At 38.2% G+C, this 144179-nt stretch overlaps 1 protein-coding gene across 2 annotated transcripts; it reads left to right on the top strand.

Moving 5' to 3' along the window:
• The first annotated feature begins 29715 nt into the window (after window positions 1-29715).
• Window positions 29716-137847, top strand: LOC104596915 (protein ROOT HAIR DEFECTIVE 3 homolog 1-like). 2 transcript variants are annotated; one of them, XM_088888733.1, is made up of 21 exons: window positions 29716-30213; window positions 36080-36220; window positions 48600-48666; window positions 48760-48862; window positions 74275-74345; window positions 74454-74517; window positions 74634-74705; window positions 74790-74837; window positions 76595-76657; window positions 76754-76810; window positions 76929-77084; window positions 77177-77242; window positions 77346-77437; window positions 107343-107421; window positions 113005-113170; window positions 129345-129469; window positions 129921-130186; window positions 130266-130362; window positions 130453-130614; window positions 131935-132291; window positions 137494-137847. In XM_088888733.1, exons 1-21 carry the CDS (start codon window positions 30210-30212, stop codon window positions 137581-137583), a joined length of 2346 nt encoding a protein of 781 aa, XP_088744859.1. In that variant the 5' UTR covers window positions 29716-30209; the 3' UTR covers window positions 137584-137847. The 2 variants fall into 2 exon arrangements, with proteins under 2 accessions (XP_088744859.1, XP_088744860.1); XM_088888734.1 differs by lacking the exon at window positions 76595-76657 and having other exon boundaries at window positions 29717-30213.
• The last annotated feature ends 6332 nt before the right edge of the window (window positions 137848-144179 follow it).

Below are 144179 nucleotides of genomic sequence, written 5' to 3'. Positions count from 1 at the left end.
AACCTAGTGAACATTCTAAAGTATCTATCAGCATTTGATGGTTGAGGACCGTTACCTCTGACTATGATAGGTGTGTTCTGACCAAACCCATGATCCTATATAAGTTCAGCCCCTCGCCCACTAACTATAGGCTTATGTTGGCTCTCTCTCTCTCACGGTTTGGCACTAGCTTGATCGTTACAGCTCCTTTGCCAAGTCCATCCATAGACTCTTTGACGTATGCTCACTTTGTAGACCTGACCTACCAACCTACTTATTAGCATCTAAGTTGTTAATCCAACAAGGCTCAGCATAGTTCAAGCATCATCAATTGGTGTTGTTTGTGGGAAATGCATGAAAATACATCCTTACAAATTTCCCCATCACCATTTTCAACATGGCATTAAATCATCTTCTGAGGGTAGCAACAAAGTGTCGACCCCTCCATGATCCCAACCGAAGTAGATGCCCACCAATTCTAGGAGCTCATATGCTACATCCAATGAATGGACTTCAATGTTCAAGCCTAGGAGCAGTACATGGCCACACTAAGGCTCCCCAGCCTGAGGTACCTATGCTAGAGTAGCACATGGCTACATTACGTCATGCATTGGTGAAGGACCACCTCGGTCTCTCTGTGCAACTAGCCTTGGTGAAACAACTAGCATCCCCAAACTCACTCATCCCTTGCCTTTGCCCGCTGAAATCTTCGTCGAACCACATTCAAAGGACTTCAAGACGCCTAACCTTGAGATGTATGATAGGATAGCCAACCCACTAGGTCACATGGAGAGCTTTCAGCCCCTCATGTTACTCCATAGGACCTCAAAGGTGACCATGCACCTGGCCTTCCTAACCACTTTTTACCAGACAACACAGATGTGGTATTCGGGACTGGCACTAGTCTCCATCATGAACTAGAAGCAGTTTTTCGAACTCTTCACTACACACTTCATCACTAGCCTACAACAAACTAAGACTATAACCAACTTGATGACCATTTACTAGCACTCTAGGGAGACTCTAAGAGTATGTTTGGAGGTTTAACCTAGAGTCTTTGCAAGTTCGAGGACTCGATCCAATTGTTTTGGTAACTACAACCATCCACAATGCTTGATAATGCTACCTTAGATTCTCCTTGGCTAAAAACCCTCTAAACAACATGAAGGACTTCCTCAAAATTGCACTCAAAATCACATGAATGCAAAGGGGTTAATTGAAGAGCCAGCTACTTAGGTAAAAGAAAGAGGAAAGACTGTGATGAGGACCATGGGAAAGCTAGTATTGAGTGAAGCCAGTGTGATAAAAGGTAGTCTAGATTCTCTAAGTCACCAGCCAAGTGTTCCTAAACTCCCCCCAAAAAAATACCATAGCTTTACACCACTAAATTCCAAAATAGGGAAGATCCTCATGCAGATCAAGAAGATGGACTACCTCAAGTGGCCACAAGACAACAAAAACCAAGATAGATATTGCCAGTTCCACTAAGCTAAGGGCCATGGCATGGAATACTACCAAAATCTCAAGAATGAGATCAAAGAGTTGATCAGTTGTGGGTACCTAAAACAATTTATTAAGAAGGACAACCGAGCACTCAACCAGTCGAGGAATCAATACACTGACCCCCAGGACAAATAGATCGCCGGGGTGATCGAAACGATCACTGGAGGATCCATAATGGCCAAATGTAGCACCTCAGCCAGTTAGAAGTGAAACCCACCTTTCATCATTTCTTCTGAAAATAAATTGTTTCAACCATTTTATGTTACATATCATGGAATTGTTGGTGGATCACTTCTATAATGGAAAGATATGTTAAATATTCAAGTGAAGTTTAATGATAAGCATTTCTTTTTGGTAAAAATTAGGAGGAGATACACAAGACAGGGGATATCTTGGCCCGAAACATCACACAAACAAATATGAGCTAGATCACTAGGCAAAGCAAGGGGATTGAAAGGGAGAGGTTCCCATCTATGAGATAGAGCTTCACACGCCAGTCAATCCGCAGCTTGATTTGCTTCCCTAAAAGAATGTCTGTACTCCACTCCATGCTCCATAGACTCAAAAAGCCTTGAACAATCTTCAATCTCCCCAAGTTTCGAAATTGGTTATTGAGACAAGAAATTACTAGAAGCGAATCACCTTCAATGCAAATTGGATAATTTCTGAAATTGAGCACCATTGTATGGGCTTCCCATACATGAATGATTTATCATTGTGGAGATCTTTATGAATGATTTATCATCACCATGGAGTATGGACTCTTGTTTGTTGTTTTATATGGTGCTCTCAATAGGTTGCATTATGATGACGTGTGGCAAAGTTTGACATCTCTTTGCCATTAATTCTCTTCTCCTAAGGCCACTACCATTGCTTCAAGTGCATCTTTTCTGATCGTGATAAAGATGGAGGATGCACCCTAGCTCTCTATGTAAAATATCAAAGAAAAGGTAAAACGATTGCATTACTTAATTGTGGGAATTACATCATATTATAGAAAAGGTAAGAGAAACCCACTTTCACTCAAATTCTGTACTAAACTATTTCAAACCATCTTAAATACTATCATAGCAACCTTATCATAATCATCTTAAATCTTGTCTCATTGTCTTCCCTAATATGTCCCTTCATACACATGGGATCAACAATCGATGGGCCATGGAGACCTAATTTGTCAAATCAAAAAACGCCTTATAGATAGAGCCTCTATGGCCAAAATAACAATGCCCTAATGGGCTTCCATGAATTAGATTGTAAAAGGGCAACGGGACCATCAAGCCAGCACTCATTGAAGCGAAGCTTGTATAATAGGTATTGGTCACTCACCAGAGATCATATTTGTGCCCCATAAACGCCCCACATGCACATCTCAGTGTGCATTGGGGACATCTCTCAAAGTTGTTAGTGGAAGATGATACCTATACACAATTGGGATATGCTATGGGGCATTTGTAGGGTGCAAATGTGAATTCTTGCCGAGCTGGGTGTAACTGCCACAGAACCTCTGCCACAGCCGTTACTGGCCAGGGTTGTGCAGGTAATCATGGCAGAGTACTACCCGCTAGGGTGAGTGACATGTCTCGCAAGGACAGGCATGCCTCCATCTGTTGAGAGAGACATGGGCGTGGACTGCTGAAAAGATAGGGACTGCGCCAGTCCAGGGACGTGGCACAGTCTGACGGATGCGGTCTTGTCAGATAGAAGCTTCCTGAGAGTATCATGCTACTTGTCCGTGAGCTACTTCATAGCGAGCTCTTAGGGATGTTTCGGGGCAGTCTCCCTCGAGACTGTCTTTGAGGGCAGCTCTTCTACTGAAGCGAGCTGATTCCCCTAGCTCGCGAGCTAGGATGATCCTGGAGTATTCCCTTCCAGTAGCTCGGGGGAGCTCGAGCTCCCGCGATAGCGAGCTCTTCCGTCAACGAGCTATGGCATAGCGAGCTCTTCCGTCAACGAGCTCATGCTGAGTCATGTCCACACGTTGTCACCCCAAGGGGTCTGGTCAAATCATCCTCCATCAATTGCCCCCCACTCCTTCGGCTAAAGGTCCTGCTCTTAGCGCGAGGAGTTCATGAAATATGACGGATGGATTTGACCCAAATTCAAACTTAACTGACAGATTGCCTTAAATGCACACACACGGTCAGGAGGAGGTTTCTAGGCTTGTCAAATGCCAAAAAAATGTGCCAAAATGGTGCAGCCGTCATCACCTTAATCAAGGTAAACATGCAGCCAATCGCGCTTTGGTTTTGGAAGACGTGCGGTCAGCTTGACTGTGAATTGTCGAATCCGTTTCGTCCTGAGCCATTGATTTGAGGGTACGGTGACTATAAGTAGGAGGGCCCCCAGACCTTATTGCTTTCACGCTAACTTGCTCTGCTCTTGGATTCTTAGGTTGTGTTTTCATCTTAGCTGCCCGATCTCCCCCCCGTTTACACCGTCTTCTCCAGTTTATCTTTCCCTAGTGAGTCTTATCGCTTTCGTTAGCATGTCTAGATATCCATATGGTAACTTTTCCCGTGGTGGTGGTGACCAAGGGGATGTTCCCTCGAGCTCAGGGGGAGCTTGGGGGTAGGTCCTGGAGGCTAGAGAGGCCTCCGGCGAGACGACTTCCACTTCTCGAGGTAGGGAGCCTAATAGTTTCGGGTCTTCCACCATGTCCATAGAGAGGGTCAGGACCTTAGTCTTCCACTATGACCTCCCTCCAAATCTTACTTATAGCCTCCCCTCCGGTAACTTCCCCTAGGAGGATGGTCACGATGAAATTGTGATCTTTCAGGAGTAGCTTGTTGCTGGCCTCCACCTTCCTCTTCACCCTTTGATTGTGGAAATTTTGAGGCATTTTAACATCACCATTGACCAGCTTCACCCCAACTCGATTCGTAATATAGTTGGGACTATTTCTTTGTGTTATGAGTACTGTCTTCCCCTCAACCTCGACATTTTTTCTTCTATTCTTTGCATAAAAAATGCTTCTCCGGAAAGGCGCTCCTACTACTTCTCCCCTACCGAACAGGATCCCGACCTGGAAGCGGGATTACTTCTTGGTGCGCAACCCCGAGGGGTGGCCCTTCCCCACCCACTGGAGGGGCGCCATCCAGGATCCGGGGGTTGAACTAGATCCTGAAATTCAAAAGTTGCTGCATTCCTGGGCAGCACTTGGCCTCCTCTGCTCGGACTACTTGGCCGAGGACAAGCTTGCGCAGGCCAGCCTGGGCCCTGGTAGGTTGCCTTTTCGGTCGCGTAGTGCCTTGGAAAACTTATCTTATTTTATTATTATTATATATATATATAATTATTTTGGATTAATGCCTTTTGGTTTCCTGTAGCCAACATGATCGGTGTGGATGCTCATCGGCTTCTGTCTAGCAACCAGAAGCGCCGGGTAAAGAGGTCGCACTCCGAGTTCGAGTCTCCAGAGCTAGTCTTCATCCCGCCGGTGTCAGAGGTCCCACCAGTCCCATTCGAGGGGGTAGCCATGGGTGGTGATGCAGAGGGTCCCGAGGTCCCAGCGCAAGAGCAGTTCCCCCCGTCCGGACACCCTGGCCGCTTTGCTTTCCCTCCGTTCCCCACCGGGAACTGGGAGAGCGTCACTGACATCGTCATGGCTTCTCAGCGAAGCCGGAGGGCAATCACCCGGGCTGAGGTCGCCTGCTGGGGAGGAATGGAGCCCAGCGAGCTCGCGAAGCTGGCCTCGGCTCACTGCATGGTGGTACGTGACTTCCCTTACCTCCTTTTCTTTTCTCTACCTTTTTCCCTTTTGACCTCGATTCTTTGTTTGGCAGGTGAACTCCGCTATTCATGTCATGGCCCTCCAGACCAACATCCACTCCGGCAATGCTCTCAATCAGAGGTCAATGGTGCAAAGGCTCCAAGGCGAGCTCGAACGGGCTCAAGACGAGCTTCTCCAGACTCGTCAAGGGAGCTCGGCCCAAGAACAGCTCGTCCGAGACTTGGAAGCGCAAATTGCCCGGCTGATGGAAGAGAACACTCGCTACCGGGAGGAATCGTCGAGGGTGACAGGCGACAGGGAGCTGCTCCACCAGCAGGTCCGAGATCTAGAGACCACGCTTCAAGAGCGGACTCGGACCTTCGATGCTTGGGTGGAAGCCGAGCGAGCAAGGGTGGTGAGCAACTTCAAGGACTCCCAAGAGTTCCAGGACCTCCAGGTGGACTATGGTATGAGCTCCTACCGTTCGGGGTTCAAACTTTGCCATTGGTTAGTTCGAAAGAAGTTCTCCGGGCTTAACCTTGATGACGTAGCCATGCCTGACCCCTGAAACGGCGGACGTGGCGGAGGAGGAGGAGCCTGACTCCCCGGAGGATGAGGAGGACGAGGCGGCGGGAGAACCCTGAGGCTGGTTCTGATATTTTTGTCTTTTGGATGGTTGTTCCCGGGTGTTGAGGACCCGGTTAAAAATTCTTCTTGATGGACTCTCTTTGGGCTATTTTAAGCCTTGTTCTTCTTTTTCTCTTCTATGGTGAACCTTTCTTGGGCAACTGAGCCAGTTTTTTTTTTTTTTTTACTTCCTGTTGGACTCTTCTCGAGTTGTTTTAGCTCAGTTTTTATGTATGAATCTGTAATAAAATTTCTTCTCTTTTTCTTGCTAAGTACGGTGCACTTTTCATTTTTTGTCAAGGTGACCCCCTTACTCGAGCTGCTAAGGCTGCATACTCAAAGTAGGGTTTTTTAGAAATTGTTACCCCGAGCTATCCCTTAGTGTTCGAAGTACTCGCGAAATGATTACTATGTATGCTCGAACTGTATACTTGAGAACGCCTCTGATGTTTCATACCAATGAGGCAGCTAAATTCTTCATAGTGTTGAAGTCTTAATTGCCTTAGTGTTTTAGCCCTTAGGCTTTGGGAGTGACCCATGGTCCACTCAGTAGTTTTCCCATGCCATAGAGGCGACTGGATCTTATGACGCCGAGGTTGTGCTAGCTCGGCATTTTGGCCCTTAAGCTTTGGGAGTGACTCGTGGTCTACTCTTGGAGTTTGGCAGTTTATAGGTAATATTGCCTTAGGTTGACAATATTCCATGCCCGAGGTACTTGTTTCCCTTCTAGGGTTTCGAGTTCATACGTCCCTTCCCCAAGTACTTGTTTTACTCGGTAGGGTCCCTCCCAATTTGATCCGAGCTTACCAGCACCGGGCTCAGGTATCATAACTTTGCGAAGGACCAAGTCTCCTATGCGGAGATTCCGCTTCTTGACCTTGGCGTTATAGTACCGAGCTACCCTCTGCCGGTAGGCCACAGTCCTAATATATGCGAGGTCCCGTACCTCGTTAAGCAGGTCGAGGTTGGTGCGTAACTCATCTTCGTTTGCTTTGTCATCATCCGTTTCACATCATAGTGTAAGGACTTCGATCTCTGCCGGGATGACTGCCTCGGTTCCATAAGTGAGGTTGAAGGGAGTCTCTCCTGTCACAGTATTCGCTGTGGTCCGGTAAGCTCGTAGCACACTGGGCAGCTCGTCTACCGATAATCCCTTAGCTCAGTCCAGGCGTGCTTTCAGTCCACGGAGGATGGCTCTTTTTGTGACTTCTACTTGGCCATTTGCTTGAGGGTGTGCAACCGAGGTGAAGTTTTGCCGTATCCCCATGTCTTTGCACAAATTTTGGAATTTGATGTCTTCGAATTGCTTGCCCTTATCGGAGATCAGCACTCAAGTTTATCTGGAGCGGCATACTATGCTCTTCCAAAAGAAATTCTGCACATTTCGAGCTGTAATTGTCGCAAGAGGTTCAGCTTCTACCCACTTGGTAAAGTAGTCGGCTGCCACCACTAAGAACCTTCTTTGCCCTGTCACCGACGGGAATGGTCCAAGTATGTCGATCCCCCACTATGAAAAGAGCCACGGGCTGGTGAAATATTTCAGATCAGCAGCGGGCTGGTGGTGGATTTTGGCGTGCTTCTGGCACTTTCCACATCTTCTGACAAGGTCAATTGCATTTGCCTTCATTGTTGGCCAATAGTACCCCTGCCGTAGTGCTTTCTGGGCGAGGGCTCTGCCCCCCAAGTGTCCGCCGCACAGGCCCTCATGAGTGTCACGGAGCACGAGTTGGACTTCGGAGGGTCGCAAGCAGCGCAGATAGGGGAGCATGTAAGACTTAAGGTACAACCTCTCGTCTATCATGACGTACTTGGCTGCTTGATGCTCTACCCTTCTGGCGGCATTATGATCTGCAGGGAGGGTTCCATGTAGCAGGAAGCTCGCGAGCAGATCGATCCAGCTCGGCTCTACTTGAACAATGGGAGCGACCTCCTCTGCCCCCCGAGAATGCTAGGCCGAGGTAGGCTCTCTATATGCACGGTTCTCATTGTGTTATCATTGTTGCTAGCTAACCAGGATAGGGCATCGGCCTCAGCGTTCTCTGACCTTGGGATCTGGTGGATGAGGTATGACCGGAAGTTGAGTAGAGCCTCCCTTGCCTTGGTCAAGTAAGCAATCATGGTTGGCTTGCGAGCTGAGAATCGTAGCATATGACAACGTGTTTGGCTTTCACTTCGTTTGCTAGGGCCAGCCCGACTAGCAGTGCCTCGTATTCCGCTTCATTATTGGATGCCGCGAACTCGAAGCGCAGTGCGTACTCTAGTTGCACGTTGCTTGGTCCATATAGAACGATCCCAGCTCCACTGCCCTGCTGGTTTGATGAGCCATCCACATGAAGGATCCAGGGCTCCTCCTCCCAGTTCGCGCCTAGTCTAACTGGGAGAGGTGCTGCACTAGTTACTACTTCATGGCGCTCGAGCTCAACCGGCCTAGGAACCTCGGGCTCACCCGAGCTGGGGGCCTTGCGTTTAGCTGTCCTGGGGGCTTCGGCGCTAAAGGTGCATTCCGCAACGAAATCTACCAAAGCTTGAGCCTTAATAGTAGTTCGTGGTCTATACTATAGGTTGTACATACTGAGCTCAACGGCCCATTTCGTCAGTCGACCAGAGACCTTGGACTTCTGTAGGAATTACCTTAGAGGTTTGTCGGTGAGGACGATAACAGTATGGGCTTGAAAGTACGATAACAGTATGGCACGTGAGCACAGCTTCCTTTTAATTCTTTAACAAAGAACTTATGTCAAGATCGAATCTTGACTTCTCCCACTGAGTTGGAGATCGAACTAGATGTCTGGCGGCTGTAGGGAGGAGGCGGCAAGAAAGATCTTTGCAGGGATTGCAGAAATCTTTCTTCTGTGATTTCAGCTCTGAAGAGGATGTGAGTATATCTCTTTTTTAAAGGCTGCCGCCCCCTCCTTATTTGTAACCCCAGAGGATCAACTCCTAATCCAATTAGGAGTTGCTGATCCAAATCTTATTTGGATCAAAACATCTCTTTAGGTGATAAGGATAAACCCTTATCTTATCTGTAGATTGGATCAACCTTCTCCTAATCTTATTAGGAGATTTCTAGATCCAAATCGCATTTAGATCTGGACTCTCTGAGTGGATAGGGTTAAGGTCTTATCCTATATGCTGATCCATCTCAGAATTCGCCCATATTTAACTTATTAAATAAGTCCAGTTCGAAATGGGCTTTAGGCCCATTAAGCTTATGTGCTCACTTAGCCTTCCTAACTGCTGCCCAGTTGGGCTTCTTTGTATGGCGTGGGACCCAAGCATTGATCTACACATCAGCCACATGGGTTCAGCCCAGCCTTTGTCACAAGGCCTGGCTGAATACACTGCTATGGATAGTGCACCCCCTGAAACCCATCAAATGGGCTTTTGGGCTCAACACTTACCCTAAGTGGTCCCTGGGCCAAGCCACCTTGTAACACCCAGGGACTGTGGGCAGATGCAAGATTAGCCCATCATGTATTATCCTCAATGGTCTTACACTTAACCTCTCAGCCCATAATGATCAAACACTGCCCAACAAGAGAGGAACTCTCCCTTGACTGCAAGGAACAGTGTTGCACTCTCTGCTTATATGGATCCTAGGAATTAAAACCTTTTGCAAATATTTTAGAAACCATAATATATATATACTTTTATATCTCATATAAAATATATTTTGCAAACCAAATCTCAACGTTTGAAATCGGATGCCGGCAGTCTTGGTTTCCATCAGTGAGAGTGCATCCCTGATCATTACCTTTGTCCGACAAAGGGGCTGATCATGTCACTATGATCACCCACTCAAATGAATTCTCAAACTGTCCCAACATACCTAGGTTTTGACCCCCGCTAAGGATCTCACTGATTGGTACATCAAAGACAACCCAATCCGACACCTAGTGCAGTATCATAATCGAGTCTAGGGGTCGGGTGTAACTTTTAGTTTTGCCCATTAATCTCCAAGGTCCAGGGCAATACTGGAAATCTGGTCCAGTTCAAAGATTCAATTAATCCTACACTGTATGTGCCTAGGGTCTCACCCTGGCAGCTGAGACAAGCCACCCCAACCGACTTGGTGGCACAACAGTGTCAGCCTTATCAGGATAGGTCTCCCCAGACTGACCCACTGGCTGTGAACATTCTAAACTAACACGAGTCTCATTAGGTGTCCAGTTTAAGGGTATTTCATAGAAACATACCAAGGGAACATGAATCAAATATGCACTTTTTTTCATTTACAATAAACTCATAAAGTACATCATTCTGATTGAAGCTAAGGGAATACAAAACTGTCCAACACTTGGGCAGGTTGTGGGTGGCGGTTCGGCAAGCTTGGCGGCGTTGCCTCTGCTTCTTGGTGGGCTCTGCATTAGTGTTGCTTGCCTCTGTGTTGTTAGGAATAGTTTTTGTAGGAAGCGGCTCGGACTGCCGGTGATGGTTGTGGACAGAGGGGTCCTACTTAGAATCTGCAGCCAGGATCTCGAACCGGTTCTCCAGAAGTGGGGGCTCGAATTCCGAATGTCAGGGTGATGCTGACCTGACTGCTTGCGGCGAGGCCGGAGTAGCTGGTCTTTATTTCCTACTGCGAGAGGAGGCTTAACTCCTAAGGGGGTTTTGAGTCTGGGAAGCCTTTCCTCGGTGAGAAGGGCGCTCACCTCGACGACGAGGCCTAACTTGCTGCAAGGCCGGGTGCCGAGGAGGGAGCTGAGGTTGTTGAGTCTGAGGTAGCTAAGGGAACTGCTGCTGGTAGTGATATTGAGAGACTTGGTGCAACACCTGCTGCTGGTAGAGCTGGAGTTGTTGAAACTGTTGCATATGGGCTTGCATGGCCCGCTTGGACTGCACTAGGTTGTCAAGCTGGCTCTGGCTTGTCGTCGGGGGGATGATAGAAGGCTTAGTGAAGGTTGTCCTGGCCAAGAAAGGAAGAGGAACATTCACGGGTGTCGGCATTTGCGGCATGTTCAGGGTGGGGACTCCATCAGCGGAGAGGGGAATAGTGAACTGCCCAATGCAGACCACGGGAACCTGAAGTTGTTCCCCGACGATGTCCATTTCCGCGCTACGCTGGGCATTGCTTGAAGAAGCCATGAATGTCAAGATTTTTTTAGAGAGAGCTGCAGAAACTAGGGGGAGGCTTTTTGAACTGTTTCCCACAGGCGGCGCCAAATGATGCAGCACGAATCGGACACTCCTAGCTGGTGAAAAGCTGGCTTCTAGCTGGCGACGGACGATACCTGAGAAGGAGATGGTGAAGGATTCCCAGGGGGTTACCCGGTGGGAATACTCCGACGGTCAAGTTAGAATACTTGGAAGAACATCGAACAATGCAAAGGAAGCTAAGAGCGTAAGTCACGCTAGATCAAAAGTATAAGGTTAATTCAAGATACCTCTTCCCCTTCGGCTGGGGGCTCTTAAATATGGGTGTTCTTGCCGAGCTAGGCGTAGCCACCACTAAACCTCTGCCATATCCGTTACTAGCCAGGGCTGCGTAGGTAATCATGGCAAAGTACTACCCGCTCGAGTGAGTGACACGTCTCGCAAGGACAGGCACGCCTCCATCTGTCGAAAGAGACGTGGGTAATCATTATTATTTTTTTTATTTTTATTCAATTTTTTAATCTGCCTTGCCTTCAGACTTTTCTAGTCCCTTCAACAAGTGATCAGTTGAAAGGATTGGAAAATGTAGGACTTGGGTGAAAAGAATAAGAAATGAAATACTTATAATTTAACAGTGAACACCACTAAATAATGGTGAAACAAGATTCTAACTGACCCCATATAGATGGTTATATAAATGGTTTGGGAGGAAATTTAGAGCATGATGATGAGAGTTCCAATATCATAACTGTACCATGTGAGCTCCATTTATATAGGGCTCACCTAATAGTCGTTAGGCTCATATGGTATATCATAGTCCATGGGCCCAGTATCGTCCGGTTGCCAATGAAGCATGCAAACTCGTAAGGTCGGTTGTTGAAGAGATGGGTTCCACCGGTCCAAATTTGACAAAACATAAATGGATCCCTCCCAAATTAATGGACATGCATGTTGGACGGGATCCGGAAAAGAACAAGTGAGTTGACTGTAGGGTTATCTGAAATCCTGATCTATATCGTGATGGGATTCAGTCACTATAAGGCCCGTTTGAACAACCATCATAATTTTGTATTGGGATTACCTTCCCATAAAATAAAGCATAAAAGCATAGGAATGTTCCCGATGTAAGGTTGAAAAGGTTGTTCGAACAGTATTCAACAAATGGTGTTATTTGAAAAGTCAAATGTACTTACGTATCTTCATAAAAATGGGGATGGTGGGAACAAACTGGGATAGTGCGCTCCCAAAAACCAGTTAAACAAAGAGAGAAAAGAGAAGAAAAAGAAAAGAAAAATTAAAAGATAAACTCTGACATAATAATCTGGACTTCATACGCCATCCAATCTGCAGTCTGGTGAAACGATTGAACCAAAGATACTATAGTGTTATAACCCCGCTGAAACAACTGAACCAAAGCCTTAGATTTATTGTGATGGCTCCATCCTGATTTAGATGAAATGAGTTTTTGGTGGGGTCGCTGCAGTATATCTAATAGCCCCATGCTAAGACATTGTCGTAGCAAAAAGTGAATTCGAATAAAAAGCGAGTCTCTCCCAAATCGATGTATGTGGGACGGAATCCACAATAAAACATGTGAACTTGAATTAGAGCTCTACGAAGAAGTCTTCATATAAGTGGGGCAAATTGTAAACAAATGGTGTCATTTGGTAAGTCAATTTCACAAGATAAGTCAATTCCATATATCAAGCATACATTTTTAACATTTGTTTAATGTTTATCTTGAAAAGACAACATGGCAATTTATCTTAGCTACTTTTGGATTTGATCATGCGCAATCTGGATGCTCTTACTTGTAAGGCAGTTCAGATGTGAATTGCCAAGTGGATCGTCCAAACTACAAAAGAAAGGGATCAGAGAACACAGGATTTGTAACCCGCTGAGGTCGCTCCAATGCTTAAGTTAGTATGCTATCTATGTATGTGAGCTAAAAGCTTGATTGTATGAGACCTAGTGAGCAAATAATCGCGCGTACCTTCTGCTATGGGTGAGTGCCCTTATATAGTTGAGTTGTCGTGGGCCTCACAAAGCCTTTCTGAGATCTTCGGGCTGGATAAGTGGGAGTTTGTTCCTCTCCGATAGGGAACAATGTGCTATCTGATAGTGCTTATCGTGTCCATCCAATTCGGGCGGGATGCAGATAAAGCCTATAGTTCCACGTCATGATCCCAGAGAGCTCGGAGACAGCTGGCAATCTTCTAGGACTTGCTACGTGTCGCTTAAACAGTCTCAACCATCCAAGGTCCCCAGAGTTCGATGTTTTTCGAGGTGGCTGGGACTCCTGAAGTAACTTTACTTGCCGAGGTGAGCATAGTGTTGAGTCATCGTCCAATTGGTGGTCTCCATCCGCATGTCCTCTATTTATCAAGTCAGGCCAAATCACCCCTCGCGCATGGGTCATGACCCGATTAGAGGAATTCATGTCAGGTTGTGTGGATTTGGCTTTAGTCTATCTGGCAGTTTGATCTCAACGTCCCCTCCAATTCTACCAGGAAACCAGATCACGTGCCATGGACACGCATACGTCACGTGGATTATTAACCCTATGGACGTCAAAACACACGCTCAACTGATTTATGGCTCGATAGGAGTGCAGCCGGTTTTTATGGGAGTCGTCAGATTACATCGATCTTGCCTATCCAAAACCGACTACAGTGGCTATAAATAGGGGCCATGGGGTGCCCATTTTCTTCGCTATGATTTGTGCATTCGTGCTTTGAGCTTGTGTGTCTGCTTCCAGGTCAGTGTCATCTGTTCTTGTTCTTCGAGGTCATCTACTCCTCTCTTTGGCTTAGGTAAGCCTCCTTCGTTCCTACTTGATTCCCTTTAATTACGATGTCAAGTGTTAGCATTGGTAGCCTGTTGGATGTCGGTAACGAGTTGAGTGGGACCGAGGTGGACTCCTCGAGCCAAGCAGTAAGGTCTGGTCTTGCCGAAGTGGGCACCTCGTCACAAGCTTTTGAGCCCAGCCCGCTCGAGGTGGATTCCCAAGCAGAGAAGCGGGGAGACTCCGGGAAAGAATACTCGAGCTCCCATAGTTCTCGAAGGCCGGGGTTGGACTGCTTCGATCCTTCCATGATGACTGAGAAGAGGTTGCAAACACTGGTCGAATACTACAAGTTCTTTGAGGACCATGGCTGGTGTATCCCTTTGGAGGGATACCCTTGGGACCATGATCCTAATGAGGTTGTGGTGTTCGAGGAGCAACTAATAGTCTGGGCTGCGCTTCCCGCTCCCCCCATTCATCAAGGAAATTCTTCAATTTTTTAACATAGCCATAGGTCAGCTTCACCCAACTCAATTTGCTCTATAGTATGTACCATTTTCTTATTCCATCACTACGGTAAACCTTTGACGATGAACACCTTCAGCTCGATTTATTCTATTAAGAAGAATTCTACTAGTCTTCCTTCTTCCGAACACCGTAGCTACAACCTAACCCCTCGACCTAGGTACAAGATCCTGTATGGTCTCCCCATCAAAGTCTCGGCCTGGAAGAGACGTTATTTTTTTGTCACTGTGGCTGGGAGGTGGCCATTTTCGATGCACTGGAGGACAGCCATTAGTGACTCCAGCATCAAGTTAGATAAGGACATGAGAGAACAGGTCCATGCCTAGGCAAAGCTTATGTTGAAAATGGACGACTTCCTAGCCAAGGAGAGATTGGTTAATGCGGGGCTGAGTTCGGGTAAGTCTCCACTTCGGTTTCACGTACTTGGACTTTTTTCTTTCTCATCGATTTCATTGCTAAGTTTGTGTCTATGTTGCAAGTACCATGGCGGATATCCCTGTCTCCAAGCTTTTTATCGACATGAAGAAGAGGAAAAAGAGAAAGGCATCTCGTACTAATACCCAAGCTGTCAAGCCCGTCGCCAGTCCCACCGCACCTACAACCCCGAGGAGGAAAGAGGATGCACCCGTCATCAACCTGGTTGAGGATGACCAGGGAACCAGGTCGCCAGCTTGCAAGCTTGAGGTGGCCCAGGAGTTCGAGCCTCAACCCGTCCAACCCGAGGTCGTTGCCCGAGTTGCCACTCTCAAGAGCAAGGAAGTTGTCTTTTTTACCGAGGTGTCAAATTATGCCGGGATGCTCGCTCCAAGCTCACTGCCACTACGTGGGGTCATTTGTGGTGGTATGTTTCTAACTTCACTTCTCTGTCCTTTGTGCTTTTCCTGCCTTACTGGTCAATACAACTCTTTTGCAAATGAACTTGCTAATTCACTCACTGGTGGAGTAGTCCGATTGTCAGATGGAGCTATTACAAATCTCAGTGTCAAAAGCGAAAGTCTTAGAGGCCAAGGTTTTGGCTACCGAGTCAAAAGCGGCGGAGTGCCAGTCCAAGACGATGAGGGCTGTCGAGCTGGCAGCGAAGCGGAAGATAGATTCAAAGCGGAAGGAGGAGCGTATCCATGAGTTGAAAAAGGAGATTGAGGAGGAGGCTCTCCTTGCTAGCGCAAGGCTATCTTTTCCCAGGAGCTAAAGGAAGCTGGTGATCGTGCTGTTTGAGCTTACAAGACTTCTCTAGAGTTCAAGAATTTTGTGAACGAAATAGCTACTTCAGCCTTCTGCAAAGGTTTCAAGGTCTGCCGCTAGCTGGCAAGGAGTATGTTTCCCCAACTTGATCTTCAACCACTCACAATGATCGGGATCTCAACAGAGATTGTGATTCAAGCGGCGGGTGAAGATCCAAACTCCTTGGAGGATGATGATGATGAAGTTGATCTAGAAGCTGGAGATAGGTCAGGGAACTCCAACACAGTGGCCGATGAGGTTGTTGCCACAAACACATCAATGGAGCTGGACCCGAGCAAAGATTTCGAGATTGTTGAAGGAGGGGGTGAGGTGCCCCATCAAGACTGAACTGTGCCTCTTTTCTGGGACCTCCCTGTATACGAGCCTTTGAGTTCGGCAGTAGTGCTTTTCCTCTCTGTTTTTTTTGCTGAATGTTACAAACTCCCTTTTGAATGAATGAAATCTTTTGGCCATCCATCTCGCAAGCACAAATTTCATTTGCCCCATATTTTCTAAGTGTAGATTACTTCGAAGTGCCGAACTGACAAGATAGGCATGAGTAGGAATAAGCCAATCTCGACGTACGCCAAAGTGAGTAGGCACTGTAGGGTATATACCCGACCTTCCTAAAACATTTGGAGCCCTAAAATGATATAAGCCAATTCAGCAGTAGGGTATAAGCCAATTTGGCAATACATCTCAATTATATGGACCATCTAGAAGGCTCGGAATGATTTAATTTTTAACAAAAACATTTGGAGCCCTAAAATGATTATCAACAAAGCAAACTCACTTTTCCTAAGCCAAGGTCTACCTAATTTGCGTAATTCAGATGCAAACCCTCAAATTACATCTTCCCGATCTTCGCAGAACCATTGGGTCCATTTCAAAGTCGGGCTTTATAAGCATTACTTGAGTCCCATCCAAGGCCCAACCCATTGAAGGTGTTACATTTTAGTTTGCATTCTAAGCCTAGAATTGTAATTTCATTATCATGTTTCCCCTTGCAGCCTAGTACATTAGAAACTACAGACAATTTTCTCATATAGATCAAGATATCTTCTCTCTCAGAATACAAGTTAATAATGCAGGGACCGAAGTTGCCAAACAGGACCAACGACCATGCAACGAATTTGACATATTGATGACTCCATTTAAAATAAGTCAGTAGGTAGGATATTCAAGTAATCAATATCACAACTATATATCATGTGAGCTCATTATAAAACAGACATCATCATCATCGCTATCATCTAAACTTTTTTTCAATTATATGAATTGATTACATAGATTGATTACATGAATTTAATTTCCTTCTAATCAGTGTCACGTCCATCATTATATTATTGTTAAAATTATATGAAAATGTACAAATAGACTAAAAAGGATTTGAGTGAAAACAATAAGATATAAAATGCATGGCTTAGACATCAATGGCATGTTGATGTCATGTTAAAATTATATGAAAATGTACAAATAGACTAAAAAGGATTTGAGTGAAAACAATATAATCATGAAAGAAGATTCATGTAACTAACCCTATATAAATAAATAGTTTGGGACAAGATCGATGATGATGGTTCCAATATCAAAACTGTACCCTGTGAGCTCCATTTATAAAGGGCCCACGTATTAGAGCTCATATATCATCATCCATGGGCCCAGTATCATCTGGTTACCAATGAAGCATGGAAACTCGTAATGTCAATTGTTGAAGAAATGGGATCCTGTTCCACCGCTCTAAATTTGACAAAACAGAAAGTGGGTCCGTCCCACATCAATGGCATGTTGGACGGGATCGGGAAAAGAACAGGTGTTGAAATGTATGGCTCAGGCAAGAAATCTTGATGCATATAGGCCGAATTGTCAGTAAATAGTGTCATTTGAGGGTAGCAACAAGGCTCAGTATTCTAGCAGCGCTGCAATCTACAGGGAGGGTCTAGTGCAGCAGGAAGCTCATGAGTGGATCAATCCAGCTTATCTCTGCTTGTAAGACAGGAGCGGCCTCCTCTTCCCCCCCGAGAATGCTAGGCCGAGGCAGGTTTTCTATGCGCACGGTTCTCATAGTATTATCACTGGTGCTGGCTAACCGAGACAGGGCGTCAGCCTCAACGTTCTCTAATCTCGAGATTTTCTTGATGAAATGCGACTGGAAGTTGAGCAGAGCCTCTCTTACTATGGCTAAGTAGGCAATCATAATTGGCTCGCGAGCTTCATATTCACCTGTAACTTGGTTGACCATGAGCAGAGAATCACTGCAGATGACGACGTGCTTGATTTCACTTCGTTTGCTAGGGCCAGCTCAGCTATTAATGCCTCATACTCTGCTTCATTGTTGGATGTCGCGAACTCGAAGCGTAGCGCGTACTCCAGTTTTGCACCGCTTGGCTCATATAGAACGATTCCATCTCCACTACCCTACTGATTTGATGAGCCATCCATGTGAAGGATACAGGGTTCCTTATCCCAGTTCGGGTTCGATCTCACTAGGAGAAAAGCTGCGCTGGTTGCTACCTCCCGGTGCTCGAGCTCAACCGGCCTGGGAACCTTGGGCTTGATCGACCTGGGGACCACGGAGCAGAAAGTACATTCTATGACGAAGTCAGCTAAGGCTTGGGCTTTGATAGCAGTTCGTGGCTTGTACTGGAGGTCGTACTCGCTGAATTCGATGCCCCACTTCATCAACCTACCAGAGACCTCGGGCTTGAACAAGACTTGCCTCAGAGGCTTGTTGGTGAGAACGATGATAGTGTGAGCTTGGAAATACGGACGAAACTTCCGATCTGCAATGACTAGCGCGTATGCAAATTTTTCAATCTCTAGGTACCTTGTCTCAGCTCCCTGCAGCACTTTGCTAACATAGTAGATAGGTCGTTGGACTCGATCTACCTCTCTTATTAGTACCGAGCTGACAACGTTGTCACTTTCCGAGAGGTACATCTCCAAAACATCACCCTCCTCGGGTCGGGTTAAGACCGGGATACTGGCGAGGTACTTTTTGAGCTCGTCGAATGTGAGCCGACACTCTTTGGTCCATTCAAAGCCTTTGCTTTTAATTGCCTTAAAGAAAGGCAGGCAACGATCTGTTGATTTGGACATGAAGCGGCTTAAAGCGGCTATACGACCATTCAACGTCTGAACCTGCTTCAATTTTCGGGGTGGTCTCATATCTAGGATAGCCTTAATTTTATCCGGGTTGGCCTCAATGCCACGCCGGTTAACGATGTACCATAGGAATTTACCCGAGGTGACATCGACGACACACTTGTTCGGATTTAACTTCATATTAAACTTACGCAAAATTTCAAAAGAAAAATGCAAGTCTTGTATTAAATCATTTGAAAACTAAGTCTTGACGACCATGTCGTCTACATAACATTCTATTTTCTTGTCAATCAACGGCTCAAGCAACTTATTTACAAGTCTTTGGAATGTAGCTCCGGCATTTTTCAGCCCAAAGGGCATGACCTTATAACATTACAGGCCTAGTTCAGTTATAAAAGTTGTTTTTTCTTCGTTGGCAAGGTCAATTCTAATATGGTTATAGCCCGAGTAGGCGTCCAAGAAACTTTTTAACTCGTGCCCTGAGGTCACGTCCACCAGGCAGTCAATCTTGGGGAGTGGGAAGCAATCCTTTGGACAGGCTTGGTTTAAATCGGTATAATCAACACACATGCACCATTTACTGTTGGCCTTCTTTACCAGGACTGGGTTGGCTACCCAGATCGGGTAATGGACCCCCCTAATAAAGTTGGTTGCGAGGAGCTTCCCGACCTCCTCGTCAACTTCTCTCCAGCGCTCCGAGGCTAAGTTACGTTTCTTCTGTATAACGGGCCAAACTACAAGATCAATATTTAGCTTGTGAATTATGATGCTTGGGTCTATGCCGGACATCTTTGCCGCAGACCAGGCAAAAACATCTAAATTTTGAAATAAAATACTTACTAGTTGAGATCGCAAAGGTTCCTAGACCGAAGCGCCAATCTAGAGTGTTTGAGTTGGGTCCTCTGCCGAAGTTGGGACGGAGATAGTCTCTTCCATAGGTGCAGCTCGTTCCTCGCATTGCCTCGTAGGTCACTCCAACTTGAGGTCGTCGGCCACCTTGGCTTTCCCTTTGAGGGCGGCGACGTAGTACTTGCGAGACTCAAGCTGATTGCCTCGCGCTACCCCAACTCTGAAGTCTGGAGGAAACTTCATCGCCAAATAATAAGTGGAGACCACCGTACGTAGGGCATGGGTGATCGGCCGACCTACTATGGTGTTGTTCGGGGAGGGAGTTGTGACCACTAAGAAGTCGTGGTTAAGCCTCACTATGCTAAGCCAGATGCTGACTTCCATAGGTACTGTAATCCTCCCCAGGGGCATGACTTCCTCTCCGCTAAAGCCTACCAAGGGAGTATTTGCGGGCTTGAGATCGCTCTCTTGGAGCTGAAGCTTGCCGAATGCTGCCTTGAAAAGGATGTCTGCCGAGCTGACAGAATCGACGAGGACACGCTTGACTTCGAAGTCATTAATCCTGATCTTTACAACGAGCATGTCATCGTGGGTTAGTGGACCCCGCACGTGTCATCCTCTATGAAGAAGATTGGGTCTTCTGTCCTTGGCCACTTTGGGGGGTTCTGCTCCTCCCTTCTGACTTCGCGAGCTGATGTCCGAGCTGCAGCCGAGGTGCAACCCGCGACGATCGAACCTCTGACGATCACATGGATAGTTCCCCAAACTGATCTCTCTTCCGGGGGCTGCCTCCGCAGCTGCTCTACTTGCCTGCTGCTGGATTCGGGAGCATCTCTACTTTGCTCCCCCTGCCGACCTGCTTTATTATTATTATTCTGCACAAAATTTCTTAAGTATCCGCGACGGATGAGCTCCTCTATCTCGTCGCAGAGGTTTTTACAATTCTCGGTACTATGACCATGGTCTTTATGGAAACTGCAATACAAATTCTTATTTCTTACACTAGGGTCCGCTTTCAGCCAAGGTGACCACTTCACATATTGGGCATCTTTGATCACCATAAGGATCTCGGCCCGCTTCGCATTCAGGGGCGTGTAGTCCGTCCTTTTAGCTAGCGGAGCTCGGAAAGGCTGACTTGGCCTTGCCCCCGAGCTAGGTATTTGTTCTTCTTACTGTCCCCTTGAATCGAGGACTCACCTTCCCTTTTCCTTTTCTCGAGCGCACTTTCATTTTTCTAGTTGATCTCCTCCTCCGTCCCTATAAACTGACCCGCGAGCTTAAGGAACTCGGTCACATTCTTGGGCCGATTAACAACCACGTGCCACTTAAATTCTTTGTGCGTGATGCCTCTCTTGGTCGCGGTGAGTCGAACTGCGGGGTCCAGGTCGGGTATCTATAGACAAGCGTCATTGAACCTCTTGATGTAACTCCGGATGGACTCCCCTTCTCTCTGGAGTATGCCAAGAAGGCTCTCTGGGGTTTTCGGGCAACGCTTACTGGTGAAAAAATGAGAGGTGAAGACCTGCGCGAACTGCGCCCAGCTTTTTATTGACCCGGGCGCAAAGTTCCTGTACCATGTGCGGGCTACCCCTTTGAAAGTGGTGGAGAAGGCCACGCACATGTAGGACTCACTAGCCCTAGCCAAGTGCATCTGTGACTAAAAGGCTTCGACATGGTCATTTGGATCGAACGATCCATCGTACTTATCCAAGGGAGGGAGCTTGAAGTCCTTTGACATAGGGATGTCACGAAGTTCTAGAGATAGGGGGGATGGAACTGAGAGGAGAGGAGTGGCTTTTACTTCGTCCGAGCTTACCTCTTCCTCACCCTTGAGCTCAGGCAGGTTGTGAGTGGCAGTTCGGCGTGCTCGTCGACGTCTCCGCTGTTGCTTCATTGGCTCGGCGTTAGTGTTGCTTGCTTTTGTGTTACCGAGCTCGAGGGGCCCAGGGAGGGGCTCGGATTGCTGCTGATGGCTATGAGCCGGGCCTCGTCTAAAGTCCGTGGCCAGGACCTCGAACTGGTTTTCGGCAAGCAGGAGCTCGAACTACAAAGGTCGAGGCGACGTGGGTCTAATTGGTTGAGAAGCCCCCGACCTGACTGTAGGCTACGAGGTGAGGGGGAGTAGCTTGTCTTTCCCTCCTGCCATGGGATGAAACCTGGCTTCCAAGAGGGTTCTGGGTTCGAGAGGTCTCTCCTCGGCGGGGGAGACGCTCGTTGCGACGGCGGGGCTGGACTTGTTGCGTAGCAGGGTGTAGAGGTGGAACTTGCTGTTGAGACAGAGGCAACGATGAAAACTGCTACTTGTACTGCTATTTGTAGACGTGGTGGAGCATTTGTTGCTGGTACAACTAGAACTGATGGACCTTTTGCATTTGAGCTTGCATAGCTCACACGTAAACTGCTGGTACAACTAGAATTGGATTTCATCAAAGTCATTATAGAAGGAGATTTCAAACTCATCGTAAACTGCATAAATGGAAAAACCTCTTCCATTGTAAACCATTTTTAACATAATTGAGGATATTTGGATCTTGATCCAGAAAAGGATAATCGTGTCTTCACCTTCTTCCACATCTATGAGAAGGGAATATAATAAACTAATTATTTTGCCAACTTAGTTCATAAATTAGGTAATTGATTTCGGAGGGGTTCCCCTTTTGGGGACACTGATAGAATTACTGAACAACCGCTAAGTGTAGTTTAGTTTTAATTGAAGCCTCAGTTTGGAAATACTACAAATACAAATATGTACAGTGCAAAAACATGTATTTCTAAACCTTGTTTTGCATTGTACATGTACTCTTCCCAAACTTTGCCTTGGGTTCAATTCACTTGGCTAGGAACAACATCCTTTTACGTCTTGCCTGGCAAATGCTCACCATTTCAGCCCTGTGTTTTCATCCATAAAGGCTGAAAGAAGCTTCCTGAATAAGACTACAAAAATTCATTACTTGGTGTTGTCGAGCCCAGGAGGTCTACAGAATTGCCAGCCCTAACCATGATGGGTAGGTCCAATCTGATATGGGCCTGCCCAATTGCTTAATAATGTAAATTTGAGAATAAAATGAGACTGCTTTGAGCGGAAGAATAGTTTTATCTTTTGGATGGTAAGACACTAAATTTTCAACATGAGTCTAATGTTCCCTAAATCAATCTTGAAAAAAGATATGAATATATTCCATCAATTCCAGAATGCAATACAACATCAAAGGGGTTTTAATATTGTTGAAGGCGTTCTCAGTTTTTAACAAACATTTCAGTGAATGCTTCCTGTTTATTCCTCATGAACCTTTTACAAAATCCAGTTGGATAACAGGAGGTAGTAAATTATCACATACTATCTAATTCGATCTGCAAACACTTGAAGGCTTAGTTTGGAAAGAGTATAAATGCAAATATGTACAGTATAAATACATACAAAATACAAGGTTTTGAACACTACATATTTGTATTTGTACTCTTTTGCACTCCTACCAAACTGAGCCGAACATACAAATTAACTGAAGAATCTGGTTGTGGTAGCTCAAAATAAAGTTTCTAGCCTTCTGGCCTTCTAGGCGCCTAAAATGGGCTTGGTAAGGGGCATCAGTCCCTTAAGGTTGGGCTGGGCTTTTTCATTGTAGACCATATAAGGGTTATGAAGAAAATGTTTCTGCCGAGCATACTTTAAGGCTGTGTTTGGTTTGAAGGAAAAAGTAGGGAAAGGAAAGTTAGAAAAACCATACAAGATTTGTAAAGGTTTTCTTACATTTTCCTTCCTTTCCCTACTTTTTCCTTTAAACCAAACATAGCCTAAGATCATGGCGTCATGAAAAGCAGCCTAAAGTCCTGATTCAAAGTTAGATATGAGATCACCCTCCCAAACAATAATGGTTGTGCAAGACCGGGTCCATGTCAAACAACGGACAGGTGATGTGCTAGACAACATTGGCCCAGAGTCCTAACACTGCAAACAAAATAAGTCGATATGTTAGGCAATATCACAGTTGCAATTCTGGACGATTGACTCGTTATTTAATCCCACACACTGAACTTGGACAAGGCGACAAACTCATCTTTACAACTTTCATGTATTTTTGTTCCATCTAAGGTGTACTGACTTGTAATTAATCAAAAGAGGGCAACTTGTCTAACTTCAATGCATAGTGGGCTGGGCCCTAAATTCAACCCACATGTTTATCATAGATCCCATCCAACACGTCTATTGTTTTGGGAGGGTTCCACTTTTGTATTGATAAAAACATACAACATTTCCGACAATTGAAGGTATGTTGAATGGGTTTTGATATGACCCCATTCATTGAATTCTAGAAAATTTTCATTCTTGTGAAATCGACTACCCAAGAAAGATGGAAATCCAAGGTTCCATTTCAAAGACGGGCTTTATAAGCATTAGTTGAGTCCCATCCATGGCCCAATCCATTAAATGCGTTAAGTTTTGAAAGCTTAAGTTTTAGTTTTCATTCTGAGTCCGGAATTCTACCAAAAAAAAAACCAAAGTTGTGGGGACCGGTCAGATAAAACCAAAGTTGCCAAACAGGACTAACGACCATGCAACGAATTGGACATATTGACGCCATTTAAAATAAGTCAGTATGTAGGATGTTTATTCCATTTAAAGTTGTATCATAATGTCATATGAAACTGATTGGTGTGTCCAAAATTGGTGAAGCTCACATGGTATGGTTTAAATTATTTATTATTTTCACTTAACCTTTTTAGTCAGCCCTTGACTTTTCTAACACTCCAGTAAGTGATTAGTTATAATTTGAGAATTACTGGAAAATGTAGTAACAGACTGAAAAAGAATGGGATCAACATAATAAGAAATTGAATGCTCAATAGTTTAACAGGGGATATAACACTAAAAAATGGTGAAACAGGATTTATGTAATTAATCCCATATAGATGGTTATATAAATGAAGATGACAGTTCCCATGTAGATGTGAGCTCATAATAGAACTATCATCATTATCATCATCGAAATCTTTTTTCAATTACATGGATTGTTGATATAAATTCGATTTCATCGTTTCCTTCTAATCAGTGTCATATTCATTGTTAAATTATGTGTTAAAATTATTTTTTATTATCTTCATTCAACTCCTTTTAGTCTGCCCTCAACTTTTCTAATCCCTTCTTCAACAAGTGATGAGTTATAAGTTGAAAGAATTGGAAGTTGTAGGAATAAATAAAAAAGGACTCAAGTAAAAATAATAAGAAATGAAATGCCCATAATTTTAACGGTGGATAAGACTAAATAATGGTAAAACAAGATTCATCAAACTAATCCCATATAAATAATTTGGGACGAGACTTATGATGATGATGGTTCCAACTTCAGTACGTCATGGTCCATGGCCCAGTATCGTCCGATTCCCAATAAAGCATGCAAACTCGTAAGGTCAGTTGTTGAAGAAATTGGTTCTACCGGTTCAAATTTGACAAAACAGAAAGTGAGTCCCTCTCAAATCAATGGACATGTTGGACGGGATCCCTCTCAAATCACAGGTATGCCCAATGTATAGCTCAGATAAGAAATCTTGATCTATAGATCGGGCGAAATGTCAACAAATGAGACCATTTGAAAAGTCAAATGTACTTATGCCTCGATATGGAAAGAATACAAATATAAATGTGTACGGTGCAAATACATATAAAATAATATAAAATATGAAGTTTTGCATTCTGTACTTCTTCCTTCCAAATGTATTTCATTAAAAATGGGGTGTATGAATCTGTTTTGAATTAATTTGAGAAAAATTTGAAGGTAAAATTTCATAGTGATTTGTGGTGGATGCGTAGAGTGTCCATCACAAATCACCATTAGGGGTGCGAGGGTTGTGCCCCCGTGGCGATATGGACCCGATTTATATTCATCTTATAGATCCGAACTGAATACGAAGAATCATGTATTTCGGGGGTTTTTTCTCTTATAAACAGAAGTTTGAGTCTTGTGATAGTGTGAGTGAAGCATTGGGTGCATTTGAGGTATAGGGTTTTCTGTGAGAACACAACATTTCTTTTCAATTGCCTACTTCGTAGTGGATTTTTTTTCCTCATTTGCCCGTAGGTGTAGGTTATAAGCCAAACCATATAAATTTGTGTGTTTTCTGTGCTTACTCTCTTTATCTCTTTTTTATTTTCATTTGAGTGCTATTATGAATCTGTTTTCTTGGGTTTTCCTACAACACTATAACCCGACTGGAACAACTAAATGAAAGCCTTTGATTTATTGTCATGGCTCCCTCTTGAATTAGATGAAATAACTTTTGGGTGGAGCTGCGGCAGTATATCTAAGGCATGGCTTTATGTCTTAAGACATTATCGTAGCAAAAAAATGAATACAAATAAAAATTGAGTCCCTCACAAATCAATATAAATGGGACGGGATCCACACAATAAAACAAGTGAGTTTGAATTAGTCCTCAGAGAAGAAATCTTGATATAAATGGGGTAGAATGTAGGAGAAATAGTTGGACCAATTATTGACAACAATAATGTTTTGCAACGAGCAATAGAAATTGTTCCCAAAATTTTTGTTTTAACAACATTATTAAAAACCACTACTCATATAGACTTTTAGCAACAACTAATTATTTGTTGCCTAATGGGTATCATCCCCAACAGTCATGTTAATTGTTGTTAATTATAAATTTTTAATAATTGAAGAATTGTATCTAATGGGAAACAAGTGTTGTCCCAAAGTTTGATATATAAGAATCAAGCGATTGTTGCCCCAAGTAAGATGGAAGGTTGATCTTGAGAAGTTCAAGGGTAGAGGAAGATGAGGATGCCCAAGCAAGAGGAGGGGTTCCTACTCGCAGTTCGCCAACACCACCACTGCCACCTCTGGAATTGGATCCCAATTACTTTTATTTTATTTTAGTTTTAATTTCTGTTTTATATTTTTGCACTTCCCTCTTATATTTTCTTGTCCGGATTTGAGTGTATTAATTTTTCCCTCGCTTCCCTGTGGATACGACCCGTTCTCACCATTAACTACATTTATAGTTGTTTGACAATTGGAAAAATTTTATAAATGATTAAACTGATATTCCGAAGTGTTTAACGACACGCTTCCGGACACACCAAATTTTTGGCGTCGTTGTCAGGGAAGCACAGAGAAAAACTTTTATTTGCTTTACCTAGATCTGTTTCATTACTTTTTCTTTTTCGTTTTAATACTCGATCCGTTATATCAGTTTAATTCTTGTTTCTCTTTGATTCTGCAGGATGGAATAGCAAAAGGTGGGGTAACAGAGCATTGTGAGACTGTAGAACATAAGAGAAGATAAGAGAAGTTGGATTGCGTTTCAGGTGTAGTCGTCCGATTTTATTTTTAAGTTTTTTGTTTTTATTTTTGAACTCTTTTTTTGGTAGAATAGTGATTTTCGAATTTTTAATTAATTTTTTTAGATTCGATTTATTTTATTTTAGTATTATTTTTCTTCTGTTTGTGTCTAGATCTATTTTTCGTTCTTGATTTTAATTTCTTGTTTGAATTTCTATTTTATTAGGTTAGTGTTTTTCTTTTATTTCTGATAAAAAACAGAAAAAAAAATTGATTATTTTATTTCATTTTATTTATTGCCACATAATTTTCTTTTGTTTATTTTCTGTTTGGTTTGATTTTTAGAATAATAATTTTTCTTGTTAGAATTTATTTTGGTAGTTGTTAATTTCCTTCTTAGTATAATTATTTCTTTTATTTTCTGTTTGTTATAATTAGTTGTTGCATTATTTAATTCCCTTTTTTTTGTTATTTAATTGAATAAGTAATCCTTAAATAGGAAATTGCTTAAATTTTTGAATTTGAGTTTAAATTTTGAATTTGAATTTGAATTTGAATTTTGAATTTCGAAATTTAAATTTAAATTTTCGAATTTTAGAAAAAGTTAAACATAAAATAAATTGAAAAAATAAAAAAAAAATTGAAAAATTAATTTATATATATATTGCATTTGCATTTCATCATTTAGGGCTACATATGCTAGAGCATGCATCATATAGGTTTATTTAATTGTTGACATCATCTTGTTAGTTGTGAATGTGTTAGGTTTTATTTCTTTCTATTATTTTAATTGCTTCGTTTGCGTAGTTTATTTTATTATTTTATGTTATATTACTGAATTGCATTTTAGAGATAATTGTTTATGCATTGTAGTTAGTTGCATTTACTTTATTTATTTTTTCTTCCTGTTAATCTACTTAAGGGCAATTCTATTTAAATAAGATAAGGTGTGGATTTCATCACCCTTCCTTGGCTCAAAAATCACCACCTTTCTTGTGCAGTTTACCCTAAACCCTAATTTAAAAATTGGATAGCAAGATCCTTTACGGAAGCCTCACACTTAGTTCAAAGGTGTGTTGAATTTTAAGAAAGCTTGTAATTATTTTCTATAACCGGCAGTTAGTGTTTAAGGAAAGAGGTTAAATGGCTACGCCAAAGCGGGTTTTGTGGTTACTTAATTAGGTCATTGCGAGAGAAAGGGGAGCCTGCTACATCCTCAACTATAACCTGGCTAACCAAAGGAAGTGGTGTCATTCCAAGTTAACCTAAGAGGATTCACATTGGTTGAACCACTAGTTTACAAAATCCTAGGTCAGCCCCTAGGTCGTCTAATTGATTTGCTTGCACTTTTTAAAAATTTAAAAATTCAAAAATTTAAATTTGAATTTAAATTTCAAGAATTTTAATTTCAAAATCTGAATTTGAATTTAAATTTCAAATTTAAAATAATAATAAATAATAAAATTTTAAAAATTCAAATTTCATTTAAATTTTAAAATCTAAATTTGAATTTAAATTTCAAAACTTTAAATTTTGAATTTCAAAAAAAAAAAACAAAAAAAAATAGATTTGAATTTAAATTTTAGGAATTTAAATATCAAAATCTAAATTTAAAGCTTCAAATAAAAAGATAAAAAAAGAAAAAATTAAAAAATTAAAAATTCAAGTTTGAGTTTAAATTACAGAATTTAAATTTCAAAATTTAAATTTAAAATTAAAATTCCAAATATAAATTTCAAATTTCAAAAGAAAAGGAGGTTAAAACAAAATGAATTCATTGGCCGATGTTTGTGGAATGAGAAACTACTTCCAACCCGAATCATAAATATATTGGAACCATGTATCTCGACAACTAGATAGGATTAATGGGATGACCCACAGAATTGACCAAGTCCTTGCATAGTGGCCCATACCCAACCTTGTCAACCTATCCATCATGTTCCATTTGTGCAAGACCGGTCCTAGGGGTGTCAATTGGACTGGATTTGGTCCAATCCGGTCTAGTCCAATGTGAGTCCATTACAAATGGACCTGGTCCAATCTAGTCCAGTGAATATTTTGGACCATTTTTGACAGGTCCACAGACTGTTCAATCTGTTCAAATTCCTGTTAATTTAGAGTGGTTTCAACTCAAGTTTCAATTCAAACTTGGTCCATTGGCACCTATGTTCTTATCTTCTATCAATGGACCAGATATTGGCTCAATCCAATATAAATTCATTATGGACGGACCAGGTCCAATCCAATATGTCATATTGGTCCGTCCAATCCGTCCAAATTCAATGTCTTATTGGCCCGTACAATCCATCCAAATGGATTTTGATTTGGACAGAGTCCAACCCAAAACTGGTCCATTGACACCCCTACCCGGTCAATCATGTTAGCCAGTGCCCTACGGCGGGCCCATGTCAATCAGTTAGTCCAAACGAAGTACATGCAGCCAACAGGTTTTTCCAACCCAATGCTAACCCACTCTTTAATCCATAAGGGTTTGTCCATTTCCTCTTAACTCTTATCTCTTAAGAGAAATCTTTTAACTCTTATCTCTTAAGAAAAATCTTTTAACTTTAAGAGAAAAATGGTTGTCTTTCCTCTTATCTCTTATCTCTTAAAGTGCAATCATACAAGTTTTTGTTTTCCAATGATACTCCCCAAAAAAGACAAACAATCATATATGGGGTCAAAATGAATATTTAATAATTTTTAGAATTCAAAATTCAAAGTTTAAAACAACATTCTCTACATTCAAATTTCAAAGAAAAGAAAAACTTACCAATATCAATATACCTCTTAATGTAATTATTGTTCTTTCACATTCAAACTTAGGAATAAACAAGAAGTCCCTAAATGTAAATTCAGTGAAATTTCTTATTTCGTCCCCCGCGGTGCCCAATAGACCACAACAGCCACATAATAAGAATAACTGTCCTATCATTTATTTTATAAAAAATGTTCCCAAATACAACGTAATTTGGACAGAGTTCAGATTGACACACACCCCCACGGAGTATACCCCCAGTCCCCACATGAACTTCTCATGTGCAATGGTGGGGCGCTGATACGAATCGAGTTGGAACAGTATCGGAAGAAATTGTTGGCAGCAAATCTGAACTCCAGCTGGTGGCTTGCTGGATGTTCATCTCCGTACAATAGCTTTGCTATAAATAAAGCTCATGCGTCGGGTGGCTCCTGCGCTTTCTCTTTAGTCCAGATTGACACACCCCCACGGAATATACCCCCAGTCCCCGCATGAACTTCTCATGTGCAATGGTGGGGCGCTGATACGAATCGAGTTGGAACAGTATCGGAAGAAATTGTTGGCAGCAAATCTAAACTCCAACTGGTGGCTTGCTGGATGTTCATCTCCGTACAATAGCTTTGCTATAAATAAAGCTCGTGTGTCGGGTGGCTCCTGCGCTTTCTCCTTACTCTCAAGTCGAGCGTTCCTTCGGAAAATTTTGGCGTCCATTGTCTTTACAGTGTACTTCTTTCAGTTGTCTTCATAGCAACCGACTCCATGGGTTTGTCCCCTCTTATTCTTCATTTGTTCTTCCTTCTGTCATATCTTTTACCTTTTCCTGTCATAAAATCTATTCTGATTTTCTAATGGATGATGTGAACCTGATCTCTTAATTATTTTTGGTGTGTTTAAATTTCTTTATTTGGGTGTTTTAAATTTTGTTTATTCTTTCAATGAAACTATTTGTTGTATGGGAATAGATAGGCTAGGTGTGTTTAATGCATGAATTGGAGAGATGACTGAATTCACCTCATCATGCTGACTTTTGAAAGTCATTTCAAAAACCTAATACCGAATGATATGTTTTCTTTTCTGTGGCTACTAAACTTCTCAACCATTACTAGATTTCTTTCTACTGCTAAACTATTGCTCTGATGATTGAACGTTTAAACCTCCATGAACAGATGCTACATCTTTTGTTAATTATATGAAATATGGATTGTTTATTCAATTTCATTTTTTTATTAAACTCAATACATGGGCTCAGTTTGGAAATGGTACAAACACAAATACCTACAGTATTGATACAAAATAATAAAAAATATAATGTTTTGCACTCTATATATTTGTTTTTGTACTCCTTTCAAATTGAGTCTTGGAATACAAATACAAATATGTATTTGCATTGTACATATTTGCATTTGTACTCTTTTCAAACTGGGCCTTAGAATCGATGGTGAAGACAGAAAAGGGTGCAATAGGGTTGCAACTTAGGTTTGAACTTGCCTTCCATTTTGGTAGAGTTGCACTGCTTATAAAAATAAAGTTTAGCAAATTTTGAATAAATGTCATTAAATTATTAAAATGCATTTTTATGAGATTTAGGTCTTGTTTGTATTTAGGTAAATGACTTGGATATATAAGTGTTTTTTGAGAAACACTTATTTGTATAATAACACTATATTTACCAATGTTTTTTTTATTTCCCAAGTAAAGGTGTGCAATGACAAATCTAGGAACTAAAAAAGAATTGGCATTACTGAAGGGACAATATTGTCAATCATATTAGCGATTATCAGATTATGCATAAGTAACTTGCCCAAATCTAGGAAGAGTATTACTTTCTCAAGTAAAAGAGTCACTCGAGAATCGCTCTTTTCCATAGAATTTGTTAGAAAATGGGGTCACAAAACTTGGAGAAGAAGGTTTGAGGCATGCTTAAACTGTCTTTAGAATATTTCTTGCCCCCCACTAAATATTATTTGCCCCAACTCAAGAAAATTCATTCCCAAGATAAAAATAGAGCCTTGGGCGAGAATCTGTAATCAATAAAGTTGAAGAGTCTTTGAAAAAACCTTCTATGAGACAGTAGCATATCGAACTGAGAGAGACAAGTGATTCTTCAAAAACTTGTGTTCATTTGCTTGATTAATGCCCCTATAATTTCTGAAGAGACATGGAGAAAAGAAAGGTGTTGGTTCAGAAAAGGCTCTTTAAACAGTCACAATTTCAAACTTTGTAACTATTAAAATTATGCAGTTCATGATTATTAACTTTTGAATAGTGCCTCTTGATCACACCCAATCAAATCATAATTGCTGGATTTTTTTTTAAACAACAATGGTAATGATTAAGCCTCACACCAAAAGTTAATAATGCCTTACGCGAACCACACATAGGGGTGTAAACAGTATTTGAAAATCCAATTTCGAATTCAATATTTGACATAATCGAATCAAATTCCAATAATTTGAATGTCTAATTGGTCGAATTTGGATATGACCTGATTCGATTTGATAAATATCCAAATTCGACTGATTATTTAATTCTTATATATAATATATAAAATATTTTATATAACTTATATATAATAATTAAGTTACATAAATAATTTATATATTTATATACTTTATATCGATAAAATATTTATTTTATATATTTATTAATTATCTAAAATAATTAATTAATCAAATTCTAAGTACTTAATTATCAATAAGACAATAAGTACGTAAAACAAGTAGCCCTAAGGTTGCTCACTTATTAAGTACTTATTTTTGAAACAAGCACTTATTTCTATCTTATTTTCCAAACAGGAATAAGTGCTTATTTTCCACTTATTGTGTGGTATCAAATTATTTTATGTATTTATTTAAATTTGATTAAATACTTATTTAAGTGAAATCAAACAATACCTAAATATAATATATAAAATTTATATATGAAAATCAATAAATTATAAATAGTATAAGATAATAACATTCAGATTTTAATTGGCTCAAACGAAGCTAAATCCAAATCCAAATCCAATTACTAATTAAATACAAATTACAAAATCTGAATCTAATTTAACTACATAAATATACATCATCGAAATATAAAATAATAGGACCGATTGTTAGATCAAATTGCAAATTTTCGGATATCATTAACAGACCTACTATCAATGGAGTTCTATATTAACGGACGACCAAGATTGGCTTTGCTGTATTTGATTTCACATTGTTACATCTAGATGCATGCTACCTATCTATACTACTTATAAAAGTGTGAATGAGGAGGTATTGGCTTCTGTAATTTTTCTTTACTGAAATACCTCATCTTGAATTTAATTCATCTCCATTGAAATGGCAGATAATGTAATTAAAAGAATACTATTAAGTATATTTAATTACCTCTCATTAAGCCTCACATTTAAGTCATTAAATAAATCACATTCTCTCTCATTGAATCCAACATTTATACTTTTATTTATTATCATTAAATTCCACTAATAAATCCATACACAATAATTATTAATAGAATGAAATCTTATATTTTTAAAATAAACATAGAAATGAAATCATCTTTTTCATCTAGGTGGTGGGTAAGTAGTTCAACCATTTGGGTCAAATGGATAATTCCATGATATCATAAATAAATAAAACAAATTTAGAAATATAAAAAATACTTTTGTTAATCATCATTAAATTCCACTAATAAATCCATACACAATGATTATTAGTAGAATGGAATTTTATATTTTTAAAATAAACCTAGAAATGAAATCATATTTTCCATCTAGGTCGTCGGTAAGTACTTCAACCATTTGTGTCAAATGGATAGTTTCATGATGTCATAAATGAATAATACAAATTTAGAAATATAAAAAATATAGAAAAAAGAAATTCTGAAAAAAATAAGACACGTTTCTATTATTATATATTTGTAATATTAAAAAATAATTATAATAAAATAGACATAATTTTATTAATGATGGGCATCAAATATACAACTTAAAACCAATGGGAAATTAAACCATCTTCCTATCTAGGGGTGGGTTAATGATTTAACCTTTCGGGTCAAATAGGTTAATCAATGATATATAATTAAAAGTAAATTTTTAAAAATAGAATAGTACAAAAAATATGAAACAATTTTGGGCACATCTATAATATTATATACTAATAATACAAACCAAAATAAGTATGATAAATAATAATTATTTTATCAATGATATAAATGAAATGTATAATTTAAAACCACTTTGAAAATGAAACAATTTCCATATATAGATGGTAAGTAGGTCAATGATCTAAAAATTCTGGGTCAAATGGGTCAATCTATGATGCCATAGCTAATAAATATTAAATATATATATATATATATATATAAAGCATTTTGATACAATTATATTGTTATATATTCACCATATTAAACAAAAAAGTATGAAAATAAGAATTACTTTTATCAATGATGAAAATGGAATACATGATTTAAAATCAATAGAAAAAGCAAAATGGTTTTTCAATCCAAGTGGTGGGTTAGTGGTTAAACTATCAATTTCAAATGGATGTTATTATTAAATAATAAAATACATAAAATTCTATAAAATATAAAATTTGTCGATAATTTTGGGTACATTCTATAATATTTTATATTAATAATATAAAAAGGGGTGATTAATTAGAATTATTTTCACTAATTAGAGAAGTGGGATAAAAATTATGATAAAATGTAAAGAGCATTAATATCTAACACATGACCCGACTAACCATGTCAAATGGTTTAATAATTTAATTAGCTAGGTTATTGTAGGCAAGTGGTTTGGTAGGGATGCAAACATGTCAGATTAGTATATTCAAATTTGATCTTATCTAAAGATTAGAATGGATCTCATAAATATTGATTTTAATCCAAATCCGATCAAGATGTCAGATATTTGAATATGATACAATCTGATTTAATTTTTTAAAAAAGTAATAAAATATTAAAAGAAAACAGAAAATATAATAGTTAAAATAAAAAAATATATAAGTATTTTTTCAACTATTTCCATCACATAAAAAGCTTACAAAAATGTAATATAAATAACATATTTTTAAATAAATAATAAATAACATATATATTATATATAAATAATATAAATACTATATATATAAATAATTGATTTGACCACAACATTAAAAACCAATATTCAAAGAATATATTAGAATTACATTTCCTCTTATAAATAATTTTTATTGTCTCATAAATTAAATAATAAAAAATAAAAATATATAATTTTTTATAAATTTTATAAAAAATTTGAACATACATATTCTTCATATTAAACAAAAATATGTTTGAAAAAATGAGAATTATTATTAGTAAAGATAGAAATGGATAAAATACAAAGAAAAAAATGAATTAATGTCTTAATCATAGTCCATTTGGTTACTAATTATTATTATCATCATCATTTGATAATGCCATGTTCGAAATTAAATGCGAAAATAAGATTTATTTTTATTGATGATGAAAATGTAATACATAACTTAAAATCAATCAAAAAGAAAAAATGGTTTTTCCATCCAAGTGGTGGGTTAGTGGTTCAACTATCCATGTCAAATGGATCAACACATGATGTATTATTAAAAAATAAAATATATAAAGTTTTAGAAAATATAGAAATTTGTAGATAATTTTCGGTACATTCTATAATATTATATATTCATCAAATAAAAATGTATTAATGAGATTTATTTTCATTAATAATAGAAATGAAATAAAAATTAAGACAAAAAAAAATAAAGAGCATTAATGTATAACACATGACCCCACTAACCATATCAAATGGTCCAATGATTTAATTAGATAGGCCATTGTAAGCAAGTGGTTTGGTAGGGATGAAAACAGATCGGATTGGATTTGAATCAGGGTATATTCGAATTCGATTCGATCCGAAGGTCTGACCGGATCTCATAAACATTGATTCAAATCTGAATCCAACCAAGATGTTGGATATCCAAATCTAATACGATCCGGTTTAACTAAAAAAATAATAAATTATTAAAAGTAAAAGAAACTATAATAATCAAAAAAAGGAAAATATAATTATTGAGCATGCATTAATATTATATATTCTTCATATCAAAATAAAAATATGTTTGAAAAATAAGAATTATTGTTACTAAAAATAGAAATGACTAAAATATAAAAAAAATGAATTAATGTCTTAATCGTAGTCCATTTTCCTGGTTAAATAGGTTAATGGTTCAACCAGTAAAGTCATTTGATTGTTGACTATTATCATCATTATTATTTAATATTTTCAAGTGCAACGCACATATACTTCTACAAATCGCTAGAAGTATACCTTATGAAGGCAACTTAAATTATCAGTAAACGTAATGCAGTTAAAACGGTGAAACACCAGAGCAACTTCGGTTTGTTAGTTCTTTGACTGATCACTCTGGGCAGTTAATTTTCTTATTTATGTTTCTTACACAGGAATGGTTCATCTTCGATAGGTAAGGAATGCCATGTTTATTCATGATTAGTTATTGGTTATTGGCGGGATTCACAAATTGCAATGATTCATTCTTTTTTCTTTACTCATCTATCATAGACTATAAATGTTTTACACTTTAATCTTTTACGGTACAAAGTAAAATGTTTTCTTTTATCAGCAAGAAGGAAGGACAAATGTTACGCTACCCAACTAATTGAAGGAAATGGTAGATTTAATGACAAGTTCTCGGAAAATATCAAGTTGGGTGATTCCGGATCTTCCTACGTCGTCATCTCAATCATGGGTCCTCAGAGTAGCGGTATGGATTTTCTCTCTCTCTATATATACTTTTATGATTCACTCAAGGAATATTATTTTATTACAATCAAGCGTGTGTTACATAAAGCTGAACTTGTGTTGATAAAAAATTGCTTTTATTTTAAAACATAGGGAACTACTGAGGCTACTGAGACTCATTTACGACTTGTGTTGATATAAACAAGAAGTCAACAAACATCTGCAACTACTGAGACTCATTTACGACTTGCCAATTAACTATGGGCCCATCATCTACTGAAATAAAACATAGGGAGAAAGACGGTTAGCCCAGGGTCAGAATTTTCAGACTCAAAGTACAGTTGGATAAGTGCCAGCTTTGAATTGATATAATTTATGGGCAGATATTAGTGTATAGAATGGGATATTTATACATCTGCAGTAGAATTCAGAAATCTATATTGGGTTTGTCTTTACTTTTCCTTAAAATATAGGGAAAAGTACGGAACGATGCAGAATTCTGAATTCCAGCCCTCTCCCCCCTATAAACCACATCTTGCCTATGAATTTGGCATCAATTCACTGTCAGGATGCATTCCCCCTGTACTTTGGGCCTAGTAAAATTCTGATCTGGGCTGATTGGTACTTCTCCCTAAAATATATCATGCGGTTAAATGTTTTTTGGAATTTATTTTAATTATTGGTTTGTTCATGCTTCATTGGCGTTGCAGAGTCCCTCAACTTTAATCGGTCAAACCTATCACCTTTGTTTCATATTTGAATGACTTGATATATGGTTTGTGGTAGGCAAGTTATTTGGAAACAAGAAATTTTAAAATATGTAAGATTAAAATAAAATGTATAATAATAATAATAATAATAATATGAGTGCAAATCAGAGTTTATTTAGGATTGGAGATCAAGATATAGTTTAACGTAATCTTTTTGGTATCTTGATTCGATAATTCATAACAAGGGAGAGATTGAAATAGATGCCATCCATTGAATTATAACAGGATATGTAAAAGGGAATGATGTATCTAGAGCTTTATGTGATAGGTGAATACCACTTAAATTAAAAGAAAAATTATATAAAATAGTTGTAAGATCAATTGTGTTGTATGGAATAGAGTGTTTGGGAGGTTAAAAAACAATATATCAAAAAATAAGTGTGGTAAAAATGAATATGCTGAATTGGATGAGTGAAAAAGTTAAAAAATTAGAATGAGAAATCAAGTAATTTGAAGGAATCTAATTTAACTAAAAAATGTAGATATAAGGGTGTTCATTACTGGTAGGGCTGTCAATTGGACTGGTTTGGTCCAATCCGGTCCAGTCCAATGTGGGTCCATTATAGATGGATCAGGTCCAATCCAGTCCAACGAATATTTTTGGCCATTTGGACCGGTCCAATTCAATACCTGAACCATCCAATTTGCTCAAATTCATTTTGATTTAGATTGGTTTTAATCCAACCCGGTCCATTGACACCTATATTCTTATCTTATATCAATAGACCGTATATTGGCTTAATCCAATCCAATATAAATTTATTATGAATAGACCAGATCCAATCCAATCTAATAAATATTTTGGACCGAATTGATCCAACCCATTATATCTTGGTCCATCCAATCCGTCCAAATTAATTTTGAACTGAACGGAGTCCAATCCAAAACCGGTCCATTGACACCCTTTCGGTAGATAAGGGTGTTCGGTAAGCTTCCTTTACCAATGCTTCCTTATCTATGACAGGAAACCTTAAATATTTGGTAACATTAATTTAAAAGTCTAATTTAGCTGGACTTAAACGTAAAGTAGATTAAGGCTTATCCATAATTTAGCTGGACTTTTGAAAAGTCTAATTTAGAAAGTACCATTCAAAATGCTTCCTTATCTATTGCAGGAAACTTAAAAGTTCCGTCAGATTAATTAAAGAAAAATATCCTTTTGACCTTGAAATATTAATATTGTCCTTTTAAATCCTTGATGTACAAGAAGTGCAATTAAGCCCCATAAGCTGGATTTCAAGCGTGAATTCATGCTGGATTGCTGGTTCACATTGAGCCTCAAATAATTTGAATTTGAATAATTGAAGTTCAAATCTCCATTAGAGCATTCACTTTCACGACATATAAGAAAACACAGGGTTAGTTAAACTTTTAGAAGCAACCTACTATATATATTACCATTTTTTTTTGTAGAAATACGAGAAGCTACACAATACGGAGGTAGCGCGGCCCCAAACTATATATCTCACCATACAACAGGAATCACTTTTTCACATCTATCTATCTACATCTATACTCTATTATAAAGTGTGATTACCTCCCACGTCAGCAGCCCTCTCTTTCTCTCATTCCCCCTTCTCTCTTTTCTTCTTATAAACCTCTCCTTTCTCCCTTAAATTTTCCTAGTCCTTCCATGTGACCACGTGGCAGCACTCTCTTCTTCTTTAGAGTTCCATTCCAATTCTCCAAATCTCTTTCTAATGTTTCTAATCACTTCGCTAATCCTCTTCTAAAATTTCTCTTAAATTATCTCTCCCACCTAAAATTCTTCCTAAAACACCTCTTCATAATCTATATTGCCCTATGGCAGCCCTCTCTTCTTCACTAGAGTTCCATTCCAACTCTCTCTCTCTCTCTCTCTCTCTCTCTCTCTCTCTCTCATGTTGCCAATTGGCTCAACCCTCAATTAAAATTTCTCCTAAACAATCTCTCCCATATAAAATTCCTCCTAAAACACCTTTTAATCTATACTAGCAGGGGCTCATGCGATGCACGGAAAAATCTGAAAGATTTAATCATTTTATTTTTTATATAATATTGATTTATAAAAATATTTATTGTTAATTAAATGTGAATAAATATTTTTAATAAATTTAATTTTATTAATAATTTGTAGTAATTTTAATAATTTTTATTATTTTTGTTATTTTTAAATGAAATTTTGATTAAGTTTAAATAAATAAAAAAAATTATAAAAACTAACATTTTTATTAATTCCACTAATAATTAACAATTATATAGGAATAACAATGGAGTGGGTTCAGGGCAGGGTACCTCATCCCTTTCCCTACCCCATAATCAAGACACTCTACCCCATCCCCACCCCGTCCCCAGTGTCACGTGGATTTAGGGCAACATTACCACTTCTCAATGTTGGGCGAGTTCAAGGCAAAGGCACCACACTCATTATCAAGGATGGAGAATCATCGAATTTTCCTACCTTGTCCCTAGTATTGGGCGAGTTCAAGTAGATGTGTAAATTGGGTCGTGTTGGATCGGCATGACACGACCCGCATGTGGCTCGTACAAAGTGTGATCCGTGCCGTGCTGGACCACAATGCGTCCTGGGCCCTGCCTCTCTCCACTAGGATAATTTAGGGGGTCGGTTCGGCACATCCCACGGCCTGAGCCTGCACGGGCCCATGCCGTGCCGTGGGTCGAGCTAGTCCATGGACCAGTCCTTGGGCTAGGCCATGCCATACACCAAGCCAAGCTCAAGGCAAGGCACCCACTCCCTATCCAAGGTTTTTAAAATTTGACCGAATAGGGAACTGTTCTAGGGTCAAACGGTCTGATTCTTCGGTCCGAATGGATGATTAGGTTTGACAAAAAAATAAAAAATTGGAAAAACATAAAACGACAAAAACTATTGTTTGGGTTGGTGGTCGACTACCCAAGTTAGCACTTCGCTAACCAAATAAATGGCTTTTGGACAAAAAACAGTTTTGAGGAGAAACATTGTCTGGTTTTCAAATTTTTCGGTCTAACCATCTATTTTGATCCAGTTTTGAAAATATTGTCCTCGTCTACCCAATAATCAAGTTGATGATAGAATTGATCAAAATGATATATTGAGTATCAATCTCATGGTAGATTTCTAAAAGTACACTAAATTGTCTTTAATATTCAAAAATAATATTTTATGAAAATTTTAGAAAATTTATTGTCCTTGTGTAATTTTGAAAATTTATTCAAATTTTTATTAAATAATTTATTTTTTCTTTTCAAATGGTTTACTTACACAATTATACTAATTTATCTTATAATTTCTAATATAAACTATCCAATAATTTCCTTTTTCTAACTTAATCATTTGTGTAATTATTTTTTCAAATTATAGTTTTGCATTTCGCATAGTCTTTTATCTTTAATAATTTTGAACAATTTGCAATGAAAATTACATAATTTTTCAATGGCTTTCCAAAATCTATCAAATGTAAAATTTTTTTCTGAAATTTCCAAAATATTCTAATAATTTTCAATAATTATTTAATACATTTTAAAGAAACTTTCAAATACTTTATATCCTTTGATTTCAAAAATGTTATTTTATGAAAATGTAGTTTTATGTAAATTTTTGAAAAATTTATTACATTTGTGTAACTATGGGGATTTATTAAAAAATTTTTAAATTGTTATTAAATAAATATTTTTATTTGGTAGTTACTAAAAAAATTACACTAATTATTCTTATATTTTCAATATAAATTAATTAATAATTTTATTTTGTAACTTTATAATATTTTGTTCCCTCATTTGTATTTGGTTATTAATTATAATAATAACAATAACTAAAATTTTATACTTTCTGATAATTGTTAAATATAATTCTCAATTTTATAGAAATTAGTTAAAGAGTTTTCAATTTTTATAAATGTTGTTAATGAGTTAATTAATAACAATATTTATTAACTTTTGGTAATTTACTAACCACATTTATTAACTTTTGGTAATAACACTATTTAATACTCATTGATTATGGGTGGATTAAATATCAACCATTTTTACTATTTATTAATTAGTATGAATATTTTAAATAAAGGAGAGTGGATATAGATTGGGGGGATGCATTTTAGGAATTGATTAGGGAGTGGGGCAACGCCATACTTTCCTATTGGTTAAAATGAGATACCATAGGATAGAGATTATAGGAATACTTTTAGGTAGTTGGGTGACATGGCTTAATGGGAGTGGTGGGAAGGGGAGAGGAGAGAAAGTAGAATGTAGGGTGGGGATAATGGAGCAAGGAGAGGCATGGTGACGGAACCCGTGCGATGCATGGGCTTTGTAAAGAGAAAATTAAACAATAGAAATACATAAGAGTATATAATTGTTTTATATTTTAACTTTTAACAAACAATCCAATCAAACTCAACCTGAGTTGGTTGGTTATAGTATTTTAGATCGACTTTGGTTTAGTATATATAGATATTAATATTTTATATTTTAAATTTAATTTTTTAATACAGGAAAGTAGTTCCCATATTTCTTAGTCTAAAATATTTTATAGCGTAGATTTAATTATTGTAATTTATTTTTTAATAATATCATTGTAATTTATGAAATTGAAGTTAATTTTTAAGTTTAATTCTTTTGAACAAAAAAACTAAACCGAAAATAGACCCAAATCGATACAACCCGAGTTGGTGGGTTTTCACTAATGACCAATCGGTCTTGAGTGACAAACTGCGGATCTGGCCAGATCGATTTGGTTCGCGAAACAACTTGCAGCTAAATTGAACTAATCATTGAAAACTCCAAATTTTAACTAAATTTATAGTTTAATCTCTAATAAATTGCAATAGTTTAATCTCCAATAATTATTAAAAATTTATAGAAAATATACACAATTATTGAAAATAAGTTTATAATAAAAATACAATAATTACAAAAATATAATAAATAATACTGAAAATATACTAAATTAGTCAATAAATAGTGTAATATCAAATAATAGTTTAATCTCTAATAAGTATTAATCTAAAAATTACAAAAATATACAATTACTAAAAATAAATTTATAACAAAAAAACAATAAATACAATAAACTAAATTTCAAAAGTTAAATAATAGTTGTCTAATCTCTAATAATTATTGATAATTTTATATTAAATAAAAAATAAAAAATAGATTTATAAATTATTATTGAATGCATATTTATAAAAAACAATAAATAATTACTGAAAATAAAATAAATATTAATTATAGCATATATAAATATATAATGAATATACATTGTTATTATAAAATTATTAATAATAAATATAATTTTGTTGATAGTTATTTTCTATAATTATTAATTGATATAAGTGAAATTAGTTATTTGCAATATTATTTAGTTATTGAAATAATATTGTTATTTAAATTCTTAAAATATTAATTATTTATTGAGTTTAATAGTCCACAAAATTATGATTGTACTATTATTTCATAATTCGTTATTAATTTTGGAAAATATTAAATTTTTCTTAATATGAATATTATGAATTCTATTATAATTATTATTCTACTTTTAAGATTTTTTTTTAAATTTATTACATCATTTCGTTATTTTAACAATTTAATATTTTGTCATGTTAAATATTTTGTTATTTAAATATTCAAAAAATATGTGAAATATTTAGAAATTTTCATTATTTTAATGTTATTACATAATATTAAATATTTTGTTATATTATTTAGCTAGTTTTAATTTTTTATTTAAAATTTTTAGTTATTGAAATATTTAATATTGTTTTATTTCTTATGTTAAATTGTTATTATTTGAATAACATTTAAATTGAATAATTCATAAAATTATAATTTATATTGTTACTACATAATTTCATGATGAATTTTGTAAAAATATTGAATTATTAATAATATGAATATTATTAAATCTATTAATTTTTTGTGTTTTGAATAAATATTTTAAATTTATACATAATTTCATTATAACATTTAAATAGTTCTTAATTCTTTTAATTGAAACTTTCTTTAGATAGATATAGATAAAAAGTGGGGAAGAGGATAAATAGGAATTAGAGATATTTTAGGAGAAAATTTCTGTACTAAATTAGAGATAATTTAAGAGATAAATAGTTGTTAGAGATAATTTAGGAGATAAATAGGAATTAGGAAGGGGGTTTGAAGGAAGGAGAGGTATGGTGACATGGACAGACCAATTTTAATATATATATATATATATATATATATATATATATATATATATATATATATATATATATACATATATGTGTGTGTGTGTGTGTGTGTATATTTATATATATAGATTATGGACCATCTAAAAACCAAAAATGTGGTTAAGTTAATTAATTAAATTAATTTGGGTAGTTAAATATTTTATATATTTTCAATAATTATTGATATTATTAAATACTACTTAGTAAAATCAACACCTAACTATAATTTTTTGCAATTTTGTTTAAATGAAAATTTTAATTACTAATAATTACTTGCTAAAAATTACTTATTTTGGTAATTTAATTTTAGATTTTTTTGAAAATTAATTATTGAAATCAATAATTAATAAGAAATTAATAATTAATTAAAATATTAATAAATATAAATTTAATAATTAAAAATTATTAGTACCTTTTAACAATAAGTAGATATTGATACTTTCAGTAATTTTGGTCAATTTATTAATATTTAATTATATTATCAAATAATAATTGAAAGGTTTTAGTAAAATTTTTTGGAAATTAGTTTCAATCAATATAAATTTATTTTCTATATTTTCAGAAACTTTGATATTTATTATATTTTAAGCAATAATTAGTGATTTTGTTAACTTAGTGAAAGTTAAAAGATAAAAGTTCTAAGTTTTTAAAGAAATATTTGAAAAATTTTAATAATTTCCATAAGTATGGGATACTACATTTATAATTTTCATAATTAATGGAACTATATTTATGGGTTTGGGGGGTGTTATAGGTTTAGGGGATGACATCCAGGTAAGAATGGCAAAGGGCAGGTTTAAGGTCAGGATCATACTACCCATCTTGACCTTGAGTTTTAAATTAATCCCTATCAAAAATTTTAGCATGCATCCCTAGTCCTCGATAGAGAGGGCTTCTCCATTTTGGAATTGAGTCCCTGAATTTTCTAATTGAAACTTTGTTTTTAGAAATGTATTTATTTAAAATAAAGAAAAAGTTCAAATTCAAATAATATATATAATAATGTTATATATTTAATATAATATATATATATATACACATATATTTAATATATATAAATGGGGTTGGGGTGGGGTGTGGTCTTCACTCCCCGTCCCCAGTCAGGTATTCCTATTAATCTGATCTACACCCAGTCCCCGCTAAGGCAATCTCCATCCCCATCCTTGCCTCATCGGGGAAGCTGGGTACTTGGCGGGGATAGACAAAATTACCATCTCTACCCCCAGTTTGTGTAGCTCCATAAAACAAAAAGTTTTAAATCCAATTCCATATATTGTATGGAGGCCCGCTATATATAGCAAGACAGTCCATATCATCATGCCTCTCCTTCCTCCAAACCCCCTTCCTAATAACAAATCTAATATGTATGAATAGCCCAGAGATAGAGATCTTGCTAGAAGATGGCAATAAGAGCTAATAGGGAATAGAGAAACTTCCGTTAGGAGATGGGCGGTATCTCATTTTTAAGAATGAGAGCTATGAAGGTGAAAACATGGTAAACCGAGTTCCAATTGTGGTTCTCTTAGCCACCCTCGAGTGTTCCCTATGTCCTTCAAGGATCGCCAGCACAATATGGTGCTAGAACTTCGACAAATCTGACCCACTACCTGTAACCCATAGCGATCTGTTAAAATTTGGAGAGCATCTTTGTAAAACCACGTTGTGCCCTTTGAATCGACTTCGAGCCTATATAGCTCGTCTCCACATCTGATTAGTCCAAGATTCAATTTCCTTGAGACTTGGATGGATGTTATTCCGAGTGTTACTCGAGGAAGCCCAACATAGTTTTTTTTTTTTTTGTACAGGTCGAGTTTGAGATTTTATGCTTTAGGTTGAGCCTATCCTATAGAATTTAGGCCTAATTTAAACTCAATTTGTGCTTTAGTTGAGGTTTCAAAGCTAATTTAGACAGTGGGTTGGGACTCGCATTATGTATAACATATATACTTATGTATATTACATATATATATACTATCACATACACTCTAAAACACATACATATTTATGTATGTGTATGTATAACATATATATTTATGTATATTACTAGAAGGATGATTTTATACAATCAAAAGAAAGATAAACTCACACCAATGCACAAAAATATACATATACATACATGTTATGCATTTTATTTTATTATTTTTTTACTTATATATCTACATGTATACATGTATAAATTATTTATCTATACACTTATTAATGACATATGTGCGTATGTTCACTCTATTCTATCCAGAAATTGGGGCTACAAAAATTAGTAAAAGAAGAATTATATTCAGAAAGTCTTTTAAACCCAACCAACTTGCTTGAACCCAGTCCGAGATGAGTTGGGTTGAATTTGGGTTGGTAAACTTGGGCTTAACCTCTGGTTTCGCTAGGCCTAGCCCAAGATTTGAGACATAGGGTTGGTTCTGAGTTAATCCTCATCCAAATCCAACCTACCCAAGTTGCATTTTTTTTTTCTCTCCTTGTTTTTGGTAGATACCCAAGTCGCACTCCTAATGCTATCTAGTTTGCCAACTTCACAATAACAAATAGTTGCTTCACATCCGAAAATCTTAATCGATCAATGGTCACCATGATTGCACCTTTTATGACTTTCACCCTTGCCACCACCACTCCACCATTGAGAACTGCAACTGTAAAAGTGTAGAACTAGATGCCATACCCATCCTCCAACCTATCATTCAAGGCCTCAACTTATTAAAAGTTCAACCCAATTAAGTGGTACATATTTACCCTATAAATTATATTCGGCCTGTTACATTGGCTCTAGTGTAGCAGCCTCAGATAGAAGCCTCGTGTAAAGGGTGTTCTTTCCAATTTTGTTACATGGTTTACTTGTTGATTGCAAAACAAGATATTGCTATTGTTAATTTCAAGTAGACAAATTTGTGGGAATTTTTGACACTCAATTCATCCCCGATCCTAATAGAATTTGTTTATCAAAGCTTTGAAGGGTTCGAAAAACTAGTTTGAGTTTTGTGCTTAAGAATTTTTTAGCCCCAAAATTAGGGTTAAGGTTTGGTTAATCAAGGAAGAGGAGGAAGGATAAGAACGGTTTTCTTTCTATTAGAGAGATAGGGTGTGAGAGTGTCGAGAGACATGAGAGAGTGAGACGGTCGAGAGTTAGGTGATATATGTTTCGACAAAAAAGCCCAAAGCCAAAATCTCAAAGTCTACTATTTTGACTTTGGCATTTCAACCCTTAATGGACTTTTGCTTCCAAAAGTAAGCACTACCAAGCAAACGAAGTAGATCTTTTGGCTTTTAAACTTTTGGGAACCGAAAGTCCCAAAGCAAAAATTTATCCAAACATTATCTAAAATTGTTACCTTGAGTGTAGCTACACAAGTGCATTGACCAATTTGATAGAATTGGGAGATGTTAAAATCAAATGATTTAGGTTATGTGTATTTAGTGGTGTTTCTTTTATGGCAAATGGATATTTGTGGCAATTGCAATTTGCAAATAGGTGACGGTAGAAATGAAGAATTTCCAAAATAGTTGAGAAATAAACCAATGTGAAGACTGTTGTGATTGCTGTGACCTCCAAACAATCGATGGCTGACAAACAAAAATCACCACGCATTTTTTATAGGAAATCAATATTTAGCAAATTGGCCTCGACCGGCCAATTAGATTGATTAAACAATGACTCAGTTCCCTGATCGATTTGGTCAAACCCCTCAATCTACTAAAAAACCGCATAAAATCACCCATCCGGCCATTGCACTTTCTGATTACACCAATCCATAAAAGGATAAAAAGTTTACATTGCTCAATGAATTGACAAATACCCCTTTGTTTCGTTCAAATAAATTAAAAAAAAAAAAACTCCAAAAGTATGAAAAAGCCTCTAAAAATTCCTTGTTTTTCACTTTTTCTTCTTTTCCTATCATTCAAAAACTTGAAAGCCCCATCACCATTGCCACTAGATCGCATCTACCACCCACCACCACGAGGCCATCGCATCGCCACTGTTATCTTTCTCTCTCTCTCCTCTTTTTCTTCTTCTTCTCCTCCTCCTCTTCCTCCTCTGGTCTTCTATGTCTCACCTCACTACCCATCTTCATCACCACCTACGAGCTTCAACTCATCTCTCATTCTCTCCCTCCTCCTCCTCTCCTTATTCTTCTTACTTTTCTATCCTATTATTGTGTCTCCATCGCCAAATCCACCGTTTAACCAATCAAGCTTGGAATGTCCATGACAAGTGAAGTGACTACCAGTTTGAACTAAGAAAATACTTGAGAAAAATAGAGAGAACTACTCGTATGAGGGGAATTGATTTCAGTGTGTATTTGATCATTGAAGTTAATGATATTTATAGACTCCATTAGAGAGTTTGGATTACATATGGAAACATACAAGATAGCAACAGATATCAACGGAATATTAGATAGATTACAGAAGAGATCATGTTTATCCTGATCTAGTCATATCCTTATCTATCTCAGAATCCATATTAGATCTGGATCGGTTAGGCTTATCTCCAATACTACTTTGGGGTTCTATGTTTATCCTGCAACACCATTTTTTTTCACCCATTATTCTCTGTTTTGTGTTTCTTTTTTAATCTTAATGGAATGGGTAACGTGGGTCCCTCAGGAATTGGAGGAATACTTAGAGACAAGGATGCGACTATTTGTATTTTTTTCCTTGGTCCAATTAAGCAGGGTGGTTCAACCAGAGCAGAATTTCTAGCAGCTCTAGGTGGGATGGAAAAAGCCAAGGAAATAGGAATCAATAAGTCGATCATTGAAGGTGATTTGAAAATTGTAGTGGGATGGCTGAAAAAAGGAATGACTTGGCAACTGAGAAATGAGTACGTTCCGACGCTTTAATTTAGACCTAATAATATCATAATTTTAGTTTTCATGACCATAGAGAACTCTTTTAACAAAGCAATGCATGGATTCTTTTAACAAAGCAATGGGTCTAGGATAAGAGTTTTAATTAAAATAGGATTTTTTGAGATATCTAAAATTAATTTTTAGTAGGGAACTCAATGCTACTTTTTCTTGGATTAGAATGTCTGCAAATGGGATAGCTGACACATTAAGCCAAGCAGGGTGGTCAATAGGCAGCAATTGTTTTGGGCATTATTATAGTCTTTTTTTGTGGCCTTGATTGATGTCTTGTGATATATTGTAATCCTGTTTTTTGATTTCTCTCTAATTACTAATAAAGTTAATTTTCCTTGCTGATAAAAAAAAAAGAAAATTAGTAGGATTCTTAATTTAAACTATGTTAGAGGCATAAAGAGCTTACGATGAATTGAACTGGCACCTAAGCCAAAAACATGTTTCTATGCTACTATGGTACAGGCTATTATAAATTATTACCTCTCTGTGTCAATAGCTTGCTTTATGAATATTCATACATTTTCCTTTTTCTAAAATGCATGATTTTTATTTTTTTTTTTTCAAACCATGATTTTGTTTAGGTAAGAGCACACTTTTGAACCACTTATTTGGGACCAGTTTTAATGAAATGAGGGCTGAAAAGGGAAGGTGAGATCTTATATTGTATTTTATTTTCAACTCGAATAAACTTTCAGCATAAAAATGAATGTTATTTAAATAAAATTTACATCTATTTTCTAGGTCTCAAACTACTAAAGGCATTTGGTTGGCAAAATGTACAAATACTGAACCTTATGCGCTTGTTGCGGACTTGGAGGGCAATGATGGAAGAGAAAGAGGAGAGGTTCTCCCTTAACTTTTAAATTACACATTGACATATCCATCTCTTTTTGTGAACTTATTCATTTGAAACTCAAATACTTTTTCTTGTTAGTAAATTATCTTTCACTTTTCTACCTTACCTAAGGTCTGTTATATTATTTTAGTTTTAATTATCATAGAATTTCTTTTAGGCTCAATTTGAGAAGAGTGCAAATACAATTAGGTTCAGTAGAAAACCATGTATATGGTATTCTAAACCTTGCATTTGTATTCTATATATTTATTTGCACTCTTCCAAACTAAGCAACAACTAAAATCTAATACAGAATTTTTTTATTTAGTTAACAACTATGATTAAATAAAATTGATTTTATGCATTAATTCATTATAATTTTTCTTCTATTAATATTTTTTTTTTGTAAAGTGACAGTTTATGTCCATGAGGATTGCAACCTTACTATACTCTTTTCCGGTCACTAAAATATATATCATTTTAAAATAAGTACATATTATGATATGTTACAATACTTTCCTTAATGCAGCAAGTACTATTTGTAAGTTTCCATATGACATATCCAACATACATGAACTTCACATATTTTTTGAAAAAGAAAAGAAACACAATAAATAGGGTAGTTGAAAAAGAAACATTTTGAAGTGAGCAATAATTTTGATAGAAATGATTATTATGCTGATAATGTAGTTTACAAAATGGTAGAACATATGTCATTCAACATGTATTCATTATATTCTAAATATATTAGTAGTTATATATGATAATATTTGATATATTACTACTGGTGGATATTCTTTTAATCCAAATAAGTGGGTTGGCTAGTGTGCTAGTTAAATCATCAAAACTAAATAAAGTCTCCCCCATATGGGAGTTCCCTTTCTTTATGTAGGAAGGACAGGTGTCCTTAACCTAGGGGGAGGGGGTAGTTTGCATAACTATCACACTCCCTATTTAAACTCCTTAAGGGGAAACTAGAAACTCTTCTTCGGAGAAAATAGTATCTTAGAGCATACCACTCGAAGAGTTTCTTAAGAAAAGCCATGATAAAGTGAGAAGAAAAAAGTTCTTAAGGGAAGATAGGGAAGGGAAAAAGAAATCTCACTAGTACATGTAGGTAAAGGAAAGTCCTCTCTATAAATACTTCCTATATATGTCTTCTGTCATCTATCCTTCTTCCTCTCTCTTTTGTTTCTACTATTAATAAAGGAAATGGGGGGAAAGAAACATAGTGAAAATGAGGCTGAAAGTAAATAATGCTGAGGAGCCAAAACCTAAACTTACGATGTGAAAGGAGAAGGGGGTAAGAGAAGGAGGAAGACGAATGAAGTTGAAAAAGTTATTAATGATGTGGAAGGGGATAAGGAATTTAGTCCAGTTTGATGCAAGCAGTGCTTCCTTTAAGTAATTTCCCTTAATAAAAAATACCCAGAATGCATGCAATAGTTGTTCCTCTTGTGCTTTTGTGCTTGGGTCACTGTCGAATCCCAAGTTCCAACTACGGACACCCTGACTTTGTTTTTGCATTGGATTTGAATTAATTTTGTATTAATCCCAACTGGACTTTCCTTAAGGATAGGAATGGCCATTTCCAGCCTATCCCCTTCCAATTCCAAAGGAAATTGGTTAGATGAATCATCAAATTGGAGCAAAAATGACGCAGCATGGAAGCAATGAAACCGGGCTGGCTATGCAAGTACCGGGCGAACCAAGCTTCTAGCGAAGCAAGAAAGAAAGAAAACTCTAGAGGAGAGAGAAAAGGTGGCGAAGATTGATGAATAATTCTGAAGTGTGTATTAACTGGAAAATAGCAGCATTTATAATACATCTGGAAATTGTAAAAGAACTAGGAAAGAACTAGGATGAATCCAAACATCTAATCTGATAGGATCGAACTCTTCTTGGTTTGATCTCCACCGTCCGATCTCCCTTGATGCACGAATCTTGGGAACCTTGGATTATCTTGACTTCTTGGAAATCTTTATGGGTCTTGAATTCTTGAATTCTTGATGGATCTTGAATTCTTGAATTCTTGATGAGTCTTGAACTCTTGAATTCTTGATGAGTCTTGAATTCTTGAATGATCTTTTCTTGAATGATCCTATCCTTATCCTTATCCTATGGGCTGCCGCCCTTATGGTGAGATGGGCCTTGGGATGGGCCTCCATCATTCTCCCCCACTTGGAAAGAACTCGGCCCCGAGTCATCACTAGGATAGGCAAGTGTCATCTCTGGCAGGTAGCAATGAAGTTCTGCAACATTAAAAGTCTTAGAGATACCCATATGATCTAGTAGGTCCACGACATAGGCATTGTCATTGATTTTCTTCATGATCTTGTATGGATTGTACTTCCGAGGCTGCAACTTGTTGTATTTTCCCACGGGAATCCTTTCCTTCCTCAAGAATACCATAACTTCATCACCGACGTCAAATACTTGGGGCCGACGATGCTTATCTGCTGCCAACTTGTACTTGGCGTTGGTTTGCTCTAGTTTCTGCTTCACAGCTTTTTGACAGATTGGATCTGGTCCGCCATCGGTTCTGCGGAGGCACTGACACCAGGTACTCTGGGTAGTTTTACTAGGTCCAGTGCATGATTTGGAACCTTTATGTAAACAATGGAGAATGGGGATCTACCTATAGAATTTTGCACTGCATTATTATAGGCGAACTCGGCTTGTGCAATGGCGAAGTCCCATTGTTTTGGTCTCTCTCGACATATGCTACGAATTAGGTTACCAAGGGTCCAGTTCATCACCTCGGTTTGTCTGTCTGTCTGCGGATGGGCTGTGCTGCTGAAATTTAGTGACGAATCGAATAACCTCCATAGGGTCATCCAAAATGGACTAAGGAACCTTGTGTCTCAATCTAATGTGATAGTCTTGGGCACCCCATGTAGGCAGACAATCTCCCTGAAAAATAGTTCGGCTGTCACTGATGCATCTGCTATTTTCTTGCATGGGAGGAAGTGTGCCAAAGAACCTGTCAACTACCACGAAGACGGAGTCCATATTTCTTTGTGTTTTTGGCAGGCCTAGCACAAAATCCTTGGACAAGTCTTCCCAGATCGTAGTAGGAACCGGTAGAGGCATGTAGAGACCAGTATTCTGGGTCTGTTCCTTAGCTGTCTGACAAATATAGCATCTACTCACAATAGTGGATACATCCCTTCTTAACTTCGGCCAGTAGTAATGCCCTTTAACCGCTTCAATTGTCTTATCCCTTCCCAGGTGTCCTGCTAATCCACCCCCATGCAAATCCCTGATGATCTTCTCACGGAGGGAAGTGCAAGGAATGCACAACTGTTCCCCTTTCATAAGGAACCCATAATGAATGTAGAAATCATTTGCTGGCTGTCGATTCATACATTTCTCCCACACCTGTTGGAAGTCTCCATCCTGGGCGTATAGGTCTTTTAGGCACTCAAAACCCACAATCTCGATACTGAGGGTCTTGATGAGGGCTACTCTTCTGCTAAGGGCATCGGCCACTTTGTTTTGTTGTCCAGCCTTGTGCACAATTTTGTATGGGAATTTGTTAAGGAAAGCAGGCCATCTAGCATGCAAATCACTCCTTAGTTGTTTTTGCCCACTGAGATATTTTAGGGCCTGGTGGTCAGTGTAAAGAACAAATTCCTTTGCAATTAAATAGTGTTCCCATGTTTTCAAGGCTCTTACCACAGCATAGAACTCTTTGTCATAGGTGGACCACTTTCTCTTGGCTTCACATAATTTTTCATTGAAGAAAGCAATTGGTCTCTTTTCTTGGGACAATACAGCCCCTATGCCAACTCCACTGGCATCACATTCAACTTCAAACAGTTTATCAAAATTTGGTGAAGCAAGGACAAGAGCAGTACATAACTTTTCTTTTATGAGAGCAAAACTTTGCTCTTGTTCTTCTCCCCATTGAAATTTTCCTTTTTTCAAACATTCAGTGATGGGAGCTACAATACTGCTAAAATGTTTAATAAATCGCCTGTAGAAAGTTGCCAACCCATGGATGCGTCTCACATCTGTGACATTTGATGGGGTCGGCCACTCCCTAATGGCTTTCACTTTGTCTTCATCTACTTTAATTCCTTCCTTGCTCACAATGAATCCCAGGAATAATAAATTATCACTCATAAAAGTACATTTCTTCAAATTAGCATATAATTTATTTTCCCTCAATGCTTTTAGGACCTCCCTAATATGTCCCATATGCTCAGTGATAGATTTGCTGTAAATTAAAATATCATCAAAATATACCACAACAAATTTACCAGTAAAGGGACGCAGTACTTGGTTCATCAGCCTCATGAATGTGCTGGGTGCGTTGGTTAGTCCAAAGGGCATGACTAACCATTTGAACAGACCACCTCTAGTCTTGAAGGCTGTCTTCCATTCATCTCCGGGGCGGATTCTGATCTGATGGTATCCACTCTTGAGATCGATTTTTGAGAAAACCACAGCCCCATTAAGTTGATCTAGCATGTCGTCCAGCCTGGGGATAGGGAATTTATATCCAATAGTAATTTTGTTGATAGCCCTGCTGTGAACACACATTCTCCAACTGCCATCCTTCTTGGGTGTTAGCAAAGCTGGTACTGTATAAGGACTCATACTGACTTGAATGTGTCCCTTTTTCAACAATTCTTCTACCTTCTCCCGTAAAATTTCATTCTCCTTGGGACTCATCCTGTAATGTGAGAGGTTGGGTAGACTAGCACCTGGAACAAAGTCAATATGATGTTGTATATTTCTCATGGGAGGGAGTTCATTTGGTAATTCATTTGAAACTACATCATTGAATTCATCCAGTAGTCCCTGCACTTCCAATGGGATTTTATTTTCTTCTAGGGTCTCATTCATATTTTCTCCCTTTATTACTAACAAATGTACCTCATGGGTATCCTTACATTCTTTTATAAATTCAGCATGATGATGGGTAATAGTAAGAAAATTTTTCTCATTTGCTTTTGGGGCCTTAGGAATATTCTTTTCAGCCATGGGTAACAAGGTGTAGCGTATACCTCCCTTTTCAAGTTGGTAGGTATTCTTCCTACCCATGTGCCTTGCATCTGTATCAAATTGCCAAATCCTACCCAACAAAATATGGCAAGCATCCATGTCTACAATATCACAATATACTTCATCATTGTACTTACAAATAGAAAATGGTACCTTGCAGCGTTCCTCCACCCGTACGCCGCCTCCTTAATCCACCCAATTGTGTATGGGTTTGGATGTTTTTTAGGAAGTAATTGTAACCTTTGTATGACATCCCTGCAAATAATATTTTCTTGACTGCCACTATCAATAATTAAATCAAATAATTTACCCTTGACAGTACATCTAGTACGGAACAATCTATGCCTTTGAGACGTATCTTGATTTTTCTGGGACAGCATTAATTTTCTCACAACACAGGTATACTCTTCATGTTCGTATGGACCCTCTTCATCTTCCCCATCAGGTCCACAGTATACTTCCTCCTCCACATCTTCTTCCTCCTCCCTTTCTACCATATTAATTGCCTTCCTCCTGGGACAGTCACTGGATCTATGTCCAACCTCATTACATTTAAAGTATTTAATAGGAGTATGCTTTGCATAGGGATTACTAGGTTTAGGAGGGTTGGAAGGGTTACCTCGAGTATGTCCTCCTGTAGTAACCTTACCGGCATTAGCTGTACTTGCCGGGTGAGAAGGTTGTACTGCCGGGACTGATTTGTTCCTGTTGGCGGTTGCCGGTCTATTGTCGCTCCCGCTGTACCGGCAATAATTATCACTGTGTGCCTTGTCTTGGAACATCAATTATGCTTTCAAGGCTAGGTTCCTTGCTTTCTGCACACTAAGAACCATTCGTACACCAATCTTATCTCTGATGGATGGTCTCAAACTGCTCAGATAACGGGCCGCCTACTGGTTATCACTCTCAAATAATTGATTTCTTTCAGCTAATCTCAAAAATTCAGATGTATATTCATTAACACTACGGGAACCCTGCGCACACCGTTGGTAAGATTCAAACATGTACTGTTCATAATCTGGGGGTAAAAATCTACCTCTTATAAGTTGTTTCATGCACCTCCAGGTTCGAACAGGACCCCTTCCTTCTCTGATCTGGGTCTCTCTCAGGCGTTCCCACCAAACAGATGCGCCTCCCTTTAACTGAAAAGCTACCAGTTTTACCCTTTGTTTCTCTGGTATCTCCATGTACTCAAAGAATCGATCGACTTCTGTGATCCAATCTAGAAGTCCCTCTATGCCAAGATCTCCACTAAAAGTAGGAATATCTACCTTGAGTTTAAATTCATCATTATTCCTACGGGGATTGAAATTACCTTGATTGTGCCAATTTCTGTCGTTTCTGTCGTTGCCGGGAAGAACTGGAGCACCACCAAATTCTAAATCATCATCACTGTCGTCGTCAAGAACTGGACGTCGGAACACAGTATTGACGGGTGGTCTGTCATGGTCGTCTCCTTCGATCTGATGTGGATTTTCCCGGTTCTGTGGAACAACCTCCCGTAACAAGGTTCGCAGTTGTTCAGCCATCTCTGCCAACTATTGTTTGATGTTACGTGTGGCTGTGCGCAGCTCTTCGATTGCTCTCCAAACAGCTGGGAACCCCTGATCTTCGTCACGGGGTGGGTTGCGACTGCTACCGTCTTGGTTGGCCATCTGACTGAGCGAACTCCCTGCTCTGATACCACCTAACGTAGTGTGGAAGCAATGAAACCGGGTTGGCTATGCAAGCACCGGGCACACCAAGCTTATAGCGAAGCAAGAAAGAAAGAAAACTCTAGAGGAGAGAGAAAAGGTGGCAAAGATTGATGAATAATTATGAAGTGTGTATTAACTGGAAAATAGCAGTATTTATAATACATCTGGAAATTGTAAAAGAACTAGGATGGATCCAAACATCTAATCTGATAGGATCGAACTCTTCTTGGTTTGATCTCCACTGTCCGATCTCCCTTGATGCATGAATCTTGGGAACCTTGGATTATCTTGACTTCTTGGAAATCTTTATGGGTCTTGAATTCTTGAATTCTTGAATTCTTGATGGATCTTGAATTCTTGAATTCTTGATGAGTCTTGAACTCTTGAATTCTTGAATGATCTTTTCTTGAATGATCCTATCCTTATCCTTATCCTATGGGCTGCCGCCCTCATGGTGAGATGGGCCTTGGGATGGGCCTCCATCATACTTGGAGGTACATACTCTTCATTGTCTTATTCTTGGCGTAGATCTTCCCAATCAGAGTGTCTGCATCTGAATCATCACATACTTCCCTGGAAAAATTAGGGTTTGGTTTATTTGGGATGATAGAATTGTCACTTGAAATGGGCTTCCACATAAGATTAGCAGCAATACTATGAAAATCCTGGTGGGAGTTCCTTTTTCGAGCCTAAACCTAGTTCTTAGGCTCAATTTAGAAAGAGTGCAAATACAAATATATACAATACAAAAACATACAAAATAATACAAAATATAAGATTTTACACTCTACATATTTGAATTTACACTCCTTCCCGAGGTTGGACAATGATAGACCACATTTCCCATCTCCTAACAAACAATGACCAACCTTTACCTGATCATTGAAAGAGTCACATGACCTATTGGGTGGCAGTTCAGCTGGGCCGATTGTGAAATTGGTCTAGACCGGCAGTCTACCCCTTACCACAGTATCGCCTTTTCAAATGGCTTGAGGGATACGTTTTCTTGACCTTCTACCACTTCAGCAAAGAATTTAATTGGGGTCCTTTGATCAAATTTGGATGGCTCAAATTGTTCAGCTTGTTTAGAAGCCTGTTCCCTACTTTTGAAAAAGGAAACAGTTGAGTTTCCTTTGACCATTTGTCTAAATGTTTAAAACTATGCTAATGGAATAGTGTATTCAAGCATAACAAACACATAAGAGTAGAAAGCCAGGTTTATGTGAAGTTGGAAGAGAAATGGAGAGAGCACACCAGGTTTATGTGGGCCGATTGTGAAGTTCAAAGAGAAATGGAGAGAGCGCACCAGGTTTATGTGGTTCAGCATTATGGCCTATGTCCACAGACGTTCAAGAACAAGAAATCCACTATAGAAGCTTCTAATAGAATTATAATGACTATTCTTCTACGTCCTTTCTTACTTTCACATTCATGTCCTTTTTCCCTCTTGTCTTCTCTTTCTCTCTCTTTTTCTCAAAAGTAAAAAGACAACAAAAATGAAAACCTAATAGATACCACCCTTGGATCTTTGTTATATCCAATGGCTGAGATTACAAGACATAACACAACTTACATTTACAAGATCTCCCAAAAATACCCTTGATGAAACTCCATAAACCCAACACTCTCCACTTTGGCTTGTAATCGAAGTAAAGTAAAGAGTCATTCATGTCAAGTAATCTACTTATGCATTCATAGATCACTAGTGAATTCACACCTCAAAATCCATGAGGTGCCACTCTTGCTCCATAGGAGCATCTCCTCTTATCTCATATCCGAGAAAAATAGCCCAATGCCTAAACTTGTTTGTAGTAATAGGCTTGGTAAGAATATAATCTATATCTTCATGTGTACTCACCTTATCCGAGTGTACTTTGTCATTTGAAATTATCTCTCGAATCCAATGAAATTTCATATCTATGTGCTTTGTTCTTCCATTGTGCACTTGCTAGGTGAATTGCGCTTTGACTATCACATAACAAAGTTGATTTGTCTTGTTGCAAATTCAATTCATTAGTAGAACCTATTAACCAAATAGCCTCTTTAGCACCCTCCACTGCTTCCATATACTCAGCCTCAGTGGTGGATAAGGCAACAATAGGCTATAGCATTGCCTTCCAACTAATGGGACCTTCCATTAGAAGAAATATGTATCCAACCATTGAATGATGGCTATCTTAGTCTCTAGCATAATCAGCATCAACAAAACCGACCAAATGATTTCTATAAGACCCTCTGTCAAGCAATAGACCCACATCAGTAGTACCTCTTAGATATCGAAAAATCCATTTTACTACATGCCAGTGTTGTTTCCCTAAATTCTCCATATACCTACTTACCTACTCATAACACTAATTGTGTGAGCAATATTAAGCCTAGTGCATACCATTGCATACATAAGGCCAACAACACTACTATATGGTATGCGTGACATATACTCTCTATCTTTATCAGTTCTTGGTGACAATTCTATTGACAACTTGAAATGTCGTGCAAGTGGTGTCTAAACTCATTTAGCAATTGACATACCAAGCCTTTCCAAGATCTTCAAGATATACTTCTTTTGAGAAACCCATAGCTTGCCTATGTTCCTGTCTCTGATAATTTCCATCCCAAGAATCTTCTTGGCCCTTCCAAGATCCTTCATATCAAATTTAGCATCAAGCTTGGTCTTCAATTCCAAGACATTCTCCATGCTTTTACCAGTTAGAATCATATCATCAACATATAACAACAGAATAATAGGTGAACATCTCTAGAATTTTGTAGTAAACACAACAGTCATAAGAACTTCGCTTGTAACATGAATTAATCATAAAAGCATCCAACTGCTTATACCACTGCCTAGGTGATTGCTTTAAACCATAAAACGGTCTTTTTATTTTGCACACTAGACCCTCATTTTCCAAGCAATTTAAAGCCTTCTAGTTGCTCTATATAGATGTCTTCCTCCAACTAACTCACCATGAAGGAAGGTTGTCTTAGCATCAAGTTGTTCAAGCTCTAAGTCAAGTTTAGCTACCATGGATAACACAGTGTGAATAGATGAGTGTTTCACTACTGGAGAGAAAATCTCATTATAGTCCACACCCTCCTTCTGACTGTACCCCTTTGCTACTAATCTACCTTTGTACTTCACCTCTTCATTATTAGTTGTTCATTTCTTGCGGAATACCCACTTGCAACCTATCACCTTTCTGTTTTTAGGTGGTTCAACCAAGTCCCAAGTGTGATTTCTGTTAAGTGACTCCATTTCTTCTTGCATTGCAATTAGCCACTTATCTCAATCATCTTGGTTGAGTGCATCCTTATAATCATAAGGGTCACCATCACCACATATGAGAGCAAATGCCACCATGTCTTCAAATCTGTATCTCACAGGTTGTTTGATAGACCTTCTTTATTTATCCCTGACCAATTGGTAGTCAGTCTTTTCTTGCTCCACCTGCTTATCTTGACTTTCTTCTAGGCCCAATGACCCCTCTAGTGATGAATGTGGTAAACTATTGCTCTCATCATTAGAGGAAACATCATTAGATGTAGGCTTATGTACCTATTCTACAACTAGATTTTCATCTTCCTTGCTGATTTTTTTCACCATGGACCACTCATCAAAAACCACATCTCTACTATATATCACACGTTGGACTGTTGGATCCCATAACTTGTACCCCTTAATTCCCTTCTCATACCCAATGATGATACAATGTTTAGATTTAGCATCCAACATGGATCTTTCCCCTTCGTGTACATGAACATATGCAAGACATCCAAAAACTCTCAACATGCTATAGTCAACTGTTTTTCCAATCCAAACCTCTTCAGGAATTTTGCATCCAATTGTTGAATTTGGTGATTTGTTCACTAGATAGTAGACTGTATTTATGGCTTCTACCCAAAATGCTTTAGGCAATCCAGCATGCAACCTCATACACCTATTCATTCTCTCTGCCACTCCATTTTGTTGGGGTGTTTTTGGAGTTGAAAAATGCCTTCTGATTCCATGGCTTTTGCAGAATTTTACCCATCCTTGTATTCCATCCCATTATCAATCCTTGAGCATTTTACCTTTTTTCCTATTTGTAATTCCACTTCAGCCTTCCATTCATTAAATTTAACAAGAAATACACCCAAACCCTCCTGGAGTAGTCGTCAATGAAAGTTACAAAATAATGAGCTCCACCCTTAGATTGGACAGGGCTGGACCCCACACATTAGAGTGAACATACTCCAAGACTTCTTTGGATGTATGCTGTCCCATCTTGAAAGGCACTCTATATTGCATTCCATACACACAATACTTATAGAATTTTAATTTACAAGTCTTTACTCCACTTAATACCTTCATCTTGTGGAGTTCTAGCAAGCCCTTCTCACTCATATGGCCTAGTCTCATATGCTACAAACCTGTATCATCTACATCTGCATAAACTAGAGTAGTAATTGTAGCTCCACCTGTCATTGTACTCCCTTCCAGAATATAGAGATTGCCTTCTCTTCTTCCTTTCATTATAGTCATGGATCCTCTCTTAACTTTAAGAGCACCATCTATCCCTATAAATAAACAACCATTTGCTTCAAGTGTACCTAAGGAGATAAGATTTTTCTTCAATGTCGGGACATGTCTAACACCACTAATTGTCCTTACACATTCATCAAACATTTTTATTTTAATGGTACTAGTCTCCATTGTTTTGCAAGCTGCATCATTTCCCATGAGAACAACACCACCAACACGTGGTTCATAGTTGTTAAATTAGTCCTTATGTGGACACATCTGATAGGAGCATGAAGAGATAAGTAACAAAGTTTCTACAAATTCCCTTTCCTTATCAGAAACCACAAGTACCTCTCCATCTTGTTCTGCTACAACATTTGCTCGCTCCTCCATGCGTTGTCCATAAAATTGTTTTTGTAAAAATAATACGTTTGTCATTGACTTTGACATGTATAAGGATTCCAGCTTCTTCCAAATTTCTGTTGCTGTCTTCAAGCCCAATACAAGATAGATAACTTCATCTACCAAATAGTTTCGAATTGCTCCAACTGCTTTCCTATCAACTATTTTCTAGGTTGCATCTGCCAAGTCTTCTTGCTTATTCTCTTTTACATCCAAAGCTACTAAAATATCATGTCCTACAAGGAAATCCTCCAATCTTATTTGCCACAAGATGAAATTTCCCTTTCCATCAAATCTTTCTACTTCATATCGAATAGTAGAAGAGCTTCCCTTCGAGCTCATGGTGTGTTCTCTCAATATGTATGCTCAGATTTAGTAAAACAGCCCAAAACACATCCTTTTAAAACAACCCGAAATTTAACAAACACCTGGAGTGTTAAAAGAATATCGTAACATCTGGAACGTAAATTTATGGGTTTAGAGTTACCAGAAGTGCTTGAAACCTGCAGAAAACTACTCCACCTTCTTAACAATGAACCCAAAACCACTAATTGCATAACTCACAAATTAACAGATCCACCAACTCCCCTTCGTGATTCAACAATACATACACCAAGACATTCCATAGCAATAAAGGAAACCAATAGCTCTGATACTAGTTCTAAATGTTTAAAATTATGCTAATGGAACAATGTATTTAAACATAACAAACATACAAGAGCAGAAAACTGACATGCAGAACTCATAAAGAAAAATGGAAGAGAGATGGAGAGAGCACACCAGGTTTACGTGGTTCAGCACTATGGCCTACGTCCACGGACGTTCAAGAACAAGAAATCCACTATAGAAGCTTCTAATAGAGTTACAATAGCTCTCCTTCTACAACCCTTCTTACTTTCATGTTCATGCCCTTTTTCCCTCTTGTCTTCTCTTTTTCTCTCTCTTTTCCTCAAAAGACAAAAGATAATAGAAAGGAAAACCTAATAGATACCAGCCCTTGGATCTTAGTTATCTCCAATGGCTAAGATTACAATACATAACACAATTTACATTTATAAGATTTTTGAAAGATAACCTTGATGAAACCCCATAAACCCAACATTTCAAAATTAACTCAAACTCTTTCTCCAATTCTCCACGTGTCTCATCAAGTGCCATGTCATCCTCTTCTTCTACCTTCAATGCCTCCATTGATAATTGAGCTTTCTAAGACAAGTGGGGGTGGCAAATGGGTGGGTTGGGTAAGGATTGAACACCAACTCACCCATATTGACCCACCAACCCACCATGACCCATCATCAATGCTTCTTAAAGGGTCATAACCCACCTTAACCCACCCATATTGACCCACTTGACCTACTCATATTGACCCACCCATACTAACCCACCTATAAATATAGAAATAGGTCAGGTCAACCCATATACCCAAAAAAACAACTTTTGAGAGAACAAACTCTCTTGAGTCTACCAGGTGCTATAAACGGGTTAGGTTGACCAATATACCCAAAAATAACATTTTTGAGAGAATCATTTCTCAAGGCCGCCACATGACAGAAATGAGTCGATCAACCTGTATGCTCGAAAATAACATTTTTGAGAAAGTAATCTCTACCAAGGCTACCACGTGGCAAAAACGGGTCGACTCGACCTGTAGACCCAAAAATACAAAAGTTATGTAGAAAAATACTAAAAACTTTGTAGAAAATGCAAAAATTTTGCAAAAAGTACTAGAAAATTTGCTGAAAATGCAAAAATGTCATAAATATTGCAGAAAATTTAGAAAAAATAACGAAAATACCAGAAAATTGCAAAAAAATATAGAAAAAAAAACTGAAATTGCAAAACATTTTAGAAAATACTAGAAATTTGCAGAAATGCATGAAACCACTAGAAAAATGTAGAAATTTGTAGAAAATTTGTAGGAAATTCAGACAAATATAGAAAAATAATAGAAAATTGCAAAAGAATGTGGAAAATACCAAAAATTGCAGAAATTGCAAAAAGTTCATAGCTTCTATAGAAAAATTGCAAAAAATGTAGAAAATACCGAAAATGCATGAAAACACCAGAAGAATGCATAAATTATGTAGAGAAATACCAAAAAATTATAGAAATGCAGAAAAAAACTAGAGAGTTGTAGAAAATACAGATTACAAGAAATACAAAAAATACCAAAAAATTGCAAAGTATAACATAAAATATCAAAAATTGCAAAAAAAATATGCAGAAAAATACCAGAGAACTTTGGAAAATGCAAAAAAGTACTAGAAATTTGCAAAAAATGCAAAAAAAATACCAAAAAGTATAAAAATTCATAAAATAGCAAAAAATTGCAGAAATGCAAAAGATTGCGTAACTTTTATGGAAAAAATGGTGTGGACAGTTTGTGGGAAGGTTTTAGTGTAATGCACCTATGTTACACTGGTCCAATTACTCTCATTTTATTTAATCTTTTAATAATTTAAAATTTTTAATATGTTATCAATAAAATAATAATTTTTAATGTTAATTATAGCACAAGTCTAATGGTTCTCCTTCTCAACTCTTTTTAATTATTTAAATAATACTTTTTATTATTTTTAGAATAAAATAATATTTAAAATACTAATTTTTATTTTTAAATATATAAAATTAATATTTTTTATTATTTAAAAAATGCAATTGTTGTCTACATATTGAGGTCTTTTTTTCAATTTATTTACCATATAAAATGCAAAAGTTAGACATTTATGATCGACTGTGTAGACCTCCCATAAAATGTATATGAGATACATGGAATCAAAAAGTGTAACCACACCACACCTATAGAATGCCACCATGGTGTGAACTGGTTTGATCCACACAATCTATCAATAGTTCAAAACAATTGTGGATTGTGGTTTGGTGTGGGTTGGTCCCTGCCACAAGGTGTGATGTGTATCAATCCACACTAGAGAATACCCCCCAAAATGCCTTTAGTCTTGCTATAAAACATCCATAAAAAATGCCCCAATCATTAATTTCAACCTTCAAAGTTGCCCCATTCCAAAGTTTCCATACCCAAACAAAATGCATAACATTCATAACTATAGGGGTATAAGTACGGAATTCGGATCTCTCCTATCCACAAGAATCCTACCCACCTTTACCCACATGACACTATAGTTGTACATTAGGAATATCTTCCCCAATGTACAGCTGTAGTGTCATGTGGGAAGATGCGGGTAGGATTCTTGTGGGTAGGAGATATGGAGTCCTAAGTACAAGGGTATAATTGTTGATTCTACAATTGATACATAATTACAAGGGTATAATTGAAGTTCAAGTTCATTTTTTTTTTTAAATTATTGGGTAGCTGATGAAATATGAAAAGTTGCATTGATTCAATTTTTTATTTTTTTTTTAAATATGAGTTTTGAAAACGGAAATGTGGCTTCTAAAGCCAAAAATTATGTCATCTGAAATGGTAATGGTTTATAGTGTTAAATTATAGAAATATTTAAGGGGCATTCTTTTTTTGGATTTTGAGAGGAGGGAAAGTTGGTCAATGGGATTTTGGTTCCCCTTAACCAAGAATCCCATGTTTTTTTTTTAGATTTATGTGGGGACCAGGGAAATTATTTTCTTGGGTACCACATACCTGGTTAAGTGATACCCATCTCTTAGGTGGCTAAATAACTTTCCCACGTAAGGGGAAAGTTGCCAACACTTGAGTGGGACAAAAATGCCCGCTTTAATAATGGATTTTTATGGCTAAAATGGTCATTTCCTAATTTACATGAGAAATAAAAAGAACATGGGTAAATGCACTTACCTGGGTAAGTGTTTCCTAGGAAAAACTTGAAAGTGATGGTAGAATCCATCGTATGGACGCCAAAACAGTTGCAGAATGGGTGGGCGAATTTCAAAAATTTTCTACCTACCTTTCAACTGGGAATCACATTCCCTAATTTTAGAATCAAGATTCAAGGATCATACTTGAACCAGAACTGAACCAGATCTCAACCAAAAAGTGAAGGGAGTAATTATACCTGATCCTGAGAAATAATATCTCCCAAAGTTGGTGTTCACGCCCAAAGAAGGCACCAAGATCTGCTCCTGCTGAAGATGACACAGCAAGCAACTATGGAACAGAATCAGCAGAGTGCACCCCACACACTGAATCCTTCACAAGAATCGTTTGGATGACAATGAGCATCAAACAGAATCAACCTTTCAACAAAGACTGGTATCAAGAACTTTTCTTGATCTTTTTCTGACAGAGAAAACGAACTGCAATAGATAGTGGCGGCTGCAACAGGAGGGAGCTAGAGAAGAAGATGGTGAACTGCTTTTTTCTTCTCTAGAGTTTCTGAGATCCTATCACACAAAACCCCAGGGTGTGTTCTGTGTAAATCCCCTAGGATTTGAATTCTTCTAAATCGAATAGGGTTTCCTGCAGTTGCTCAATGATTAAGAAAAGATCTCCTGATCATATAAGTAATTGCCCTTATCCAAATCTGTATTTGGATTAGAACTCTTCTTAATCTTATCTGCAGATTAGATAAGCTTTTGGGCTCATCCTAATCTCAGATCCGACCCTTAATAGTGACTGATCAAATCAGCCCAGTTCAGGGCTTTAGGCTCAATAAGGTTATGTGCTCAAATGTCTTCCAAACTGCTGCCCAGTTGGGCTTCTTTGTATGGTGTCGGATCCAAGCATTGATCTACACACTAGCCACATGGGTTCGGCCCTGGCCGAATTCACTGGAGAGCCAAGTGAACCCCTTGAGTCCATCATATGGACCCTATGGGCCCAACACTTACACTAAGTGGTCCCTGGGCCAAGCCATCTTATAATAACCCAGGGACTGTGGGCAGGTGCAAGATTAGCCCATCAGGTGTTATCCCAAATGGCCTTACACTTAACCTCTCAGCCCATAATGATCAAGCACTGCCCGACAAGAGAGGACCTCTCCCTCGGCTGCAAGGAACAGTGCAGCACTCTCTGCTTATATGGATCCTGGGAATTAAAACCATTTGCAAATATTTTGAAACCATACTTAAATATATATCATATATATATATATATATATATATATATATATATATATATATATTGCAAAATAAAATTCCAACGATTGAAATCAACTGCTGGCAGTTTGGTTTCCATCAGAGATAGTGCATCCCCGATCATTACCTTTGTCCGACAAAGGGGTTGATCCCGTCACTCTGATCACCCACTCAGATGAATTCTCAGACTGTCCCAACATACCCAGGTTTTGACTCCCGCTAAGGATCTCACTGATTGGCATATCAAAGACAGCCCAATCCGACACCTAGTGCAGTACCATAATCGGGTCAAGGGGTTAGGTGTAACTTTCCAGTTTTGCCCATCAATCTCCAAGGTCCAGGGCAATATTGGAAATCTGGTCTGGTTCAAGGGTTCAAGTAATCCTACACTGCATGTGCCTTGGGTCTCACCCTGGTGGCTGAGACAAGCCACCCCAACAGTTGGCAGCACACCAATGTCAACCTTGGCAGGATAAATCTCCCCAGACTTATCCAACGGCTATGAACATTTAAAACCAATACAAGTCTCATTAAGTGTCCAGTTTTAGGGTCTTACACACAGAAGTATACCACACAACATGAATCAAACATGTACTTCATTCATTTACATTAAATATCAAATGTACATCAAAACTAATTGAAGCTAAGGGCATACAAAAACTGGCCAATAGCTCCCACTTGCACTTAGGTCCAATCTGGTACAAGCCGGAGTCCCATACTTTCCACGTGTTTCTCAAACACCTTCTGTGTGAGTGACTTAGTTAATAGGACTACCACATTATCCGCTGATGCTACCTTCTGAATTAGGATGTCCCCTCTACCAACGATCTCCCGCAGTACATGGTACTTCCTCTCGGTGTGCTTTGACTTCGAGTGGGCCTGAGGTTCCTTAGCCTGGGTGATCGCTCCGTTGTTGTCACACAACAATGGGATGGGTGATGTACTGGACGGAACCACTCCTAATTCGTTAAGGAACTTCTTCATCCACACAACTTCCTTGGCAGCTTTACTTGCGGCAATGTACTCGGCTTCGGTTGTGGAGTCTGCCGTAGACCCCTGCTTGTTGCTTTTCTAGCAAACTACACACGATCCTATCGTGAAAATATACCCAGATGTAGACTTTCTATCATCTGGATCCGACTAGAAATCGGCATCAGTATACCCCAGAATTTGCACTGAACTACCATCGAATACCAGACAAAACTCTTTTGTCCTTCGAAGGTATTTAAGTATGTTCTTCACAGCTGTCCAATGCTCCTGCCCTGGGTTGGCTTGGAACCTGCTTACGACACTCACACTGCCTGAGCAATGTTAGGGCGAGTGCACAACATGGCATACATGATGCTCCCTACAGCTGAGGCATAGGGAACATCTTTCATGCCCTCAATTTCCTCAGAAGTCTTGGGAGACATCTTCTTGGAGAGAGTGACTCCATGCCTGAAAGGAACGTTTCCTTTCTTGGAGTTCTCCATGCTGTACCTTTTAACAATTTTGTCAATGTAAGCAGCCTGGGATAATCCTATTATCCACTTTGATCTATCTCTATAGAGTCGAAGTCAACATTCCTACATTATTCCCAATGAGTAGGATATCGTCAACATATAACACCAAAAAGGTGACCTTATCCCCACTGGACTAACTGTAAACACAAGGCTCATTCGGATTCTGCTCAAAGTCAAACGATTTGACGGCAGAATCTAAACGGTTGTTCCAACTCCTAGAAGCCTGCTTAAGTCCATATATGGATTTATTAAGTTTACATACCATGTGTTCCTGACCAGCAGCAATGAAGCCTTGCGCCTGCTGCATGTAGATATCTTCACTAAGATCTCCATTCAGGAACGCGGTTTTGACATCCATTTGCCAAATCTCGTAATCATGGTATGCTGCTACAGCTAGTAGGATCCTAATGGATTTAACCACGGCCACAGGCGAAAAGGTTTCCTCATAGTCGATACCTTCTTTCTGAGTATACCCTTTTGCCACCAAACGAGCTTTGTAGGTCTCAATTCTGCCATCAGGGCCCTTCTTCCTCTTATAGATCCATTTGCAACCAATTTCTTTTACCCCGGAGGGCGGATCTACTAGAGTTCAGACTCCATTGGCCTCCATCGAGTCCCTCTCAGCTCTCATGGCCTCCACCCACTTCTGGGAATCTATGTCCAACATAATTTCCATGTAAGTTACGGGATCCTCTTAATTTCCAAGGTTTCCACCAGGTAACTATCCTGGTCATAACCATAACGGACTAGTGGCCTGGATACCCGGGTGGATCTTCTAGGTTGGTCACTACTTGGAACCTACGAGACATCTCCCACTGATCCTGAGCTCTCCTCATCAAGAACTATTTTCTGACGATGAGTGTCCAAGATATAATCCGTCTCTAAGAACATGGCATTTCGATTGTAAAACACTTTCTGGTCACTTGGGTCATAGAAAAGATAACCCACTGAATCCATTGGGTAGCCTACAAACAGGCAATGACTGGTCTTGGATTCCAACTTGCCTGCACTCGTTCTTTTAACATGCATAGGACAACCCCAAATGTTCAAGTGTTTGACACTTGGTTTCTTTCCGGTCCATAGTTCGTATGGAGTTTTCGGAACCGATTTGGTTCGAACCCGATTCAGCACATAAATTGCGGTCTCTAACGCATATCCCCAAAATGATGTGGGCAATTCTGAGCGTGTGAGAAGTGATCGGACCATGTCTAGCAATGTCCTATTCCTCTTCTCTGAAACACCATTGAGCTGGGGTGTTGCAGGAGGAGCCAACTATGAGATAATCCCATTGGCCTTCAAGTAGTCCCTGAATTCGTCAGAGAGATACTCGCCACCTCAATCTGATCGAAGGGCCTTAATTTCTCTTCCTAACTGTTTATCGACCTCTTGTCTGAACTCTTTGAACTTTTCAAAGGATTCAGATTTATGTCTCATTAGGTACATGTAACCATATCGTGAGAAATCATCGGTAAAGGTGATGAAATACATGTGTTTGTTGCGGGTCCTAACACTCAGGGGACCACATACATCACTATGTATAAGGTCAAGTGTGCCTGTACATCTTTCAAGCTTACCATTAAATGACTGTTTTGTCATCTTGCCTCTAAGGCAAGGCTCACAAGTGGGAAGGTTTTCTAAGGTTAAAAAACCCAAAGGACCATCATTTACCAATCTTGTGATTCGGTCAATACCGATGTGGCCAAGTCGGTGATGCCACAGGCACGTGGGACTAACCATTCACGAGTCCTTTTCTTGGGGATTTTGACTGACGTAGTTTCAGTTAGATTAGTTTCTAGAGAAGGATGTAGAACATGGAGACTGTTCTCCAGTTCCCCGCATGCAATGAAGTTGTTGTTCCTTTTAATAGTAATCATATTACTAAAAGAAACAGTATATCCATCCACACACAGTTTAGAAACAGAAATCAAATTTCTTCTTAGATTTTGTACATAAAGACAGTCTTTCAGTACAAGAATCCCTTCTCTAAAATTCAATTCTACGGTTCCTATCGCTGTAGCTGCAACACTTGCAGAAGTCCCCAAGTAAAGTGTCACCTCTCCTTCACTCAGCCTTCTACTTACTTTGAACCCCTGCAGTGAATTACACGCAAGAGTTGAAGCCCCGGAGTCAACACACCAGAACACAGAAGTTACTAATAAATTAGTTTCCATGACACAAGTTTCGGAAGTACCTTTCTTAGATTCCAGGTATGTAGGACAATTCCTCTTCCAGTGGCCGACCTGCTTGCAGAAGTGACAGGCATCGGATGCCTTGTCTTTCTTTTGTTTCTTAGATTTGGTGGTTTTCTTCTGAGGCTTTCTCTTTTCCTTCCTCTTCTTGCCAGATTTTCTAGCTTCAACAAGCATGGCTATCGGCTCATCCTTCCTTATTAGTTCCTCAGCTCTTTGCAACATATTGCTGAGCTCTTGGACGCTGGCATTCAACTTGTTCATATTATAATTCATAATGAACGGGTTAAAGGACGGAGGTAGAGAGTTGAGAATAGCATCGATCTGTGTGACCAGATCTAGCCCGGAACCAAGGGCCTCCAGCTCGTTTATGTAGCCCATCATCCAAAGACAATGGTCATGCACTTGCTGCTCCTTAGTCATCTGCGCGGTCATGAACTGTTTCAGGACCTATTGTCGAGTAGAATGATTTTGCTCTTCGTATATAGTCTTCAGACTATCCAATATGTCTTTGGCGAGTTCGATCTGATCGAATTGCCTCTGTATTGGATTGTCCAAAGAGGCTATGATATAGCAGCGGGCCAGGGATTTTTTATCCTCCCATTCTTGGTATTCTCTCCTTCGGGCCTCAGAAGCCCTGTCCCCCGAACGATCCGGAGTAGGATTTTTAGCCACCTTATCCAGTTTTTCTGAAGCCAGGACCAGCATAAGGTTTTTGTACCAGTCGGCATAATTGGGTCCCTTAAGCTTGTTGTCATCAAGCAACTTAGCAAATTGTCCATTTGCCATTTTCTGGTAAAACAACAAAACGTTAGTCCACAACCTTTAGTTTGATTCATGTTATCTACATAGATATGACTTTTAATCTATGTTCCATTTCCATTTGTTCATTTCTGAGATTTCCCTCCTATCTCAGTGACGGAGACGACGAGATGTCTCTGGAAATGTGGGAAATCACATAGGGTGCATGGAGCCAACTGTTTCAGCTGCATAACCCCACCACCTTTTTGCGACGGATCACATCCACTCATCGTATGAGTTTCCCTTTGGCCTCTGTCAGACAAGGTTCAGAGCCGTTTTCAGGTAAACCTTTCTGTCCAGTGAGTGCTCACCCATCATATTCAGGTTATGCCAAGGTACCGTGAGAGAGTTCCCATTTTCTGGTGAAGCCCCTCCCACATTGGTCTATGATGCCCCTATCATCTTATGAAACTGTCTGACAGACCCAACAGCAAATGGATAACCCAATTTTATGGTGCGTTTCCTCATTACTGAAGGACCCATCATCGTGCTAATGATGGAAGGACTTTAGAGGGTCCATCATTTGGATCTCCCTATCACATGCACTCATATTACTGGAGGGAACAAAAGTGGCTCCCACTGACTTTCATAAAGTCAGATTTTTGGTGGGCCTAAATCGGCTAGGGTTTCCGCACGCTTCCCTTTTTAGGGTTGTGGGGCCCACCAAGAAAAGAGGGGTCATCCAATGACCTTACGGGACACCATGGCAATGATGTGCATTCAGCCATGGTGTGTGCAAGAGCCACTAACGAATCATCATGGGCCAAGTGCTTATGGCCCATGGTCGCAGCACATCAAACATCCACACATCACATGACATGGAAGAATTGATCCAATCAATCACTAGCTGTAAAGCCCATCAATCAGCCCAACATGACACAATATTAACAATTAATATCATCTAGGTATATGGGCTGAATGGTAGTTAGCAGTTCGGCCCATATAGCTTTTCTCACACAAGTGGGCTTTTGCAGTTTTAACTCTTTAAAACTGGGCTTTACAAGTTGGGCCGAATTAATCCCTGCAATTGAACATCATATTTGGGACTGATAGTGTGAGAAAACTAGACTGAAAACAGTCCCCTTTCGATCCCTAGATTCGGTCCAAACAGATTTGGTCCAATCTGGTCCGAGATGGTCCGAAACTGATTTTCAATTCAAGAATTAATTTAGGAAAGATATGAAATTAATGTTTTTGATTTTTTAGACAATCATAAATCAGACATGGACTGTTCGCACCACCTGCAAAACAGAGGTTAGTCACTAGGGTTGCAGTTTCATAAACTGCAAAACATAGAATTCGATCCCTCCATCTGCAAATCTCCAGTGCCGCCGTCTTCTTTAATGAAGAAAATAAAATAAAATAAAAATCCTATTTCTATTAATTAATTACATCCTTGATTGAATCCTATACATTCAGTCTAGAAAAAAAATAATAATTATTTTATAGACCGAATTGAATAGAAATTACAAAAGAGAATGCGCAGACAATCTGCGCCAAATCTGCAATTCGATCTTCAGGTACGAACAATCCATTAAATCAAGAAATAAATCAAGAACCATTCTAAATAAATTTCAGATTTAAACAAAATTAATTTCAGATCAATTGCCCTCAACAGGAAACAGTTTCTTGAAATAAAAAAGCAAACTACGCAATACCTGGATAGAACAGCTTCTACCGAATAGCGCAGGTTCAGATCTGAATTCTTGGTTCAAGATTTGAACCTGTGGCTTTGATACCACTGAAAATGATGGTAGAATCCATCGTATGGACACCAAAACAGTTGCAGAATGGGTGGGCGAATTTCAAAAATTTTCTACCTACCTTTCAACTGGGAATCGCATTCCCTAATTTTAGAATCAAGATTCAAGTATCCTACTTGAACCAGAACCAAATCAGATCTGAACCAAAAAGTGAAAGGAGTAATTATACTTGATCCAGAGAAATAATATGTCCCAAGGGTGGTGTTCACACACAAAGAAGGCACCAAGATCTTCTCCTACTGAAGATGACACAACAACTGTGGAATAGAACCAGCAGAGTGCGTCCCTCACACTGAATCCTTCACAAGAATCCTTTGGATGACAATGAGCACCAAACAGAATCCGCCTTTCAGCAAAGACCGGTATTAAGAACTTTTCTTGATCTTTTTCTGACAGAGAAAACAAACTGCAATAGATAGTGGCGGCTGCAACAGGAAGGAGCTAGAGAAGAAGATGGCGAACTGCTTTTTTCTTCTCTAGAGTTTCTAAGATCCTATCTCACAAAACTGTAGGGTGTGTTCTGTGTAAATCCCCTAGGGTTAGAATTCTTGTAAATCGAATAGGGTTTCCTGCAGTTGCTTAATGATTAAGAAAGGATCTCCTGATCATATCAGGAGTTGCCCTTATCCAAATCTGTATTTGGATTAGAACTCTTCTTAATCTTATCTGCAGATTAGATAAGCTTTTGGGCTCATCCTAATCTTAGATCCGTCCCTTAATAGTGACTGATCAAATCAGCCCAGTTCGAAATTGGCTTTAGGCCCAATAAGGTTATGTGCTCAAATGTCTTCCAAACTGCTACCCAGTTGAGCTTCTTTGTAGGGTGTGGGACCCAAGCATTGATTTACACACCACCCACATGGGTTCGGCCCAACCTCTGTTACAAGGCCTGGCCGAACTCACTGGAGAGCCCAGTGAACCCCTTGAGCCCATCATATGGACCCTATGGTCCCAACACTTACACGAAGTGGTCCCTGGGCCAAGCCCTCTTATAAAAACCCAGGGACTGTGGATAGGTGCAAGATTAGCCCATCAGGTGTTATCCCAAATGGCCTTACACTTAACCTCTCAGCCCATAATGATCAAGCACTGCCCGACAAGAGAGGACCTCTCCCTCGGCTGTAAGGAACAATGCTGCACTCTCTGCTTATGTGGATCCTGGGAATTAAAATCATTTGCAAATATTTTGAAACCATACTTAAATATATATCATATATATAAATTTTGCAAAACAAAATTCCAGCGATTGAAATCAATTGCCGGTAGTTTGGTTTCCATTAGAGAGAGTGCATCCCCGATCATAACTTTGTCCGACAAAGGGGTTGATCCCATCACTATGATCACCCACTCAGATGAATTCTCAGACTGTCCCAACATACCCAGGTTTTGACTCCCGCTAAGGATCTCACTGATTGGCATATCAAAGACAGCCCAATCCGACACCTAGTGCAGTACCATAATCGGGTCAAGGGGTTAGGTGTAACTTTCCAGTTTTGCCCATCAATCTCCAAGGTCCAGGGCAATATTGGAAATCTGGTCTGGTTCAAGGGTTCAAGTAATCCTACACTGCATGTGCCTTGGGTCTCACCCTAGTGGCTGAGACAAGCCACCCCAACAGTTGGCAGCACACCAATGTCAACCTTGGCAGGATAAATCTCCCCAGACTTATCCAACGGCTATGAACATTTAAAACCAATACAAGTCTCATTAAGTGTCCAGTTTTAGGGTCTTACACACAGAAGTATACCACACAACATGAATCAAACATGTACTTCATTCATTTACATTAAATATCAAATGTACATCAAAACTAATTGAAGCTAAGTAACTGCATTTACTTGTGTAAGTAACTTATCGAAAAGCAAACAAGGCCTTAGGAGAAACAAAAAAGAAAAGCAAAGAGAGGAGAGAAAAATAGAGAATCTAGGAACAAAGGTATCTAAGAAGAAGGAAATGTGTGTTGTCTCTTCTTTGGCTAAGTTGTTTAGAACTCTATAAAGGCCCATATTGGCCATAATCTTTTCAACATTCATCTCTTGTATTTGTTTATTCTAAAATATTATTAATGGATATGTTAAATTCGTATGATGTCTTTTCGTAGACCTTCAGATCTAATATTTGTATTTTGCACCTAAGTTTTATTCAATACTTTAGATATAATATTGTTTTATTGTACTCAAAATTTTGTTCTTAGGCCATGCCTTTAACATGCCAATAGTGACAAGTTTCATGTCTTGTCAAAATAGCTCAGCTTAAGGGGGCATCTAAAAATAACTTCAATGACTTAGTAAAATCAAGACAAACCATGCACATGTAACACTCATATATGGTCTATATGCTGTTATTTGTTCCATATCTTTACAAACAATTATCTATATCTTATCCTATCTTTCTACTATACATATCTATACCTTATATTGTACACCATGTATAAATGAAAACAAAAGTAGTCTTGAAAGATTAATTAGAAGATAAGGTTTCTCATCATTATTGTTCATGATATTTAAACAATCTTATTATTATAGAGTGATACTACATTTGAGAAGCAGACTGCCCTTTTCGCTCTTGCAATTTCAGATGTCGTGATCGTTAACTTGTAAGTTATTTGTTTTGAATTGACGAATCATCTGTAACTATCTTGTTGATAAAACAAGTAATTTTGTAAAATTTCCAATGATACTAAAATCATGTCATTATATTTTAGGTGGTGTCATGATGTTGGGCGTATACATGGTGCAAATATGCCTCTTCTAACAATTGTATTCGAGGTTTTCTTTTTATTTTTCTTTTCTTTGGTCTCTATATAAACCCCTTGTTCAAGTGACTACACTAAATATTTTGATATTGAATTTTATATATTCTTTATGATGGTGTATGAAAATAGGTCATGATACAGTTGTTTAGTGGAGAACTACATAAAAGAACTATATTTTTTATTTTGCGTGATAAGACCAAGGTATGTTCCACAATTCCTAATATTTTCTTTGAGATTCATATAGTCATGGATCTAAACCTTTTTCTTTTTTTTTTTTTTGCACAGACACCATTGGATAAACTAAAAGAACAAGTGAATGATCATGTGAAAGAGGTAGTTTCTATTTGTATTTATTAGTCTTTATTGTGAGTGAGACCTGCCACCCATTGTCTTTGGCATTTCTGTAAATATGTTTTATCAATACAAATTACTCTAGCTGATCCAAGTTTTAACATATTGTTTAAAGTTTAATTTGGTAATGTGTTGCCTTTGATATGGAAATTTTGTTTTCTATAAATGGACAATTGTGTAGTACTAATCTTCTTTCCTTTTCCAAGTTCCAATCTAATATCCACTAGGGCATTTTAGATGAAAAAAGTGGTAAGAGGGACAAACTCAAACCTCTAAATATAGAAAGGTAAAAGACTTAAACCTCCCTTTATATCTCCCCTGTTAGAGTCATATCTAACTGAACTATTCAAGTCTTTTTTTCCATTTCTGATTCTTCAAATTTTCAAAACAAATTTGTCTTACCAAAAATCGTGGTGGGGATTTGTCTTAATTTTCCTTGTAACCAAATGATGTAGCATCTCCTAAATACTATTAACGCACAATTTATGTTTCTAGATAAGAGAAATCAATTAAACTCGAGAATAAAAAAATGTGTATATTTGCCTGTAAATCAAATTACAGTGGTTATGGTGAAATCCATGCCTACATTATTTGTCTCGGCTCTTTTAGTTGCAGGCAAGATTTGTAATGTCCTTAACTTGCTTCATTATCAAATTTCCATGATTTATTATGATCCTTTCCTTTTTTCTACTACGGATGCCTATCCACGATTTCATTATCTGGAGAAATATGAAAACAAACATACACCAGGAAAACAAAGAAATGGAGATACATAGAGAAGACAATCCAATAAAATCCTGTTACAATGAAAGAAGTGTTTACATTGGTTTTGAAGAAAAAAGAAAATTGGAAATGTCAAAAAGAAAAATTCCCTTGATAAATTTTTTTCTTACTCTAATTAACATAGAAAGTTGTTTAAGATTTAAACTTTTTGCAACTCCTCTGTTTTGAACAAAGTTCAATGAACCAATGCCCCCCCCTTTTGTTCTTGTTCTTCATCTTCCTTTGATCCTTTTTATCTCTTTCTCTTATTTCTCTCTTTCCCTCTCTCCCTTGGTCTCTATTACCACTGTTGAACATGGAACTTGATTGACCAAGGTCTTGGTTCCCACATTTTCCTTCTTGTCTTTCTTCTTTACCATTGCTAAAGCAGGATACATGTACTTTATCTAAAACCTGACTTTAACCAGAATTGACATTCAGAAATCATTCCTAGGTTATAACCTGAAATTTCTCAATATTCAATTCTCTTTCCTGCACTAGTAAATCAAATTTGGTTGAATTGCCGAGCAAAAAGAAAAAAAAAATATATTACACTACATGATTTCACATGAAAAAAGGGAAAATTGGATTTCTAAAAAATTCACCGAAACATAAGGTCACATGTAAATAGATAGCTAGAGGAGGGGAGGTCTTTGTCTCATGAATTGCCCAAAAGGGGAGGCCTAACTCTATTTTTGAAAAGACATGGGAGCTTTTTTTATTTAGGTGAAAGATCAAGGGAAGTTTAAGTCTTTTACCCAATATAAAATCTACAGGTCAATTTCATAACTTGTCAAGATAAGACTATTATAGAGACAAATATGACCCCAAAATAGGTAGCTTCTCCAAAATTATTGAATAGTAATAGTCAACTAATCCAATCAGTTTTAACATACTAAACACTCTAGAGACTACACCAACATGAGATTTGCTAACAATTATTACATTGATTAATTACATAATTACTTTATTTGTAGATTTGGGATTCTACTCAAAAACCAAAATCCCTTGAAGGAATACCATTGAATAAATATTTTAATGTACGATATCTCAAACTTACTCAATTTCTTATTCACTACATAGAGATATGCTTATGGGTTTTAATATGAAACTTTATATTTTTTTTATGGGAGTAGGTTGAAGTTGATGCCCTATCTAGTTATGAACGCGAAGAACAGGAATTTAAAAATGAGGTATATTAGATATTGCATTAGAAAAGTTACAAGTATAATTTATTCGTATGTAACCCCTTGGAGATAGACTATGTTTACACGCATTCCATTAACGTTCCATTCATTGGCAATATTGAAGGTTTCTAGTTTAAAGAATAAAATCCTCCAACCTATAGCCTTTGATGGCCATTATCGGTATCAACATGGGATTGATGCTGCTACATTTTCAATAAGCATGAAGCAAATGTGGAAAACTATTAAGGAGAACAATGAGCTTAACATTCCTGCACACAAGGTGATATTGGTGTACAATGTTCTAGTGGAACTAGCCAATAAGAGATGTAGATTGTGCTTTGACATTTATATTATTTGTTCTTTTAATTGTAGATTATGGTTGCCACTTTACGTTGTGAACAGATTGTAAATGGAAAGTTTGAGTCTTTAAAGAATCAGGTATATATGCATGTTCATTATTTAAAACCTTGTTTTTATATTACAAATTATTATATATTTTGACAACATAGCATACCAATTAATATTCTTGAAATTATTGTAGGATTGGGTTGAATTGCATAAGAACATAAAAAATCTAGATCCAAGCTTGTTCCGGGAGAAGCTCATTACAATCCTTAATAGATGCCTATCGCAGTAAGTAATTTTTCAAGTTTATACTATCAAAATCAAATAATTATACTATTATTCATAATGATGTAATTCTTTATTAAAAACTTATAATTTTAAGCATTGTTCTCATTACCTATAGCATTCACAAATATTTGTTTGCAAATTTATGGTATAATTATGTTTTGCAGTACTCGTGAAATCACTATAAGCTATGAATGTTGCAAATTGAGACTATAAATAAATGTTGCAAATTGAGACTATAAATAAATGTTGTATACCATTTATTCAATATTTATAGTTGAAGTATTCAGTTTTTCATGGTGCACATATTAAATGTTCAAGATTCATAGTATTGCAGTGCTTGTCTTGATAATTGAAATTTAATTCATTAATCAAAAGGATAGATCAGGTACAATATCCCTGAGAAAGGTGCAAGGTACAACCTTTCTCAAAACAGAAAGGCTGCATTGTAGTGCTTTTGCATGTGATATAGGTATTACAAACCACATTTTTTTAAAGTATAATTGCTTATATTTGTCTTATAAACACGTATAAGGAGTTTTTCCTTTTTTAATTTTTTGAAAATAGACCTCAAGCATAATCTATTTAACAATAAGATGAAGTAATTACATATTGATGGATTCCTCAGCAATAAGAGAGTTGATACAATGAGGAGGATATTTAGACCAACTTTCACATCTATTCAAGGATATAAGGAACTTTTAAAAAAGAAAGAATTCACAAAGTACAATTTGTACATTATGCTCGAAATGCAATTAATGTTATATGCATATATTTGTAGAGCTCTTCAAACTTGCTTGAGGATGTCTCGAGCTTTAAAGAGATTTTTCTCAAAATGAATTCAGAAAAATTATTAATATGAGCACTTCTAAATTTTCACTTACAAATAGAGGATGCAAATCAAATCTTGATCAAAAGAATGTTGTAATGTGAATTTATGCTGATTAGGGCCTTTTTATATTTTGAATTATTGTCATTGATCCTGAGGAGATCTCCTCCTAAGATGTAGTTTCCTTTTTCTATACTTTTTACAAAGCCAAATATATACTCCATTTTATTTTATTTTGTTAGTATATATCTATTTCAATTTGAGATATATAACATGACTCTTTAAAGCTAAGTTTTAGTGAAAACTCAATGTGTGCTCCTGAGCTTAGATTATCTACCAGGTTGTAGAAGATTTAGGAAACTTTTGGAATTTTACAGTAAGGCAATGGTCAAACCTAATGCTAGAGGCTCTCGCAACTCTAGAGGAAGAGGTAGAAGAGGCAAAGGAAGACCCTAAATGTATCTTTAGGTATTACAATCTGTACATACCCGAAATCGTTGTTCGGATGTACTAACTTGTACTAGTAACTACCACGTGGCGTTTACCACATGGCTCTTCCCTGCAGTTCTTGATTTTCTAGAATCTTCACTTGTATCTATTTTAGCCAAAATAATGAAGTATCGGACAACTTTTTCCCTTCATTCCCTTTTTACATTATATCAAAGCTTTTTCATCACAAAACTCATCACAACACTTAGGGCCCTTCAATATTTGAAGTCATGCCCAAATCATGGAATTCGCCTATCTAGTGACAATGATTTAGTTTTGCGAGCCTATTGCAATTCTGATTGGGCAGGATGTCCATCTACCTGACGATCCACAATAGGATACTTCATCACTCTTGGCCATTTTCCTTTGTCATGGCAAACAAAGAAGCAATATACAATATCCCGCTCCTTAGCAGAAGCCGAATAGCACTCCATGGCAGCAACTATCAGTGAAATGTTGTGGCTCCAACGACTTTTCAGAGACTTAGGCCTGCAACATCATTAACCCATGGAACTATACTACGATAATAAGGCAACACTTCACATAGCAGCAAATACAGTATCCCACGAGCACACTAAGCACATTGAAATTGACTGTCACTTCATCATGCATTACCTTCAATCAGGACTCATTATCACTTCTTACCTTCCTACAAAGAGTCGGCCAGTTGACATGTTCACTAAGGCTCTAGACAAGGATCAATTCAGTACAACACTACCCAAGTTGGGCATTGTTTGTAGCCATGCTCCAACTCGAGGGGGCATATTACAGTATGTACATAACCGAAACCATTGTTCAGTTGTACCAACTTGTACTAGTAACTACCATGTGGCATTTACCACCTGGTTCCTCCCTACATTTCTTGATTTTCTAGAGTCTTCACTTGTATCTATTTAAACCAAAGTAATGAAGTACTCAGACAACTTTTTCCCTTCATTCCCTTTTTGCATTAGGCATTCTACTTTGGGTTTTCTTTTGGTGATGCTTCTAGGCTTCGCTAAAGTTTTCTTGTGTATTGAGCCTAAGTGGTTGGCTTAGCTATGGCCTCCTGGATTATAGGGAGGTCTATTTTCTTTCTTTTGTTTGGTGTGCAGCCAAGGAGATTTGAGACAACATGAAGGAGACCTATTCCCAACCCCTCAATGTTGCTAGATTTCTTGAGCTAAAATGCGAGGTGAAAAACCTTAAGCAAGGAGAGAGGCCAGTCGTAGTATATTTTGCTACTCTAAAATCCCTTTGGCATGAAATTGATCACATAGAAACTATTGAATGGGAAAGCTAGAAGGATGCAGCAACATACAAAAAACTGATTGAAACAAATTGGGTTTTCGAGTTCTTAGCCGACATAAGCTTAGATTTTGATATTACAAGAAAGGAACTTCTCACTAGGGAGAGTGTGACCCTCTCTCAGGCCTACTCATTAGTCCACAGTGAAGAAAGTAGGAGGTAGGTAATGCTATCCTTCCAGCCTACAGAAGCAAACTTGGCAGCAACAAAATTCAAGGTTATAGGAGAAATGGAAAAGGAAATTAAGAAGGAAGACAAAAGAGATATTTTTTGTGATCATTGCAAGAAGCCCAAACACACTAGGGACACCTGTTGAAGTTGCATCCTCACCTAATGCCAGCTAGACTTAGAAATAAGAAGGGAAGTGCCAATACAACAACTACAACTAATAATACATCCTCTTCTAGCACAAGGACCACATCCTTGGATGCCTTGGCAGCTGTTCGAGCTACACTGACACAGTTAGAAAAAGAAGTTGCTATTTCTGGATCTACATCTCAGTCTTTAACTACTACCACCGGCTCAGCTTACTTCAGCCCTTGCTCATACAGGTACAAGAACTGCATGTCATGCTTCTATCCCAGGTAATACTAAACCTTTCTAGGTAATAAATTCAGGTGTTTCAGACCATATGGCTAGCTTATCTACTTTATTTAGCACCTATTGTTTATCCTCTTGGAGAGACAAAGTTTCTATTGTTGATGAATCTCTTGTACAAATTTCTAGCAAGGGAGACATCAGATTGTCAGATACACTTACCCTATCCTCAGTTTTGCATGTTCCCTAGCTTAGTGTTAACTTACTTTCAGTTAGTAGTATTACTAAAAATAAAAAATGTTAAGTAACCTTTTTCCCTAATCGGTGTGTGATGTAGCCGGAAGCGTGTCGTTAACCATTTCGGAACACCAGTTTAATAATTTATATTTTTTTCCAATCCTCACGTAACCTTAAACAACGTAGTACATGGTGAGGAAGGGGTCGAACCCATAGGAAAGCAAGAATAAAAATTATTATTTTTTTATTCCAGACAAATAAAAGGAAAATGGATCTAAGAGTTGTAGAAAATAAAAAAAATAAAATTTATTAATGCTGAAATTAAAGGTTCAGAATTAGACAAGACAATAATTAATGTTCAAAAATTAAAGAACATTGAAATCAACAAAAGAAACAAATAAAAGTGATCCAAAATTTGGATCCAGTGGTGGTAGCTATCTAGGAAGAAGAAATACAAACTTTCTCCTTCCATTCAGCCTTCGACCCCCTCGAGACACCTTAGCCTTGAACCAGACGAATTCAGATCTACAAAACACACAAATGAACAAAAAATAAATATAAAAGATTGCTGGAATAAAAATAACATAAAAGAAAATAAAGAAAATGAGAATGATGGCTGATCAAATCTAGTGGCGATAGTTGTAGATTGGCTGGACTGCTTGCAGGAACCCCTCCTGACAAGATCTTGGCATCCTACCCTTCTACAACCCTTGAACTCCTCAAGAAACCTTAGCCTTGTGAACTGGGTTAATTGACCAACCCCTTCTCCAAGGCCCCTGGGGTCCTTTTTATAGAGAAGGGTGGTCATAACTGGGATTAGAGAGAAAGAGGGGGCCGACAGTTGGGTTTTTGTAGAAATATGGGTGCCCTAGGGTTGAGAATGGAGGATTAGGATTGGTCTAAGGTGATCCGAAGGCTGAGAAGTGAAGGAGAGGGCGCCCAATATTATGTAGGGCTGAGATTTGGGCGCCCAGAATTGGATGGTGGAGATTAAAAGGAGTGGGTGGTACCCTAGGTTGAATGGCTGAATTAGAGAGTGAAAGAGGGTTGAGATCTAGTGGCTAAAGGATGAATGGTGAGGATTAGTAGTTAGGTGGCGCCCTAGGGTTAGAATGCACTCCAAAAAGGGTGCCCTAGAATGGAGGGTGGAGATTAGATGTTAGGAAGAGATGAAAGGTGAAGATTTAGCAGTTAGGGTCGGCTAGGGTTTGTTAAAGATGAAAAGAACGAGTGAAGAGGTGCCCTAGGGTTTGCTAGGGAGAGGGGAGCATGCTAATACAGCAGGAGGGGCATCATTGTGGGTTTAGCAGATAGGAGGCGTCCTCTTGTGTTCAGTTTTTCACAAAAACACCCCCTCTTTGCTGGATTTCACACCAGCTTCGCAAAAACTTCATTTTAGCCTTGAAACTTTCCTGGTTTTCCCCAAGATTTTAATAGAGACCCTCATAGGTCACAATATTGAATTTAAATGGGAAAATGTGACATTTTGACTATTCTAAGGCCTAAGATACCCTTGAAATAATGCCCTTAAGGCATCAAACTATAGAGTTATCACACCCCACAACTTAACCATTGCTAGCCCCTTAGCAATGCAACTTTAAAATTACATTGAGTAAAGAGATCATTCCCATTGCAAGATCATCAATGTCAAAATTAGCCAAGTATCCTGATTTCAAAATTCTCAAACTTTGTATAGATCGATATTAGGCTTAAGGGGTAAAACTATCTTGCTTTGAACATTACAGAAACTTGGCTTAAAAAATCTTGTATACCCTTCCATTTGCAGACTGTCTAAATAAGCTAAGATTGCAGCGGGTATTTTTCTTATCATTTCTGACAGTGGATTTCTACCCCTGAACTTGATATGCACACATAATTTTATTGCTACCTTCCACTGTTTGACGCGAATCTCGACACTTGCCTTATGTGAAGAGACCCGATTACTAAGCGTTAGGTGATTGTCTTCGGCATTCCCTTTCCCATTTGACGTGAATCTCGACACTTAACTTAGGTGAAGAGACACGGTTACTAAGTCTAGCGTGTCCATTGACATTTTATTCTCTCTCATTTTTTTTGGAGCACTGTTCAGGGTAGTTCATTGTCTCTAACAATTTAAAGAACTTTTTGTCTAATTTCTCAATCTTTCTCTCCTTATCTTTACAAGGACAAACTTGGAAGTATTTTCCAATTTCTAAATGGTTTTGACAATGTTCAAATAAAACCAATTTTGACTCCTATTACTTGTTACCAATTTCTACAAAATTCAATATTTTTCTATCGTTTTCCTTAACATTTTCTGTTTAGGAATCTCTTTTAATGGAAAGAATTTTTAAATTTTTTAGTGAAATTTTTAGTTCTGCATCTCTAAAGTGTCATTGTCCCTAATGGCATGACTAGAATGTTGTAAAGGACTTGGACGAAAATGAACAATCAAGAGGGTTTTCCCAATGGGTTCAAGGTCTGCCAACTAGTCTCGAATCATGAAAAGAAACAAAAACTCTAATCCTACAGACAACTGGAAACTACGTTGGGTTGCCTCCCAACTAGCGCTAAGTTTAACGTCTTCAATCAGACACATTCACACACTTCTTTCATCTACTCTCCCGAACTCGCTTTCTTCTTCACACAGATAGGACTCAGATTGGGTAACCAATGGGTAGACAGGGCATCTAGAAGATTGTCCACTATATCTACCCTAAACTCATCTTCCCCTAGGTTTGGATACTTAGTGGCACTAAATACATTTAAATAGACTTTCTGCTCCCCAAATGAAATGTCCATTTCTCCCGATTTACAATTGATATTCGCATTGGCCGTAGCTAGAAATGGACGTCCTAAGATTATCGGGTTATGGTTCAATTCCTCAGTTAGGGTCATGTCTAGGATGACAAAATCTATTAGGAAGTAACAATCCTCTATCCTGACAATGACGTCCTCAATAACACCTTGAGGAGTCTTGACTGATCGATCAACGAGTTACAAAATTACTGGGGTAGGTTTTAACTCGCCGATCCGGCCCGGCCCGCACCCCGACCGGGCTTGGTCATATAATTAGGCCCACGGGCCTGACCTCAAGCTTAACACAGTAAGCCCGACTGTGTTTCGGGCCGGGCTCGGGATTTGTCAAAAAAGCCCGGCCCTAGCCCGGCCCGGCCCAACTCAGTATTATATATTTTATAAAATATATAATATGTATTTTATATATTATATAAAATATATAAATAATATAATATTTATTAAAATATATATTTATAATTTAATATATATATATATTTTATTCTTTTCTTTATAATTTCAATCTCTCTCTCTATTTAGCTGCTTCAACATTAATAATAATAATAGTATGGGCTAAATTTCGGCCCCGGGCCCAGGCTCAGGCTTCGGGCTTTTTATGAGGGCCGGGCTTGGGCCCAAGTTGTAGGCACGATGGTGACGTCGGGCTCGGGCTCGGGCCTTAAAAAATTTGTTAATACACAGTAAAAGCCCAGCCCGAGCCCGGCCCGACCCATGAACAGGTCTAGTCATAAATAATAGAGGGAAGCAGATTTACATTGGCCCCAAGATCCAATCGGGCCTGATCGAAGGTGATTCTAGAGATGACACAGCTTATGAGAGGAGCACCAAGGTCTTTCATTTTTCAAGTTGGTTTAGGAGAACCACACTAACATCTGCCGAGAGCATCACTTTTTGTGGGGCCAATTGTGGCTCCCTCTTTTGAGTGCATAGCTCTTTCAAGAACTTGGTGTAGGCCGGGACATGTTGGATCACGTCGAGGAGAGGGATGTTAATATGGACTTGCTTTAATAACTCTCCGATCTCCTCGTTGCGAGTCTCTTTTGTCTTTTGTAATGGCCTAGCTGTGAGTGCGGTTAGAAAGGGAACTACAAGTTGGTTCACTCTAATCTCTTTTTCTAAATTTTCCTTTCCTTTTTCTTCCCCCCCTTCCCCAACTTATGGTCTTCTTGCTCCTTTTCAACTTTGTTACACCAATTTAATAATTTATAAATTTTTCCAATACTTATGTAACCTTAAACAACGTAATACGTGGTGAGGAAGGGGTCAAACCCACAGGGAAGCAAGAATAAAAATTATTATTTTTTTGTTCCGGACAAATAAAAGGAAAATGGATCTAGGAGTTGCAGAAAATAAGAAAATAAAATTTATTAATGCTGAAATTAAAGGTTTGGAATTAGACAAGACAATAATTAATGTTCAGAAGTTAAAGAACACTGAAATCAATAAAAGAAACAAATAAAAGTGATCCAAAATTCGGATCCAGTGGTGGTAGTTGTCTAGGAAGATGAAATACAAGCTTTCTCCTTCTGTTCAGCCCTCGAACCCCTCGAGTTACCTTAACCTTGAACCAGACAAATTCAGATCTGCCAAACACACAAACGAATAGAGATTAAATCTAAAAGATTGTTAGAATAAAAATAACATAAAAGAAAATGAAGAAAATGAAAATGATGGCTAATCAAATCTAGTGGCGGTAGTTGTAGACTTGTTGGACTGCTTGCAGGAACCCCTCCTGACAAGATCTTGGCATCCTTCCCTTCTACAACCCTTGAACTCCTCAAGAAACCTTAGCCTTATGAACTAGGTGAATTGACCAACCTCTTCTCCAAGGCCCTTGGGATCCTTTTTATAGAGAAGGGTGGTCATAACTGGGATTAGAGAGAAAGAGGGTGTGGCAATTGGGTTTTTGCAGAAATATGAGTGCCCTAGGGTTGAGAATGGAGGGTTAGGATTGGTCTAAAGTGATCCTAAGGTTGAGAAGTGAAGAAGAGGGTGCCCAATATTATGTAGGGCTGAGATATGGGCACCCGGAATTGGATGGTGGAGATTAAAAGGAGTGGGTGGCGCCCTAGGCTGAATGGCTGAGATTTTGAGTAAAATAGAGGGCTAAGATCTAGTGGCTAAATGTTAAATGGTGAGGATTAGTAGTTAGGTGGTGCCCTAGGGTTAGAACACACTCCAAAGAAGGTGCCCTAGAATGGAGGATGGAGATTAGATGTTAAGAAGGGATGGAAGGTGAGGACTTAGTAGTTAGGGGCATCTAGGGTTTGTTAGAGAAGAAAAGATTGAGTGGAGAGGCACCCTAGGGTTTGGTAGGGAGAGGGGAGTATGCTAATACAGTAGGAGGGGTGTCATTGTGGGTTTAGAATATAGGAGGCACCTTCCTGTGCTCAGTTTTTCACAAAAACACCCCCTCTTTCTGCTAGATTTCAGCTTCCTAAAAATTGCATTTCAGCCTTGAAACTTCCCTAGTTTTCTCCAAGATTTTGCAAAGAGACCCTCAGATGTCACAATATTGAATTTAACTAGGAAAAGGGGACATTTTGACTATTCTAAGGCGTATAATACCCTGAAATGATGAACTTAAGGCATCAAACTATAGAGTTATGAGTGTGTTTTTTAGGATCTAGAAATGAAGAAGGTGATTGGGATTTGCCGTGAGATGAATGGAGTCTACCTGCTTGAACATCCATAAGGGGAGCAGAGTGAAGTTGAGAAATTGTTTGTTTCTCAGTCTTGTAGTAAGGTTATGCTTTGGCACAACCGCTTAGGTCATTTATCCTTTGGGTCTTTGAGGAGTCTTTTTCTAGACTTGTTTAAGTCAGTAGAAGTGTCTAGTTTAAAATGTGAAAGTTGTGAACTTGCAAAACATAGTAGATCATCATATCATTTAAGTAATAAAAGAAGCAATGTTTCATTTGAAATTGTGCATACCTATGTTTGGGGGCCATATCATGTTCCCACCATGGAGGGTACAGATATTTCTTATTATTTGTTGATGACTATACCCACTTTTCATGGGTCTACCTTATGCACTCTCGAGATGGGGTCCCTCATCTGACCTAGGCTTTCCATCAGATGGTTTTAACCTAATTTGAAACCAAGATCAAAACTCTTAGATCTGATAATGCCAAGGAATACTTTGCAAAACCCTTGGCATCTTATCTCCTCGATCATGGGGTCATTCCTCAAAGCACCTGTCCTCATACACCTCAACAAAATGGGGTTGTTTTGAGAAAAAACAAGCATAACTTAGAGGTAGCTAGAAGCATCATGCTCACTCTAATGTTCCCATATGCTTCTGGGGGGATGCAATCCGTACAGCCGTGTACCTAATTATTAGGGTTCCTTCATGGGTTCTAAACATGCAAAACCCGTTCATTCTTCTATATCCAGATAAGGACCTATTCATTATTCCCCTCAAAAAGTTTTGGGTGCACTTGTTTTGTTCAAATCCTTGAACCTCATTGCTCCAAGTTTGATCCCAAAGCTACTAAATGTATTTTCCTTGGGTATGCACAAAATCAAAAGGGATATTACTGTTACGAGCCAGTTTAAGGGGAAGCGCTTTGTGTCCATGGATGTCACTTTTTTTGAGGATATTCCCTACTATCACAAGGCTTCTCCTCAGGGGGAGAATAGTGAGGAAGGGATTTCCGTTTCAGCCCCAAAAGTTCCTTTACCTATCTATCCCAGTTACTGAGGGGGGAAGTTGTGAAGAAGGTTGTCAAAAACGTAGAGTTAAGAGTGTATCACAGAAAGTGGTGGAGAGAGGTTGACTTTCACACTCAACAACAATCCAGGAATGTTCCAACATCTTCTACAACCCTAGATCCAAACACTACAACTGCTCCCTCTGTTGATCCCACTATTACAGATGCTCAGCCTCCATTGTTAGATGACCTTGATCTTCCTATTGCTATTCATAAAGGGAAGCACCGCTGCACTTCATCCACTATCCATTGCATCTCCAAGTTTCTTTCCTATTACTGTCTCTTAGAATCCTACAGATCTTACTTGGCATCTATTTCTGCTATTCCTATACCCAAAAAAGTTCAAGAAGCCCTCTTGATACCTGAATGGAAGGAAGCAATGCAAGAATAGATGGATACTCTTGTCGAGAACAACACATGGCAACTAGTTAACCAACCTGAAGGAAAGAAACCTATTAGATGCAGATGGGTGTTTATTGTGAAATATAATGCAGATGGTACTATAGAGAGGTATAAGGCCAAATTGGTTGCAAAGGGATTCACACAAACTTATGGCATAGACTATACAAAAACCTTTGCACTTATTGCAAAAATGAACACTATCAGAGCTATCCATTCCTGCAAACTACTTTTGGCCACTATTTCAGCTGGATGTTAAGAATGCCTTCCTCAACGGTGACTTGCAAGAGGAAGCTTACATGGAGTTACCCTTAGCTTTTATAGTACAGAAGAAGGAAAGAAAGTTTGACTTTTAAAGAAGGCCTTGTATGGGCTGAAACAATCTCCAAGAGTTTGGTTTGATAGGTTTAGACTGGCTTTGGACAAATTTGGATACATATAGGCTCAGCCAGATCACACTCTCTTCTTTAAGAAGACAGGTCATTCCCTAACTCTACTTGTAGTCTATGTAGATGACATTGTGATAACAGGGAGTGACATTAGTGAAATTAAAACCCTTAAACAATATCTTCACAAGGAATTTGAAGTGAAAGACCTAGGAAAATTATACTATTTCCTAGGAATTCAGGTAGCTCAATCTAAGCATGGCATTTTCATCTCTCAAAGGAAGTATGTTCTGGACTTATGGGAAGAAATTGCAAAGTTAGGAGTGAAACCTGTTGATACTCCTATTGAACCTAACCATAAGATAAGTGCATAAAGTGGAGAAATCCTTGAAGTCAGGGCTATGTACCAAAGACTAGTTGGGAAACTTCTTTATCTTTGCCTAACTCGACTAGATATTTCTTATGCTATTAGTGTTGTCAGTCAAAACATGCATTCTCTTAAGACCACCCACCTCCTTGTAGTTGAAATGATTCTTTCCTACTTAAAGAGATGTTTAGGGAGAGGTATACTCTTCAAGAATAATGGTCATATGAAACTAGAGGTGTATACAGAAAGTGGATTGGGCTGGATGTGTTGATGATAGGAGGTCCACCTCTAGATATTGTGCATTTGTGGAGGAAAATCTTGTTTCCTGGAGAAGCAAGAAATAGAATGTTGTTGCTCGCTCCAGTGTAGAAGCAAAATACAGATCCATGGCCAATGGTGTTGTAGAAGTATTATGGTTGAAATTCTTGCTTAATGAGTTGGAGATTGATTATGAGAAGCCTTTGTAGTTATATTGCGATAACTAGTTGCAATTAATATTGCCCATAACCCAATACAGCATGACAAGAAGAAATATGCCTTCCTTACATTTTATTGCGATAATCAAGATTGATAGACATTTTATTCGAGAGCGAGTTGCATCTCAAGAAGTATGCCTTCCTTACATTGTCTCAGACATGTAGTTAGTTGATCTCTTCACCAAAGCAGTCACAAAAAATAAATTGGAGACAGATTTACGCAAGTTGGGCATGACAAATATCTACTCCTAACTTGATGGTGAGTGAAGAAATAGTTACTAAGTTACGAGTGTAGGGTTCCATACCCACACTCAGGCTCTAGTATGTGTAGTTCCATACCCACACCTTTTATTTCCTAGTTATTTTTATTTTCTTTTAAGATTGGGCTAACTAACCTTATTATGTTTATCCATATTATGTTTTATTTTACTAAGACTAGGACTATTTTGTTTTGCTAGGACTAGGACTTTATGTTTTTTCTCTCCTATTCTTGTAAGGAATCAAATGCTATAAATAATAAAGTGCATGGGAAGGCAGATATCAACAACCAAACCCTTTCTTTCTTTCTCTCTTCTCTTCCTTCCACTCTTCTTTCCTCTCTCTCTTCTTCTCTTCAAACCTCAATGTCTCTTCTCAGGTTACACAACAACAGTTCTATTTTATTCAAGTATTCTTTTATAACAATATCAAATGTCTGTCTACCAAACCTCATGGGTTAAATGATGGTGCCTCTTCAGTATGTAGATCTCCTGAGGATCCAACCCCTTTGCTTTGGTTCTAAAACCCAAACTCATGCCATTAATTCCATTAGTGATTGAGATTAGATGTAAAACACAACCCTTCAAAGGGGTGAACCAATGGTATTGTTCTTTGTGGATGAGATCCAACAATCCTTGGAACCCTTGAAGTTTAAACTTGTTCATAAATGTTTATATGGGAGACCATTGTTGTTCAAGACCAAAGATTTTCTTATCCAATCCTTTCAAATCCAAGGAAATCTAGTAATTACTATTATTTAGGAAACCAGGAATGGCTGGTCGAACTATGACCTGGGACCTTAGTCAGTTTAGTGTTGGAAGAAATTAAAATCCATCATATGGATGGCCGAACCATGCTAGTTGGATGGACGAAATTTCAAAATTTGTCTAACCCTTGAGGAAATCGATTTTCTAGTGAATTTTAAAACTGAATTTTTAGGGTCAATCTTGCACTGAGTTGGACCAGATTTGAAACCAAATCTAAAGGAGAAATTATACCTGATACAAATGCCACAAGTGCAGATCCCAAGGTGGAAGTTCATGCCCAAATCAATCATAAAACCAGCCTCCACAGAAGATGGAACAATGTGTAGGTGAAGTTGGTTCAACAACATTGTTTTTAGCAAAACTATGACCCAACTTGCTTGAATCGAATGAGGTGAGTGAGAAAGAAAATTTTTTGAGTTTTCTTGAAAAAATAAAGAAGAAAACTGATCAAAATCAGTTGTTGAAAGCCTAGGTTGTGATAGGGTTTCTTGGAAGACAAAAGAGAACAAGAGAGAGTGGACTTTTAGTGTAGTTCGCCCTCTTCTTTTATCTCCTTGTGGGAGCACTCTCTTAATCAAATTAGGAGATTATCCAAATCTAATTTATATTTGTACTCTATTAGGAGATAAGTCTTACCCTCTTAAGAGGATGGGTGCTCCATACCCATTTCCAAACCCAAATTTGACCCCAAGCACATGACAATTGACAACTTACTTAATCTTATTAATTATGGGCTTTAGGCTCATTTACTTCAAAGGCTCACATCTCAAGATGTTGCATAGCCACTTTAGACCTGATATTGTTGGTGTGGGACCCCACAATGATCTCACATAAGCCTACATGGGTTCGGCCTAACCTTTGAAAGAGGCTAGGCTGAATTCACTATTTAGGGTAGTTAGCCATTGACTCAATCAACATTGGTCTAGTTTGGGTCCAACATTTACATCTAAATGATCATTGGATTCAGCCACCCTATGAAGACCCAAAGATAATGAACTCATGTAAGACAAAGCCCATCAAGTAAACAATCTTGTAATGGTCTCTTATACTTAACCTCTTATCTTATAATGATCAAACACTACCCAACAAAGAAGGACCTCTACCCTGGCTATAAGTTGCAGTGCCACATTCTCTGCTTAGATGGATCCTGAGATTAAAACCTTTTGCAAACTTTTTTTCATAAAATAGTAGTATATAGCATATAAATATATTTTGTAGAATCAAATTTCAAACACAGGATAAATTCACTACCGGTAGTTTAGGTTTCCATCAGAGAGAGTGTAAATCCTAATATTCACTTTGTCCGACAAAGGGGTTGATCCTATCATTATGATCACCCACTCAGGTGAATTTATAGACTTCCCCAACATACCCAGGTATTTGACCCTTAATGGATCTCACTGGTTGGCATATCAAAGACAACCCAGTCTAACACGTAGTGTACTACCATAATCAAGTTTGGGGTTATTTGTAACTTTCCAGTTTTGCTCATCTATCTTCAAGGTTCAGGGCATAACTGGAAATTGGTCTAGGTTCAGTGTTTCTAGTAAACACCATTGGATATGCTTGGGGTCTAACCTACCAATTGAGACAAGTTGCTCCAACTCCTTGGAAGGTCATCCATGATCTTCTTCTTACAATTCTAAATCATATCAGGTATGACTTAGCTTCTAGTAAGAAAATCAGATTTTGGGAGGATGTGTAGATTGGGGATATTCCTCTAGGTGAAATATTCCCTTCTCTTTTTGATCATTCCAGGTTCAAAGGTATTTCTAATATCCTAAGTTATCAATCTCATCCCTCTAGGTTGAATTGGAGCTTTGGATTTAACACAAACCTTAGAGAGTTTGAACTTCCCAGTCTGTCCAAATTGTTAAACTTGTTGACTTTAGTGTTCTTGGAAGAAGGTTAATCGAATTCTAGGGTTTGGGGCCCTATTTTTGATCTTTTCTTGTGAATCCTTCTTACATTCTTTGGTAGCCTTTTCCTCTTCTCCTTCCTTACCAATCAAGGAAATTTTGTTCTCTTCCATTCCCCATAATGTAAGCACTTTTTGTTGGGAAGTATTTCATGGTTGTATTAATATATATGATTTACTTCAAAGAAAAAGACCAAATTGGTGTTTGTCCCCTAACTGGTGTGTCTTATGTAAGTTGAATGGTGAGGCTGCACTTCTTCTTCTAATCACCTACCCCTTTGTCAGCTTTATTTAGAATTGGTTTACTTCCCTCTTTGGTTGTAGATGGTCTTACCCTAGCAAGTTGGATGGCTTATTAAGTCCTACTATCATTAGTTGCACTAAAAGCATGGGTAGGATCTTGTGGAGGTGTACTAAAGCAACACTATTGTGGACTGTTTGGGAGGAAAGAAATGCAAGAATATTTGAAGAAAGAGAAAAGAGCTAGAGAGCTTTGATTGAAACAATTACTTTGAGAGTGACACACCAGGCAAAATGCATGATGTTGTTCTTAGATTTTAAGGTTAAAGGTTTTTTTCAGGACTTGGGGTGTTATTGCTGCCACTTTATCTACAAACAGAAATTTGTTGAGACATGGTCTCCCCTAATAGATGGTTAGAAGAAGCTGTACTTTCATGGAAGATGTGTAGGTAATCAGAGTCCCTTTAGGCATAGGATGCCATTAAAGAAGTAGATAGAAACATCATTGCTCTATACTCTGGTCCTGGGGGATAGGGTGATGTGGCAAGGTTAGAAGTTTTGGTTGTATGGGTTAATAGACTGATCATTGAGAGATATTTGAAAGCAGTGATAAAATGGGTACGAAAGAGGGAGGGTGCCTTGGCAGTTGAGAAATGAGTTCACAAGAGGACATGTCAATCTGAGTGAGATTGGTGAGGAGAACTGCCAATAGCTTGGTTGATATCTTAGCTTAGCTAAACAAGAGGTAGAAAGAACAAATCTGTTTTGAGCTCAATTATAATTTGGTTTGGGTCAGCTTTCTTAAGCTAGGTTTCTTTCACAACTTCTTGAAATTATTGTAATCTGTTTTCATCTAATCAATGAAGTCTTTTTTGTGTTGCTGATAAAAAAATGTCCAAGATCACCATTCGCAAAAGAATACAGGCAATCATCGAGAGTCGCTCCCGTTCCACCAACAATCCTCTTCTTGCCACTTTTGTGAAACTTGGCAATCACCCAAATCTACCTTTCTTTCTTTCTCTAACCTCGGTTGAGCTACTCTTTCCTATTGTACCACTTCTTTTAAAGTTTGGCCTGCTGACCTAAAGGATTTTTCTTGACACCTTTCATTTTCCTAATCTTTATTTCCTTTCTATCATTATGCACATCAACATTGAATTCTGATGCTTCATGCGAAATTCCCTTTGGGCGAGATTAGGGGTGGCAGTTTTTCACCCAACCCGTTGAACCCACCCAACCAGCCAGCATCTAATTCACCCAATCTGCCCATTTACTTGGCAGATTGGAAATGGGTTTGATTAACCATTGGTTTAATTTAAATGGGTTGGGTTGGGTTGGGTTGGGTTGGGTTGTGGATAACCATTAGGTTAACCATTAAAGATATAAGTATTAATTTTTTAGTTTTTTTTTTTAATTTTCTTCATTTGAATGAAATAATTTATAATTAATGCATTAATTTTCTATTATTTATTGATTAAAATTAGTTTTTTCTTAAATCAACACACTTCACCCAAATTGACATAAATCCAAATCAACTTGACCCAAGTCCGGACCAGCTCAACTTGATCTAAATATTAAGAGACCCGATCACCTCGGTTCAGTTTGTTTGGCTCGGTTAGTCCAATCTGAACCTGACCCGACCCGGCCCAAGGCATACTAATCCGAGTCGACCCGACTCCGAAACGGGTAAGTTGGGATGGGGTCCGAGCCCTAAATCCGCCCCACTTGCCTTTGCCCGATTTGGATCGTCCAGCCCAACTCGTATCTATAGAACCTGACTCAAATCCGGACCAATCTAGTTTACTTCTCTTGACCTGCTTCGGACCAATCGGTTTGGTTCCAAACCTGTGCACAAACCTGATATGGGCCGGTCCAAGTCAATCCATCATTGACTGAACCAGTCTGATCTGGTCCAACCAGATTCTAGATCTAAATGGTTCAACCACTCTTGATGTGATTAGCTCGAAGACAATCCAATTAGATATTTCAAGTTGGTCTAACCGGTTTGAACCTAAGTGGTTCAGTCAAGTCTGAAACCCGAACATAGTCAAGTGGCTTCGCCACTTGTGTAAAAATAACATCCATACAATGTGATTTGAACCTTCACCACTTGTGTAAATAGCAATTACTATTACCACCAAGTTATGACCAACTTATTTGTTAAGAGGGAATTAGTTTTTAGTTTTAAGTACATAAGTATAAGATTAATGGGTTTGGACAGTTTGGATTGGGTTAAAGCGGGTTTGGGTTGAATCCAATCCATTTAATTTTATATAATTGGGTCATTAATGGATTTACAGGTTTGATGAATTAGATTGAAATTCAACCCAAACCAAACCCAACCCAATCCATCCAATTGCCACCGAAGGTAATCGTGAGCCACAATCCTTATTACCACCCACGTGCCTTTGCATTGGTTCACATGATCCAACATTCTTAGAGCTATGGGAGATACTACCTTGTAATGATAGATGAGATATAATTAGACCTGGCAATTGGGTTGGGTGGGTCGGGTTCGGGTTGGGTCAAAGTACTTCGGGTTGATTTTAGGTCGGGTTGAATTTCGGGTTGGGTTGTCAAATGCTAGACCCTAACCCTAAATGTTCGGGTTAGGGTTAACCCATGGGTCAATTTGGGTCATCCCAAAAAATAATGAAATTTAAAAAAATAAAGAAAAATGTCAAAATTAAAAGAATTAACCTTAAAATTCCAAATGTAAAATAAAAAAACTTGAACATTTAATAATTTAAAGAGTAAACAATAAAAAGTAAAGAATAAATAGAAAAAATTAAAGAGTAGAAACTTCTAACAATGCATAAATAATTCCAATTAAACTTGACAATCGGGTCAATAGGTTGACCCATGACCCAACCCAACCCAACCCAGTATTTTTTCAGGTTGGGTCGGGTTGGGTCATTATCACATTTGGATAGGTAAGTATAAAACCCTAACCCTGTTTTTTCAGGTTGAATTGGGTCGGATTCGCAGGTTGGGTCAACTTTTTCTCAGATCTAGATATAATGTTTCCTATCAAGCCATTCATATTGTTAAATGTTCACATGATTATTAAAATATCACCTAACCAGCCTTTGCTAACCTGTCCAGGTCCTAAAGCTGGGTCCACCCCTAGATCTCAATCCAGTTTGGGCTGGCTCTGACTTAACTTTAAATGATTTTGTGGTCCCAACGTCTTAGATGATGTGGCTCCACACTTAACAGCCTCCACATTAAGATTTTACACCTATCCCTGTTCTCCATTTTCAAGTAATTTTGAATTGTTGACTTTATTATCCAAATCCTTTCCTTCTATCTTTTGTGAAGTCTCTTACTTCATCATTTGGCCACTAACTTTGATCCTTGGTCTATCCCTTCCTTTCCACGTGTAGCCCAACATTCAAAGATGCCATCGTCTTCTTCCTTAGAACATTTCTTTCACAGGGACGCTTCAGCTTCTAATAGAATCCAAACCTTAAGCTAAAGACCACATGCGAGCAGATTTATGCATTTGGGGACTTCTTTAGGTTTTAGTCCCCAGATTTTGATTCTTGCGGCATGAATATCTTGAAGATTATATGCTATCAGAACTCCATCCTTAGTCAATATCAAATTTTCAAGGATTTCCACATTCCAGAGATTAAAGGAAAGTTCCACTAACTGAAGCACAAGATTTCCCTTAGAGATAGGATTTTGATTAGAAGACATACCAACTCTCTAACCTTACCCTACCATCTAGAGATTCCACCATTTCAACAATGGAGATCACAACTTCTTGGTTTTTCTTCCTTCGAATTCTCCCTATAACTCTGCTTGTCACAGGCCTCTGAACCATTGTATTGTTTTAGAATTTGTTTTTCTCTGCCCTGTTCTTTTTCTATCCTCCAACACACGCAACATCTGTTTTATGTTATCACCAAATATTTCCATGATCGACGTTCATGTTTTTCCTCAACTCAACTTTAAATCTTTTTCCAGCTAGTCCCACTACACTTTTCCAACTTTGTTTTTTAATGGAGATCGAATGATATCCCATCCATGAAGCCCTTCAGCCATCCAATCACCTCAACTAAGAAAATGGTGGCTCTTTTTTCTTCTGTGATATTTAACGTCCACCTACCCTTGTTTCTACCTTCTTCGAAATAGAACTTCTTAGCTTCGATATCCACTTCTCTCCTCCATTTCACTGTTTCTGAGAAACCTTCTTCATCCTCCGTTTTCAAGAATTGTAATTTCATATGGATTGGTTCTATCAATCATCTCAAAAGAAATCAGCACCCTGAAGTCAATCTACCTACTAACTTAAAGGAACCTTTACTGTATTCATCTATTAGCATGCACGCTTGATCCAATTCAATCTGAGGTCGGAACCTTTACTGTATTCAAATGGAGCCGGAAATCTAACTCAAAGGAATTCTTTGTTGAAGATGATGTGCTGGTGCGTGTCATAGGTCTGTTGTTCCATTTGTAGAAGCAAAAAGTGGTGGAGTGTAGAGCTTTGAGGCGTGGAGGACGATTAGAAGGAGCTTATTGGGGTGAAGCTCATTTTGTGACTGTTTTGTTAACTGGTGTAAACCAAAGAGATCCCAAGGAAAGTAGAGATAAGAACTGAGAGGTACTATGCACTACTTTGCCTGGTTTCCTCCATTGAAGCTAGCTTGTAGGAGGAGGCTTGCATAGAGGGAGTTGAGAAGGTTGAAGAAGATGTCTTACGTGGTTTATGGTGATTGGATAGTTCAAATGCAAAGGAAAATTACACTAAAAAGGGCCAAGATTTCTTAGGAAACCAAAAAGACTCGGGGCAGGAGGAAGGTCAAAGAAGTAGAGAGGAAGAAACCCCACTAACAAATGGCAGAACTTTTTCACAGGTTGTTTTAGGTAGAAAGGCCAAAATTGATGTGGATTATAAAGAAGGGGACATGCAGAGAAGCCAAATTGGGCCTAGTTGAAGCAATGACCCCAAGGCCACCTCTAATTTTAGTGGTCAAAAGCTGCGACTAATTTAGCTAATTAGAACTATTCGTTAGGTGGGCTTGATAGAAGCTTAAAGCCGAAGGATAATGGGCCAAAGGACTTTTTTAAGTGTCATGTGACTCAAAGGGGAGACGCTTCGATGGACGGTATTAACTAGGGGTGCAAGTCGGGTGGGTTTGGCCGGGTTTATGGTCAACCCAGGCCCGATCCAAAAATTTGGTCTTAAGGTCCGAACCTGAGGTCAAGCCCGATTTTCTCAACATGAGCCCAATCCACTCGTTAATTTGATGCACTTGGGTTGGGCTCGGGCCCGGGCCAAGTTCGGGTTGGTCAATGAATCCACTCTAAATTATATATATAAATGTATTTATGCAAATATATATATATATAATATATATATATATGTATATACATATATTTATGTATGTATGCAAATATGTATGCAAAATATCTAAACAAATGTTATATATACAAACTTGTATGTATATATGTAAATATGTATGTAACATTTACATATATACACATATATATGTATAAATGTATATAATTGGACCGGGTTCATGCTACCTAAGGGCTAGGCCTGAGACCAACTTGAAAAATAAAAAAGCCCGACTTCTTGGAACCGAGCCTTGCTCGAGGACCGAAAATCCAAGCCCAACTTGATGGCGAAAGCCAACCTGTAAATGGAGGTCCTCTATTTAGAAGAAGGTTTTGGTGATGAAGGAAGTTGGGAAGGGCTAAGAGTTGAAGCAAGTGCATATATTGTTGTGCAATCCTCTAACCCCATTGTCGAAGGTGTTGCCCAGTTTTTTAGACTCACAATATTGCTTTGGAGGACAAAATAACTCTTCCATGAAATTGGATAAAGGTCATCCTTCCAAGAGATTTCTAGCAAGGACAAATGTCTAGAAGAGGAGGCCACTACATCATCTTCTAAAACACACAATATTGAAGCGAAGGTAGATTTGCCATCTGGTGTGAAAGTCTAGATGAGTTTATATTGTGAACTATAAGGGTTGGAGAGAGGCTGTTGGAGGGAGATTCAAATTTTCAAGAATATCTTTCCTCCCTTTTGATTTTGTCTTTTCTCTTCCCACCCTTGAGTGAACGAGAAGACTCCTTGTTCCATATTGTTTGGGAAAGGAGTGGAAGTTGAGTATATTTGTAGCTTTGCTTTCTTTATGGGTAGGGACCCATAGGAGGAGAGCACTATAGATATTCCATACATGTAAGGGGGGTTGGGGGTGCTTTTCATAGCACGAGCTAAGTTGGGCCAAGACGCATGCACATATAAGAAGAGGCTCCTGAATCTTTTTTCTTTTAACCGATTTTCAATTTTAAATTGTCTCTTCACTTTCGAATTTAATTTTAAATAAAAATGGCACTGTTCTGAAGAGGCTCATATCTGAAAGGACACATTTGTGTCCATTCGGGTCTGAGAGCACTCTATAAGAAGAGTGCTGGCCAACCCAGTCAACACATAACAATTTTCCAACTCTCTGTCTTCTTTGAAATCTGAGCATCAATCTTTTGTGGTTCGTGGAGGTTTGGTAAGCGAGTGCACGCCTACCAATGGCTTGTAGGCTATTTTATCTTGGCGGCCAATTTGCTATCACTCAGCTGCACCGTAGGGGGCAAATGCGGTTTTAAGGAGAGTGACCAAGTGGCACAACTCAGCCCTCCTTTGAGTTTCTACAACAACATCACAGTACTGCAAGTTCGGTTTGGAAAGCAATTACCAATAAGTTCCATTATGCCTCTATTATTTTTACAACAATTTAAAACTGGATTTATGGAACCTATCTCTGCTAACCCCTTCATGAGGAACTAGATACTGTTAACAGTTTCCGATTTCTCTAAGATTGAACCCTTCAGTGGAACAAACTACAAGTGTTGGAGACAACGCCTGCCATTTTCCTTAGAGCAATTAGGGGTAGCTTTTGCCTTGACCGAACCGAACCCACTAAACATGGAGGAACTAGTCCATTCTGTTGTTGTAGAACACTAGATTACAGCCGACCACCTCTGTACCAACTATATCCTAAACTGCTTGTCCAATGAACTGTACAATGTTTATTCTTCCTACAATTATGCCTATGAAATCCGGAATGCATTGGACAATAAGTATGCTCTAGAAAATGCTAGAAACAAGAAATATGTCATTGTCAACTTCCTGCACTTCACCATAAAAGAAGACATGGATGTGTCTGCCCAAATAGATGTGTTCCAAGTTCTTGTAGGGAAACTAGCAAAAGAAGGTATGATACTGCCAGATGAATTCATTGTCAGTTCTCTCATAGAGAAACTACCACATACATGGAATGGTTTCAAGACCAGTATGAAGCATAAGAGAAATGACACTACTTTGGACTAAGTAGTGGTCTGAATTAAGATAGAAGAAAAGAACAAAAAAAAAAAAATGAGGACCAGCTTTCCAAAACCAATCTGGTGGAGGAAAAGATTGCAAACTCCAAAAAGAATCTGAATGTAAAAAATGACTAGAAATTCAAGAAGCAATAGAAGAAAGGAAATTGTTGTTTATGTGGCAAACTTGGACATTACAAGAAGGAATGCCAATATCAAAAGAAGAAGGACTCTAGGAAACCGAAAGTCAATTTAATTGAGGATGTTGTCGTAGCCATGGTAATTGAGATAAACTTAATTGATAAGCGAAAGGAATGGGTACTGGACACTGATGCTACGAAGCACATTTGTGGGGACCGTAGTTCCTTCTATGAGTATACAACTCAAATTGAAGAAGAGCAAGTCGTCATGGGAAACTTACAAACTTCGGAGGTCATTGGCAAAGGAAAAGGTGCTATTGAAAATAATTTCAGGAAAAATTCTAATGCTGAATAATGTGCTGTATGTGTCAGAGATTCGACAAAACTTAGTATTGGGAGCATTCTTAAAAAAGTACAATTGAAACTCACATTTGAAGCAGACAAGGCCGTTCTGACTAAAAATAATGTATTTTTTGGAAAATGATACAATGCTGGAGGATTGTTTGTATTGAATATTTCTAATATTGTTATGAATAAAACTACTTCTTATACTTATATTGTTGAATTTTTCGATATTTGGCATGCTAGACTAGGACATCATAGTGCTCCTTATTTAAAATGATTATGTAAATTAAGAGTTTTGAACGTTCCTATTAATTTTATAAATGAGAAATGCCAAGTATGTGTAAAAGCAAAATTTACTAAGAAGCCTCATAAAAGTGTTCAAAGAGAAACTGAGTTGTTACAACTTATACATAGTGATTTATGAAACCTTAAATGTCATTAAGCTAGAGGAAAAAGATACTATATAACATTTATAGATGACTTCTTTTGATATGCAAAAGTAGTTCTACTTAGATCAAAAGTTGAAGCTGATTAAGCTTTCATGAACTACAAAACTGAAGTAGAAAACTAGTTAGGAAAGAAAATAAAAAGACATAATAGATAGAGGGACTGAGTATGATGGACAAACCATTAAAAATTTCTTTGAAGAAAATGGAATCGTACATGAAACCATAGCTCCCTATCAACCTGAACCTAATGGAGTTGCAGAAAGACTGAGTAGAACATTAAAAGAAAGGATGAATGCAATGCTCATTAGTTCAAGTGCACCTCTAAATTTGTTGGGGCAAGCAATCCTAACATCTTGTTACCTGTATAATAGAATACCACCCAAGAAGAAAGGACAAATACCCTTTGAACTTTGACATAACAGAAAACTTAGTTTGAACTATCTAAAAGTTTGGGGCTGCCTAGCAAATGATGGAATACCCGAACCTAAAAGAAAGAAATTAGGATCGAAAACCTGTGACTATGTGTTCATTGGATATGCACAAAACAGTGCGGCTTATTGGTTCCTCCTAATTAAAACAACTGAAAATGTTGTCAAAAACAACACAATAATATAGTCCCGAGATGTAGAGTTCTTTTAGCACATCTTTCCTTGGAGAAAAGAAATAATAAATAGGTAACCTTCCCAACACCCAATTTGAAACCAAGAGTAAGTGAGTGCTCAAGGAGTCAGTACTTCACTTAGGCAAGAACCGGACTTAAGGAGAAATAAAAGACAAAGAAGAGAAACAAACTTGGGTGATGGAATGTTCATATTTCTAGTAGACAAAGACCTAGTAACCTATCAGGAAGTTGTAACTTCACTTGATGCAGTATTTTGGAAAGAAGCTATAAAAAGTGAAATAGACTCTTTAATGACTAATCACACTTGGAAACTTGAAGATCTTCCACCTGTAACTAAGGCACTGGAGAAGTAAAAGACAAAGAAGAGAAACAAACTTGGGTGATGGAATGTTCATATTTCTAGTAGACAAAGACCTAGTAACCTATTAGGAAATTGTAACTTCACCTGATGCAGTATTTTGGAAAGAAGCTATAAAAAGTGAAATAGACTCTTTAATCACTAATCACACTTGGAAACATGAAGATCTTCCACCTGTAACTAAGGCACTGGACTGTAAGTGGATTTTTAAGAAAAAACTAAAACCAGATGGCACAATAGATAAATTCAAGGCCAGATTAATTGCTATGTGGTTCAGACAAAAGAAAGATTTAGACTTCTTTGACACCTATTCCCCAGTTGCAAGATTAACAACAATTGGAGTTTTGTTTGCTATAACATCCATTTACAAACTGGTAGTTCATCAAATGGATGTGAAAACAGTTTTCCTAAATGGAGAATTAGAGGAAGAAATATATATTAAGCAACCAAAAGGCTTTATAATGCCAGGACAAGAAAATAAAGTATGTAAATTAATTAAGTCTTTGTATGGATTAAAACAAGCTCCCAAACAATGGCTTGAAAAATTTGATAATGTGTTAGTAACTAATGAATATAACAGAAATGATTCTGATAGATGTGTCAATAACAAATTTGAAAATAATATAGGAGTCATGATCTGTCTATATGTTGATGATATGCTAATAATGAGAACTAGTCTAGAGGCAGTAAAAGAATCAAAACAATTTCTAACGTCCAAATATGATATCAAGGACTTAGGTAAGGCTAATGTAATCTTGGCGATTAAAATCCATAAACAACAAGGAAATTTTATTCTCTCCTAATCACATTATGTAGAACGTATTCTTAGGAAATTTGGACACTATAATTGTAAACCGGTTAAAACACCTATTGACTATAATATTTACTTAAGAAAACATGTATGAGAACTCGTTTCACAAAAGGAGTATGCAAGTATAATTGGATCTATATCTTACATAATGAACTGTACAAGACTAGACATAGCTATAGCTGTGGAAAAATTAAGTCAGCATACTCATAATCCTGGAAATGAACATTAGGAAGTTCTAGTAATTTTATTAAAATATTTAAAAGGAACTATAAATTTTGGTTTACACTACTCAGGTTTTCCTCCTGTTTTAGAGGGCTTTAATAATTCAATTTGGATTTTAGATTCAAAGGATAGTACTTCCACCAGTGGATATGTGTTTATTCTACGTAGAGGAGTAGTATCGTGGAAATCGGTAAAACAGTCATGCAATACAAGTTCAACAATGGAGGTTGAGTTCATTGCACTAGAATTGGCGAGGTCCAAGGTAGAGTAACTAAGAAACTTGTTGGCAGATATGCCACTTTGGCCATGGCCGGTTCCGTCCATTTATCTCCATTGTGATAGCCAAGCAGTAATAGCCAGAGCTAGGAACTAGACGTACAATAGTAAAAGAAGGCACATCCGCTTAAGGCATAACCTGGTAAGACAATACCTCAGCGAAGGTACAATTGCTTTAGGACCTTGTAGTAAGGTTTGAAAAGAACCTTGCAGATTCGTTAACCAAACCATAGACTTCTAAGGTGGTTTATGAGGCATCGGTAGGAATGGGGCTGAAGCCCGTTATAAAGTCATTTGTGTCCCATTTCAGATGCCGAGGTAAGATAGTACTCACTGCAGTTTGAGGAGGTTGAACATGAGGCTCTTAATCAGTTAGGAATACTGTGTGTAGTGCATACTAATAACTGACCTAAGTGAGTGTGAAGTGTGGCCCCTTCTAAGAGAGATCTTGGATTAACTCTATAAACACTTATGATTCCAAGAGGGGAACAAGGTCAAAATGTTCTAAAACAAAAGAACCACTAAAGAACTAGTGAATTGAGTTGGTTAGCCGGTTAGCTAGTTACGACAAAGAGGAAAGGTTGAAGGATTTTGACTCCACCTGTACTCTATAACATAACCTATCATACGTAAGTGTTGATTGAAGTCCAAAAGACATCACTATGAATACTTTTCTCACTGCGATGCTCAGATTGTTCGATCTTCTTGTAATTTTGAATCTTGTGGGAGATTGTTAGAGGGAGATTCAAATTTTCAAGAATCTCTCTCCTCCCTCTTGTTTTTTGTCTTTTCCTCTTCCCATCCTTGAGTGAATGAGAAGACTCCTTGTTCCACATTGCTTGGGAAAGGAGTGGAAGTTGAGTATATTTGTAGCTTTACTTTACTTTCTCTATGTGTAAGGACCCATAAGAGAGAGCACTATAGATATAACATGTATGTGAGGGGGGGGGGGGGGGGGGGGTTGGGGGTCCTTTTCACACGCGCGCACCGAGCTAGGCCAGGCCAAGTCAAGGCATGGGTACGAGTATGGGTGTGTGTACGCGCGATGCACAAAATCTTTTTTGTTTTAACCGAATTAAACTTTTTAAATTTTAAATTGTCTCTTCATTTTTGAATTTAATTTTAAATCAAAAACGTTTTCTCCTGTTTGTGTCTCTTCTTCCTCCTTGTGCCTCTTCGAATAGGTGCAATATTATGAAGAGGCTCCTGTCTGAAAGGACACATCTATGTCCATTCGGGTCTGAGAGCACTCTATAAGAAGAGTGCTGCCCGGCCCTATCAACACATAACAATTTTCTGACTCTCTATCTTCTCTGAAATCTGAGCATCAATCTTCTGTGGTTCGCGGAGGTCTGGTGGCACGATTCAGCCCTCTTTCTCCCTGCAATTCTCAATTCCAAGTTTGGTTTGAAAAGCGATTACCGATAAGTTCCATTATACCTCTTTACTATTTTTACAACAGAGGTTTTAGGAACAAGATTTGATTTACCAAAGTAGAGTCAAAGCTAGAAGAGAAAACATCTCAAAGTACCACAATCCAGTGTATAAATTCATTAACTTTGGCATTGCACATATGGGAATTTGTGTTAAAGAGAAGCCTAGAGAGCCATGGGTTATTATAAATACAATTGCTCCATCCATTTAATTATCGCGCATGCTCCCAAATTTCCTTAGTAGTGTCCATAAACATGAGATTAACACTAATGCTTTTTTCCATTCTATTCCATAAACAGTCATAATTTGAGAATTTCCAATCCTGCACCCATTCACTGTACCCCTCAAATCCACTATTGGATTGATCTTCACTTACATATTTCAACTTCCCTCTAGCAATCAAAGAAACTTTCACCGATTTAGCCCATAGTACATAATTACTACCATTGGGCTTAAAGATGGTTAGCTAGGTATTTATAAAGTCCAATTGCACTACTATAGAGGGCTTGGAGCTATTACTAAAGGCGACCATAGGAAGAGTTAAACAGCAAACGACAAAGATTGACAACACTAGTCATCAACCACAAGATGAAAAATACACTACAACAACTTTAAGCCCAAATAGAGGTACAATATTACCTTGCTACAGTAGTTAGGTGCCTTAGAATCCAACAAACAAAGGCTTGCACAATCTTTTAGAGTATCAAAAGATTCCCCACACCATAGGAAGTAAGTTACCACACCACAACACACCAAACTAAACTCCACACACTATCATGAAACTGCCGAACTCAATACAAATATCCGTAGTCATGTCTAGGACTGCGTCAAATAGAAACTTAGTACACCATCACAAACACCTTAAGCCAATCAATTCAAAGCACTAAAGCCTCTTTTACTAAGGGAGAATCAGTCCTTTAGTCGCTTGTCTTGAAAAAGAGTTCCCAACTCCTAGGGCACAAAACAGAAGCGTGAATAGTAACCAACGAATTCACAGCTATAAGAGAAAGAAGAGGAAAAAAAGTTGGGAAACCTGTCTTACATTGTAGAAAGCAAGAAGAAGGTAGGAGGAAGGAGAAAAGTGGGTTTCAAGGAGGGAATACGAGCTGTGTACACCTTCCTCTCGACCTGCACTGTAGTTCTATTCCTAAAATATGCAAAAGTTACTAAAATGTCCCTGTTAAATGATTCTTAACAGGGGAATACCAGATTACAGAAAAGGATTAAAATGCCCCTGTGGGCAAACTTTTGAACCGAGAACAGATAGCTTGTAAGACCTGTTGCGTGACCGCGAAGTAGGAAGGGATAGTGGTAATTGTAGATTCAATGGGCACTTCTCTTCCTTTCATGCGAGAGGCAATTGGCTTTCCAGTTCTTCTATTTATTTTGACATTTTTCGATTTTAAATTTCCAATTTGAGTATGTACTTCCATTGATCAACAGTGGGGCGCCAAGGTAGTTCTCCTTACCATTATTCATTAATGATGGTGACTTCCATTAGTTGAGCAAATCTGCAAAATCCCTTGTGGAGATGTTTTTGCACGTGATTATTGCTGTAAGTTGCCAATGACCCAATGTTATCTAACATCCTAAGCATGGATTACTTGACTTTTTTGAGTGCTTTACTAAGAAATTGGTGGACATACTTCTTTTTTATTGGGATTTATTTAGTTTGACGTTTCTAACCTCTTTATTTTCATTTATGCGGCATTTGTTTTAGGCGTAAATTCAGTTTTACACCTATGGAGAATGTGAACCGGTTTAGTTGTCCATGGAAATTGGGACCAATAGATTTTAAAAATTTACACCAATTATGTTTGATTGTCAAGTTGTAAATTCTGTGAAAATTTACACAGAGGAAGAAGGAAGCAGAGGAAGAAGAAGAAGAAAAAAGAGAGGAGGGAAGTAGAGGAAGAAGAAGAAGAAAAATGAGGAGAAGAGAGAAAGAGAGAGAACAATAAAAGAGAGACAGGTGGGAGGTGGGTTCAGATCTGCTGCTGCAACCAGTTTCAGCGGAGGTAATGGAACAAAGAAAGAAGAAAAGGGGGAAGAAGAAGAAGAGAGAGGGAGAGAGAGAGAGAGAGAGAGAGAGAGAGAGAGAGAAATAGCCGTGCCGCTGCCGCCCTGGGTTCTGATCTGCCGTTGCAACTGATTGCAGTGGTGGTGACGGAACAGAGAAAGAAAAAAAAAGGGGGAAGAAGAAGAAGAAGAGAGAAGGAGCAGAGAGAGAGAGAGAGAAAAATCGCCGATACCGCTGCCACCCTGGGTTCAGATCTACTGCTACAACTGGTTACAGCAGCCATAACGGAACAGAGAAAGAAAAAAAGGGGGAAGAAGAAGAAGAAGAAAAACAGAGGAGAGAGAGAGAGAGAGAGAGAGAGAGAGAGAAAGAGAGATAAAAATCGCCAGTGCCACTGCCGCCCTAGGTTCTGATCTGCGAAGAGAGGAGGAGAGAGAGAGAGAGAGGGGAAGAAAGAGACGTTAGTTTTATATCGATAATTTCAATGTATATTTTACATCGATTATCGGTGTAAAAAAATTCAAAAATCAATTTTACACAGATTTTTCCAAATATGTGAAAAATCAAACTGGGGTGTAAAATTTACCCAGTTTTGATTTTCTACCCCAAACAAACGTGGCCTTATGAGTTAGAATGACAAGGCAATCCTTTTCGGAAAGAAAGGAGTCAGGCACAAGATTGTAGGAGGCTGGCTTTGGCCTTCCCCTACTTCTATGTATGTCTGGATTTAGACCTTGTAGAGTTGTAGTGGCATGGATGGGTCTATCTTGACATTATGTTTCTTCATATATAAATCCTATATGTGAGCGAGTTATGCTTCATGAACCATTTTCTGTTGGAGGTAAGTACTCCTTTTTTTTGGCATTTTTGAAATTTTGTGCAGTTTGCAGAGATATCTTGAGCTTTTTCACTCCTGTGCTCACTATTGCCTTTTGTTCAGCAAGTTGAGTGTAGTTTTATTTCATTTTTCTTACTGTTTATTTGTACAAGCCTTGTAATCCTGACCATTATGAAAGAAATTTTCTTAATAACAGGCTTCAAAAATATGTCGTAATATAATTGATCCTCCTCTTAAATTCTATATTACAAATTTTCCATTGACGGTGTGTTATATAATATTTTATTGTAATGTTCCCAATGAGCGATACTGAAGTATCTAGGTTAATTATTGGGTTAACGAGTTGACTATTGTGTTTGTAGGTATGACAACGAAACTATTTATTTTGATGAAAGTGTTAGAGCAGAAAAGCGAGAGAGCTTGAAAGAGAAAGCGCGGCAGGTAAGAAATGTCTCATTTACTCTTCCATATGATTTAAGGATTGTTTTAGATTGTTTACTAGTTAAATAATACTAATGCTAATACTAATATAGATACGAATTAATACACAAATTTTATTCTACCAAAATATGTTTTGTGGTATTGAAAATATTAAAGCACAGTAGTGTAAATGTAGCACATAACCCTAAGGTTTCATAACCTACTTAAAAGTACCTTTAAAGCTCAATTTAGAAGGAGTACAAATACAAATTTGTAAAGTATAAAACTTTGTATTTTATATTATTTTATATGTATTTATACAGTACATATTTGTATTTACACTCTTACAAAACTGAGCCTAAGGTTCTAAAAATTCACTTTTTGTTGTCTTTCCTGGTTCTTTTTTCCCTTGGATATAGGCTCCCGTTAAATGCTATTAAACAAACTAACAAAGTTGTATCGATACACCTTTCCGTATCGGCAGAGGTGTATCAATGCCTTTTACAATGTACATTTTATATTTTTTCAGTTTTTTTTTTCAAAATTTCCGTTTATAAATATTTTATATTATTTAATAAATAAAATAAGTGGATTTTTGAAAACACCTTTAAATAGTTGTATTGGAACCCTGCCGATATGATACAATATGTCTGATATGGAACATATTGTATCAATACTCACTACAAAAAAACAGCCTTTAGCTGGTGGTCTGGATTCGTTGGCACAAATTTCATGACCGTCGGTATTGACTTAAGCTGGCAGTCTATCGGTGGTCTTTCTTTCCCGGTATTGCCATCGTCAGAAAAAACTGAAACCGCTGCTATATCCACATAAAACCTCCAGCGAAGGTGGTATTAACTTAGGCCATTGAATTGAAGCATTGTCAATGGTTTATCAAAATTGTCAGCTTATCCCTCCCTATACCGGCAGTTATACACCATCGGGAAAAAGTAAATAAAATAATATTTTTAAAAATAGACATTGGAAACCACTAGTACAAATAAAAGTAGATCGCCGGCTAGATTTGAAATTGCCATTTGTGTCTCCGTTTCTGTAGCGCCTGCTTAGGTTTTGCCCAAATTGACCAGTTACTTAAGGCGATGGTCTGAACCACCGGCTTATATCATATCCGACACGTAGTCTTATTTATGGCTAAGCAGATAATTAGTTGATTGCCAGCTTATATCATATCCAATTGCCACATGTAGCCTTATTTATGGCTAAGCCGGCAATTAATTGACGCTGGCTTATATCATATCCGATTGCCACACGTAGCCTTATTTATGGCAAAGCTGGCAATTAGTTGACCACCGATTCAGAGCTATGTTCCTTTTTTTTTTTATATAGAAGGTTAATTTCAATACTTTTTTACACCTGTGAAAATAATACCTTGATGAGAGTAAAAAACACTCCCTTGTTTATGAAGTTTGTATGCTCTCTCTTTTTTATTTTTTTAAATAAAAAAATATTTAAGACCAAAAAAATTTTTTTTGGCAAAAACTAGTGGGGAAAGATGCATTCAACCCTTTGCACCACAAAGTTACAAAAAAATTATCCAAAATCCCAACATGGTTAATCTCATGAGTACAGCCTAAACCTCCATCTCTATATACAGTAAAATATCTCATTTCAATGTAAAATATTATTAAGTAAAAACAATATGATAACAACATAATATACAATTACAAGCCAAATTTTTTTGGTGGACGAAATCCTGGCATCCACACCCGTTGTTATTGCCTTTCCCTCCTCTGCTTCTCCTTGACTTTGGTTTTTCTCTTCACCTTTGCTTGTAATTTCCTCAAGTTTTCCATTTCTTCTTCCGTTACTGTCTCCTCTTCCTTTTACTGCTTCTTGTGTTCCAGCATCAATGTCTCTGACTCTTTCATTGAGAAAAACATGGGGCCTAAGCAGTCAGCCAACCATCGAGAAAAACAGGGCATGACATCCCATTCCTACAGTTGACATATTCCCCCACACCCTTCAACCTTGCTGCATTGTTGAAATAGGCCGAACAAATGGCTTTCCTTGCAACATCCTAGTCAGAGGCCCACATGTGGTAAGTGGAATCTTTAAGGTTTTGATTATGTCCAACAATTGAGACATGACCTCCCTTGCCTTCCTCAACCCATTGGCATGCAAGAAATGCTCATTACACCAGTCTTCCCGATACTGGTTTGCTTTCCACAGTTGGTACACATTGAATAATGTCAGGTGATCTGATTTTGGGACAGAAGTTCTCCCTTGCTGCATCACTCTTCTCTGCCCTATCTTTAGGCCGAAAGAACACTGATGGCACTGACAACATTGAAACAATTGTCAGCACCTCATTCACACATCCTAATTGTTCCTCCACGAGGAGCATCTTAGCAAGTGGTCGATCCAGTGGGAACTCAACCATCTTTCAGGGTCTCACGCAGAAGTACTCCATCAGTCATGTAATGCACAAATTAAAATGCCAGGGTTTAGCTAACAAAAAAAAGAAAAACGAATATATGAATGGACTACATAATCAATTGGTTAAGCTAAAATACTTATTTTGAAAATAAAATTTATATTTTTATTTATATTATGATTAGTATTTTTTTAATTTATATATATATATATATATTATTTTTTGGCTTTCTTTTTTGTACTTATGCCTTCTTTGAAAAGGTGTGCACCTTACCTTGTGCTTTGTACCTTGGATGCATATTGCCCCTTGCACTTTTTCTGCACCTTGTACTTTTAAAACAGTGATCTAAACAATCATTGATCCACTAAGCATCTTAAAAATAAAAACAGATAAAATAGGTTAACATTAAACATACTAGTTAACTTGATGATTTAATTGAACGGAAATAGAATTATTCAACTATCTTGAGAGAACTAGTTACTAATGTTAGAGAAACAAGAACTTGATTCTAAAATCAAAGGTATTATAAAATTGACAATTAACCTTTATTACAAAATAGAACTATTAAAGCGAGTATTGTTGAATCATAAGTCTGGGATTGCTCACTTATGCAAATTACAACCGGAAAAAATGGAAGTTATTTAACATGGGATGATGATTTCATACCTTTATGTAATCTGAGAACTATATATGCATGTCAATTGAAATAGGGATTATTTCACAACCTAGAATGAATATTACTTAATTGAAAAAGGAGGATCAATAATACTAAGGAAAATTATTCATTAACATGGAGAAGATAAAGGTTGTCATTGAGATAAAACCTAGATACATATTCAAGTGGCACAATAAAGTGAATCAAAAACAAAGAATATGAGAATCAAGAGGAGAAAAACAAAGAACACATACAGTTACATGGCTCGGCCTTTGGCCTACATACCTGGTGATGGAGGAGCAGAAATCTATTAAAGAAATAGTGGATAATACAAAGGTTGAGAAATCTGCACACACACAAAGAACCCTAAACCCTACTACACCCAAGTTCTCACTATTTTTGTTCTCTCTTGCTTCATGCCGAAGGCCTCCACATCCACAACATAACTCAATGAAACTTTCCTTTTGGGTTTTTCTTCACATGTGGGTCAAGTCAAGGGGAGGGCCACAAGAATAATTTAGGGCATAACTTAACAAACTTCCACCTTGATTTGTATTCCATCAAGTACCACAAAATAGTTGTTTCTTTCTTACTTCTCCACATAATTCCCAATTTTAATACCTTAAATGCTACATACACCATTTTAAAGTTAAAACAATGCCTAAACTTGACCACAAAGAGAGGTTTTTGTTAACATATCAGTTGGGTTAACTACAATACCAATCTTCTCAACAACAATGTCTCTATACTCAATAACAAAAGGTATCTCACATCAATGTTTTTCATCCTCCATTGATAGATTTGGTGTTTGGTTAAGTGAATAGAACTTTGATTATTATAAAGGACAACAATCTTTTGACCTAAACTAAGCTCACCAAACAAACCTCTCAACCAAATAGTTTCTTTAACTATACATCAGTCATCACCAAATATATACTTTGTGGCCTTTGTAGTAGATAAAAAGAAATGTAGGCTGCAAGATGACTTTCCAGCTAATAACAAATGTATATATCCTATAAGTAATTTCCTCTTGTTGGGATAATTTGTAAGTTTAAATCAATATACCCAATCAAACAGTCACTATTCCCTCCAAACTCTAAGTAAGCATTGAAGGTATCTTTCAAGTACTTGAGAATCCACTTCACTGTTTGCCAGTGTATCTTATTAGAACAAATACACTTGCTCACAAAACTAACTGCATCTGAATGTTACTCTCTTTAGTAATAAATAATGAAACAAAAGTTGAAAATAAGAGAAGCAATTAAATATGCTTCTACACCGGTTTTAGGAGATCTATTTTAATTTTAAATTTATATCAATGTGTACAATTTAATTCCTAAAATGATTATAAACTTCATAGTGTTATATTAGGGCAACATGGCTCTAGACGTGAAAGTATCAGTTCTGAAGATTGGCTTCTACTAAGAGATCAGAAGAAGCCTTAACAATTATTAATCCTAAAATTATCGATTAGGGTCTTATAGGTAATCTACGATGCACCCAATTTCTATAGTAAATATAGGGGATGTGGAGATAAATTAGAAGTTCCTATACAGTAGGAGTGAATTGAGAGGAATGATGACATTGTCTAATAAGATAGCCTAAACCCTAGGTGACTTGGCATAATGGGAGAGATGGGAAGGTGGAATGGAGGAAGGAGAGAGTTAAGAGGAAAACAAAATGGGGGAAGAGAGAAAGAAGAGCAGGGGTGATGTGAACAAACTTGTAACTGGGTTGAGAATGACGGTTCAGCCCAGGATCAGAATTCTTAGGCCCAAAGTACAGTTGGGGTAGGTGATAGTTCGGAATTGATGCCAATTCATAGGTAGGCATTGATGCATAGAGTGGAGGTATTTGACATTTTGAATTTTTATAGACAGCAGTGGAATTCAGAAATCTGCAATGAGCCTATCGGTACTTTTCCGTATCATATTTTCATTTAGGTTCACGAGTACAAGTCTCATTGAAGTCGTTTTTAATTTATTTAATTCATTCTGATTAATTTCATAGAACAGGCCCATAAATAAAATATAAGATTTTGATCATTTTTAATTTAATTTATTTTTAACATAATATCCGTATCTCTTCCATGCCCGATCAAAATTTTTTGATGGATGAAATTCAAATTCAAACATTAGTGAGATATATAGGATTCAAGCAGATCTGATCTTTGTCCAACGAGATTACGCCTTGACAATTGTAAACAGTTCTTTTTTGGTAACACAGATAGTGATAGTTACGAATTGATATTTCTTGGATTTTTTTAGTAATACAAGAGTCTCGAGCATGTAAAAAGTACAGAGTCCAAATTGCATGAAAAATGTAAGATGGTGTAGGTTTCTTCTGTTGAACATCTCATACTTCGCATGAGTTTGTAATCTTTAATTTCAATCATTTAAGTTTGGTTTTACGGAACATTTGTAATCCAAGGTTGTCATAATCATTTTCATAATTCATGATCATTTTATGAATTATATATAGAAGGTTGCAAAGATTTAGAAAATGGTTAACCTATGTTCCATTATCATTATTTCTCTTTCACAAATATTTTCAGCTATTCGAACGCTCTTATCAAGGCCTATTGGATCATCAACGGTGTATAACCTTAAGTACTTTTAAGAAAGAATTGGACAATGCTCTGAATGGAGGGAAAACTTTTGCTTTATCTACAAGTGATTGCAGCGAGCATGTCATGGAAAAATTTAATGAAATATGCACAGGTATTCAAATCTTGATATTGCTATTTTCTATTACTCATCTGTTCGTATTAATGCTTTATATCCTAAGACCTTGCACCGCTTCTATATTTCTGTTTATTGGATACCTTCTCCTTTGCGTTAAAATCAAATATTACCTCAAGTATTAATCCTTTAGCATTAAAATCAAAGGAGGAACATGTAAAAAAGGGGTTTTCATTATGAAAACAAATGGATAATATGATACAGTAAGTTTGCACTCCTCAAATTGAGGCATTTGCAATTAAGGTGTCCACTTAGGGTCCAGCTTGTTCGATCCATTATAGTTCACTGTTCATCTTCTCTAGCTGTCTGGATGTCACTGTTTCTTTTGTCCCCATACCATGCAATTGGGTGGCCCATAAGCTTGGAAGATGGGTGGTGAATAATAGTTCTTATTCTTAGTTCCCATGAGTTGGGATTTGCTGACCACAATACATTACTGGGCATGTTCATCCAGCCACACATCGGGAGCATAGGTTGAACGTAGGTTGTACTTTACATCACTGATATTCCTGATGTGCGGCAAGGTGAACTTGGCCAATAATGTGTTGTGATCAGCAGATCCGGACTCAGTTTGATATTGTATTTGATTGAATCAACCCCATTTTGCTTCAGGATATGTCACTCTGTACTCTATATTCTGTTTTGGTTAAATGGAACAGGCCTATTAAATGTTGTTACACATTTTCAGAAGCATTAAATCAGCTCTCTCGAAGAACAGTGAAGTCAAGCTCACTTTCAATGCTAGTTTCTTTCCAATGTGAGTCGTTATATCTTCCAAAGTAAGTTAGTTCCAATGTTAGTCGATTCTTCTCACAAGGTAAATTAATGTCAGTCTTCTTCCAATGTAAGTCAGTTCACCTTCAACCGACTCTATCTATTATAAATACCTCCCTCCTGTACTGGTTCGAAACATTTGAGAGAAATGACAGAATATATCTACTAAATTTTTTCTCTCAAACTACTAAGTTCCTTTCTCTTCTTTCTATCATACATTTTGCTATATTTCTTGTTACTATCATCCTCAAACTATCAGTGGTATCAGAGCTTTGTTCGATCAATTTCTGGGCGTAATTTCTTCTAACCATTATGTGTGCTGACGCCAATCGCTCTACTCTTTCTCTTCCAATTTTCAATGGAGAAAATTATGACTTTTGGTCCATCAAAATGAAGACCTATTTTCGGTCACAAAATCTATGGAAAATTGTTGAGGAAGGTTTCTGTATTGCTGAAGATACTTCTGCTCTCTCAGCAAATCAAAAGAATATCTATGAAGAGAATCAACAAAATGATTGTCAAGCATTATTTTGCTTGCAGCAAGCAATGGCTGAGGAGATATTTCCTCGAATCATGGGCGCATCAACTGCAAAAGAAGCGTGGGAAACACTATAGGAGGAGTTTCAAGGAACTGTCAAGGTACGCCCTGTTAAATTGCAGAAGTTTAGAAGGGATTTTGAAAATCTTAAGATGAAGGATAATGAGACTGCAAAAGATTACTATTCTAGAATAAAAGAAATAGTAAATCAAATGAGAGCCTATGGGGAGACTATTTCTGACAAGAGAATAGTTGAAAAAATTCCAATCTCTTGTACAGAGAGATATGATGCAATAATTTTGGTGATAGAAGAAACAAAGTATCTAGAAACACTATCACCAACTGAATTAATGGGCTCTCTTGAGACGTATGAAAATAGGTGTGATAGGTAGAATGAAAATTCGGTTGAGGCTTCCTTTCAGTCTAAAGTTAATCTACGGTCTCATAAACCAAAAGTTGATGGGAGAAAGTCACAAGGAAAACCAAAAGAAAATAATGACAAGTATTCTTCATGTGGTATTTGTAAGAAGAGAAACCACTTGGAGAAAGATTGCTGGTTTAAAGGAAAACCACAATGCCAAAATTGTAAAAAATTCGGCCATGTTGAAAAAGCTTGTAGATTGAAGAAAACCCATCAAGCTAATTTTTTAGAAAAGAAAAATGAGGAAAATAATATCTTTTATGCTTGTCATTCTGCAATAAAAGAAAAAAAGGATACTTGGTATCTTGATAGTGGGTGTAGTAACCACATAACTAAAAATGAAAGCATCTTTCATAGTTTTGATAAAATCAAGACAAAAGTCAAAACTGGTAATGGCGACTTCATGGAAGCAACCGGCAAAGGCACCATTGTTGTTGACACCAAACAAGGCAAGAAATACATAAATGATGTACTTTTGATTCCCAACATTGATCAAAATCTACTCAGTGTGGGCTAAATGATTGAAAAAGGTTATTCTTTACATTTTGAGGGAAACTCTTGCACAATCTATGACAAGCAAGACAAGTCCCTTGAAATTGCAAAAACAAAAATGACAAAAAACAGATGTTTTCCCATTCAATGGAGAGATGCAAGTTATATAGCAATGCAAGCACAAGTAGACGAGTCGTGGCTATGGCATAGAAGATTCAGACACTTTAATTTCCATGGATTAAAAATTCTTCAACAGAAGAACATGATGCGTGACCTACCAGCTGTCAAGGTGTTCAACAATGTTTGTGAAGGGTGTATGCTCGAAAACAACACCGATAACCCTTCCCATCCGGCAAGGCTTTGAGAGCCAAAGAGCCACTAGAGTTAATTCATACAGATGTTTGTGGTCCAATGCGTACTCCATCAAATAATCAAAACAGGTATTTCATTCTCTTCATTAATGATTATACTAGAATGACATGGTTTATTTCTTGCGAGAAAAATCACAGGTTTTTGATGTTTTTAAAAAATTCAAAGCCCGTGTCGAGAAGAAAAGTGGTCACAACATCAAGACCATAAGGAGTGATAGAGGCAAAGAATATACTTCTAATGAATTCAACAAGTTTTGTGAAGATGAAGGCATGGAGCATCAAATCACAGTCGGGTACACTCCAGAACAAAATGGAGTGTACAAAAGAAAAAACAGAACAGTTATGGAGACAGCAAGAGCCATGCTCATGGAAAAGGGTCTTCCCAAAATTTTTTGGGCAGAGGCAGTAAGCACTGCTGTCTATCTGCTCAACAGATATCCAACTAAATCTGTGCAAGATAGAACACCAATTGAAGCTTGGAGTGGGCAAAAGCCACTAGCAAAGCATCTTAGAGTTTTTGGGTGCAAAAACCACTAGCAAAGCATCTCAATTAAAAGGCTATCGAGTCTATAGCTTATAAAAAGAAAAACTCATAATCAGTCGAGACATAAGCTTCAATGAGGATGCTGCATACAATTGGGAGACAAAAGAAATTGAAAGGAAGACTTTCAAATTGCCCCTATTACCAAGTCAAGGAATTGAAGAAGATCATGATCAAACCAGTTCGCCAACACAATCAGAACCGGAACAAACTTCACAGTCTACTCCGGACTCACCACCAAGGCGAACTAAATCCTTAACAGAAATATATGAAACATGCAACTTGATGATCATAGAACCAGAAAGCATTGAAGAAGCCTTTAAGGAAGAAAATTTGAGAAAAGCTATGAATGAAGAGATAAAAATGATCGAAAAAAATGAGACTTGGGAGCTTGTGGATCGTCCACAAGACAAAGACACTATTGGAATTAAGTGGGTCTACAAGACAAAACTTAACTCAGATGGCTCAATCCAGAAGCTTAAAGCAAGGTTACTTGCCAAAGGATACTCACAACAATATGGTATCGACTACAATGAGACATTTGCTCCAGTTGCTCGCCTTGACACAATCAGGGCATTGATAGCACTAGCTACACAGAAGAAATGGAAAACTTTTCAACTAGATGTGAAATCAGCATTCCTCAATGGCTATCTTAAGGAGGAAATCTATATGGAGCAACCTCAAGGGTTCGTGGTGCAAGGACAAGAAGACAAGTCCACGAGCTTGGTATAGCAGAATCGACAATTACTTCTTGGAGCAAGGATTCAAGAGGAGCTATAGTGAGCCAACACTTTACATCAAGACTCAAGGTACAAATGATACTCTTATTGTTTCTCTATATGTCGATGATCTCATTTATACAGGAAATAATGTGAAGATGGTCAAGAAATTTAAGGAAGACATGATGAAGACTTTTGAGATGAACGATTTGGGCCTAATGCACTATTTTCTTGGAATTGAAATAACTCAAGAAGAAGAAGGGACCTTCATCTCACAAAAGAAGTATACAAAAACTCTTTTGAAGAAATTCAAAATGGAGGGGTGTAAAACAGTATCCACCCCATTAGACAACACTAAAGCATTCAAAAAGGAAGATGGCTCACCAAAGGCAAATGAATCACAATTTCGGAGCATGATTGGAAGTCTCCTCTATTTAACTGCTACAAGACCAGACATCATGTATGCAGTTAGTCTGCTATCAAGATTCATGCAGAATCCAAGTCAAGTCCACCATGGAACCGCTAAAAGAATACTAAGGTATTTGCAAGGTACAAAGAACTATGGAATTTGGTACCGAGTCTGACGCAGCGTGGAAGCAATGAGAACCGGAGCTGGCTATGCAAGCACCGGGCGTTCGCTAGCACCTAGCGAAAACACCGATTTCTCTAGGAGAGAGAAAAGGTGGCGAAAATAGGAAGAAGAGAACTTGAAGAAATTCTGAAAATCTGAAGTATCAATTGATTCATAATTCTGGGAAATAGCAGTATTTATAATACATTGAGAAATTATAAAAGAACTAGGAAAAGAAATTAGATTTGATCTAAACATCTCAAACTTGTAGATAGGATCGAACTCTTCTTGACTTGATCTCCCCCGTCCGATCTCCCTTGATCTTATCCATGCATAAATTTTGGATTATCTAGAATTCTTGAATTCTTGATGAGTCTTTGATTCTTTGAATTCTTGATGAGTCTTGGATTCTTTGAATTCTTGATGAGTCTTGAATTCTTGAATTCTTGATGAGTCTTGGATTCTTGACCTTATCCTAGGAGCTGCCGCCCCTAGGAGTGAGATGGGCCTTGGGATGGGCCTCCATCATTCTCCCCCACTTGGAGAGAACTCGACCCCGAGTCGAGACGAGGATAGGCAAGTGTTATCTCTAGCAAGTACCGGTGAAGGTCAGCCACGTTGAAGGTCTTGGATATACCCATATGATCTGGTAGGTCCACTATATAGGCATTATCATTAATCTTCTTCACGATCTTGTATGGACCATACTTCCGAGGCTTCAACTTGTTGTAGATACCTACGGGAATTCTTTCCTTCCTTAAGAAGACCATAACCTCATCACCTACATCAAACACTTGAGGTCGGCGGTGTTTGTCTGCGGCCATCTTGTACTTGGCGTTGGATTGCTCTAGCTTCTTCTTCACGGCATCTTGGACGGACTGGATTTGTTCTACCATTTGCTCTGCTGAGATACTGGCGCTGGGTACCTTGGGTAGTTTCACTAAATCCAGTGCATGGTTAGGGACCTTCATGTACACGATGGAGAATGGGGATCTGCCTGTAGAACTATGCACTGCATTGTTATAGGCGAACTCAGCCTAGGCTATGGCGAAGTCCCACTGTTTCGGCCGTTCCCGGCATATGCTGCGAATTAAATTCCCTAAGGTTCGATTTACCACTTCTGTTTGTCCATCTATCTGCGGATGGGCTGTACTGCTGAAATTAAGTGATGAATCAAACAACCTCCACAGGGTCATCCAAAAGTGACTGAGGAACCGTGTGTCACGATATGAAGTGATGGTCTTGGGTACCCCATGTAAGCGAACAATCTCCCTGAAAAATAATTTGGCTATTGCGGATGCATCTGCTGTTTTCTTGCATGGGAGGAAGTGAGCCATTTTTGAAAACCTATCAACCACCACGAAGACGGAGTCCATGTTCCTCTGGGTCTTTGGCAAGCCTAGCACAAAATCCATGGACAAGTCTTCCCATATAGCAGTAGGAACGGGTAGGGGCATGTAGAGACCTGTGTTCTGGGTTTGTCCCTTAGCTATCTGACAAACATAGCACCTGCTTACGATGGTAGACACGTCCCTTCTCAATTTCGGCCAGTAATATCGCCCCTTAACAGCTTCTATTGTTTTGTCCCTTCCCAAGTGTCCTGCTAGTCCACCCCCATGCAAATCCCTGATGATCTTTTCGCGGAGGGAGGTGCAAGGGATACACAGTTGTTCCCCTTTCATAAGGAACCCGTCATAAATAAAGAAGTCTTCTGCTGACTGCTTATTCACACATTTCTCCCATACCTGTTGGAAGTCTTCATCTTGGGCATATAAGTCTTTTAGGCACTCAAAACCCACAATCTCAATGCTGAGGGTCTTGATGAGAGCTACACGCCTACTAAGTGCATCAGCCACTTTATTTTGCTGTCTTGTCTTATACACAATTTTATAGGGGAACTTGTCTAGGAAAGCAGACCATCTGGCATGTAAATCACTTCTTAATTGCTTTTGCCCACTAAGATATTTTAGGGCCTGGTGGTCAGTATAGAGAACAAATTCTTTTGCAATTAAATAGTGTTCCCATGTTTTCAAGGTTCTTATCACAGCATAAAACTCCTTGTCATAAGTAGACCACTTTCTCCTGGCTTCACATAATTTTTCACTGAAGAAAGCAATGGGTCTTTTCTCTTGGGACAATATAGCCCCTATGCCAACTCCACTGGTGTCACATTCAACTTCAAATAATTTATTAAAATCTGGCAAGGCAAGAACAGGAGCAGTACATAATTTTTCTTTTATGAGAGCAAAACTTTGCTCTTGTTCTTCTCCCCAATGAAATTTCCCCTTTTTCAAGCATTCAGTAATGGGAGCCATGATACTACTAAAATTCTTAATAAAGCGCCTATAGAAGGTTGCCAACCCATGAAATTGCCGGACATCTGTGACAGTGGATGGGGTCGGCCACTCCCTAATGGCTTTCACCTTTTCCTCATTTACTTTCACACCATCCTTGCTTATAATAAATCCCAGGAATAATAAATTATCATTCATAAAGATGCATTTCTTCAAATTAGCATATAATTTATTTTCCCTCAATGTTTTCAGGACCTCCCTAATATGTCCCACATGCTCAGTGATAGATTTGCTGTATATCAAAATATCATCAAAATAGACTACCACAAATTTACCAATGAAGGGGCACAATACCTGGTTCATCAGCCTCATGAAAGTGTTGGGTGCGTTGGTTAGTCCAAAGGGCATGACCAACCACTCGAACAAGCCATCTCTAGTCTTGAAGGCTGTCTTCCATTCATCTTCAGGACGGATCCTGATTTGATGATATCCACTCCTGAGATCTATTTTTGAGAAAACTACAGCTCCGCTTAGTTGGTCCAGCATGTCGTCCAGCCTAGGAATGGGAAATTTGTACCCAATGGTGATCTTGTTAATGGCCCTGCTATCGACACACATTCTCCAACTGCCATCCTTCTTAGGTGTTAATAAGGCAGGTACTGCACAAGGACTCATGCTGATTTGAATGTGTCCCTTTTTTAATAATTCTTCTACCTTTCCTCGTAAAATTTCATTTTCCGTAGGACTCATCCTGTAATGTGGGAGGTTAGGTAGACTAGCTCCTTGAACAAAATCAATATGGTGCTGTATATCTCTCATGGGAGGGAGTTCATTTGGTAACTCCTCCGGAACTACATCATTAAATTCATCCAGTAGTCCCTGTATTTCAGCTGGAATTGTATTTTAATCATTAACATCTTCTCCTTTTACGACTAACAAATGTATCTCATGAGTATCCTTACATTCTTTAACAAATTCAGCATGATGATGGGTGATGGTAAGGAAATTTTTCTCATGTGCCTTTGGAGTATTTGTAATATTTTTTTCTGCTATGGGTAACAAAGTATAACGCGTTCCTTCTTTTTCAAGTTGGTAGGTATTCTTCCTACCCATGTGCCTTGCATCTGTATCAAATTGCCAAGGCCTCCCTAGCAAAATATGGCAAGCATCCATATCTGCAATATCACAATATGCTTCATCATGGTACTTACCAATTGAAAAAGGGACCTTGCAGCGTTCTTCCACTTGTATGCCGCCTCCTTCCTTGATCCACCCAATTGTGTATGGGTTGGGATGTTTTTCAGAAATTAGTTGTAATTGTTGGATGACATCCCTGCAAATAATATTTTCCTGACTACCACTGTCAATAATTAAATTAAATAATTTTCCCTTGACAGTACATCTGGTACGAAATAATCTGTGCCTTTGAGAAGTATCTTTATTTTTCTGGGACAACATTAATCTTCTTACCACACAAGTATACTCCTCATGTTCATATGGACCCTCTTCATCCTCCCCATCAGGTCCACAATATACTTCCTCCTCAATATCTTCTTCCTCCTCCCTTTCTACCATATTAACTGCCTTCCTCCTGGGACAGTCACTGGATCTATGTCCAACCTCATTACATTTAAAACATTTAATAGGAGCAGGCCTTGCATAAGGGTTACTGGGTTTAGGAGGGTTGGAAGGATTACCTCGAGTATGTCCTCCGGTAGTAGCCTTACCGGCATTACTTGTACTTGCCGGGTGAGAAGGTTGTACTGCCGGAACTGATTTGTTTCTGTCGACAGTTGCCGGTCTGTTGTCGCTCCCGCTGTACCGGCGATAATTATCACTGCGTGCCTTGTCCTGGAATATTAATTCTGCTTTCAAGGCTAGGTTCCTTGCTTCCTGCACACTAAGAACCATCTGTACACCAATTTTATCTCTGATAGACGGTCTTAAACCGCTTAGATAACAGGCTGCTTGCTGGTTACCACTTTCAGATAATTGATTTCTTTCAGCTAATCTCAAAAATTCAGATGTATATTCATTAACACTACGAGAACCCTGCGCACACCTCTGATAAGATTCAAACATATATTGTTCATAGTCAGGAGGTAAAAATCTACCTCTGATTAATTGTTTCATGCGCCTCCAGGTTCGAACAGGACCCCTTCCTTCTCTCATCCGGGTCTCTCTCATCCGTTCCCACCAAACAGATGCGCCTCCTTTTATTCGGAAAGCTACTAATTTTACCCTTCGTTCCTCTGGTATTTCCATGTAATCAAAGAACCTATCGACTTCTGTGATCCAATCCAGAAGTCCCTCTATACCAAGATCTCCACTAAAAGTAGGAATATCTACCTTGAATTTAAATTCATCATTATTCCTACGGGGGTTGAAATTACCTTGATTGTGCCAATTTCTACCGTTTCTGTCGTTGCCGAGAAAAACTGGAGCACCACCAAATTCAAAATCGTCATCACTGTCGTCATCAAGAACTGGGCGTCGGGACGCAGTAGCGACGGGTGGTATGTCGTGGTCGTCTCCTGCAATCTGCTGTGGATTTTCCCGGATTCGTGGGACAACCTCCCGTAACAAGGTTTGCAGTTGTTCAGTCACCTCTGCCAAGTGCCGTTCGATGTTACGTGTGGTTGTACGCTGCTCTTCGATTGCTCTCCAAATAGCTGGGAACCCTTGATCTCCGTCACGGGGTGGGTTGCGACTGCTATCGCCTGGGTTGGACATGACTGGGCGAATTCCCTGCTCTGATACTACCTGACGCAGCGTGGAAGCAATGAGAACCGGAGCTGGCTATGCAAGCACCGGGTGTTCGCTAGCACCTTGCGAAAACACTGATTTCTCTAGGAGAGAGAAAAGGTGGCGAAAATAGGAAGAAGAGAACTTGAAGAAATTCTAAAAATCTGAAGTATCAATTGATTCATAATTCTGGGAAATAGCAGTATTTATAATACATTGAGAAATTATAAAAGAACTAGGAAAGGAAATTAGATTTGATCTAAACATCTCAAACTTGTAGATAGGATCGAACTCTTCTTGACTTGATCTCCCCCGTCCGATCTCCCTTGATCTTATCCATGCATGAATCTTGGATTATCTAGAATTCTTGAATTCTTTATGAGTCTTGGATTCTTTGAATTCTTGATGAGTCTTGGATTCTTTGAATTCTTGATGAGTCTTGAATTCTTGAATTCTTGATGAGTCTTGGATTCTTGACCTTATCCTAGGAGCTGCCGCCCCTAGGAGTGAGATGGGCCTTGGGATGGGCCTCCATCAGAGTCGCACATGACTCTAAACTCATTGGCTACACAAATAGTGATTGGGCAGGTTCAGTAGATGACATGAAAAATACATCTGGTTACGCTTTCACAATTGGATCAGGGATATTTTCTTGGGCTTCAAAGAAGCAAGCAACAGTCGCCCAATCATCAGCTGAAGCAGAATATATTGCAGTAGCAATAACAACGAGCCAAGCTATATGGCTCAAAAGGATATTTGATGACATGGGAGAATCACAAGTTGGTGCTACTGAAATCTACTGCGATAACAAATCAGCTATTGCAATGGCAAAGAATCCCATATTTCACAGCAGAACCAAACATATTGGTATCAAGTATCACTTTATCAGAGAAGCTGAAGGAAACAAAGAAATAGAACTCAGACATTGCAAAACTGAAGAACAATTAGCAGACATATTCACAAAGGCACTACCAAGAGGCAAGTTCGAATTGTTACGTGACATGATTGGAGTTGCTGAAATGTGCACCAATGAGGAGTATTAAATGTTGTTCCACATTTTCAGAAGCATTAAATCAGCTCTCTCGAAGAACAGTTAAGTCAAGCTCACTTCCAATGCTAGTTTCTTTCCAATGTGAGTCATTACATCTTCCAAAGTAAGTTAGTTCCAATGTTAGTCGATTCTTCTCCCAAGGAAAGTTAATGTCAGTCTTCTTCCAATGTAAGTCGGTTCACCTTCAACTGACTCTATCTATTATAAATACCTCCGTCCTGTACTGATTCGAAACATCTGAGAGAAACGACAAAATATATCTACTAAATTTTTTCTCTCAAACTACTAAGTTCCTTTCTCTCCTTTCTATCATACATTTTTCTATTTTTTTTGTTACTATCATCCTCAAACTATCAAGGCCTCATAGCCATTTTCAAGAAAAAAATTATAATCATAGCAAAGCAGATTGAATAAGTTTGCTGTGAGTTGTAGTGGACAGAATAATCAAACCGGATCAGAGATGTTAATAGGAGACCGGCCGGATTCAGTAAATGCAATGGCTGTATTATGGGCTTTGTAACCAATAATTACGTCCCATGCTTAGTGATAAAATGCATGGGCTACAATCACTTTTTTTGAAACGGTGAATTTCATTAGAAACTAAAACAAGGATATTAAAAATTACAAAGAAAGAGTTCCAACCATGTAGAAGGATGAAACCACCAACATCTGCCCCTAACAAAATATTTTGCCCTCTCTGCTACAGAATGTGTAGCTAAAGTAACTTTTCTGTGTCTATATGCAAATTTAACTACACAAGAAGATTTAGTCAATTCTAAAATCCAGACCAGCTTATCCGGGCATGTCCAAAAAACATCTTTATAACTACCTGCAAGTCTGAGATCACCATCACATTATCCCATCCATGCTGAGTAGCAATATCAGCCCTCTCGAAATAGGCCCTAATTCTGCTTCCAAGGGGCTACTGAAATCACCTACACCCCCTCCTGGAGCCAGAATAAAAGAGATATAAGAATTCAGAAAACAACAACCAAAAAGGCAAATCTTATCATTTAAACTCACAAATCAAATTTTTGCAGTAAAAATTAACACCATCCTTTATAAAGTCCTGTCTCAAGGAGGTATTACAGTTAAGCATTCCCATAAGACTAGAACAATCAGATGTCATCAAGAACAGAAGCAAGCACTGTCCATCACATCATCAGGGTGTGGGTTAGAATTCATAAAGATTTTCTCATTTCTTCCTATACAAATCTGAAAATAGGAAATCAAAGAATTATTGGAGTGAGGAGAAACCTATTGCTTTCCTAAAGACCTCTGACCAGCTGCTGGCAAACCATGTGGCTCTTGAGAAGGGGCACTCAGTAAGAAGATGACATAATGACTCATTCTCCCCTCGACAAAATGTGCAAGCTGAATCCTGGGTAATTCCCTGTTTACTAAAACCTGTTTAGTCAAGATGAAGTTTTTAAAGTTCTCCAAAGGAATAGCTTAAATCTAGGTGGAATTTTGTGTTTCCAAACACGATTCAACTTCTTGGTTTGTTGTGCCTGTGTACAGACTCTCTAGGTTCCACAGACTGGTAAACTTTCTTGTAAACAAATTACTTTGTTTGTTCTACTTATTTTGGAACATGTGTGTCCTACTATTCCATCCACTTCTCCTGGTTCAAAGGTACATGTAAACACCTACATATTCCATTCCCCTGACTCCTGAACAATCAACTCTTTCAAGGTTAAGTCGTTCAACTCCCCTGGGGGAGGACCTATAGGACAAGCAAAACCATCTTCTACTTTGGTCCAAGGGTTGTTGCAGACTCCTAGATCCGGCCATTTATGAACTTGAAAGCCTAAAGATGATGATGTTGAAAGATTCTTTTAATATATCCATATAATATTTAAATAATTCATAACCCAAATCATTATAACTATATAAAAATGTCCATATGGGAGTTCCCTCTCTTTAAGTGAGAGGGATAGGTGTCTTTCACCTAGGGAAGGAGGTAGTTGCATAACTATTTCACTCCCTATTTAAGCTCCTTAAGGAAAAGTTATAAGGCCCCTTTTTCAGAGAAATTATATCTCAAAAGATTCTTAAAAAAAGCCAAGATAAAGAAAAAAGAGAAGTGCTCAAGAGAGGATAAGGAAGGGAATGAAATCTCACAAATACATGTGGGAAAAGGAAAGTCCTCCCCATGAATACTTCCTATATATGTCTTATACTATGCATCATTCTTTCTCTCTCTTTTTATTTTTATTTTTGAGAAAAAAAATAGAGGGAAATAAGCTATCTACAACCAAGTGCTTCTACTTGGTTGATTATGGTCGCTCTTTCAAGACAAGTTTGGATTAAACCATCTAGAGTCTAATTCTTAAGGGATGATTATGGTTCCCTTCAAATGAAAATGAAGAACGAAAGGATAAAAACCGTCTACAATCAAATATTCAATTTGATTGACTATGGTTCTCCTTTTGTATGCAAAAATCCAAAAGATTAAGACTATTTACAGTCAGCATTTCATCTAATTGACTACAACTTATTGTGAAGAAAATATTCTTTATATCAAAAAGAAAGGAAAAAAGAGAAGTATATAGTTGTATAATAGTTTCTCAATTGTATTTTCTCTTTTTTCTTCTCATTCTTGTACACTTGATGTAAAGAAAATGCAAATGAAAAGTTCTTTTTTTGTTTTAAGAAGTACTCTATTGTTCTTTTCTTTTGTTCTATGCATTCATTTTTTTTAAGCAAAATCAAAAGATGTTCTCCACTTTCTTTTGAAAATATAATTAAGGAGAACAATCCGTATGACTCCCTAAATGGGAGCCATAGTCACTTGATTGAGTGAATTATGTTGCATGATAATTTATTAAAAATTTCACACCAATAGGGGATTACTCATGCAACTCTTGAGCAATGTTCTTCAAAGTCATAGATGCAGATGAGGGAAATTTTTTGGGAATCCATTCATGAATAGAGAGGTATTTACTTTTCAATAGTTTGACTCAAAGCTTATGATCTCTCTCATTTAAAAACACCAAGCCATCTTCTAAGCTAAAGTTTTGTTAATTAAGTTCGTACGTTTGATTCCAAGCCTACCTTCTTCATTAGATTTAAAAATGTTCCTCCAGCTTGTCCACTTATCTTCTTTCTTCCTTTTTCATTCCGATAGAATCTTCTTTGGACCCCTTCCTTTTCCTCCAGCATTTTTTAAGGAAACATTATCACACTCATGTAGTAAGTTGTAAGTTGGAATATATTAAGAAAATATTGTATCATGACTTTCCTACCAGCATATGCAAGAGATGATGCTTTCCATCTATTCAATTTTGACTTAAAATTTTATTTGTAGAGTGAAATCTAAGGATTCCGATTTCCTTTTCTCCATGATAAGGGCATGCCTAAGTATTTGATCTTTGAATCCATATTTTGACATTTCAAGTTGTCTTCAGATCAATTGGACCCCTTTTGCAGGAGTTCTTTTGTTAAAATAAATACGAGATTTTTGAAAATTTACTAGTTAGGTATAAGGATAAAATAAAATGTCACAACTCATAGTGCTTATAACTGAATTTTATTCATATTTTTATTCTCTTTCTCTTCAGCCTTTATTCATATTACTTTTATTCATATTCATATATATATATATATATATATATATATATATATATGTGTTATATTTTTATTTATGTTATTTGTCTTACACCAGAATTTTTGAAATTGTGATTCGTCATTTATCTGTTATATACATATATACCTGATCCGTTTTGGTTATACTGTCCTCTTGTCATTCACAACATACTTGTGTCATTTTTATCATTGATAATACTAGGTTAATCATGTTATGCCATCTACCTGATGTCTTCTACAGTTATTGGCCCAGTATTATGAGTAGAAACTTTAGATTTAGGGGTGCAAGTTAGCTTTAAGGGCGCAACTTAGGTCAGGTTTGGTGGATTGAGGTGAATTCTAACCCAACCCGAGTTGTTGAACCCCAACCCTAATCTTAATCTAACCTTGAATTTCTAGGACGGGTTGGACTAGCTGATTCCAAGTTTGGATTAACTGAATGCCCCATGCTGTTGACTGGGCTTTGGAACTGATTATGTCTTCTTTGTTCCCTACCCTAATAACACCTTTGTTTCTCCCATTTCTCTTTAAGCCTCTACCCTCTACTAACCCCACTGATCACCGTCGACCTCTAGCATCATAGGCCTCTCTCTCTCTCTCTCTTGTAGTCTTCATTGTCCTCTTCCACCATGAACCAATTAGTCTAAGCCGTTGCTGCAAATCCAGCTAGCAACCATCATCTCTCTCTCTCTGTCTTTAATCATTTGGTCTTCTGCCATGAACCACTGACAGGGAGAAATTGGAGAGAAGGTGTTCATTGTCCGATGCCTCAACATGTTCTTTGATATGCAGGTTCTTCTTTTTCTTAGTTTGCCCTTTTTCGAATTTGTATAGTACATTTCCTTTCTAGTCTCTATTACAGTTAATTATTTTTGACAGATAACTTAATCCTAAAGCCTTTATTTATTTATTTATTTATTTATTTGCTTTCTGTTAAATGTTAAGAAAAGAGGAAACAAGAATCCAAGCTCTTTTGAGAATGTTGCAGAGAGAGAGAGCTGCTAGTGGTGGTGAAAGTTGACGATGATAGGTGGTGGCTATTGATGATAACCAGTGTGAGGGGGGTAGAGTGTGGACGTAGAAGAGGAAGGGAAAGGTAGAAAAATGAATATAAAACAAGGTGTTGTTTGGATAGATTTCTATTTTTGTATTTTTAAAAATACCAAAGTATATAAATATTTTTACTTTAGTATTTTTGGTTTAAAAACCAGTTGAGGAAAAAAAATTAAAAGTATGTTTTCCAAATCAAAAGCACTAGTTTTTATTTGGTAAAAGCATGTCTGTCTGTACTTCCGATGATGGTTTTCGATGGTTTTGCGGTCTAAGACCGGCAACAACGATCTGACTTTAGCAGCAGAAAGCAGAGATAGCGTCGAGAGTTTTATTGAAGGGTGGTCACATGTGACCATTATTTGCAAAAAACGTAAGCACTATTTCACCAAAAGCAAGAACTATAAAAAACTGACTTCGTGTTTTAAAGTTTTTCGTACTTTTAAAAATATGAAAACATAAAGTATAAAATATATAATACAAACGTTATATCATATTTTTCATACTTTTACACTTTCAATAGTACAAAAAGTAACTTACAAAAGTCTACCCAAACAAGGCCTTTTCAAACCATTCCATCGGTATCTTGAAAAGGGAGTCACACTTGGTGAATCCATAGCAGCTTGGGGCGTTCAGCTAATCCGTATTGTCTGATTTCTGTACTTCATTTTCTATCAAATGTTTATTTCTTGGGCTGAAAGCCCATGCCTCTATCATTATTTTGAAAATTTTTAAATGTTGTCAAATGTTTGTTTCGCAGGCTGAAACTCCATTTCTCATCATTATTTTGAAAATTCTTAAATGCTATAGAATGTTTGTTTCTTAGGCTCAATGGCCATGCCTCATTATTATTTTGAGAATTATTAAATGTTGGATGAGATGCCTTTCTAATATAAACATCCATCGTCAAAAGCAGAAGCACATGTGATTCGAAGTAAAAACATTTGCTTCGTTGATCTTTCTGTACATTCACGTTCTGATGCTCATTGATGATATAGATGCTACTATTCCACAAGCAAACTGGGATTCATCTGGTGTTCGGCTTCAACTTAAGCAAGATATTGGTGAATATGTTACTACACTCCGTCAAATCAAACTCGCTGAGTGTACTAAGAAATACAAGGTATGAGCAGATTAATCCTCGTCTAATATTTCTCCAATCCCGTTATCAAGAAACTGTTCAACTTAAAGGTTTAAGTTATTAGTGAGGTCTTTCAATAGGTTTTTTTTTTCCACTATAACTTCTCATGCGAAAGTTTATCGGGTTTAAAGTATTGACAAGCACAATTCCACACATATCTTATGTTGAAATCCAATTAAATATAATGGAGGAAACAAAAATTGAACACTAGACCATTTGATCAAAGAAAATAATAAGATTTCAAGAAACCGTTGAACCAAAAAGCTTTGAGAACAAAAACCTATCGAAGAATCTCACCTAACAACTTAAGCTTTTACGTTAAAGAATTTGAAGCTTAGTTAATATGATTTTAAGCTTTTATAATTCATATTTGGACATATATCACAATAAGCAACAGCTAGAGATAACCAAACATGCTATCACCGGCTTGTAGAAACAACTAAAAGAGGCATTAACGAGACCTGTGAAAGATAGTCTGCATGAAGCAGACGATAAAACCTGGCCAAGAATAAAATCGTATCTTCAACATGAGACCATGTCAGCTGTCAATGGGCTATCTAGGGAACTCAATGGCTTCGACATTGATGATAAAAGGAAGGATGAAATGCTTGAATGCCTAAAAGACTATGCAAGAGGAGATGTGGTTGAAAAGACGGCAAAAGATGAAGCAAATGATGTCCTGAAACACATGCATGACAGGTAGAAATTCCCTCCCTCCCTGCATAACTTTTGGGCTATATTATTCCTGATTTTCACCTAACGTCACTAAATTTGACAGGTTTTTAATGTGTTTTACCAATGACTCTAATAATGTGCCAAGGATTTGGACTGAGAATGATGACGTCAAAGCAATTGCCGAAGTTTCCCGCTTAAAAGTACGAAACAACTCAATCTCAATTTCTCAATCTTCTCTTCTATATATATATACTGGTTTCCAAATATCTGAGAACTTTCATTCTTTTCAGTGTCTTAAGCTACTGGCTGTTATGGCTGCCATGCGTTTGGGTAACACTGTTGATAATATCGAAGCAACTCTCTACCACACTCTGATGAATGCCAATGGTAAGGATGATAGTAGCACGAGAACCACAGCATCAGATCCGCTGGCCAAAAGCACATGGGAAGAGGTAAATAATGCCAAGGATTTGAATTTTCTAATGCCTCTCTGTTTAATTGTCACTTAGCAATTAGCATGGCGTTTGATAATAGCTGATGTGTTTGTATTGCAAGAGTTAGTACTATGTCTATTTGTGGATAAGTTCTTGAGAAGGTTGCAAACTCTGAACGGTTGAAAGCGAAGTTGGTTTGGTTGCCATACCCTAGGGTAAAAGAGCAATAAGTCATTTAGTGGGTACTGGGTAGTGTAGCAAACGAGTTAATTTGCTGGTCGGGGTTGTCTAATGAACTTTACTTACACATGACAAATTAAATTGGACATCGAAAGGAGTCTTCATGGTCCTCTCCCAAGCCTTTATGGGAAAATTTTCTGACCAAAACATCTTGCCGTGTATGCAAAATAAGACCACTTTTATGAGTAAATTTTATATAAAAAATTAATACTTTTTTATGGTTAATATTAATCTTGGAAATCACAAACCAATACAAGGAAAAATATACAAGTTCTATTGTGATAAGGATTTTTGATTGGGAAAACTTTTGTTGTCGAATGGAGGAAGGAATCCCTATCGTCTGACAATTTTGTTGGATATAGGGATGTAAGCGGATCCAATTTGAATTAAATCAGACAATATCCAAATTTGAATTAGTCAAATTTGGATATTTATTGAATCAAATCTTGAGAAACCTACCTGCTCTGCTTTTCTGATCTCACGTAGGCAAGTATCCTATTTGATCAGATTAGTGAACCTTTTCCCTTGGCATGTATATACTAGTGTAGCTATATGCTTGTGAATTAACTTGTAGTCTACATATTCTCAGCCCTGGTCGATGCAAGCTCAGTCTTAGCTTCTCACACGGAAACCCATTGGGTTTGAAGCGTGAACAAGCATAGGCACACTCATACTTTGTGCTAAAGCTTATTTTATTATAATGGGGTAACGAGGATTGAATACTAGACCACTTGGTCAAAATGACTTTAGTACTATCTCAAAAACCCATTCAACCTAAAAGCTTCAGGTGTTAGGTGAGGTCCTTGAATAAGTTGATATTCTCTAATATATTTTGAGTGCTAGAATTGCCTAATTACTATTGTTGGTAATCCTGTGGGAGTAAAGGATTGCCCTATTGATTATCAGCAAGTAATCCGGACTGATCATGTCCATGTCTCTCTCTCAAATATATATGTTCTTGATTATGTGGTGTCAAGTCACCCTGGTGACGAGGGGTGACTGGAGACATTTCTATTTGGAGAAGCTTCAATTCCTTGTAATATTAGTTGTGTAACAATGTTAGTATGTTTATTATAATTGGTTGATACATCTTAACAGGATCCTACAATGAAAACTTTGATTGCTCCTTCCGAACGTAAAACCCTTTGGATTAAATTCCAAACGGATACAGACTACATTGTTAATCATGTCAATTCTGTCGCTCAAGCCATTCAAGATCGGAAACATGCTGAGCTCATGGCCAAGCAGGCCCGTGAAGAGGCTAGTGCTGCTATGGAGAAGGCTGAGCAAATGGCGCAGGCACACAGAGAGGCTATTGCTTCCAAAAAAGAAGCCGAGGAAGCTGCAAAAAAGGCTCAAGAAGATGCCTCGATTGCTATAGCCGACGCTATTAAACGTACCAGGGAGGTTGAACAGGCACGCATGGCGGAAAATGATGCTGAGAAAGCCTACAAGGTAAGTTTAATATACTTTACCTATTTCTCAATTATTCTACAATATATTTTTTTTGTTGTTAAGAATTGAATTTTAGAGTGATGATATTTTTTTTGAAGGCCCAGTTTATGAAGAGTACAAATACAAATATAGGTTTAGAAATACAAAATACATAAAAAAGCTTTGCACTGCACATATTTATATTTACAGTCCTTCCAAACTGAGCCTAAAGGAAAAAATATTTTCAAAAGGAAAATGAATTACAGAACGATCAGCCCCACGCAAAAAGGAAGCTGATATGAACATGTAAAAGCATCCAAATATCAAACTAGCCCCAACAAAATAAAACTCAAAACAAGACACCCACAAAACCAACCTTGCCTCAACCAATGCCAAAAATTGGATACCAGACTAGGGACACTTTTGATATTTTACAATTTTTTTCTAGTGCCCAATACTAGTGTTTGATTGTCTATTTATAGTTTGTTTATGCTTATAATTTCAAATTCATTGCATAAATAGGATTAGAGTTATTGAATTGGAATAGGATATGATAGCTTAGTTTGAGTCCTACTAAGATTATTAAATATAACAGCTTGACTCTTAGGATTATTATGAGTTTAGAGTCAATAAATATATATGGACATTTTACGCACCCTGTAAATGATTTCAAGTATTTTCTCTCTTTTTCTATTCCTATTTTCTTTCTTATTCCTTCAAGAAGCCATTACAACTATCAACAACCATAAATTTCTGATCAAAGCTAATGCTTTATTCACCCTGCTCTCAAAAAGTGAACAATTTTATAGGCCTACGGTATCTTCTAAACAATCTTACATGTCTAGAATCAATGAGGATTGGATTTTTGAACCATATGATGGGTCTCTGTTTGACTTATTTGAGAAGATGGTGGAAGGAAACAGATCAAATAATGTTGGACTATGGGAATAAGGTTTTCAAACATGTTAGAATATAAAGGGAAATACCAGATTTTAAAGGAGATGATTCACAAGCATTCTTTGATTGGGTTGTTGAACTAGAACAATATTTTGAGTGGCATGATATATTTGACAAACAAAGGATTAGATTTGCATGCATGAAATCGACGAGTCATGATAAAGTGTGGTGGAGAACTCTTGAGCAACAAATAGGAAAGGGATGTGATGATCCTATTAGTACATAAATAGAGATGAAGAGGTGTTTACATTTAAAGTACATCCCACTAGGCTTTCATGATGATCTATATATGGAGTTAACAAATTTCAAGCAAGAGAATAAGCAGCAAGTTATAACAAAGAACTTGAAGTCAATGGGAAGAAGCCACAAAGTTGAAAAGCAAGTAAATGATTCATCGCATGTTGATGCCTATCCTAGAACTGAAGTTGATGATGAAATTAAAGAAGAAAATTTTCAAGCTATAGAAGTTGTAGATACTAAAAATCAAAAGGGTGCAAACCAAGAAAAAGCAAAAATTGCTAGAATTTCCAGCACCCATGATTAGTTTGAGGTTAATGATAAAAAAGAGATATTGATAGAAGTAAAGCAAGATACAATATGCTAATTATAGTAGATCTTAGTAAGGAAGTAAGTGACTTTACCTTACGGTTCAAGTAGAACCAAATCTAGAATTATAACTTGACATGGCACAAGTTCCATCAACATCAATGGAAGAAGTCCTAGAATTTACTAAGGAACCAAGGGTAGTAGAACACATAGAGATGGTGATTCTTAAGCTAGAGATTGAAGGAAAAATTCCAAATGTTGCAGCTGAGATTTTGGATAAGCAAGAGAAAGATTTATCACAATAGTAAGTTGATGATTTATGTGATCAAGAAGCCAATGTTATTGATGATTTAACAAAAATGGTCATGGAAGGCAGTGTTTCAGAAATACATTTCTTCCAAGATTCTTTTCTATTTGTGTGTAGCCTCTACTCTAGAGTCCAAGCATGTAGTTGTGGGAAGTCCTATTCCTTTTTTCATTGGGGCATATCAACTTTTCTTCAACTTGAGGACTAGTTTTGTTTTTGAACCAGGGGAGAATGATGCAGTAACAGAAGAGACAAAATCGGAATTTTGTGAAATTTTATGCATTTATGTACTTTTGGACACCAAGGACATATTTGTTATTTTACAATTTTTCTGTAGGGTTCAATAATAGGGTCTGATTCCCTATTTATAGTTTGTTTATGTATAAAATTTTAGAGTCATTACATAAGTAGGATTAGAGTTATTGAGTCTTCTTTGAATTTAATAGGATATGACAACTTAGTTTGAGTCCTATTAGGATATTTGTGTGTAATAGTTTGACTCCTAAGATTATGGACATTTTACACAAAGAACAATGAAGTTTATTGATTTTTTTTTTCAGCTTATGCTAAGTTGCTAACTATGGGGTGAGTGATTCTCATACCCTAGAGTGATTATCTAGGCACCCCATGAGTGCACCTAAGTCCATACTGATTGCACCTAAGGACCTTAGCACAAATCTGGTTGCACCAGGTGTTGCTTGAAGTGTACACAGGAGTTGCGTTGCACTAAACAACACCCAAGATGTAAATACTTGTGCACGCAGGTGCAACTAATGCACCAAAAGCACTCTAAAGGAAGTGTTCCAAACCAAATTGAGACATAGGAGTCATAGGTGTCGAAGGAAGAATGAGTTGGGCGGTTAGGGGCACCATTATTTTTCGTGCTCTAAGATGCCTCAATTTTTGTGCCATGGTTACAATTTTGTATCCAATTACTTTCATCTTAGTCATCTTTCCCATTTTTACCTATAATAAGAATAAAAAAATGAGAGCTATGGCGATGAAAACATGGTAAACCGAGTTCCAATTGAAGTTCTCTTTGCCACATTCGCAAAGCCTCCAAGAGTGTGTCCCCCATGTCCTTCAAAGGCATCCAGCTCATTATGGTGCCAGAACTTAGACAAATCTGACTCACCCGGCTTTCGAAATGTTCTTTAGTCCAGCTAATATTTGCACTTGGGGCTCTAATAATTGTCCTAGGCTCCTAGCAGCGGATATATCAGATTTGCCTGTCCATACCAATTGATCCTTAGAACTACTAATTCTGACTTTATAGCTGATTTACGAGGTTTTGAATATTCTCTTGGACATTGGAGTTATTAGGAAAAGACTATTTACCATTAATGCTTAGGACTTCTTGTAATTGGAAGTCTGTGATTTGAGCTACGTGGAAAAGTAAGCCATTTCTTGTCTAATTGTGAAACCAACACAAGATGTCACCTAAATCAATTAACCATTATAGCTATCTCCTTAACCATATAAATCTCTTTCAAATATTTAAAACAGGTAGGGCTAAAACCAGAGAGAGCCGAGGGGTAGAACCAATAGAGTTCACGACCTTGTATTGGGAATATTTTCTGATGATAACTCTTCATCTTTCGTACTTGTCATCAGGAAATGTTCTCAAATAAGGTCGGGATGTGCTGTGGAATATTGTGGGGCGCCCCCTCGTGAGGCGCTGATGTGAACTCGAACCAATATACCTCCAAGTGAAAAAAAAAAAAAAAAAACTGGCCCGTTGAAATAGTTTAAAATACACCTTTATCCTTTATGCTTTATCCTGAAGGCATTGAATCGATGAGCGAATACCCCAACCCCTCTGGTTACAAGGCTCACCAATTTGTTCCCAACTGTGCCAATGATACGCTTGTCGTTGAAGTCAATGTGTAGGCAGTCTTACCCCTACACATTGAGAGAGGCTGTAGTCATGATTTGAACCCTGGTCAATGAAGCTGCAATAATGCAACCCAACTGTTGCGCCAAGGCCCACCCTCAGCTAGAGGTGTCCATGAAAAACCGAAAAACTGAAAAACTAAATCGCATCAAAAAATTGAATCGTAAAATGCAGTTAATCAAATTAATCGGTTCGGAACTTTTGAAAAATCAAAGGACCGGTTCAGTTTTCGGTTAACATATAAAAAAATGATGGTTAATTGAACCGACCGGTATATATATTTATATGTATATTTTATATATATTTTTAATATATGTCACATATTTTCTATGTATTATATATAAATATATATTCATTATATATATAAATATATACTTATATTTATAATGATCTATTCATAAATATATTATATATATTATATATATTTATAATATTTATAATATATTATATATCATTTATTATTTATAATATAATATTACACATATATTTATATAATATATATTATAAATATAAAAATCAAAAAACCAAAACTGACAGACCAGTTAACCGGTAGTAATGGTTTGATTTTGGTTTGGCGAAATGAAAAAACCAATATCACCAATTCGATTTACAAAAAAAGGCCATGATTCGAGTGACGCCCCTACCCTCAGCTGTGATAATAACAATAAAAAATTAACTTTTGATAACATAAGTAAAACGGTAAACTGTTTATATGTTAGAAAAGTTTTTTCAACCAATATTATATATAATATCTATTAAAACCGATCTGACCAAATTATTTAATTGGGACAAAACCATATAGCCAAAATCGGCATAAAACATTAGGTCAATTTAGACAGTCTTACTCGGCTGCCAACATCTACCTGCCATAAATTGCTCCATGGGGCCACTTGAGATGACAGTAAAAATGACAATTCACATCTCCACCGCACAGATTCCCCACAGCATATCTCAATGATAATTTCGAGAGATATATTCCCAAAAAAAAGAAAATAGATATAATATAAGTGAATTTTTTTCTTATTGTCCATAAGTAATTTTCTGCAAAGTAGATGATCTGTGGGTTACATATGTAAGTAGTGCGTCACTGGGTCGGCTCTTTGTTTGAAGGTGACTGAACGAAAATGTTCTCTTTAGGCTCTTTGTTTGTAATGCAATTTCATTTGTATTAACATATGTAAATTACACGACAGTACAAATAAGAAAGTGTAAATTTTAGTTCACTTTTGCTTCGAGTTTTAATTTGAAATTTCAATGGCACTTTTATTTTAGATATGTTCCATAAGTATTAACATATGTTCCATAAGTATTTTTATTGATTCACATCTCATAAGGTATATTATCACTGATCCGTCTATGTTTGAGTTGTGTTGTAGCGATTTCCATAAAATGCACTATAAATTTTACCTTAAATTTTTTCTTTAATTAATTTCATTTTTTATTTTAGATAAAAAAAAAAACAAAGTAAAATTTCTTTTAGAACTTTATTCAATTCATTTGCGCCCCCACTCTTTTTCAGGAAGTGGTAGGAAAAGCCATGCGTCGTGTTTGGAAATACCTTAAGGAATATTTTATTGACAAGCCTATTGAATTGATAAAGATGCTTTGAAAGTGGTGCATGCATGGAAAACAAGTGCTGTTAAAAGAGGTTTCTTTGGGAGTACAAGACATGGTTTGAAAGTGGTTTTTTACGGAATCAACTCCTCTATCTTTACGTGTGAATAAGAAGCAAAAAAATATATAAAGATATTGTTGTGGACTCCTCATTAAGTAAATAAGGAAATTTAGTTACCAAGTGTCTTTTTAGTAACTTAGTTACGAGTGTTTAACTTTCTTTATTTTAATTTATATTTGTATTGTTCTATGTATCGTTGTGGATCATTGCCAAAATAAAAAATATGTTTCTGTGTGGATGAAAATCTTTGTTTTTGGTTAATAATGTTATTTTTTATGACATTGGAATCCATTATGTATTAAGAGATCATTACTAATATTATAGGATTTTGGTTTTAATAAGATAGTAAAAGAAAAGAGAATGTTTAGTGATTGGTATAATATTAATATGGTGTCTATATTTATTATAAAGTTGTAATAATTATCAAGGGATTAAATTAATTAGCCATGAAATTTTGAGAGACAATGATTGAACAAATATTATGACTTAAAACAAAGTGCATCACCGCTGGATAATGACAATTTTGACATGACTGATTGGGAAACAACTTCTCCAGTTGAATAATGACAAAATCTGGAGGAATTGGTCAAGCCATCACCGCTGGATACATGTTCCAAAATTGGTTGATAAATAAACAATTTTGATACAGTTTCTTGAAACTTGACTCACTGAGATGGTGAGAAGCTGCAGCATAAACTTCCAGCGTCGAGTTGGATATCCACTTGGTGATGTTCATGGAATCTCCAAGAACAATTGTAGATAAATGTGGCTAATTGTCTATTCTTTAAATTAGTCTCATTAGGGGTTGTTAGAGGGAACGACTCGCATGTGACCTGAATGAACCTCACTCATGGGAATTGTACATTACTTCATTTTCGCAAGCCTTAGGCAATTTCATAAAACAAGAATTGATCATACATATTGATGATGCGCAATTCGCCCACCCCTATTTGGACGTGATTGGGCTTTAGCTCGTGAGGGGCGAGAGTTACCTGTGCAAAAAGAGATGAAAGAACCCGGGGCTATTCACCCGGCAGGAATATTCCGATGTTGAAGTTAGTATTCGGTTACGAGCTGGGAGAGAACAAGTATGCAAGAAAGCGAGAGAGCTAGAGAGTGGTGAATGCGATACCTTTGCCCCTGAGGGGCCAGAGTGCTTATATACTGGTGTCTAACAGGTCTGGTGGGGTTGATCCCAAATCTCTGCTGTGGCAATCCGCTACCAGGTAGTGCCTTGGAGTGGCTGACCGTTATTGTCAGGACTGAGAGCAGGTGGGCTACAGGGACAGTTGTATGGTACGGTCCCACCAGATAGGAGACAACTCGCAAGCACGCCACCGCCAGGTGAGAGACGTGGGCATAGTCCTCTGAATTGGCAAGTGCCACGCCGCTAGACAAGGGACGCGAGAGCAGTCTGACGGGTATGGTCTTGTCAGATAAGAAGCTTCTCGCGAGACATCAAGCCACCCCATAGCGAGCTGTTCTGTAACGAGCTGCCCCGTAGCGAGCTGTTTTGTAGCGAGCTGCCCCGTAGCGAGCTGTTTTGTAGCGAGCTGCCTTGTAGTGAGTTGTTCCATAACGAGCTGCCTTGTAGCGAGTTGTTCTATAACGAGCTGCCTTGTAGCAAGCTGTTGGTCAAAGTGATCCTATTCCGAACTGCCGAGGTGACGTCTCGAGCTTCCTAGCTCGCGAATTGAGACGAATCCAACTCGAAGCTCCCTCAGCTCAGGGTACCTGTGTTCCCGAGCTCGTACTTGTAGCGGGCTGGTGATTGCTGAGCTATCACTCGTGCCTCATCACGTCCACGTGCCGATCTGCTCATGCCAAGTTGTTGCACATGTTGAGTCGCGTACACGTGTCACCCTGTTAAGAGGTCGGGCCAAATCACCCTTCATCAATTGGCCCCACTGCCCGAGCTAGGGGTGCTGACCTGGTGCGAGGAGTTCATGATGTGATAAGTGGATTTGGCTCAGAGTTCTGGCTGCCCCGTCAGATCGCGTGCAGTTCACGCGCAAACGTCACACGAACTATAAATCCAGCGGACGCCAAAAAACGCGCTAAACTATTTTCAGTTTCAAGGGTCGTGCAGCCGATTTTCTTGTGAGTCGTCAGATTGCTTTGATCTGGGTCGTTCCCTCTTTGGCACAGTGGCTATAAAAAGGGGGTCCCAACACTCATTTTTCCACGCCTAAAACTGACTTGTTCTTGACTCTGAGGTCGCACTTTCACTTTGTTAGCTCGGGTCTTCTTAGCTCGCGTCGCTTCTTCAGTCTGATTTTGCTTTGGTGAGTCTTCACCTTCCTTCTATTTCGGTTTAATACCATGTCTAGTTTTAATAGTCTTCTCGATATGGTTGAGGTGGGTACTTCGGCCCAAGTCAATAGCCGGATTGAGGCTATTTCAGGCTCGGGGACCGTCTATGGCCTTTCCGAAGCACAGGCACCTTGGGAGACACGAGAGGCCTCGGGTAACTTGGAATCCACCTCTCATCAGGGTCGGGTGCCAAATAATTTCGGTCCTTCTCGGATGACCTTAGATCGGCTTCAAGCCTTAGTATACCAGTATGACCTTTCGAGGTAGCTTTCCTACAGTCTCCCCTCGGGTAATTTCCCTTGGGAGCATGATCTGGATGAGACTGTGATCTTTGAAGAGCAGCTCATCGCTGGTCTTTGTCTTCCCTTACATCCCCTGATCGTGGAGGTCCCGAATTCCTTCAACATTACAATAGATCAGTTACACCTGAACTCCATCCGCAACGTCGTAGGAACCATTTCGCTTTTCCACGAGTACTGCCTACCTCTTGACCTTGACACATTTTCCATGATCTTATCCATTAAGAGGAACACTTCATGTGCTCTTCCCGAGCACAGGACTTACTACCTGTCTCCTCGCTCGGGGTACAAGTTACTACACGAGCTCCCAAAAAGGATCCCTGCTTGGAAGCGGGATTACTTCATGGTTCGTAACCCCAAAGGATGGGCCTTTCCCGACCCACTGGAAGCCGACAATTCAGGTTCCCGGTGTTAGGTTGGGACTGAAGATGAGGGAAATGCGCAGGTCTTGGGCTGAGCTTGGTTTTCTTTGCTCAGTCTACCTGGTTGAGGACAAGCTCGTGCAGGCTGGCTTGAGTCCTGGTAGGTTTTGCACCCTTTTTCTTTTCTTTTTGAAATTTCGACTAGCTCGTGGCTAATCTTCTTGTTGCTCTTTTGCAGCTACCATGCTAGTCAACGCGGAAAGTCTTCTAAGGAGCTCTCAAGGGAAGAAGAAGGCCAAGAGGTCGTGCCGAGAGGCTAGCTCATCCCCCGGAGTCAACACCGCAGAGCTGGTTCCCTCCGGTCCTGCTGAAGACACCCAACCTGCCACTCCCAAAGCGGCCCCGACCGATATGCAGCGGGAGGAAGTTCGCCCTTGGGGGGAGGGGAGCTCGTTTGCTCCTGTGGACTTTCGGATGGGTTATCTCCCAGAGGTGAGGGACAGCATTATGGACCACACAAAGGCCATGCGCAAGAGCCGCGAGGCCATATTCCAAGATGAGGTCACGAAGTGGACCGAGCTGCCCACGGGTCGCCTCCTGGGTTTGGTTGCTAGTCACAGCATGGTGGTAAGTGCTTTTCTCTTTCCCCTCGCCACTTCTCCCCCTCTCTTCTTTTTTTTTTCTTTTTTACTGACCTCGTTTTTCCTTTTGGTAGGCTAACTCAGTTGGTTAGACATTGGCCTGTCAAGCGGCTTAACGCTCAAAGGAAGCTTGCGATGCCAAGAGAGAGGCACAACAGCTCCACCACGAGCTGAGTCTGGCTGGGAGGAGATACTCAAGGCCAAGAAGGGGGCCATGGCCTAGAAGCAACTGATCCTGGACAAGGAAGGGCAGATCTCCGCACTGACCGAGGAGAAGGCACGGCTCGAACAAGAGGTCACGAGCTTTGAGGCTTCCCTTGTGGAGGAAAGGGCCAAGGCTGTTGAGAGCTTCAAGGGGTCCCCAGAGTTTAAGGCCCTCCAGGTCGAATATGGCTCGGGTTCTTATCGCTCAGGTTTCAAGCTATGCTGGTATCTGGTCCGCCAGAAATTCCCTGATCTCAACCTTGGCAGCATTACGATGACGGGCCTGGACAGCAAGCTAGCCAGGGTGGCCGACGAGGAGCCAAACTCTCCAGGGGAGGACAGCGATGTTGAGGTCGAGGTGGTGGATCCTTCTTCTTGATGGCTTTTCCTTTGTTTTTTTCAGACTTGTGGTTGTACTTTTTCGGGCTATCGAGCCCGGTGTTTTGTAGGAAAATCTTTGAAACTTTATTAATGAAATATTTTGGCTCAAATGATTCTTTTTCCAATCTAAACGACACATGTATAGGTTACCTGAGTTGTCAAGCTATTGAGCTGGCAACAGACGAGGGTAACTGAAGTAGGGATCGTCGTTACCAATTGCGCGAGTTACCCCGTACTATTAGGCTATCGAGCTTGGTAACAAGTAAGGGTAACCTCAGCGGAATTTTTCTAAGTTTTTTTCCTCGAGTTGTTTGTATACGAGTCATTTGTTCAAACGTTGGTCCCCTAATGGACCCGAACTATGATTATTGCCGAGGTGGTATAGACATCGTAGGGCTCGTGCCCGAGCTGTCTACACTTTCGATTCAAGGCAATGAGGTCTTGTGTGGTGTTGGGGTTTCTATGAGTTCGGCATTTTGGCCCTTAGGCTCTGGGAGTGACTTGTGGTCCACTCCCAAACTTTGCCCATGCCGAAGAGGCGACTGGGGCTTATTTGGCGCCGAGGCCTTTGCTAGTTCGGCACTTCGACCCTTAGGTTCTGGGAGCGACTTGGGGTCCACTCCTAAACTTTTCCCTTACCAAAGAGGCAACTGGGGCTTAGGTGCCCATGCCAAGGAAGCGATTGGGGCTTATAAAGTGACAAGTTCATTAATTCTTAGGCCTTGGGAGCGACTTAGGCCACTCTTAGGCTTTTTAGGATTACAGGTAGTAGTGCTTTAGATTACTGATGTTCCAAGCCCGAGGTACTTGCTTTCCTTCCGACATTTCGAGCTCATACGTACCTTCCCCGAGTACCCGCTTTACCTGGTAGAGACCTTCCCAGTTTAGTCTGAGCTTACCTGCACTGGGCTCAGGCACCATTACCTTTCGAAGGACTAGGTTGCCGACACGGAAATGTCGCTTCCTAACCCGGCTATTATAGTACCGAGCTACTTTTTGCTAGTAAGCTGTGGTCTAGATATACACGAGGTCTTGTACCTCTTCTATCAGGTCGAGGTTGGTGTGGAGCTCGTCATTGTTAGTTTCCCTGTCGTACGCTTCTAAGCATAATGTAGGTACCTCGATCTCGGTTGGAATCACTACCTTTGTGCTATAGGTGAGGTTAAAGGGGGTTTCACCCGTGGCGGTCTTAGTAGTGGTTCTGTAGGCCCATAGTACATCGGGCAGTTCATCCACCCATAATCCTTTAGCTCGGGCTAAGCGGGCTTTCAGCCCATGGAGTATAGCTCTATTCCTGACTTCTGCTTGCCCATTCGCTTAAGGGTGTGCCACCGAGGTAAAGTTCTATTGTATCCCCATCTCGGCGCACTAGTCATGGAACTTGATGTCTTCAAATTGCTTGCCAATATAGGAAATGAGCACTCGAGGTAATCCAAAGCAGCATAATACATTTTTCCAGAAGAAGTTATGCACTGTTTGAGTTGTGATTGTTGCTAGGGGCTCCACCTCTACCCATTTTGTGAAGTAATCCACTGCCACCACCAAGAATTTCCTCTGTCCTATTGCTGGTGGGAATGGTCCAAGAATGTCAATTCCCCACTACGCGAAGGGCCATGGGCTGGTGAGGTACTTCAGGTCGGCAGTGGGTTGATAATGGATACCGGCGTGCCTCTGGCATTTATCACATTTCTTGACGAGCTTGAGTGCATCTGCTCTCATCGTTGGCCAATAGTATCCCTGCCACAATACCTTTTGGGCGAGGGCCCTGCCCCCCAAGTGTCCGCCGCACAGCCCTTCATGAATGTCGCGAAGAACGAGCTCAGCCTCTGAGGGGCGTAAGCAACGCAAGTAGGGGAGCGTGTAGGATCTTCTGTATAGCAGTCCATCTATAATGACGTACTTGGCTATCTCTCGCTCTACCCTTTTGGCCGTGTTGCGATCTACAGGGAGGGTTCCTCGGCTTTGCTTGCGCAACAAGAGCCACCTCCTATGCCACCCCCCCCCCCGAGAATGCTTGGCCGAGGCAGGTTCTCTATGTACGTGGTTCTCATGGTGTTTAGTGCTGGTGAATCGAGGCAGGGCATCGGCCTCAGTGTTCTCGGATATCGGGATCTGCTTGATGAAGTGTGATCGTAAGTTGAGCAGAGCCTCTCTGGATTTGGCTAAGTAGGCGACCATGGTCGGCTCGTGAGCTTCATATTCGCCAGTGACCTAGTTGACCACGAGCTGGGAGTCGCTACAGATAATGATATGCTTAGCTTTTACTTCATTCGCTAGGGCCAGCCCGACTATCAACGCCTCGTACTCCGCTACAATGTTGGATGAAGCAA

The sequence above is a fragment of the Nelumbo nucifera genome, chromosome 5 (assembly GCF_055504915.1).
Source record: "Nelumbo nucifera cultivar China Antique chromosome 5, China Antique-T2T, whole genome shotgun sequence".
NCBI lineage: Eukaryota > Viridiplantae > Streptophyta > Magnoliopsida > Proteales > Nelumbonaceae > Nelumbo > Nelumbo nucifera.
This window is presented reverse-complemented; position numbering and strand designations above follow the sequence as displayed.

Coding starts and splice junctions, on each gene's coding strand:
- LOC104596915 (XM_088888733.1), top strand. Junction 74,838..76,594: donor TGAATGATCATGTGAAAGAG/GTAGTTTCTATT, acceptor CTTTATTTGTAG/ATTTGGGATTCTACTCAAAA. Junction 76,811..76,928: donor AACAGGAATTTAAAAATGAG/GTATATTAGATA, acceptor GCAATATTGAAG/GTTTCTAGTTTAAAGAATAA.